The 121,966-nt window shown below is 42.0% G+C and overlaps 2 protein-coding genes across 2 annotated transcripts; both read left to right on the forward strand.

The window, feature by feature from the left end:
* Window positions 1-27,630: 27,630 nt before the first annotated feature.
* LOC311107176 (sal-like protein 3) lies at window positions 27,631-39,713 on the forward strand (the record flags this gene model as incomplete). The annotated part of the gene is made up of 4 exons (XM_084149666.1): window positions 27,631-27,712; window positions 35,406-38,438; window positions 38,801-39,144; window positions 39,342-39,713. The coding sequence occupies 4 exons, from the start codon at window positions 27,631-27,633 to the stop codon at window positions 39,711-39,713; spliced, it is 3,831 nt and encodes a 1,276-aa protein (XP_084005792.1).
* Window positions 39,714-42,732: 3,019 nt separating this feature from the next.
* On the forward strand, window positions 42,733-109,224 carry LOC311126914 (putative phospholipid-transporting ATPase IIB). The gene is made up of 29 exons (XM_084158612.1): window positions 42,733-42,829; window positions 50,311-50,484; window positions 52,744-52,894; window positions 54,138-54,251; window positions 54,422-54,530; window positions 55,608-55,666; window positions 55,944-55,995; window positions 57,995-58,089; window positions 59,539-59,619; window positions 60,610-60,685; window positions 61,914-61,990; window positions 73,823-73,983; window positions 74,211-74,353; window positions 87,696-87,808; window positions 89,303-89,590; window positions 94,484-94,645; window positions 98,154-98,246; window positions 99,074-99,157; window positions 99,421-99,591; window positions 99,792-99,890; window positions 100,012-100,101; window positions 100,657-100,801; window positions 101,167-101,231; window positions 101,385-101,540; window positions 101,626-101,690; window positions 101,840-101,948; window positions 102,128-102,185; window positions 103,167-103,370; window positions 107,349-109,224. Exons 1-29 carry the CDS (start codon window positions 42,750-42,752, stop codon window positions 107,483-107,485), a joined length of 3,411 nt encoding a protein of 1,136 aa, XP_084014738.1. The 5' UTR covers window positions 42,733-42,749; the 3' UTR covers window positions 107,486-109,224.
* Window positions 109,225-121,966: the final 12,742 nt, after the last annotated feature.

Raw genomic sequence — 121,966 nt, forward strand, 5'->3', positions numbered from 1 at the left:
TGTCCCCCTGCTTAAGCAAGTACATGTCCAGGCCCGTCTGAAGTTTGCTAGAGTGCATTTGGATGATCCAGAAGAGGATTGGGAGAATGTCATATGGTCAGATGAAACCAAAATAGAACTTTTTGGTAAAAACTCAACTCGTCGTGTTTGGAGGACAAAGAATGCTGAATTGCATCCAAAGAACACCATACCTACTGTGAAGCATGGGGATGGAAACATCATGCTTTGGGGCTGTTTTTCTGCAAAGGGACCAGGACGACTGATCCGTGTAAAGGAAAGAATAAATGGGGCCATGTATCGTGAGATTTTGAGTGAAAACCTCCTTCCATCAGCAAGGGCATTGAAGATGAAACGTGGCTGGGTCTTTCAGCATGACAATGATCCCAAACACACCGCCTGGGCAACGAAGGAGTGGCTTCGTAAGAAGCATTTCAAGGTCCTGGAGTGGCCTAGCCAGTCTCCAGATCTCAACCCCATAGAAAATCTTTGGAGGGAGTTGAAAGTCCGTGTTGCCCAGCGACAGCCCCAAAACATCACTGCTCTAGAGGAGATCTGCATGGAGGAATGGGCCAAAATACCAGCAACAGTGTGTGAAAACCTTATGAAGACTTACAGAAAACGTTTGACCTGTGTCATTGCCAACAAAGGGTATATAACAAAGTATTGAGAAACTTTTGTTATTGACCAAATACTTATTTTCCACCATAATTTGCCAATAAATTCATTAAAAATCCTACAATGTGATTTTCTGGATTTTTTTTTCTCATTTTGTCTGTCATAGTTGACGTGTACCTATGATGAAAATTACAGGCCTCTCTCATCTTAAGTGGGAGAACTTGCACAATTGGTGGCTGACTAAATACTTTTTTCCCCCACTGTATTTAGTCAGGCAATGTTTTATTATTCTCACACATTTTAGAATGTAATAAAAATTTGAATATCAAGGCCTAAACATTTCAATATTCTTAAAGTGGTAATGGCCTACTTTTTATCATTACTGGTAAAAAAATGTGTATACAGTATATACCAGTCAAAAGTTTGGACACACCTACTCATTCAAGGGTTTTTCTTTATTTTTACAATTTTCTACATTGTAGAATAATAGTGAAGACATCAAAACTATGAAATAACATATATGGAATCATGTAGTAGCCAAAAAATATATATATTTGAGATTCTTCAAATAGCCACCCTTTGCCTTGATGACAGCTTTGCAAACTCTTGGCATTCTCTCAACCAGCTTCACCTGGAACGCTTTTCCAACAGTCTTGAAGGAGGTCCCACATATGCTGAGCACTTTTTGGCTGCTTTTCCTTCACTCTGCGGTCTGACTCATCCCAAACCATCTCACTTGGGTTGAGGTCGGGGGATTGTGGAGGCCAGCTCATCTGATGCAGCACTCCATCACTCTCCTTCTTGGTAAAATAGCCCTTACACAGCCTGGAGGTGTTTTGGGTCATTGTCCTGTTGAAAAACAAATGATAGTCCCACTAAGCCCAAACCAGGGGATGGCGTATCGCTGCAGAATGCTGTGGTAGCCATGCTGGTTAAGTGTGCCTTGAATTCTAAATAGATCACAGACAGTGTCACCAGCAAAGCACCCCCACACCATAACACCTCCTCCTCCATGCTTTACGGTGGGAACTACACATGCGGAGATCATCCGTTCACCCACACTGCGTCTCACAAAGACACGGCGGTTGGAACCAAAAATCTCCAATTTAACTCCGGACCAAAGGACAAATTTCCACCAGTCTAATGTCTATTGCTTGTGTTTCTTGGACCAAGCGGGTCTCTTCTTATTGTTGGTGTCCTTTAGTAGTGGTTTATTTGCAGCAATTCGACCATGAAGGCCTGATTCACACAGTCCCCTCTGAACAGTTGAGGTTGAGATGTGTCTGTTACTTGAACCAAATAGGGCTATCTTCTGTATACCCTTCCCTACCTTGTCACAACACAACTGATTGGCTCAAACGCATTAAGAAGGAAAGAAATTCCACAAATTTACTTTTAAGAAGGCACACCTGTTAATTTAAATGCATTCCAGGTGACTACCTCATGAAGCTTTTTGAGAGAATGCCAAGAGTGTGCAAAGCTGTCATGAAGGCAAAGGGTGGCTATTTGAAGAATCTCAAATATAAAATGTATTTTGATTTGTTGAACACTTTTTTTGGTTACTACATGATTCCATATGTGTTATTTCATAGTTTTGATGTCTTCACTATTATTCTACAATGTAAAAAATAGTAAAAATAAAGAAAAACCCTTGAATGAGTAGGTGTGTCCAAACTTTTGACTGGTATTTATTTATTTATAGGCCCTATATGTACAATTATATAAATTATACAATTGTATAACATTGAGGTCCTTGAAAAGTACAATTAAATGCCTGAGGAAGTCCCTGAAAGTCCTTGAGTTTGACTTGCCAATGGTCTGTATGAACCCTGCTTAAAGAATGTATAGTCACTCTAGGTGAAGTTATGGGCTAATTTGCACATATTCACTTTTATTCCTCTAAGTACACATGCTTTTTTTTCCTATTTTGAAATGTTGATCCCAATGTCACACATTGGCCCAATTATTTATAGTAAGACCCAAAAGTGCCTGTAAAAATAGTTACAGTTTATATATTATGTCTTGATACAGATATTCACAAATAACAAATGGTAAGTAGGCACACTAATTCTATATCAACTGGCCAACACATAGGCCTACATTCTCATCACTTCTCCATAAAGTATCTCATGTCTTTTAACATTGATGCTGAATAGGTAGGAATACATTTGGGTCATTTGAGCAAAGTCAGCTTGTACATACAGTGATATGTCTTACACTACATATACAAAAGTATGTGGACACCCCTTCAAATTAGTGGATTTGGCTATTTCAGCCACACCCGTTGCTGACAGGTGTATAAAATCAGCCATGCAATCTCCATAGACAAACATTGGCAGCAGAATGGCCTAACTGAAGAGCTCCATGACTTTCAACGTGGCACCGTCATAGGATGTCACCTTTCCAACAAGTCAGTTCCTCAAATTTCTGCCTTGCTAGAGCTTCCCCGGTCAACTGTAAGTGCTGTTATTGTGAAGTGGAAACGTTTAGGAGCAACAACGGCTCAGTCGTGAAGTGGTAGGTCACACAAGCTCACAGAACGGGACTGTCGAGTGCTGAAGTGCGTAGCGCGTAAAAATTGTCAGTCCTCTGTTGCAACACTCACTACCGAGTTCCAAACTGCCTCTGGAAGCAACATCAGCACAATAACTGTTTGTCGGGAGCTTCATGAAATGGGTTTCCATGGCCGAGCAGCCACACACAAACCTAAGATCACCATGCGCAATTCCAAACGTCGGCTGGAGTGGTGTAAAGCTTGCCGCCATTGGACTCTGGAGCAGTGGAAACGCGTTCTCTGGAGTGATGAATCGAAGCTTCACTATCTGGCAGTCCGACAGACTAATCTGGGTTTGGCGGATGCCAGGAGAACGCTACGTGCCCGAATGCAGAGTGCCAACTTTAAAGTTTGGTGGAGGAGGAATAATGGTCTGGGGCTATTATTCATGGTTCAGGCTAGGCACCTTAGTTCCAGTGAAGGGAAATCTTAACGCTACAATGACATTCTAGACGATTCTGTGCTTCCAACTTTGTGGCAACAGTTTGGGGAAGGCCCTTTCCTGTTTCAGCATGACAATGCCCCTGTACACAAAATGAGGTCCATACAGAAATAGTTTGTTGAGATCAGTGTGGAAGAACTTGACTGGCCTGCACAGAGCCCTGATCTCAACCCCATTAAACACCTTTGGGAAGACTTGGAACACCGACTGCGAGCTAGGCCTAATCGCCCAACATCAGTGCCCGACCTCACTAATGCTCTTGTGGCTGAATGGAAGCAAGTCCCCGCAGCAATGTTCCAACAGCTAGTAGAAAGACTTCCCAGAAGAGTAGAGGCTGTTCTAGCAGCAAAGGGGTGACCAGCTCTATATTAATGCCCATGATTTTAGAATGAGATGTTTGACGAGCAGGTGTCCACATACTTTTGGTCATGTAGTGTAGGTCTAAAACAGCTTTCTCCCATCTCCACCAGGGGCAGTAACAGCTCTGATGTTTAACAGCAGAAGTGGAGCATGAAGGATGTTGTTTATGGTGGCTGTTGGACCTCCAGCATGGCTTTGGCTGCTCTTAAGGTAGGACTGACCAGCAAGAATATTTACATCAAGTTAAATTACTTACTGTGTATTCTACACAATGATTTAAACAAAGTTGGACAGAGATCTTCCTCATGCACAAGTCCCTATCAATAGTTACTTTCACTTGACATTGCTCAGCACTGATGAAGTGACTACTAAGGTCTTGCGCAAGCAACTTGTGCGACGGTGGATATAATTGAACTAGACTGTGTTTGAATAGAATATGAAGTTGAGACCCAAGCTAATCACCTGACACTAGACAGGAGTAATTGAAGGCTTCTCAGAGGACATATCTTTACACTTTTCCACCCCAGCACCCCTCTCTCTCTATCATTCATTCTGGCATTTCCCCCCATATTTGAAGTTTATTTTAGTGAACACATTTTTTTGTGACAGGTTGTGTCTATATCTCCGGTGCAGGGGAGCAGAGCTAATGTCACTGTGACGTGACGTGGCCTACCATCTCCCACTGACAGCTCAGTGCTTCCATGGAGGGAGAGCCCCTTTGTTCCCGCAGTCATCGTGAGCCACTCCTTTCAGGAAGAGATCATACCAGAAGGTGAGGTCAACTATAAGCAAACTCCAGACAATAGGAGCTGGAACTGGATTTAATGTTCCACAAAGCAGTGGCCGTGTTCTTTGAAGATTTTGTTTCCCCCCTGTGAGGGCTAATTAAACAACAGACAGCTTGGGGGTCAACATCCTTGGCTGGAACAGATGAAAACAAAGACAAAATTCTGGAGAATTAGCAGCACATGTATCATTATTATCATATGTTTAGAGCTTGAAAAAAAGTTATTTCACTGTACTTGTACATGTGACATTAGAACTTGAAACTCTTGTCGTGGATTAATTTCATATTATAGATTACAGCTATTTCAAAAACATATAAAAGGCATATGTCCCAAATCCCAAATAAGATTATCTGCACAACCAATACAAAAATGAAAATATGAACAATATTCGTATCGGCAGAAAGAGGGAGTGTGTCCATGATTTTAAAGTGACTTCCATCTTATAAATAAAGATTTAAATGAGGAATGACATAATGTCCCTTCACATAGCTTTGCCCGTTTTTTTCTTCTGTCAAACATTTTAGAGCATCTTTGAAACTCAAATTCTCTGTAATCTCACATGTTTCTCTGCAGCCAGTTTGGCAGGGGATTCCAAAGTAGCTGTCTGCCCTTCCATGTCTTGTGTTGTTGTTTTCTGGGGCCCTCAGTGGGATGGTTAGTTTGTGAAATGACAGGACATGCCAACAAATTGCATCACTTCTGGCTCAGCGGCCAAGGACAATGCCATGCCATATGCCAATGAGGGGGGTGAATGAATGGGTCTCATTTCCATGCCCCCCCCCCCCCCCCCCCCCCCCCCCCCCGTACCCCCCTCACCCTGCCGGGAGCCTTCCTGGCCAGTGGTGTGACACAGATGAATGAGCTGACAGCCATTAGCCAGAGTAAAACATCCAGAGATACATTTCAATACACACACGGGCCTGAGGAATACCACTGGCTGTTGTCCTTACCCTCCCTGACTGAAGTCAACTTTGTCACCTGTATAGAGAACATCCTCCCTCCGTTTTTAGTCCGCTGCATTGTTAGTTACCAGGACACAATACAGTAAGGAAGAGATTTAGGGAGCATAAAGCAATGTTGTTCTCTTGTCTGTCCTCACCTGTTAGACACAGGTGTGTGTGTGTGTGTGTGTGTGTGTGTGTGTGTGTGTGTGTGTGTGTGTGTGTGTGTGTGTGTGTGTGTGTGTGTGTGTGTGTGTGTGTGTGTGTGTATGTGCATGCCTGCGTGCGTACGTACGTGTGTGTGGCAAGTGGAACAACTGAGGAATGATGGTTGGTGATTGAGCAGCTATCTCTCAGTTGACATGAGGTACTAATTAGGCTGGAATGAGAAGGTCAGGACTTAGATCGGGGTATAATGCACCCTTTGCCCCAACACACACGTATGCAGGCACTCACACATGTGCACACACTCCCAGGCACTTAGTGCCATCACTAACATTGTAATAAGAACAATATGTTAATAATCATTCACAATGTGTTAGCATTGCTGGTGTCCCCCTATTCAAATGGAGGATTCTGACAAATGTTAACTAAAAATGGTAAATGTATTTTTTAAGTGGCTATGTATTATAAATGTATTATAAATGTATATATTACAATTCAACATGAACTTCCTCTTTGTAAAAAATAAATGTTTTGGCAATGGAGAAGGGAGTATGAATGAAAGTTATGGTAGCTTTAGTTGGTGAGATTTTCCTCTTTGACTACTTCATTCACACTATCAGGTTTGTATATCAAGTTTGTATAGTTTATATCCTGATACATTTTTGCCCTAAACTAGTTTAAGGTTCGAGGTGACCAGATGCCTGTGACCATATGTTCTGTGCTGGTGAGGGAGGCTGACAAACAGGGATGGGTTTTTAACCTTTTGTGGAGGCCATTTTGTACGGTTACTCTAGCCACCTCTTCCTTGGGCCAATGCCAGGTGTTCTTTCAACCTTAGCCTGGCATGGGGTGGGATGGGCCCACACAGATGCTTTCAATCAGTCCCTTGTACTTAGTAGCCAGATGCCAAGAGTATAACCCCAGGTAATTTTAGGACCAGGATATTGGGGTTGTGGCCAATAACACTGAATGCCATGATACAGGTCATTAGCAGCAAGCTTAATTTGTGATGCTATTAGTTTTTTTTGACTGCATAGCATTACCACAATCACCGGTAACAACTGGTAAGGCAAAGCAAAATCATCATCCTGGTAATACACACATACAGTATATGCCCGTTTCACAACATAATCAAACATTTCATCTGTCTTTGACTTTGTATGTGTGACAATGTTTTAACATCTGTTTAGTTAATGGCTTTCAACAGAATAGTCTTAAACTACAGATTAAGAAGTGTAACTAGGGATATTCAAATGGACATCAGGAGGCATTGCTACCCCCTGTTGGGCAAGACAAGTTTGGGAGGACTGTTATAGAAGAGCAGAAGAGAAGCAGAACTGCAGTGACAGATACATTGGTGATTTAATTTCTGAACACTCATATACAGGGCCTTCAGAAAGTATTCTTACCCCTTGACTTATACCACATGTTGTTGTGTTACAGCCTGAATTCAAAATTGATTAAACAGATTTTTTCTCTATTTTTTCTCTCTCACCCATCTAATGATAAAGTGAAAACATGTTTTTAGAAATGTTAGCAAATGTATTGATAATGAAACACAGAAATATCTCATTTACATAAGTATTCACACCCCTTTGCTATGACATTCCAAATTGAGCTCAGGTGTATCCAATTTCCTTTGATCATCCTTGAGATGTCGCTACAACTTGATTGGAGTCCACCTGTGGCCAATTCAATTGTTTGGACATGATTTAGAAAGAAACACACCTGTCTATATAAGGTCCCACAGTTGACAGTGCATGTCAGAGCAGAAACTATTCCATGAAGTCCAAAGAACTGTCCCTAGATATAATTGTGATGAGGCATATATCTGGGGAAGGGTATAAAACCATTTCTAGAGTGTTGAAAGTTTTCAAAAGCACAGTGGTCTCCATCATTAGGAAATGGAAAAAATATGGAACTACCTAGACTCTTTTTAGAGCTGGCCATCCAACTAAACTGAGCAACTGGGCAAGAAGGAGCTTGGTCAGGGAGGTGACCAAGAACCCAATGACCACTCTGAAAGAATTACAGAGTTCCTTGGCTGAGATGGGAGAACCTGCCAGAAGGACAACAGTCTCTACAGCACTTCACCAATCTGGGCTTTATGGGAGAGTAGCCAGAAGGAAGCCACTCCTGAGAAAAAGGCACATGACAGCACGCTTGGAGTTTTAAAAAAGGCATGTGAAAGACTGAGAGGACAAGGCAACAGATTCTGTGGTCTGATGAGACAAAAATATTACTCTTTGGCCTGGAGAAAACCAGGCACATGGGGATGCTTTTCTGCAGCAAGGACTGGGAGACTGGTAAGGATAGAGCAGGGTTTCCCAAACTCAGTCCTCGGGACCCCAAGGGGTGCACGTTTTGGTTTTTGCCCTAGCACTACACAGCTGATTCATGATCAACTAATCATCAAGCTTTGATCATTTGAATCAGCTGTGTAGTGTTAGGGCAAAAAACAAAACGTGCACCCCTTGGGGTCCCGAGAACCGAGTTTGGGAAATGCTGGGATAGAAGGAAAAGTGACTGGAGCCAAATACAGGCAAGTCCTTGACGAGAACCTGCTTCAGAGCGCAAACAACCTTAGACGGGCAAAGATTTATGTTCCAACAGGGCAATGACCCCAAGAATACAGAATGTGAAAGTCCTTGAGTGGCCCAGCCAAAGCCATGACTTGAGTCTTATTGAAAATCTGTGGAAAGACTTGAAGATTGCTGTTCACCACAGCTCCCCATCTAACTTAACAGAGCTTGATAAAATCTGCTGTAATCAAAGCTGTAATCGCTTCCAAAGGTGCCTCTACAAAGTATTGACTTAGGGGCATAAATGAGATATTTCTGTATTTCATTTTCAATAAATTAGCAAAAAAATCGATAAATAGTTTTTTTAAACTTTGTCATTATGGGGTATTGTGTGTAGATGTGAGATTTAAAAAAATATATTTAATCCATTTTGAATTCAGGCCATAACACAACAAAGTGGAATAAGTCAACGGGTATGAATACTTTTCTGAGGGCACTTTTGTTTTTAAAGTTAATCCTCCCACTTTTTGAGCAAACATTTTATTGAGATGGATTCATTTATTAATAGAATGTTTTTTTGAAGCAGTCCTTCTAAACCAACAAGCTTCAAGCTATTTTTTTGAAGTTCAAATTAAAACTAGCTCTTGAGAACTGACTAAATCAGTGTTAGCTATCTATTAAACTTGTCAGCAACATCCCACGTACCTAAGGTTGAGAAACACTGCTAAGGAATGAGAAGTGAATAAATATGACATCCTGCTTATTTATAAAAGGAAATGTTTTCCCCTCAAAACACATATTTTTGTACTCAATGTGTCTTATTTTTATGCGAAACTATCAAACATTTGACTGTCATTGCATGTTGAAATGTGGGAAGGTATCGCAATTAGATATGCAGATTTATTTATATTTACATATTGTCTTTTTTTCCCCCTTTTCTTAACAGACATTTAAGGAGGGGGGACGTCCTGTGGGTGATCGGCCTCTTTTTTTGTCCCCTTCCTTTTTTCCCACTTTATTTTCTCGAAAAAGATTAAATATTTCTGCTTGAGAAAGTCTTTTTAAGTCTGTCACTGACTGCTGTCCTGGCCCCTCTGTCATTGCTTTTGCACACAGAGCCTCCTCCAAACCCCATAGTTCTCCCTCATTTTGTCATTCCAAAATGTGGTGAAAAAATGTAATCTTCTGACAAAGAATGGAAAAGGAGCCTATAAAGGAATTTTTCTGCAAGTGACCTCTTTATTGGGTGGGGGATGGGTGAGGGTCTTAAACCAATGGGTCCTACACAGTATCCACACACAACACGGTTCCAATCTGTCAAATAATTAGCCAGTGTGGAGGGACAAAGGTATTATTTGCGTGAATTTCATACATCACTGCTTGAATACTTCATCACTGTATTGTGATAGGTCATGGGAACTTCAACTTTGGGGGGGGGGGGAGATTCACAAAAGACAGAGAAATTGACAGCTAAGGGAGCATATTTAATTTCTAATTTACAGATTTCCATACTTTTTTTGATGGATGACCAGCCAGAGACTTGTTGATATTGAAGTTGGATTTTTTGTGTGCAATGGACTGTTTTAAATAAATGCAACAGTCACACCTCTAATAAACAGAGTTTACATTGTATACTTAATATGTGCTTAAATGTTTACATCAGATACAGTACTTGTAAATCCAGGCATACTTACTGATTTTATCTATGTACCACATACTTAACTACGTAATTTATTTTGCACTTAACTTTTTTACTAATACATTAAACATACACTGAAAGAGAAGGATAGAGGGGGAGAAAATAACATTACCTGAGCGGAATTGAGAACAGTCAATAGTAAAAAAGATGGATTACCTTCATTCTCCACCAATCACACAGCCTCATACTGGCTCCTTAATTGATTGATGAAGTGTTTAGGTCATCCCTCTCCCATCACCTCTCCAATGGCTGTTAAGAACACTTAAATGGCCACTTGGTCAATTCCAGCTTCTTCTGTGGCAACTGGCAAGATGAAAGACATCTTCACATTTCGAATGCTTTGTTTTAGTATGGTGTTCATTATGAAAAATGTTTTGAATTTTTCAATACACAACCAAACTGTTTTTTTTTTGTAGTGTTGGTGTCCATTGGCAAGTAGTGAATAAAAAATGGCATTAGAAACAGGTGATTTTTTGTAAAATCACTGAATTCTACAGCCCCTTGAAACAGTAGCAGATATGGTCCAACCATTGTCTTTTCAATATTAACAGTATATAAGACATTGTCAATAGTAAGGAGTTAATTTCTCGTTAAAGCTTTCTGAAACGACTCTATTTGTGGAATCTACTTCAATATTAGTCCCACATGGTCTAGTTTGGATTGAAGTCAGATAAGGATTTTTACTCCTACTGCTACACGTTACTGTCTGTATCCGTCTTTCCCCCTTCTTTCTTTTGATAAATGTTTTACCTTTCACCATTCAATTACTAGGCCAGGGTATCAGACCTCTATATGCCTATTGTTTGGTATCATTTAAGTATTGCACCAGTCTATCAAACATTTATCTTCAGAACTGAATTGATCCAGTAATGATTTGGAGGGACTTTATTTCTCAGGATCATTAGGGTCTCCATACTGTATGTAGGTGAGGGTATAGATAGAGGATTACAGGGTCACTTTGGTGGGGGGCAACAGCAACAGGGGAACAGCTCAGCTCTGCTTCCTTAGTCCTTACCTTAGCTGGGCTGAGAGAAGTTGGCTTTGCCCTCAGTTGCAGACAAACATTTATTAATGTGGAGGCTGCTGAAAATCAGCTTAGGAAGTGGTGATATTATCTGTGTTGGTGGTGAGGGTTTTTTCTAGAGATTGGGAGGGGAAAATGGGTCAACTGTGAACACTGACCACAGTCCGGACCTATAGGTTGACATGTGCTGGCCTGGTAAAGTGATATACTGTAGGCTTCTGGGTCTCACATAATGGGTTGAAGAAGAGAACTTTGGCATTAAAGACATGATTTTGGTGACTACTAAATATTTTTTCAACCTCCCGCTTTGGGCTGGATGTGTCAGTTCATACAGTACATGCATATACTATGAGCAGAATTACTGACTTACCTCAATTAGCCAAGGAATCCCTGGTTTGAAGCAACTGTTTTTCTGGAAGCAGTGCTGTGCCATTTTCCCTACATTTTCCCCCACGTGGGCTACCCCCATAGCAATTTGTGTACAACCAATGAGCTTCAGCCCCTCGACATATGAGTGACAGCTAGCAAGATGCAGATGACACATTAGGGATTGAGAGAGAGAGCAATGATGTGGTACACATATCTGCACATATGTGACGTAGGACAGCATTTTCGGGGACTGCTTTTGACTCATGAGCTACTTTCATAACTACAGTGCATTCAAAAAAGTATTCAGACCCCTTGACTTTTTCCACATTTTGTTATGTTACAGCCTTATTCTAAAATGTAATTGACCAAGGCCCTTCTCCCCCGATTGCTCAGTTTGGCCGGACGGCCAGCTCTTGGAAGAGCCTTGGTGTTTACAAACTTCTTCCATTTAAGAATGATGGAGGCCACTGTGTTCTTGGGGACCTTCAATGCTGCAAAATGTTTTGGGTACCTTTCCCCAGATCTGAGCCTCGACACAATCCCGTCTCGGAGCTCTACGGACAATTCCTTCGACCTCATGGCTTGGTGTTTGCTCTGACATGCACTGTCAACTGTGGGACCTTAAATAGACAGGTGTGCGTCTTTCCAAATCATGTCTAATCAATTGAATTTACCACAGGTAATCAATGGAAACAGAATGCACCTGAGCTCAATTTCGAGTCTCATAGCAAAGGGTCTGAATACTTATGTAAATAAGGTATTTCTGTTTTTATTTTTAATACATTTGCTAACATTTCTAAAAACCTGTTTTTCGCTTTGTTATTATGGGGTATTGTGTGTAGATTGATGAGGATTTTTATTTATTTAATCTATTTTAGAATAAGGCTGTAACGTAACAAAATGTGGAAAAAGTCAAGGGGTCTGAATACTTTCCAAATGCACAGTACTGGTTAAAACTATACAAAGGTACCAGAGAATCCCTTTAAAAAGAAGCAAAATACTAGGACCATGACTATATCAAGCTGACCAGAAAAAATTTATAAGATTTATATTTAAGATTGTCGTTTTTGATTGATATTCAAAAATATATATAATAGGATGCTAAAGATTTCCATTCTAAATGTTCCTATATGTTATAATAAAATTAAATAACTAAACTTACACAATATTCTTGTTCTGATATCAAGGGAAAGTGACATTCTCAGTTCTCATCTTAGAGAGAGTGTTTTTCTTTCTTCCCATTTTTTTCTCAGCCTCTTGATTTATGCCCACAACATTTTGCACAAAGGGAGCCTTGTTTGCTAAATGGGATAGCCTTAATGGAGACTTATATTTCCAGGATTATATCTGTATTCAGTTGCAAATTATTTTGGGGGTGTTTAAATTCTCTGCCTCTGTCTCTATGAATAATAGTATCATTTGAATTAAGTGGACACCTGGTGCAGTGGCTAAGGCTCTGAGGCGGGCTGTTGACCCTTCACCACTGCCAACTTCCCTTTTTCCCAGCCTGTCCTTATCCGTCCCACTGAGCCTCCAATTTCATTCTCCCTCTGCAAAATGCCACACACTTGTAACTTTATTCTCCCTTGGTAAAAACTTGCTCTCTCGTGAAAGACAAGGGAGAGAAAAACTTTAAGAGAGAAGGAGTGAAGGGGGAGGGAGGAAATTCTTATCAAGCTCCTCTTAGATTTGGGCAAAGTCATTTGGAAGCGGGGTGTAATGTTTCAGGAAAACCTTCCAATTAAATACTGCAAAAAGATAAAATAACAGTAGCCTCGGCACTGCCCAGTGGTCGTATTAAAGCCCTCTTTTGTTGATTTATTGTACATTAACCACTGAGCCATGCAGGAAAAGGGACATTTTAGAGGGGCTTCTATTTGTATGCATCCTGCGTCTACTCCACACACAATAAGGCCTGTATTGCGTTTTGCAAATTTATACCAGGATGTAGGTTTAGAGTGTTTTCCTGAAAAAAAGTTTTTCAAGTGTCTGCTTTCATGAGCACAAGTGATCGAGCCACACAAACAAACCTTTGTTTCAAAACTCAGAGATGTACGACCCAAGCCTAGCTTTGTCCTCTGCCCCTGAGAAGTATTCATAGATTTTGTGTTTGAGTACAACACTGAATTGTTCAAAAATACTTTTACAATGGATGTCCAATATTAACCTAAGCTTTCCCAGGACTATATTTTCCACCCAAGAGGCTCTTTTCAATTTAATAGATCAGATAGAAAGGCAGGAGTCTTTCTCTTGCTCTCAGATTGTTTGTTTTCTTCTTTTAATTGACATTTTGTAGTCTTGGGTAACTAATAGGACATTAAGGTTTTTAATCTGCTAAATGTAATTGATTTGATTTGATTTATTAGGATCCCCATTAGCCGACGCCAATGGCAACAGTTAGTCTTACTGGGATCTGACAGATAACAAAAAATACATTACTGACAAAAGACTTGACAATTTACATACATTTAAAAACATTAACATGTAGTGTGTGTGGGTGTGTGCATCTATCAGTTACACATACATGTCAGTACATACTGTACACACAACAAGTAGTTCACATGGGGGAGAGGTGTTGTGCCATGAGGTGTTACTTTATTTGTCTCACATATTGCGATTTTTTTATTTTTATGAATGTCTCTTATTATCATCCTACAGTATGTGCCCTGAACATCATTTGATCTCTATCTCTATCCAAGTTTTTCTGAATGTCTAGCAAAACAAATATGGTAAAATAATTATTGTCACAAAAAGGTGACAAGGTGACAAAAATATATATATTAAAAAAAAGATGGCTCTGGTCAAAAGTAGTCCACTACATAGGGAGTGTTCCACCTAGTGAATCTGCTAAGCTGACCCGGGTTTACTAAATGTAGGTGTACATCTATTAGTGGGATAAGGTAGTTATGGATTAGCTACTTTTCCCTGAAATGAATGCAGCTGATTATGTGATTAAATCAATAATCTCTCTTAAAGTCGATGTGCTCCTTGATCCATTCCTGTGTGGTTCTGAGGCTTAGCAAATTGCCTCAGTAAAAAGCAATGATGTTGGTTTCATTTGCAAAAAAAGTTATGCATTTTTGTTGTGTATAACAACAAGTGGTTCTGTCAAAATGATATGATGAATCACTGTAAGAGGGAACATATGGGAATATAGAAAATATGTTTAAAAACATTACATTTAAGCAAAGTAAGCCTTTGACAAGTAAATTACATTCTACATAACATTTTATAAAATGGCATAACCGTTTTTTATGTATTTTTTATTCATTTTCCCTTTTTGACTGTAATTTGCCTGTCAAAGAAGTGCAGTGCACTCCCACTATACTATGCCTCTGCCTCCTTTGTTGTGTCTAGACTACAGGAAATGTGAAATTGCATTTGTTTACAACCATTAGGAAGTCAAAGCGGGTGGTGGTTTAAGTGTAGCACCCAGTGAGGATGGCTCAGAGAGGAGGAGACCAACACATTGCTGTTTTCCTGAAGGGGGCCGGATATGAGGCGGGTTTGACTGCAGGCAGTCAGTCAGATCCAGCCCAGGATGTGCTTTAAAACTGCTGTAAAGTAGATTGGACTATTTTACTGTTTACATCACGTAACGTTTTTTTCTCTCCCCTTATTTTCTGGTAAATGGCCTGTTTGACACACATGCTGCCATTTTGTGTGTTTGTCAGCCATGTTTTAAATGACAGCAAAGGCATATAACCAGGTAACAAGAGATAAACATCAGTGCATGCGTGCAAGTGTGTGGCCATAGCGATTAAATCCCCATTCACAAAGGCAACAGCCCAGTGAAACATGTGTCAAGGTCGTATGATATTAATGGTGTTCACACATCCAGTGCAGGAAGACCAGACATATTGTAAACATTATATTGATGAAAGACTTTGTCCAAGCAGTCTCTGCTGTCTGGCTGCCTATCCCTATATTTTTGCTATTTTATCCTATTTTTCTCCCCAATTTCGTGATATCCAATTGCGATCTTGTCTCATCGCTGCAACTCCCCAACAGGCTCGGGAGAGGCGAAGGTCGAGTCATGCGTCCTCCGAAACATGACCCGCCAAACCGCGCTTCTTAACACCCGCTCGCTTAACCCGGAAGCCAGCTGCACCAATGTGTCGGAGGAAACACAGTTCAACTGACAAGCGAAGTCAGCTTGCAGGCACCTGGCCCACCACAAGGAGTTGCTAGAGCACGATGAGCCAAGTAAAGCCCCCCCGGCCAAACCCTCCCCTAACCCGGACGACGCTGGGCCAATTGTGCGCCGCCCTATGGGATTCCTGGTCAAGGCCGGATGTGACACAGCCTGGGATCGAACCCCAGGCTGTAGTGATGCCGCAACACTGCGATGCAGTGCCTTAGACCGCTGCGCCACTTGGGAGGCCCTTATCTCTGTATTTCTATTGATTACCCTTCATCTGGGTCAAAATATATTCCCAATATCTGACCTGTCACTAGAGGTTAATCAAATAAACCATCCTAACTCCATGGACCATGACTTTGCAATTATCCGTAACTTACCCCTATACAGTCTTTTACTGGATCATCAATGCGTGTGTGAGCTAGATAGAGGTCTAAAACCAGTCAAGAAACAATGTTTTATTTGATCTTTAGGACTAATTTGGGCACGATGAGGTGTTTAATCCCTACATCATGACAGAAGATTACATTGTTTGATGTCGATACTGAGAGTCTTGTTTTTTTCTTTATATGTTTTGACACACGTGTGCAAGTGCCAGAGAAAAATGCTCACAGGGAGGCTGAACTTCCTGATTTGGCCTTGTTTTTCGGCTTGGTCATTAAGAAATGCAGCTGCCATGACTGAAGCCAAACGAGAGTTGTCTTAGGGGGGTGGTTTAATGTGGGTGTCTCTTGTGTATGTGTGTTCGCACGTGGTAAGTGTTTGTACATTCACTCTGCCAGAACAGTACACAGTAACTCCGCCTTCTAGATAGCTTGAAACAGTCTAACCAGGTCTTGTGTCTTGAAGTCGCTAGCTAGTGCTAGCCAACCTCTTTAGCCAATTAGCTTCAGCCTGCTGGTGTGCAACCATGACATAGTTGGTTTGACATTACATAGCCTATCTCTGGGGCTAGTTAGGGAACATCAATAAATTACACAATGTAAATGGAACATTATTTTCATGTTTCACATATTTTAGTTGCCTCATTAAATGCTTTCAATATTAATTTTTACAATTTATAGATGGTTTGAGGCTTTTAAGTCATTGAAATTTGGAGCTATTGACCTTTAAAAATATTGTCCCATATACATACATTGTGTAATTTACTGATGGTCCCTAACTAGCCCCATAGGGATATCGAATCTCAAACCAAATTGACCATGGGCATTACAATCGGACTCGTGTGCAGCTGCACTCCGAATTGATGATTACTTGGGTGCTGCCAGCTGTGGGCAGGATTTAAATAAACCCAACCTAAGGAAAACTGTTACGGTACCCTTCATCCCGTGACATACACTTTTTTCCTATCATCTTGCAAATCTCAGTTTTGGACAAGACTGACTTTATGACCAAAATTATCTTATTTACACTTTGTAGTCAATTTTGACACTACAATAAATATTTCAGACTCATATCGATGCCACATAGGCCGTTTTCAAAATGAGAAGTTGCTTTTTAGGGGCAGTCGCACTTTAAGAATTGCACAATTGCACAACACATCCGAACTCCACAGGTAATAAAAAAGAAAACTCCTACCGAGAAATGATAACCCCAATTTATGAATTTTCCAAAACAAACAAGTTATATATTTTACAGTCAGATTGTAAAAGAAGAACATTTCACTGTAGCAGAAAACCATCATAAAGTCTATGGATGGAACCTTTACAGTCTCTCCTAATCTAGCGGTCTCCATCTTCTTAGCCCTTTGATGCTGTGGCATTTATTTACAATCTCAATAAGGAGTTGCAGAAACCCATCACTCCAGCATCCTCCCTGATGGATGGAGGATGCTAACTTTTAGGGTGGTGTCATAGAGAAACACTAATATCACCGAAGAGGACAGGAGAGGAAAGGAGACGCTGGGAAGCTGTCGTGCTGTTTATGTCTCCTGTCCTCCGTCCCCCTCCGTCCCATGATCCCCTGGGTTTGTTTGGACTAGTTAACTTTTTCTCGGAACCGCCGAACATGTCATCATGTGGAACCCTATAAAACAAAGCCTGCATTAATGAGGATATTCAGAAGAACATGAGAAAGATGGTCAATGACAGACTTATAGAGCCACTGTAGATTTCCATAGTAAAAACAAGGGGCCATGGGAAAAACATTGTTATTGAACCTGTTATTGAGCTCTCTTGATCACTAAAACATTAGGTATGACCCTACTTTTTATATGAGACTAATAGATTCATGAACCTTGTTCTTGTTTATCTCATTTTACATGAGAATGCAGCATTATCATAATGAAATGTTTAAAACTGTATTTTTTATGTCCTTTGTCGTTGGACTTTTGGATTAACAAAAGATTTATTCCAGGCTCTGAAGGTTACAGTCATTTCATACTTACAACCTTAAAGGGGCAATCTGCAATAGCTACATCCAGTTTTGGACTTTAATGATATGTACCCATTGATTCTTGAAGAATATAACTAATGAGCTTAGTTCAACTGTTGTACCCCATCAGAACCCAAAATATAAGTTTATTTTATTCCAATGTTTGTAAACAAAGTAAATGTAAACAAACACTCTATAGCCTCAAAACATGGTTAAAACTATAATTTTGATATCATGGATGGTGACTCCTTGCCTCCATATCTCTGTCTATGAATTTGCGAAACAGTGATGGGGAGTAAGCTTTGTTATTATTTCAACTGCTGATTGCCGCTTTAAAAATGAGCTTTGACATAACTAGGGCATTTTAGAGGTATAAGAGACACTGACCTGTCCCAACTTCCAACACTGCAGAATATAGTTGGGACTCAATGTATAGGAGACCAGTAACAAAGCGTAACCATGGGAATATGTGCCATCTTGCATGATAAATATCTTTGATTGCTTCAGGCTTCAGACTGACTCACAGGAAGTCCCCGTTTCAGACGGTTTACACAGATGGAGACCATTCTTAGTCAACATTCACATAAAAATGGGTCTGAGACTTTTGTCACGCCTCTTTTTCAATGTATGCAGACAGTGACAAAGGTTTTAGAGTGTAAAAGTGTTTGAATGGGCAGGAGTAAAATCACTATTTGTTTGCCAGACTTGCTGAACTTCATTAAATTCAATTTTTTTCATCCTGCCCTAGCTGTCTCTTGTTTATAACCTACACTAATTCAAAATTATTTGGGGGGGAGTTAACACTTATTTCAGTGAAGAATAAATCCAATCCTATTCAAATCATTTTTTTTCGACCTCCCAGGTTCTGTATTGTTTGAAATCTCTGTTTGAGGAGATTTTACAGCCAGAGAGGAATCCAGTTAATTCATAAATTCAACACAGACACATCATTGCCACTGTCTGTTTATTCCCGATCGGTGTACAGAGCTTTAAAACTACAAATGCAAGCGTCTGTGATCTCACACCAGTGGCATGCAATTAGGGAAAACTGTTTTCAGACACTCCATCTTGTCAAGCCTTTCTAAAACCTATTATATGCATCTGAAATGGACTATGATTTCCTTTTGCTGTACTTATGAAAGTACAGATGTACGAATGTAGAATGACACTTCTGTTTGTAAAAGTGCAGGAGGAAGTGGTTTCATTCTGGTTCGTTTCTGGTGTTTATGCTATACCATCTTTGTTCATGAGTCATTCATTTATGTGGGTAATCAGGTGACAGTTGTATAGGTGAATTATGAGTACTTAAACATGGTTATGTGTTTCTCCCAGCATGCTTTAGGGATGAGTTTCCTAATCGTTATCTTGTCCCCTGTCTCCTACTGAGACTCACATGTTGGATAGAGAGGCTCCAGAATCTTTACATACATTACTTTAATGCATCAAAGATGCTAGTTAGTGTAGCATTACAACTTCAGTAAATGTTTTACAGTTTCTATTTCAATGACATATGCCAATGGCGACATCAAAAACATAGAGGGATTCTTGAAAGTCGGGACAATCCTTGTACAGCAGAGAACATACATTTGTACGTTTTTTTATTTTTTATTTTGTTGCATTATTTGAGATAAGAAAATAAATGTAGTGGAATTTTATAAGGGAAAATATTTGTTTTTGGAATATTCAAAATATTTTCTATATTATTAATTTCCATGTCGGCTCTATGCCAGGAAATGCCCTTCTCTGGAGCAAAGGATTCCAATTTCAAACTCTCCAGAAAAGCAATAATTAATATTAACTGAAAATAGATCTTATGTAGTTTATTGCAATAGCCCTCTCTGACTTTGTAGCCCTCTCTAAAAAGTTTGTCCGGAGATTTGGTCAACTCTGTCAGCTTTGTCTAAAATCTTAAATTAATCAGGACTGAACAGAGTCAGCTATACCATAAGGACCCCTTTTCAATTCAACGACTATTCCACGTAATTTCCAGTGACTGCCCAGTGGGTAAATGTAGAAATGAAATGCCTTTTATGGTGTCTGACGGAGTTGACATAAATCCAGTTAGTTGCATTTTATGAAAACATTTTACAATTTGAAGGTTTTTCCGTTACATGGTGATACTTTGGTCTATGAAAATTCTATATTTCAAATGTTGTTAATACTACGAAAAATATTTGTTAAAAACAATTTGAGCTTCTCCCATCTTTCAAGAATCCCTGACCTTAAAGAATATTTCCCATGTCTATGCGCTTCCTTGCATCCATCTCATTAGCATTTTAGTAACAAATCTTATTTTCCAAACCAATTCCAAAAGCATAAAGCGAATATTTCCCCCAGCTTATTCTATATCAAATGAGAATTTAAACACATTGTAGGGCTGCTGTGATAATGCCCTCATAGACCACTTCACAAATTGACAGCTAGATTACAGCTGGACTGGTATAAAAACTTGGTTTTGCTAAAGCTAGAAATCAACAAAGGGATATCAGTAGGTACACTATTAGAAAAAAGGGTTCCAAATGGGTTCTTCGGCTTTCCCCATAGGAGAACCCTTTTTGGTTCCAGATATAACCCTTTTTGGTTCCATGTAGAACCCTCTGTAGAAAGGTTTCTACATGGAACCCAAAGGGGTTCTACCTCGAACCCAAATGGTTCTACCTGCAACCAAAAAGGGTTCTTCAAAGGTTCTCCTATGGGGACAGCACCTTTTTTTCTAAGAGTGTAGGATGCTTTTTGAGGAGGCTATGAAAGGACTCCTTGGTTGTCCTTTAATCTGAAAACCTTTCTTATTTAAAACACTTTCAATTGTTATCGGGACATCCTCAAACAACACAAAAGACATCCTACTGGTACATTCAAGAATACCTTCCCCTTTTGTTCAAGAAAACAGCTATGATAAAGGTCTACAATACTCTCATTTGTACTATTCAACATAGTTACAACGACCTTATCTATCTTGTAACTTTTGGAGAGGCTGGTCTCACATGGTATCAATATAGGGTGCTACTAAATAACCTTTGCCACATTAGGACACACTGAGATCAACACATAAACGATTTGATACCTTCATATATTTTAACCCTTCTCTGTAATAACAGGGTCTGTTCTAGTTCAAGTCTTAAATGTGTCTGAATTATATTGTGCCTTCAGTCTTCTTTTGCCCACTTTTAGACGTTATGTGCTCACAGGCTTTATTTAACCACTGTTTTATTTCCTTTTTTCTCCTTAAATCCACCACTTTGTTTCAGATGGGGGTTGTCATGCAAGCTTAAATGTCAACAAAGCTCCAAACCCTATCATAAAAAGTTATCTACATGTTTGAGGATGGCCGTTCAAGAAGTGTTATAATGCAGTGTTTTTCCAGTCTGTTACCAGATGTGTTAGATGAGAGAATTAGCTAAACACCCTGTCTCTGGTGTAACTACAAAATGAGAAAATCCACTCACTCAATAAGGAGAAAATGTTTGTTTAATTCTGAGGTAATCACACCTGTATGTTAAATACACCATAATGTTAGTTATAAGGAATTTGCATAGTCATAATTGGAACTGGGCATTTGATTGATACATTGACAATTAAATGACAATTTCATGACCATATGCTGTGTATTGAAATAACAATGTCCCAGGATAGTTCTACTCAGAGTCAGAGTAAATATTTACAACAGTCATGTCCCATGCAGAGGTAGAACATAGATTTCTTTCATTTTCAACTATGTATCTTTCTTTTGTTGTAGTTTCTATCTAAACTCATCTCCTCATCTTTATCCCAGGCCAGTGGTATCGTCATCCAGCTTGTTTATTTCTGGAAGGCAATCCTGACACACTGGACATCATGTGAAACCATGAACGACAGGAGGCAATAAGGTGGAGAATAGCAGCAATCTGGAGGAAAGCTCTCCATTCACTCTGGCTCCCTTAGCTCTCTGTCCTGTTATCCAGCATTAAAGATAAAAAAAATCAATACGGTAACACAGTGCCAGATAAAAGCAGTGGGTGAGAGAGAAAGAGAGAGAGAGGCTGCCTGGTTGGATATGGTGAATTAAAGCGATCAGAAATTTCTAGTCCACTCAGCCCTGGTCTACATAACCTAAAGCTGTCTATCACGCTCTGCTCTCTGTTCATTCCCTTCTTTGTTCACTTTTGATTTATTTTTGTGTTTTGTGATGAGGTACAGTACCTGCACCCATTTAGTTTCAATGGCAGTTGAATTAAGGTTTGGTATATTAGCTTGCCTGTCTAAGCTGTATTATCAACTTAACAATAATATATTGGGGTCTTGAAGAACATCTGTAGTTCACCTTCTTGTTCATCCTTGTTGTACCTGTACCATATAACAACATTACAGTTTCATTCAAAGAAGTCATGCCGATAGGAGGCACAAGGGCACGTGTCCCCTCAGATCTGTCCTGCTTTTTAAAAAATGCAGATGTTAAATTAATTACTAGACTTAATTTTTAAGCCCACGATCATAATTATTTATACAAATATCTGTCCGTGATATTTTGCGGAGGGGGCCAGACAAAGAGTACCCTCCCCTATTCTCCCCAGTAAGTGGTTCCTTCCAAGGTGCACCACGGAGCAAAGATATGCTTGGCAGGACTCTAGATACTCTAGTGTGTGCAGACAGTATCGTCAGTGGAGGAGAAAGAGTGTAGAGTGACACACACAGCGTTTGATTTGATTTTAGCTGCCGGTGATGTGCAGGACTCACAGGAGGTATGTTTGTAAATTAATTTGTAGCCTATTGATTTCTTCTTGATGAATAAATAAAACAAACATGTTTTGTTGTTTCTCTGTAATACTAGCCACCTAGCAATTTTATGAAGTTGGCTTTAGCTAGCCAGCTAGATAGGTTCCCAATCTCCCAACCTCATAACTACACTCTTAGAAAAAAAGGGTTCCAAAAGGGTTCTTTGTAAGGCAAAGGGTTCTACCTAGAATCTTCCACATCCTAAGAACTGATTTTGGAAGAAAGGGTTCTTTGATTATTCTTTAGAAGGCAATAATTACTTTTTGGAAGGCAAGAAGGGTTCTTTGGAAGGCAAGAAGGGTTCTACATTTAGCCATATTTCCCAGCATGCTCTATTGCACTGTGATTTTCCGAATTGTTTGTTTTAATATCTGTGTTTTTGCATGTCCAGCCTCAGAAATTGCAGCCCAAATAAATGCTTCACAGAGTTCAAGTAACAGACACATCTCAACAGCAACTGTTCAGAGGGGACTGTGTGAATCAGGCCTTCATAGTAAAATTGCTGCAAAGAAACCACTACTAAAGGACACCAATAATAAGAAGAGACCTGCTTGGGTCAAGAAACACGAGCAATGGACTTTAGACCGGTGGAAATGTGTCCTTTGGTCTGGAGTCCAAATTGGAGATTTTGGGTTCCAACCGCCGTGTCTTTGTGAGACGTGGTGTAGGTGAACGGATGATCTCCGCATGTGTAGTTCCCACCATAAAGCATGGAGGAGGAGGTGTTATGGTGTAGGGGTGCTTTGCTGGTGAAACTGTCTGTGATTTATTTAGAATTCAAGGCACACTTAAACAGCATGGCTACCACAGCATTCTGCAACGATACGCCAACCCATCTGGTTTGGGCTTAGAGGTACTATCATTTGTTTTTCAACAGGACAATGACCCAACACACCTCCAAGCTGTGGAAGGGCTGTTTTACCAAGAAGGAGAGTGATGGAGTGCTGCATCAGATGACCTGGCCTCCACAATCCTCCGAACTCAACCAAATTGAAATGGTTTGGGATGAGTAGGACGGCAGAGTAAAGGAAAAGCAGCCAACAAGTGCTCAGCATATGTGGGAACTCCTTCAAGACTGTTGGAAAAGCATTCCAGGTGAAGCTGGTTGAGAGAATGCCAAGAGTGTACAAAGGCAAGGCAAAGTTTGGCTATTTGAAGATTCTCAAATATAAAATGTACTTTGTTTTGTTGAACACTTTTATGTTTACTACATGATTCCATATGTGTTATTTCATAGTTTTGATGTCTTCACTATTATTCTACAACGTAAAAAATAGTATAAATACAGAAAAACCCTTGAATGAGAAGGTGTGTCCAAACTTTTGACTGGTAGTGTATACAAAATATTTTTTTACATAGAATTAGGCATAATGATTATGGCTCTAGAATGCAGGAAAGGCTGTTGCAGGTGTTAGAAAAATACAAAATTCTCCAACTTCCACCACCCCATTCAAACGTACTTCGTGCCCCATCTAAAATAATGGTTTCATTACTGGGGGAAATAACATTCACGTCAAGGGATGTGTGGACCAAAAACAAAACCCTTATTTCCCACACACATGCTGTGATTTATAGAAGGCCGAGCTGAAGAAGCACACTTGTGCACACATGCTCGTGCACACGCTCTCTCTCTCTCACACACACACACACACACACACACACACACACTATATACCGACTCTTGTTTCACAAACTCCTTGCACCTATAGGTTCTTGATCCCAACTACATCTGATTAACCATTACAGATATCAAGAACATATTTGGTGCGCTAAAGGCACAGAGCTTAGATCATAATATTTCATGATATAAGGGCTGACTCTCTGTCATGTATTAATTAAAATCCAAATACCCAGTATTGATTGTGTTATCAGGCCATTGCAGCCAGGCCCCACTGTATTGATCCAGGCTGTGATTTATGATCATTTTCAAGAAAAATCTCTTTGTGTGGTTATACGAGGAAACAGACCCTTAGTACGTGTGTAATTATTTTTTATCTATTTTGTCATGGTGTAGTGTGCCGGCAGACTGTACAGAATGTTTCCAAACATGGTGCTCCTCTGAGAACCCTTTTGTGGAAATATATTTTTAAATAAGTAATACCAAGTGATAACTATAGAAGCTTACTATCAATAGTACCAAACTGATATTTAACATGTTTATGTAATGTTGCTACAATAGTAATTACACCGTTACTACACAGGTGCAAGTTAATGTAAGGTGTTCCTTATGTTTTTAAATTGCAAAACACATACAATGTTGCCCAATGGCAGAGCAATGGTGTTGTCTCTCCAAATGGATTTAAAAGTGTCCCAAAATAATTAGATTTTTCTTCCTTGTACAGCCCTCACCAGGCCTGCTGGTGTCAGTCATCTGTCGTCTAACCCATAATGCAAAGCTTAGCATTTTGCTGTTGCTGTCTTGCTGATCAGTGTCTTTGAGCACGGACAGGGACAGGGGTCACAGGATGTCATATCTTCATCGTAGGTCACCAAACCCACGTAGTACACACATTCCTCATCTGACAGGAGGGGGCAAAATCTGCTAATCCATTTGACCAGTAGTAAATCACACCCCACTGTAATCAATGCACACAAAAGCATGCCACAGGAAGCACTTCAATATGCACACTTGTGCACTGGCCTCCAAGACGTTGTTTACCTTGAAACAAGCTTCTTGTTTCGTTGAGACTTTAGTAGCACAGACAAAATGCAGTAAACATGTTTTTTATACACATACTTTACCATGATTGTTTACCATCTATAACAATGTATTTTGGAAAATGATTGTTTTCTGCATGCACATACCAGGATTGAGAGAGTCTAACTGTGCCCTGCGGTGAAAACAATCTACAGTAGGCTGATACTGTAAAAAATAAAATAATCAGAAGGTTGAACGGAACACCACAAATCTCACTGGTCCCTGGGAAAGAAACACTTCCCTAAACCCCTCCCTCTACTGGAGCTCATGCACTTTTTTGTTATAGCATGCATGTGATGCACTATCCTATTGGATTAAATCATTTACTTATGATAAGTAGGTTCATACATTCAGCTTAAATAGGCTGATCTGTGTCTGTACTGTAAGTTATTGTGCTTCTCTTTGGTAAGAGTACAGTACTGAAATGAAATAATATAATAATAATAATATATGCCATTTAGCAGACGCTTTTATCCAAAGCGACTTACAGTCATGTGTGCATAAATTTTTAGGTATGGGTGGTCCCGGGGATCGAACCCACTACCCTGGAAATCATACAAACTGTTTCAAAATATTATTTTATTTGCAGAAGCAGGAGATCAGTGTTCCAGCATCGTAGTTGTACATGATAGTGGTCAAGTAGGTACTTTGTGTGCCAAGATAGTTATAAAAAATCAATATTACATCAAGGAGGGTTAAGTTTCGAGATAAAAGAGCTCTCAACCACTCTGGCTATTCATCATAAGTCTGTAGAAAGCTGATAGGTCAAAATAAATTGTAATCCTCAAGGAGTGGGTCTTCTTACCTCTCTATACCAAGGGAATGGGAGACAAGGCAATCAATACAAGGCTGTTGTGAGGTAGGCCTATATGCAATTATTAACAGCTGATTCTGCCCTCTCCAGGCAGGCCACATATTTTAATACCATAATTACAGTCTTTTGAACAATAGCTAATGAGAGGGCCACAGCCTTGGTCAACTAAAACACCCACTTTGATACATTTAATTTAAAACATAATATTATCTCAGAGAGGGAATGATTAGTGCATTTTATCCACACAACTCTTACAACAGTGTGTTCTTAATAAGACATCAAACCTCAAAAATGGCATTTGTAATTTAATTATCTATAGGCTAATGTTAGTTACACTCAGTTTGATTGTTTGAGAAATTTGCTGCAAAGAAACCACTACTAGTTGGCTCCATAAACCAACTGAAACATCAGCTGTGGGAGGTCGCTGAAACTGAAGTAACGCTTCCAACACCTTCTGTGGCAACCTAGCGGTCGCCTATCACATTCGGCTACAGGGCTTCTCATAATGGACTGGAGGCGGAGGCTTCTAAAGAGTAGCAGCTGCGGGCAAGACCAAGAACCCGCTCCTCGGAACGACTATCGACTTGAAATTCACCGTCGCTCTGTGAATTGGAACATTACTTTTACGCAATAACTTGACAAGCATTCGCATTCGATCACGGCCATGTGGCATCTTTTTGGGCACCTGAACCGGACTCTTGCTTTCTTCATGTTTTTTAAAACTTTCCCCCTCCTCCGCTCAGCTTCATGAGAAATAGAAGACGAGGAGGATAAAGACACTTGGCAAGAATTTTCCAGCCAAGACTTTCTTATCCACGTGTAGATCTAAAAAATAAAGTACTATAGTCAAAGCGTGAAAAAACAGGAATGGAAGTGGAGTAAATGAAAATAAAAGACTTTTTTAGGCTACAATAAAAAGTAATGGCACAAATATGTTTACAAAAGTGTGGCGGCACAAATATATTTACAAACGTGTGGCGGGTAAAAACAGAACAAAACCAACCAGAGGGAGAGAACTGTTCTAGACCGTACAAAACGTAGTAATGCCCATCACTGTTGTAGGGTGGACCGTGCAGAAAGACAGGTGGATAGGAAGTCAAGTATAGTGTAATTATCAAACCCATCCCTCATTTCCATATCTAGTGTGGGTCTGCTGGACCTTAGCCAATCCACCATCGAAAGCCACCAAGAGTAATCAAGCATTATCCTCCATCATAATCACACCGACATGCGCAATCTGCACATGGGTAAGTAACACCAGCTAATAGGCTATCCCTTATTTCACTGACCCGACTCTCTCTGACGGGTTCTATTTGTTAGATGCCGATGTATCGGCCAAAGGCAGCAAGAGCAGCTAACAGAGAACTGACAACATGTCCCGCCGCAAGCAAGCGAAGCCACAGCATCTCAAATTGGACGAAGAAGCGTTGCAAACTGACGTCGCCACAGAACATGGTACGTGAGATTCACACACACTTTTCTGCAACAAAAAAAAAAGCATTAAAAAAAAAGTTATCATAGGCATATTTGATTGCCAGACTATAATAGGCTACAGCAGGCCGATTTAGCTTCAATAGTTATTAATTCATATCTTATTATAATCCTTCCTAACCATTCATATATTATTATAACCCTTTGCCTTATAGGGTTAGGGACTTTAAAAAATCGATTTTAGTATTTCCTTTACTTCCCAGGTTGTTACAAATATAGGACTACGGGTGAATCAGAGCAGATTTTCAACGTTCTTTATCCTGTACATCAGTGTGATATTTATTATACAATCTAAAAAAGTGGTATAAATAAATGGTAGCGTATAGTCTAGATAAATAATATAAATGAGCATAAATAATATAAATTGCCCTCGGATATGATAAGATAACTCTGGATAGGCTATTGTCTGATCGATTTCAAAGCACACTTTCATGAGTTATGCATGCAATTTTGCCCATTGGTAATGGTAGAAATTTGTCCTGAGAGATTTGTAGCCTATCAATAGGCTATATCCTTTCAGTGTGAAGGAATATTGAAAATAGTTAGGCCCTATACGAACAGAAAAATGTATTGTTGTTGTTATTACATTTGTCATCAAATCATATCTGACATAATTTTGACAAATTTATAAAAAGGATATAGTTTCACAGAGGACCCACATCAGCTCATTCTCTGTGTATATTATACTTTAGTGTAACTGTATAATGTTAATGAAAAACTATATAATAAAGATGTTTTATTGTCACACATATGGTAGGCAACTATGGTAGCATTGAAATATGATTTACATAATGACCTATAAGTCTAGAATGAGAGTTTGGTTTTGGATTAAGGAAGTGTCCATGATAATAAGAAAGGCCTACTAGCCTACTTCGTTTTTGAAAAAGGTATGCTTTATAGGCTAGATGTAAAGGAGGATGCCTAATGGGAAAGATTTTAGTTTTTTATTAAACTATATTGTTCCTCAGGTACGGAAAATAAAACATATATGTCATATTTTTTTTTGTTAGTTCATATTCTACTGCAATTGAAAGTGGGCACAAACTGGTTAAATCAAAGTTGTTTCCAGGTACTTTGTCAACATATAGTGACGTAAAATCTACATGGAAAATACATTGTATTTGAAAGAAATCATAAAAGTAACTGTTGTTTTGAGGGTGAAATTTCAACCACAGGATTATGTCATCATGGTAACCAAATATTAAAAAAGACAAACCTTCTATAAAATATGTTGAATTTGTACCTTTAAAACAATGTCAGATCTTCAAAATTATTTCCAAACAATAGGCTGGGCAGCACCTCCTACTGGAGAATTGATCTATCTACAGCTACCCTTTGATCTCCCAAGCCCTGCTCAGCTATGATATTTGTCACTGTATATGATCAATGTGCTATTGTGAGAATGATTGTTGAGAGATTTCCACTTTAAAATTAAATAGATTTTCTGTTGCTATTAAATTCATTCCAAAGGGTAGGTTTAATAGAGCAAGTTAAATGTGACCATACTTTATCACTCATACCATCAATTATGCTATTTAGGCCTATATAGCATTTGCAAAGTCATCAACAGCTGTTGTTTCAATTCAACCCAGGACTCAACAAAAACATTCATAATACATAGGCCTAGGGTTTCAAGCTCTGGTTGATTTAAAATGTAATGATACTTAGTGATATTGAATTGTGTTTGGTTGTCAACGCAACCAAATATATACATTTGAAGGAGCTGTATGTTCTACTTAGTTCCATCTGTGACACTGACTTAATTCCAGTTTGTCTACAAATTAATAATTGATATGTTGGATTCACGTCTCCATCTCAACCGAAAATCTAAGTTAAACAATAGGACTAAATCAAATCACACTTGATTTAAAGTGCATTTAAACTTTGATTTGATTTAATTTGATTTAGTCCTATTGTTATCTTAGATTTTTGTTTGAGATGTAGACGTGAATCCAACATATCAATTATTAAGTCAGTGGCACAGAAGGAACTATCCAAGCAGAAGATAAATCTCCTTCAAATGTTGATATTTGATTGTGTATAAATGTCTTCTAATGTAATCATGTAAAGCATGAATCTTCAAGATATCATGCATAGGTATTGCAGGTCTGTGGAGATCTTCACAATTGCTGTAATAATCTGCACAGAATCTCGAACGGCATTGATCACTTGCGCTATGTGGCCTACTTTTAATGTAATCTCAACTGCAATCCAGGTCATTTGGTTCTGCTATTAGATGAAGCACAGTGATAACACGTTAATCTGTTGTATAAATAAGCAAAACATCTGACATTTAATTCCCATTTGAACTTTGCTGTGATTTTAAATAGTTGAAAGCGCAGTGATAGACATTTGGGTGGCAAACCAAAAATCATACATTGTTTTTCCAATGGAATTTGGTTGTGCTTTTAGATGGTTGAAAGCATAGTGATAACACAATGGAAATTCAACTAACTTTTGGCAGTCTTTTTGAGTGGGGGAATATAGGTTGTAATCTCATTGATCAATGTCTCAACCAAATATTACCAAATTATCCACATTGAAATGACGTGGTGTGCCCAGTGGGAGGCTACTGGTCTGAAAATGTTTTCTTGATTAGATACATATTTTACAGGTACAGTAGCCTATATGTATAAAATATTCATATCAACAAAAATATAGTATTTATCCCGTTAATCCATTCAATCCATTCAAGACAAGAAATTGCGTTGTTTAAATATTTATCTGAGCCACTCAAACATGACTATTTTAATTGAGTCCTATTTGAGACAATATATTTTATGCTTTCTACACGTTTCCTAAATAGTAATAAAGTATATTTTCCATTTGAAATCATAGATACAAATTCTAGATGACAGTTTTGTTAATGATATTCGTCATTTGTACCAATGCTATTCCCTCCCTCCAAATCAAAGGTTATTTTGATATTTATTTTGTTATACACAGTGTAATATACAGTATATATATATATATATGTAAATGTGTGTGTGTGTGTGTGTGTGTGTGTGTGTGTGTGTGTGTAAATCACAGTCAATAGTATTCAACCACCACAATAAACTCAAGGGAGTGAAATAAATAGGCTAAATGTTTTTAAAGTTTTCAGGACAGCACATAAGTGTAGGCCTATATTGTTCTCAAATTGCTGATGGATATATCAACTTAAATAAATATATTTTACAGTAATATCACATTTATCCAAATGATAATATATTATTTATATATGAAGACACTTTCATGGTAACATTAATTTGTGATAAAATATTATTTTTAAGTACTCACAGGTCAAATTAAATATTCTAGTTTTTATATGTTTTAGACGTTTTTGAAGTTTTATGGTGTTAAAGTGGTTGTAATATGGTTTGGCACAATGATTGAATCAGAATCATCAGAATCTTGCTCAGAGGTCCTTAAACTCAAAATGACGTATTACTATCAGGTTTATTAATCTTATCTGCATGGTATTTATTTTAGTAATTCATTTATAATATTTCCCCCCACCTCAGTCAAGGATTATGTAGGATTTATCAGTTATTCAATGTTAGGCTACTCATCAGGCCATTTTTTTCTAGGTTTTTCGTGCTTGGCCTGTATTGTTGACAAATGTGGCAGATTAGTACTATGAAAAGGTGGGATTGTATTGAGTGCCAACAAGGCTCTTCTTTGTCCCGCCCCCCACCAGGCAGGGGGTGTGTTCTGAGATGTGCTTTGATTGAGCCTGCTGACTTAACCTTTGTCCACCTCACCCTACAAGGGGCAAGTGCTGTATGTCAGGATCATAATGCAATTAGTACATCTGTGCCATTGACCTCTGAAGCATGTAGGCCACACTGTCGAGACGGAACCATTGCTGTGTAAACTGATTCCTCACTCTGATCTAACTGTTTGTTTTCATTTTAAAATCTCAATTGCTGTGAATGATTTTGCTCTCCACAGTAAACAAACGATACAAATATTTTTTGGCCATCCTTTGTTCCTGTGTTTGGATAGTGCATTGTGTCATGTATTTCTTGTAAAAGCCATAATATATCCACCTCGATTGTAAAAAGTGTTTTTTGTTTTTGTTGTTGAGGTAGCTTTCTGATATAGCAACAACTTTCCCTATAATAACTATGAAGAATGATAGTGTTTGAATTATCAATTAGAAAATGATTTTTAATCTGTTTAGAAAACCCAACTCTAGCTAATCATGGCATCATGGTCTTACTTCTGTTTGCTGTGACTTAACATTGGTGATCTTGAGACCACCCACTTAGATGAGCCAATGACACTGATTCTCTACTCAAATGTTTTGTATGCTGTTTAGGTTATTAAATCAAACAAATTAAATGGTATATGTCACATGCGCCGAATACAACAGGTGTAGACCTTACCATAAAATGCTTACTTACAAGCCCATAACCAACAATGCAGTTTTAAGAAAAATAAGAGTTAAGAAAAATATTTACTAAATAAACTAAAGTAAAGAATAAAAGAGCAACAATAAAATAACAATAACGAGGCTATATACAGGGGGTACTGGTACCGAGTCAATGTGCGGGGGTACAGGTTAGTCTAGATTATTGAGGTAATATGTACATGTACTGTAGGTAGGGGTAAAGTGACTAATAGATTAAAAAACTGCGAGTAGCAGCAGCTCGGAGGCTGAGCAGTTGCCATACCAGGCGGTGATGCAACCAGTCAGGATGCTCTCGATGGTGCAGCTGTATAACTTTTTGAGGATCTGAGGACCCATGCCAAATCTTTTAAGTCTCCTGAGGGGGAATAGGCATTGTCGTGCCCTCTTCACAACTGTCTTGGTGTGTTTGGACCATGATAGTTTGTTGGTGATGTGGACACCAAGGAACTTGAAGCTCTCAACCTGCTCCACTACAGCCCCGTCGATGAGAATGGGGGTGTGCTCGGCCCTCCGTTTCCTGTAGTCCATGATCAATTATTATTGAAATTGTTGTGACAATTTATTAGTGCAGAAATTTCTGTTATTTTCTGGGTTTTAAACAACTAATTGACCAACATCTGTTCAATTATTTGAATTCCGCTTTGTTTAGTTTTTGGCAATTTCTCTAAAGATACATCAGATCAATCCCGAACTGTGTCATGTAGTAGGGAGTTGTAGTTTCTAACAGGCTAATATTCTACATAGTTTAGAGCAGAAAACGTGGTAATTAACTACAATGACCATAATCCATTGCGCGCCTACTTGTCCAGTGTGTGTTTCTTTTACGCCTGGCACATTAGGATAGTGTTGGCCAGACACTGACAGGGAGAGAAGAATGAGGGACAGAGAGCAGTTGCTTTGCGAGGTATCTCTACCTGAAGATACATGATATGATTAATAGTTGGTATTCAGCAGTCATAAAAGTATGCCTTATTTACTTTGAAGATTTTTTTTATTATTTTTTATTATTATTTTTTATTTTTTATAATTGTTTTACTTTGAAGAATTACTAAAATTGTGATTTTGTTAAACAGCATAGGCAGCAGCTCTATAGAGATGAGATGATGACTTGGAATGAAATAATAAAGTCATCAAATAAAACTAATGTAATAAACACAACTACTGAAATATTTTATTAAAGTAAAGTAATGTGAATAAATTATGGTTAATAAGTGATGAGCAGTAACTATCATCATGGGACTTTTATTAATTATTTTATTATGTTTTGTTACAGCATTCAACCCAAATAATGGATAGTGCATTTCATGTTTTTTTTTTTAAACAATCGGAACTGAAATTGAAAACCGTTTTTTTTATTTTTATAATCAAACTGAAAACCAACTGACTTCAAAAAGCACTAATCGCTCAGCACTACAATTTATTGACCACACAGTATGCCAGACATCCTCGGACACACGCATACAAACACGCACACACACGCATGAATGCACACGCGCGCACACACTAGACAGAGACACACTAGACAGACAGACAGACACACACACACATTATCAAAGCTGCTTTGTGTATGTGCTGTCACAATGGCACTGTTTTTCAACCAGTGCCATGAATGCACTCAAAAAGAGTAAGAAACAAGGTCAATCAGTGGTTGTTTGACAGTTATAAGCACCCCCAACATTTTTTTAGTTGTTTGAACAAACAGTGATCAAAAACACATTTTTATTTTATGTACAGAATAGACAAAACCTTGGATAGATCACAGCACTCATGTTTCGAAGATAAGTTTAAGCCATATTTCCATTCTATCTTATTCTATAGAATGGTAAACATGCACAGTCATCCCTTTTGTGTTTTTTTCCTGACTTTATAGACTTTAAATACTCTGAATTGATTCATTCCACAACACCCATTGAAAAGTTGTTTCAATGCCCATTGAAAAGCAACTTGGGTGTATGTGCAATAAAAGAAAGGTTGAAAATGGAACCCTATGGGCGCTGGTCAAAAGTGCACTATATAGGCAATAGGATGCCATTTTGGATGCACATAAAGTATTGTTTACGCTGGAACTTCCCAGCATTACCCAGCTGGCATGCTCATCTGCCTCCTAACAACACACAGATTTCCCTGTTTCCTCAGTGATTCTGAACTTCACGAGGAGAGCATTGCCAATCAACTGCATTGATTTGAGGGCATTTAGGAGAAGCTTAATGTCTAAAAGAATTAAGCTCTCTAGACTTTTTATAGTTACTGCAGCTGCTAGAATATCACTCAGGATACTGAACAAGAGGACATGAGATTGTATAAAAGACTGTTTATAATTCCTTATAGAATTTACATCAACATAGCAGTAGCTATTACATGTCCAAGATCAAGATAAATATCATGTAAAAATATCATTTTCTGTGTGTGCGAGGGAGGTATTTGCAGCCAGGAATAAAAACAATGGTTTACCATGTGTTTATAGCTGGATGTAGCTAAGTATTGGTGAAGTTATTTCATATCAACATCAGACCAAGAAGTACATATTTTACTGTTCTAGATTGATAACATGTTAAACTAATTATTACTTTCAAATAGAAGCAGCATTATAGATTAATAATGTAAAAGGTTCCTATAGAATATATTAAATTAAGATCAATTATTGGGTTTTCCTTGTTTTCTTCTTTAAATTACTACACTATAAATATAATCTCACATTAATTCCCAGAATGTAGTCATTTTAATTAACTGTAAAATATTATTTTGAAATATTGCTGTTGTATGAACTTGTTTTCAACTTATGTTAATGTTGCATTTTTCCTAGGCACGCTCTAATAGACAATGATAACATGTTTGTTTGACAGAGCCAAGTGTTGTGGAATAGCATATGAAATTCCTGCTGTGGAAATTAGAGTGGTTGATTGCAATAGGGAATGACCCAGTCAAAGACCCAATTTGTACTCAACGGACATGGCACTTTAATTGTATGAATGCATTGGAAATCAATAATCAATCAATTTCATTAAGTTGCAGTATGCACAATTGATAGGTCACATAATTTGATTGATTAGCCAAATCAAATTAGCAGCTGCATACAAGGAGATTTAATTTAGTAGAAACTGGGTCTAATATGATGCAATGAATCTATACATTTAGAATGAAAACTATAGATTGAGTTTATCATTGAACATGTTTACTCTTACTGTAATTGAAGGGTTATAGTCTGTCATCCTAGTTATATTAACTAACAGTTATTTTCTTCTCCCCCTGTTTTCCATGCAGCTCTATTGGAGGGAATGGATGAGGAGGAGCGCCGCAGTGGCATTGAGGAAACGCATGTGTGTGAAAAATGTGCTGAGTACTTCACCTGGGCCGAACTGTATGAGCACCAGAGAAACTGCACAGAGGACCCACCTCAGTTCCTCATTGTGAAGGAAGATGAGGGGATGCCTAGACCTGAGGGATCCCCAGCTGGATCCTCCCCAACCCCCAGCCTGGCCATTCTTAGCCTGGCCCCCAGTGACTCAGCAGACATCGAGTCAGCGGACGGGGGCCTTGAGCTGGTGGAGCCTATGAATGATAATGATAATGACAGCACAGATATGTTAGAGGAGATGAACATGGGAGAGAGGGAGGATGAATCCATGGAGGTGGAGCAGCAGCACCACGACAAACATAAGTCATCTAGACCCCAGAATCCCCCAGATACAACCGAGTTGGCCATCCCTTCATCTCAGTCGTCTCCTGTGACCAGCAGCATGCCCAGTACGAACGTAACGCTGGAGATCCTCCACAGTACCCAGGTGGCTGTGGCCCAGTTCTCCCAGAGCCTCCACAGTAGTGGGGCAGGAGGGAAGGCGGCCACAGCAGCCATCCCAGTGATCCTGGAGCACCTGCTGTCTTTGCATCAGCAACAGGTCCACCAGTTGCAGCTTATTGAGCAGATCCGTAGCCAGGTGGCCTTCATGAACAAACAGCCCACACAAACAGCACTAAACCCAGTCTCCAGGGCCCTATCACTGGCACCAAACCCTTTCCCCTCCCAAGGCCTCATCGCTCCCCCTGTCCTACCACTGTCTGGGACGATTCCCTCTGCCGTCAATGGACAAGCATCTGTGTCTTTGGCAGCTGTGCTTGAGAGGTCCCACACACTCTCCTCACAAACTTCATATGGACAGGCCCACATGAGAAATGTTAGATGTACCTCAGCTCCCTCAGAGAACTCTGCCCCTCCCCCTACTAGCTGCAACAATATTTCCTCATTACAGCCTCCCTACACGGGTTCACACTCACACACAAGCGGGAGCTGTACTCAGACCCTGACCTCGTCCAGCTCACTGTCCATGCAGGGTCAGAGCAACAGTCTCCTCAGCTCACCATCCAGCCTGCCGTTTCTACCTCAGAGCCCCCCCAGCAGTGTCATCTTCCCCAACCTCCTGGCCAGCATCACAGCCACGACTAACGCCCTCGACCCGCTCTCCGCCCTGATGAAGCACCACCGGAATGGCAAGCTGCCCAATGTGTCCATGTTCGACACCAAGCCCAGCACTGAGGAGCCCTTTTTCAAGCATAAGTGCAGGTTCTGCGCCAAAGTGTTTGGCAGCGACAGCGCGCTGCAGATCCACCTGCGCTCTCACACCGGGGAGAGGCCCTTCAAGTGCAACCTCTGCGGCAATCGCTTCTCCACTAAAGGGAACCTGAAAGTCCACTTCCAGAGACACAAAGAAAAGTATCCACATGTTCAGATGAACCCTTATCCAGTGCCGGAATATTTAGACAATGTGCCAACGTGCTCTGGTATTCCCTATGGAATGTCATTCCCTCCTGAAAAACCAGGAGCCACTTGGCTGGATAGCAAGCCTGTTTTAGCGACGGTACCCACCTCTATGGGCCTTCAGCTTCCCTTCACGCTCACTACTATGGGAAGCTCAAGTGGCTCTCTAAGTGTCACACCACCCATCAAATCTCCTTTTAGGCCCTCCCCAGCCACAAGTGAATGTGTGTCTTTGTCGCTGAACACTACAGGCAATGAAACCAGTGTTCCCACAGCTTTAGAGTCTCCACAGTCTAATCAGGAGGGGGAAGCCTCCCACGTATTGAAAGCAGAGGAAATTCACCTGCCCCAAAACTGCATGACTAGACCCAGGGTGAGTCCATTTACTGTGGCAACAAGTAAAGCCATGACTATGACCACATCCACACCTGAGTGCAGCACACCGACTTACCCCGTTTCCAACTTCTCACCACTTTCCCTGGCCTCTGACCCGTTCAAAGCAAAGTTTCCATTCGGTGGCCTCCTGGACTCTATGCAAACGTCAGAGACCTCAAAGCTCCAGCAGCTGGTGGAGAACATAGACAAGAAGATAACAGACCCCAACCAGTGTGTCCTCTGTCACCGCGTGCTCAGCTGCCAGAGCGCGCTGAAGATGCACTACCGTATCCACACAGGGGAGAGGCCCTTTAAATGTAAGGTGTGTGGCAGGGCTTTCACCACCAAAGGAAACCTGAAGACACATATTGGTGTCCACAGAGCAAACCCTCCTCTCCGGGTTCAACATTCATGTCCCATCTGCCAGAAGAAGTTCACCAACGCTGTAGTGCTACAGCAGCACATCCGCATGCATATGGGGGGTCAGATCTCAAACTCACCCTTAATGGACGGCCTACAGGACCTCGACACTGATCTCTCCTTCGATGAGAAGAACTTTGACAGCCTGAAGAACTATGACAATGACCTCATGTACGACAACTCCATGGGGGAGGAAGAGGATGATGAAGAAGAAGAGGTAGAAAATATGGAGGGGGGTGTAGATACCCTCAAACCCCTGAGCTCTGTCTCAAGTTCTCCTCCCAACTCTGATGCTGTTGTCTCCAGCATAGCTGCACTGGAGAACCAAATGAAAATGATAGACTCCACCATAAACCTAAACAACTCCTTTGGGCTGAAGTCAATGATGAATGGTTTTATGGACAGTGAGCGCCGTGCTGCTATCCACTACTCTATAGTGGGAGAAGGACAGAATCACAATGCAGTCGGCAGCCCAACTGTGTCTGAATCGTCCACCGCCATGCATGTACCAGTGTCACCTGCACAAAGCAACTCTGAGGTCCACCTCTGCAATTCCCCATCTGGGAAGCACAGTGGAGAGTCACAAGAGATCACAGCCTCAGTGAAGAGTGAGAAATCTGATTCGCCCACCTCGACTCCGGTACTGGAAAATGGAGTGACCCTGGATCTGAGAGGGATGCAACCTCACAGGCAGTGTGTGAAACGGGAGAGTCCTTACAGTACGCTGTTCCTGAGTAAAGAACGTGGTAAGATAACAATATCAACTGATAATATCTGTAGGTGTAATAACAATGTAAAAAGGGGTTCCATTTTTAAATGCTTTATATAATATAATAATAATAATATAATATGCCATTTAGCAGACGCTTTTATCCAAAGCGACTTACAGTCATGCGTGCATACATTTTTTGTGTATGGGTGGTCCCGGGGATCGAACCCACTACCTTGGCGTTACAAGCGCCGTGCTCTACCAGCTGAGCTACAGAGGACCACAACAACGGTTGAACATTTTGTTTTCCCCCTTCACTATCTAGCAAATGTAGATCTCATTCAGTTACCCCCAAAACATATTACAACTCTAAAACATCGCTTTATCTAATTGTTTTAGGTTCCAGCCAAAGCATTCCTAGCCTGAATACCAGCATTGCGCCAAGGATGATCAAATCTGAAATGAATGGGCACCATCGGCCAATGAACTTCAACGAGGGGCTGCATCATCCATTTGGCCTCCAGGTCCCTGCCGCTCCTCCATCTCTGGTGAGCCCAGGAATCATCTCTCTGCTTGGGCCACCTCAACTTCGACGGACCCCCAAGCAGCACAACTGCCATGCGTGTGGGAAGAACTTCTCCTCAGCCAGCGCTCTACAGATCCATGAGCGGACCCACACTGGGGAGAAACCATTCGGTTGCTCCATCTGTGGCAGGGCATTCACAACTAAAGGAAACCTGAAGGTACTACACATTTTAATGGGATTGTATTTACTGTATTTGCTCCCCAAACACTCTAAAGACTCAGTACCTGTTGTTCAAACAATTTCAGAATATTTTCAGCTTAGCTTATAGATGAAAATGCTCTATCAGCTATGACTAATTTTAATGGATTTTTGTTTTATCTCCTCCATCCCCTCTCTCCCCCCATTCCTCTTTAGGTACACATGGGCACTCACATGTGGAACAACGCACCAGCCAGAAGAGGCAGGCGTCTGTCAGTGGAGAACCCCATGGCCTTGCTGGGTGGGGAAGCTGCCATGAAGTTCGGAGAGATGTTTCAGAAGGACCTGACGGGACGGGCCATGAACGTGGACCCAGGGTTCTGGAACCGCTACGCATCAGCTATAACCAACGGCCTAGCCATGAAGAAGAATGAGATCTCAGTGATCCAGAATGGGGGGATTCCACAGCTTTATCCCATGACGGCAGGCATGGACAGAGTCAGCACTGGGGGTAGCTCACCAATGACCAGTCTTGGAAAGACAGCCATGGACCTTGGAATTAACCGACCCGACACTTTTCTATGTTAATTGATGACAGTAAAGAGATTGGGATCAATTGAAATAAATTGAATGGCAGATTAATAAAATAAATAGATTATACAAACAATGTAGAGAATAAATGATTGATTTATTTGTAAAAACGAGTTGACTATGTATTATATTATATACAGATAAAAAATGTTTTATTAATTCACATACCTATAGTATTTCATTCTTGTTTTATTTGACTGTCCATTTGCAAATGTTGGTTTTGCCCCCATAAACTCGTTGTTTCACTTTGTCCATGGTGCTTACTAGAGACACATACTCTATTACTCTAAAAAGGGAAAATGTGATATAGAAATGCAAAGAGAGGAATCTGTCCGTTGCTCACTGCTGCTATTTTGTGCAAAGCACATATTTCTTTATAACGAGGCCTCACATGTAGGCCTGCAGCATTTCAAATTGAAGAATTTGTGCAAGTAATTGTGCAACCCTGAGGTTGGACAATAATTTCTTGAATTTACTTCAGGTTAAATTGCATGTCCCATTTCTTCACTGGACTTTACTCTTGACTTTACACAGTCTATCAGCATGCATTTCAGCTTCCTCATGTAAGTTATTTTCTCTGCATCCAAAATGTACACTACCAGTCAAACGTTTTAGAACACGTACTCATTCAAGGGTTTTTCTTAATTTTTACTATTTTCTACATTGTAGAATAATAGTGAAGACATCAAAACAATGAAATAACACATATGGAATCATGTAGTAACCAAAAAAGTGTTAAACAAATCAAAATATATTTTATATTTGAAATTCTTCAAATAGCCACCCTTTTCCTTGATGACAGATTTGCACACTCTTGGCATTCTCTCAACCACCTTTATGAGGTAGTCACCTGGAATGCATTTCAAGTAACAGGCATGCCTTCTTAAAAGTTAATTTGTGGAATTTCTTTCCTTCTTAATGCGTTTGAGCCAATCAGTTGTGTTGAGACAAGGTAGAATAGAGCCCTATTTAGTAAAAGACCAAGTCCATATCATTACTTTAAGACATGAAGGTCAGTCAATACGGAACATTTCAAGAACTTTGAAAGTTTCTTCAAGTGCAGTCACAAAAACTATAAAGCGCTATGATGAAACTGGCTCTCATGAGGACCGCCACAGGAATGGAAGACCCGGAGTTACCTCTGCTGCAGAGGATAAGTTAATTATAGTAACCAGCCTCAGTAATTGCAGCCCAAATAAATGCTTCACAGAGTTCAAGTCACAGTCACATCTCAACATGAACTGTTCAGAGGGGACTGTGTGAAACAGGCATTCATGGTCAAATTGTTGCAAAGAAACTACTACTAAAGGACACCAATAATAATAATAATAATAAGAGACCTGCTTGGGCCAAGAAACACAAGAAATTGACATTAGACTGGTGGAAATGTGTCCTTTGGTCTGGAGTCCAAATTTCAGATTTTGGGTTCCAACCACCGTGTCTTTGTGAGACGCGGTGTGGGTGAACGGATGATCTCCGCATGTGTAGTTCCCACCGTAAAGCATGGAAGAGGAGGTGCTATGGTGTGGGGGTGCTTTGCTGGTGACACTGTCTGTGATTTATTTAGAATTCAAGGCACACTTAACCAGCATGGCTACCACAGCATTCTACAGCGATACGCCATCCCATCTGGTTTGGGCTCAGTGGGACTATCATTTGTTTTTCAACAGGACAATGACCCAACACACCTCCAGGCTGTGTAAGGGCTATTTTACCAAGAACGAGAGTGATGTAGTGCTGCATCAGATGATCTGGCCTCCACAATCCCCCGACCTCAACCAAATTGAGATGGTTTGGGATGAGTCGGACCGCAGAGTGAAGGAAAAGCAGCTAACAAGTGCTCAGCATATGTGGGACCTCCTTCAAGACTGTTCGAAAAGCATTCCAGGTGAAGCTAGTTGAGAGAATGCCAAGAGTGTGCAAAATTGTCATCAAGGCAAAGGGTGGCTATTTGAAGAACCTCAAATTTAAAATATATTTTGATTTGTTTAACACTTTTTGGTTACTACATGATTCCATATGTGTTATTTCATAGTTTTGATGTCTTCACTAATATTCTATAATGTAGAAAATAGTAAAAATAAAGAAAAACCCTTGCATGAGTAGGTGTTCTAAAACTTTTGACCGGTATTGTATATTAAGATAAAAATGAGAAAACAATCAATTGGCTTACAGATGCATACATAAACAGAATGTAAGCTATACGTTTTAGACAAAACATGTTTTGTTACCATTTTTGTTCATCTTGTTGTTAGTGATTTCAGCATTTTATCTCCTCCCCTGAGAACTATTTTTTTGATTTCTAAATTTGATGTACAGAGGAGGCATCAACTAAAGAAATCCGAGACATTCGCCTCTTTTCTGCATGAAATCTACAGACCAAAAAATAAATTATCTAGTGTGCATATAGCAGGATGGCATAAAAAGCAATGGATGTGGAACCTCTCACTCTCAGCAAATATTTTTACAAGCAAAATTTGCTGGGCCGACAGACATCTACTGTCTAGTTTACAATATTTCATGCTACTTTAAATAAATATCTACGATTTGAGAAATGTGATTTTTCCAACTTTTACTGTGTTAAGCATTACTGCTTGACATGTAGCGACATTAATTCATAATTGTAGACTACAAAACGAACTGAGCTAATAAAATCTCACATACATTCAGCAACTTGTCTCATCTGTCAATCCTGTCAGACCAAATAATGTTGCGTCCAAGACAACTGGGAACTTGGAATAATATATGTGAAATCATGAGGTCAGTCAGTGACCTTCAGGTCGGAAAGCGGAGCTCTAGAAAGAGGCACGCGTTCCCGAGTTGGAATTCCGATATGGATGACCGTTCAAAACTATTTTTTCCCAGCCGGATCTCGTTTTTTCCGAGATCCCAGTTGTCTTGAACGCACTGATGTCGGAGATCAGAGATTTCCGAGTTCCCAGTTGTTTTGAACACGGCATAAGAAAACCTTTTTCCGGAAGATCAAGGTTTTGGGACTGGTAGTGACGTCATGATGTGTACAGTTCAGCTAAGATGGCTGACAGTATCCTGCTAAACCCGGTGCTGAAGAACTCGAAAAAAATTGCTTATTACAACACTGCAAGACATTCCAGGTATGGGACAAATTAGTATTTTTTTAGTTCAAGCGGTGGAGATATCGTTTTCGATATTTATTTTGCATTTCAGTAGTTTGGGGACGTTGAAATAATAGTTGTTCCGTGACTCGAGCTAGCCGCGCACGCTAACAAGTGTTTCTTACCTCTGGCGCTGGTTTCAACAAACGAAGCAGGGTTCTTTGCTAGCTAATGTTAGCTGTATGACAACTGCTAATCTCTCTTGACTAGGAAAAGCAGACAACGACCTATTGCTATTTTAGGAAGGACTAGGATTCAAGAGCCCTTTATTTATTTGCCAAGCACAGCTAGATAACAGAACAGCGGCTGTTGGTGGGGACGATGGATTGATTGGGCCACATTGATGCGCGTCACATGAAAACAAACATGTCTGACTTCAGTGTTTGAGGGTCTACATAACGAAGAAATCAGTACAATTTATCGTGTTGGACGTGTGGGAAATTGGTAGAGTCAAAGGAGAAATAGAGGTTTTGGTGGCAACTGCAGAGAGGTCAAGTCTCGCACACCCAAATACATCAGCAGAGTTACAGGGTGTGTTAAGTGGTGGTGTCCCATCCCTTCAGGCTGTTGGCCTGAAGTAATAATAATATAATAATAATATGCCATTTAGCAGACGCTTTTATCCAAAGCGAATTACAGTCATGCGTGCATACATTTTTTTTTGTGTATGGGTGGTCCCGGGGATCGAACCCACTACCTTGGCGTTACAAGCGCCGTTCTCTACCAGCTGAGCTACAGAGGACAATGGTAGTAGGAATAAATATATTTAAATAGTGGAGTATGGTAGTTATTTTATTTTTTATGAGTATAGTATTAGAGGGTATTTGTTGTATTTTTAAATTTTTTAAAGCAAATATAAGGGAGTTACAGTGCCTTGCAAAAGTATTAATCCCCCTTGGCGTTTTTTCTATTTTGTTGCATTACAACCTGTAATTTAAATGGATTTTTATTTGGATTTCATGTAATGGACATACACAAAATAGTCAAAATTGTTGAAGTGAAATGGAAAAAATAACTTGTTTCAAAGAATTATACAAAATAAATAACGGAAAAGTGGTGCGTGCATATGTATTCACCCCCTTTGCTATGAAGCCCCTAAATAAGATTGGGTGCAACCAATTACCTTCAGAAGTCACATAATTAGTTAAATATAGTCCACCAGTGTGCAATCTGTGTCACATGATCTGTCACATGATCTCAGTATATACAGTGAGGGGAAAAAAGTATTTGATCCCCTGCTGATTTTGTACGTTTGCCCACTGACAAAGAAATGATCAGTCTATAATTTTAATGGTAGGTTTATTTGAACAGTGAGAGACAGAATAACAAAAAAAAAATCCAGAAAAACGCATGTCAAAAGTGTTATAAATTGATTTGCATTTTAATGAGGGAAATAAGTATTTGACCCCTCTGCAAAACATGACTTAGTACTTGGTGGCAAAACCCTTGTTGGCAATCACAGAGGTCAGATGTTTCTTGTAGTTGGCCACCAGGTTTGCACACATCTCAGGAGGGATTTTGTCCCACTCCCCTTTGCAGATCTTCTCCAAGTCGTTAAGGTTTCAAGGCTGACGTTTGGCAACTCGAACCTTCAGCTCCCTCCACAGATTTTCTATGGGATTAAGGTCTGGAGACTGGCAAGGCCACTCCAGGACCTTAATGTGCTTCTTCTTGAGCTACTCCTTTGTTGACTTGGCCGTGTGTTTTGGGTCATTGTCATGCTGGAATACCCATCCACGACCCATTTTCAATGCCCTGGCTGAGGGAAGGAGGTTCTCACCCAAGATTTGACGGTACATGGCCCTGTCCATCGTCCCTTTGATGCGGTGAAGTTGTCCTGTCCCTTAGCATAAAAACACCCTCAAAGCATAATGTTTCCACCTCCATGTTTGACGGTGGGGATGGTGTTCTTGGGGTCATAGGCAGCATTCCTCCTCCTCCAAACACGTTGAGTTGATGCCAAAGAGCTCAATTTTTGTCTCATCTGACCACAACCCTTTCACCCAGTTCTCCTCTGAATCATTCAGATGTTCATTGGCAAACTTCAGACGGGCCTGTATATGTGCTTTCTTGAGCAGGGGGACCTTGCGGGCGCTGCAGGATTTCAGTCCTTCACGGCGTAGTGTGTTACCAATTGTTTTCTTGGTGACTATGGTCCCAGCTGCCTTGAGATCATTGACAAGATCCTCCGATGTAGTTGTGGGCTGATTCCTCACCGTTCTCATGATCATTGCAACTCCACGAGGTGGGATCTTGCATGGAGCCCCATGCCGAGGTAGATTGATAGTTATTTTGTGTTTCTTCTATTTGCGAATAATCACACCAACTGTTTTCACCTTCTCACCAAACTGCTTGGCAATGGTCTTGTAGCCCATTCCAGCCTTGTGTAGGTCTACAATCTTGTTCCTGACATCCTTGGAGAGCTCTTTGGTCTTGGCCATGGTGGAGAGTTTGTAATCTGATTGATTGATTGCTTCTGTGGACAGGTGTCTTTTATACAGGTAACAAGCTGAGATTAGGAGCACTCCCTTTAAGAGTGTGCTCCTAATCTCAGCTCGTTACCTGTATAAAAGACACCTGGGAGCCAGAAATCTTTCTGATTGAGAGGGGGTCAAATACTTATTTCCCTCATTAAAATGCTAATCAATTTATAAAAAATTTGACATGCGTTTTTCTGGATTTTTTTGTTGTTATTCCGTCTCTCACTGTTCAAATAAACCTACCATTAAAATTATAGACTGATCATTTCTTTGTCAGTAGGAAATGTACAAAATCAGCAGGGGATCAAATACTTTTTTCCCTCACTGTATACACCTGTTCTGAAAGGCCGCAGAGGCTGCAACACCACTAAGCAAGGGGCACCACCAAGCAAGCGGCACCATGAAGACCAAGGAGCTCTCCAAGCAGGTCAGGGACAAAGTTGTGGAGAAGTACAGATCAGGGTTGGGTTATAAAAAATATATCAGACACTTTGAACATCACACAGAGCACCATTTAATCCATTATAAATTTTTTTTTGAAAGAATATGGCACCACACCAAACCTGCCAAGAGAGGGCCGCCCACCAAAACTCATGGACCAGGCAAGGAGGGCATTAATCGGAGAGGCAACAAAGAGACCAAAGATAACCCTGAAGGAGCTGCAAAGCTCCACAGCGGAGATTGGAGTATCTGTCCATATGACCACTTTAAGACATACACTCCACAGAGCTGGGCTTTACGGAAGAGTGGCCAGAAAAAAGCAGTCGCTTAAAGAAAAAAATAAGCGAACACGTTTGGTGTTCGCCAAAAGGCATGTGGGAGACTACCCAAACATATGGAAGAAGGTACTCTGGTCAGATGAGACTCAAATTGAGCTTTTTGGCCATCAAGGAAAACGCTATGTCTGGCTTAAACCCAACACCTCTCATTACCCCGAGAACACCATTCCTACAGTGAAGCATGGTGCTGGCAGCATCATGCTGTGGGGATGTTTTTCATCGGCAGGGACTGGGAAACTGGTCAGAATTGAAGGAATGATGGATGGCTTTTAAATACAGGGAAATTCTTGAGGGAAACCTGTTTGTCTTCCAGAGATTTAAGACTGGGACGGAGGTTCACCTTCCAGCAGGACAATGACCCTAAGCATAATGCTAAAGCAACACTCCAGTGGCTAGATGTGCCAAGTCTAAAGAGAGATACCCCAATAGACTTGCAGCTGTATTGCTGCAAAAGGTGGCTCTACAAAGTATTGACTTTGGGGGGGGGGGGGGGGGGTGAATAGTTATGCGCTCTCAAGTTTACTGTTTTTTTTGTCTTATTTCTTGTTTGTTTCACAATAATCTTCAAAGTGGTAGGCATGTTGTGTAAATCAAATGATACAAACCCCCCAAAAATCCATTTGAATTCCAGATTCTAAGGCAACAAAATAGAAAAAATGCCAAGGGGGGTGAATACTTTCGCAAGCCAATGTGTACTCCAGTCTAGTAGATGGCGGTAATGTAACATTTATTGTATGCCATCCACCGTTAAACAGAACATAACAGAACAGCTGACACGCCAAGCGTCACATGACGTGTTTCTACAACTCGTCCCTTCTTTGTCGTCTGGGTATTTAGCTAGGTAGGCTATTGGCAAACAGTGCTTATAATTCCACCTTTCCAAGTGATAAGTCATGATTTACTTAAGGAAAGTAGGTAATACAGTGCGACCCCCATCTTGTGGTCCGGATTGGGTGGGTGAGTCACAGAGTAGGAAGAGAATTGGAGGCGGAGCGCGTGACTAGCTCACTGATCAATAACCTTCTGCTTAGGAGATGTCCTTGCTGATGGACCTCGAATGTGGTCATTATAAAAACATTCACTGCTGAGTCTGTCAGTGCATTTTTATGAAAGCACTGCCTGCAAACGTGCTTCCCTACCTCCTTACACCATCACAATCTATTTTACTTGCACTGTTCCTCGAAGACCAACTAGGCAGAAAGTGGTTGCAGGACAGAATTTCCAATGGCTTGTTACGGGACTAAGCAACATTTCTTCCAGTTTATTCAATGCCTTCCTCACTACTCCCCTATTCTTTCAGAATTACTTCCATATAAGCCACGATACAATCTAGGCCTACTAGGCTAACTCTCCACTACAGCCCCTCTATGGTCATGGTCCACATCAAATGTCTGACGGAAACTCTTACTTTTCTGATAAGCAGGAACATAAATAGGGAATCTGCCTGATTTACCAGTTCATGGAATCGTCTGCCTTGGCGTATTGCACTGCTCGGTAGAGTTTAAATGCACCAAGTGCTACTGTATGGGATGGGTTGGCCCTGAGGTTGTACTTATAAAGCCCTCCATCTGCGCTATGGACCCATTCAATGACTGAGGCAAGATTAACAGAATGTGCAAATGTTCTCAAATCTACAGTATTTTGTATAGCTAGTCCAGCGTCATTGAGAGGCCCTCCTTTACCTGGTACTGTAGCAGACCTGCTCCAAATTCCTTAAGTCCTTATGGAGAAGACACCATGTCCCCAAGAGTGTTTCCTTTGTGCTCTTAGTGATAATGTGAATTGTGTAGGCTACTCCAGGGCATAGGAACCAAGCCAACCTGTCCTCTGGCTTAATTCTATTTGTCAGTAGTCTTTCATTCCTACATCAGCGATATTAAAGCTTTAAAATGCAGTAGAGATTAGTTTACATGCATCGATACTGTTAGGGTCCATACATGTCTGGATCTGGATGCTAGGATCCTATTTGTCAAGTGAAAAATGTGGCCCAGTGGAATCGATGTAATGCAATAAAGTAGGAGGAATGTGTCAGCAAATGAATTAATTGAACCTTTTCTTTATCAGAGTGGTAGTGAATCAGTGAAACCAACTGACAAATGTTCAAGTTCCCCTGCTTTAAGGTTGCAATCAATACAGATCCTCACCCTGATAGGCCTTTGTTGTTGTCTGGGTAAACAGCTGTCTCGTCTTCATTATTGTTAGTTCCCAAGTTATCACTTTTTTACCATGAGTTCCTTCCTGTTTTTGTAAAGATTGTGCTGTAACAACAAGCCCAGTTGTCAAACATCTGTATTTTGTAGGTATACATGCGTTTGCTGTAAGGTCTCTTCTGTCAATATGTGACTTGTTTCAGGAAACTAGGCGTATGTCGCGGGTCACTACTTCACAGGAGAGCCATTTGAATGAAAACGTTTTAAAAAAATCAAAATGTGTTTTTTTTGGCATAAATACCTTCTGGAACATGTGAACTTTCATGTGCCTTAATAACAAACGTGTATGCCATCTGTAAATACGAATACAATTGTTAAATTACGAGCCTAGTTGGTTAAGCCACAGAAAAAGACAGCAACCTTCCCAGTAGCCATGATTGGCTGAGATAATGAGTGGGCTGGACATGCCGAGAGAGAAGGCTTCTATCTATTTGAGCTGGTTAGTATGTGTAGGGTAATCCTGTCTAATGTGGCGTTTTTTGAAATGTATTGTGTAGTGGAGCTGCATAAGTGTTGCTCTCCACTTTCTGGAGGATCGAGTTTTGAAATCAGTGGAATTAGAGTATGATAGCTGAAGAGATGGAGAAAACACCTGTCTCTGGTTCTTCAAACTAAGGGCAACCATGGCATCCGTGACAGGGAGACGTGTCCATCATGCATGATGTATACAGGTAAAATAGTCTAGCTAGCTACATTTTCAGATATTACACGTTTCTAATTTTGACAGGAAGTGGTTTCATTTCAAGTTAGTGTACTGTTAGCTAGCTAGCTAACGTTAGCTGGCTAGCTCACTAGCTAACGTTATGTGTATGATATTATTAGTATATCAAAGCTATTTGCTTGCTAACATTGAACCTGGTTGGTTAGCTACCTGCAGATTCATGCAGGGTAGTAATGTCATGAGTTGGGATTATGGGACATTGTTTAACTAGCTAACGTTAGCTGGTGGCTCGCTAGCTAACGTTACGTGTATGATGTTATTATTTGTATCTCAGAGCCGTTTGCTTGGCTAGTTAGAGCCTAATGTTAGCTAGCTAACATTGATCCGAGTTGGTTAGCTACCAGCAGATTCATGCAGGGTAGTAACGTCATGAGTTGGGATTATGGGACATTGTTTAGCTAGCTAGGTAACGTTAGCTGGCTGGCTCGCTAGCTAACATTACGTGACGTGTATGATCTTACATGTTATTTACTTAGCAAGGTTCATTGTTTACCTAGCTAGCTAGCTAAATGTCTTAACAAAATACTCCACTATGCAAGTAACCATTTCGGGTGTGTTCGTAAATTCAGTCTGAGTATGCCAGAGCGCAGAATAACTGATGAATTTACGAATGCACAACACCCGTTGAATATGGCAGGTGTCAGTAAATGTCGGCAAAAAAGCGTAAAAATGAAATTGTTGCCAGCAGAGCTGGTTAGGCAGTTTTCATGTTATCCAGAGGTAAACAATTAACCATAATCCCAATTTTGTGTCTGAAAGTAAATAGCAAGCTAGCCAATGTTAGCCAGTTAGCTTGAGTGCTTGACTGCTGTTGTGAGGTCAGAACGCTCCGATCAACCCTACTCGTCGGGCAGAGCGTCAAGTGTGCACTCTGAACGCTCCGAGAGCTCAACGAGATGGGTGGGGCTAAAGCTTAAGAGGGTGTGAACAATGCTAAATGGGTGTAGACAAAGTAGAGCTCTTCACTAGGTACCAAAACATTCAAAGGACATTTTCTCAAAAGTGAGATTACAAGTTTATCAACTTTCAAAGCAGAATTACTTTCCCATTGTTCCCTTAAATGCAGTGTATGATATACGATTTTGTAGCTCTGTGTCTCTGCTTTTATCCAATGGAAAAAAACACAATTTCAAATGTTGCTACATAAGACCGAAACAAGGCCGTCGGTCACATATGTTCACTGCAAGTTTGTTAGTATCTGTGCCTGCTTGGCATTAACTTGTACCTAGCTGTATTATTTACAGTAAAGCCTATTGTTTTTCCTTTCCAGGTATTCTTTAGAAGATGAACCCTCTAACTTGGACGAGATGCCCCTGATGATGTCTGAGGAAGGTTTTGAGAACGATGAGAGTGATTACCACACCCTACCTCGGGCCAGGGTTAACCAGAGACAGAGAGGTCTGGGGTGGTTCCTCATGGGGGGCTGGAAGATCCTCTGTGGCAGGTAGGCTGGAAGTGGAACCACTAACTGTTGGGCTGCATCCCGGTTCTCCACTCGTCTCCTGAAGTGTGCACTTGCACACTCCCCGTCAAAGATTTAACAATGGTGGAAACTTCCTCTAGCTAATGCTTACACAAATCCAATGCTTTTAAATCCATGTCGGGAATGTGCAAGTGCACACTTTGGGAGGAGGGCTCTCGAAAGGGTTTTGTTTTTTCATCAACCAACCAATGGCTTTATTGAAAGATGAGCTATAATATATGGTAATGTAGTTTTAGGGATTTCAGTTCAAACCATTGAAAGATTTGCATTCCCTGCCCCAAAGTGTGTGTCTATGTGTGTTGGGGAAGAAGGGAGGGGGTATTATTGGTATATTTGTATTGTATGCCAGAGAGCCTCAGTTTGGAGTTCCAACGCACTGGTAGCTGTGCATGAAGTGAACAGAGGGGATGTTTTTGGTTGAGTTCCTCGATGCGCACCACCAGTCCCAAAATACTTTGAGGTCAAACAATACGATGCGGCTTATCTAGCTAATGATTTATTTGACAGGTTTTGTCCTCTAGTAAAATACCATTTACAATGTGTTAGAGTGAAATATTTATCAGCACTAACACCAATAAAATGTAATAAGGTTTGTAAACAAATGGAAGAGGGATATTTTAATGCTAAACAAATAACTTTTAGCAATGTTTATGTATGAATTTGATAGAATATTACGTTTTCAGTGTCGTTTGGTTATCAGTGGTGCACCTCCAGCCCAAAACGGCGTATTGATCTTTTCCCTAATGAACAAATCGGATTTTTCACAGCTGACCAGTTTGATGCTTTCCAGTAATTTTATGTATGTTTAGCTGAGGATTATAAAACACAAATAATTCACGCAGAATAACCCCTGTTTATTCAAATGTCCTATTATTTAAATAGTATTCATTTGAGCAAATAATCTCACTTATGAATCTGGACGGTGACATGTAGAGAGGGGTTACATAGAAGCCAACACAAACACATCTCTTTTTCAAAGTTGATTTATGTTGTTTTGCGTTTTGCCAACGTGCTTAAAGAGTGTAAATGCCAAGGCAATCAGCATGACAGTGTACACTACCATGAGGCCAGACTTTCTCCTCTTTCCTCTAGTGCTAGAGTTTAGGGCATAGGCCTAGTCAGATCAAACTGAATATAGACCCATACGTGTTAGCTATACCTACCACTAGCTAGTTGTCTAAGGACAAGCAATGCGATTATGACTCAGCCATTATGAAGTAGCCATTACGAATGTCAAATGTGTTTACAGAGACTGTACTGAAACAGATATCGTCGCCTCTTTGCAACCTCTTGTAGACTCAGATGCATGGGAAATGGCTAATCTCTGGATGTTACCGCTGCCACTCAGCCACCTCTGGCAAATTTTCACAAAGAAACTTGTAGAGTAGACAATCTCTGCAATTATTACAGTATGTCCTAAAGATTTATTCCATATGTCTGGCTCTTGAGTGGGACTTGACTGGTCTCTTCAGCTGGCAATGAAGTCTGGCTGCCGTAACATTCACATGGGAATCCGCACTGGAGTGCTCCTAACCGTTTCAGTTAATTTAAAGTGCTAAAAGAGCTTTGTTATAAATTGTGTCAAAGCAACCCGGTAGATCTAACAGTGACATGGCCCAGGATTTAATTAGCAGGCTGGACCACCACAGTGTTTCTCCTCAGCGATGCTATGAACGATGAGAGACCTAGCCTGCTCTGGGAGAATGTGAATGTGTACTCGAATCTGTACTAGTCTCTACTATTCAACAATCTCATGATCATTGTGTAAAGTAACCGTTCCATAGTTAGAGATTTCTTTACATTGTATAATCTACCTGTAAACATTACACAACTTCCTTTGGTAGCTCACCTGACCTGTTTTATTTCCATAGCAGCGACGCCACACTTCAGACCTTTACAAAGTCCGTCATGCTGTCTGAACAAAACGTGTTTAGTGTTAGGCTATTTATTTAGGTTTTTCTGTTTAATTGAAGATAACCATGAAAGCAATATCCATGTTTGGGATGTATGTACCGGTACTTATACTCCAATTATGTTTCTTAAGATGTTATTCTTTCTCCTTTGGTTTGGATTACCTGGCTGGAACACCTTTTTTCCCCTTCTGTTCTTGGACTACTACTCACTGGAAATAAGGGATTCTCGTGACAACATCACCTGTGACTTGTTTTTCACGGTACATTTCTTTGTGATGATGACGACGTCCTTCATTCTGTCCCTCAGCTGCTGTGACTGCTTGGCTCGTACGTGTCGGAGGAAGAAGGAGCTGAAAGCCCGGACAGTGTGGCTGGGCCACCCGGAGAAGTGTGAGGAGAAGTACCCCAAGAACGCCATCAAAAACCAGAAGTACAACTTCTTCACCTTTGTGCCTGGGGTGAGTTTACACACAGTGCTGTATGTTAGCTTATCTATCAGGATGCTCTTTAGACTTATATGAAATGTGTCGTGCTAAAGGACAAAAGAAAAATGTATTACAAAGTTATATTAGATGTGTCATGTACCAATGTATAATAGTTCGGGGTGCATACAATTCCAACATATATTTAGAAAAATGTATAGAACATGCTGTGAAGAAATTGCTGTCACGAATTGGGTTAACACTCACTATAAGGTGTAATGTTAGGTTTCCAACATATTTTTACAGTGAAGAAAAAGCTTAAGATCAATCAAAGCTCATGATTAAAAACCAAATGGCTTCATGATGAAGAGACTGGTCTTCTGCCAGGGTGATAAAATGTCAACTGTCTCTCAGAAACATAGATATTCTCATCCATATTGAGCCAAACCCTCTGCTTTTCTCCTACACTTTGAATTATTAAATGGTTTAGCAGTGTGCTTCATCCTAAAGGGCAAGGAGTTCATTAACTATTGAGCGTCATTCATTGATCCCATTGGCTCTAATAATCTGGGACTGGAAGCAGGCGCTCATCATTGTGATCATTACTCAAAATTTGAATTTGGCTATCTGAACTAGTGGGATCCATATGGCAACCTATTTGAAAGCAAATATTTCCTGCATCTCAAATCTGAACTCACTCTGCTAAAGAAGTTCAGACTCCCCACAGAAGTATCACCCACAAGTTGATAGTGTCTGTAAAGTGTGGTCGATTCACCACACCTGGGACTCTTGTGTGACACTTGTTCCAGGTGTGTGTCGTGTGTGCCATCTGATACATCTACTCTTGCAATTTCCCCTTGAAATATCTTCCATTTGAAACAAACGCTGATCTAGACAAACACAATATAGTATTATCAAGACAATGAGCACCTTACTTAGGCCCAGTTATTGAACCTGTTGCTCTGCTTCGTAGATTATTCTGTCAGACTCAGGACGTGCCCATCTCTGCCATTGGGAACACTCTGTGACTCTGCAAAGTGAAATCTCAATGTAATTAAATAGAGAACGAAAAAACACACTCTTTCCTTCCATCCCTAATCAGGTTAATGTGGAACAAGTAAGAGCAGAGCTGTTGTATCTTTTTCCACTTCGATGTGTAACCCATCCGGTGTGCTATGACTGTTAGCTGCATTCTTTCTTCAGTGCAGATCGTTTCACCTTGCTGCTAGTATATTCACTCATCATGCTGAATCACTATCTCTTTTCTTATTCTTCTCAGGTTCTCTACCAGCAGTTCAAGTTCTTCCTGAACCTGTACTTTCTAGTGGTGGCCTGCTCCCAGTTTGTGCCAGCCCTAAAAATAGGGTACTTGTACACCTACTGGGCACCTCTGGTAAATGTGTTTTTCACTTTTCAGTATTAGTGTGAATGCTTTGTATAGGCTAACCTTTATGTTTTTGAACACAAAAACTGACATTGTCCCAGTCCTAAAACTGACATTACATCCTGTCAGTACTTATGTGTGGTAAATGTCAACTGTGTGTTTTTATTTCTGCCACCCAGGGCTTTGTGATGGCTGTTACAATGGTACGTGAGGCCGTGGACGAGGTCCGACGGTACCAGAGGGACAAGGAGATGAACTCCCAGCTCTACAGCAAGCTCACAGTGCGAGGTTCATAACAAAACATGTTTCCTCCTTCTCTGTATGGATAAAAATACCACTGTAACTGTTATGGAAATGGCTATTCCTCTGCTCACAATTGATTGGTCACATGATGCTGAAGGATATTGTAGTTGTACTTAAGCTTGCCCCATGCAATTAAGGAACAACACTCACAGGGATCTGCACTGTAACGAATGTCATTCTTCTTGCTGTAATTGCATTGATTTATTTTCCAATTTCCAAGACTGTATTATCTAAGATCTCCCAGTTGTGTGTGTGTGTGAGGAAATCCTCTAGTGTGATATCCATGACACTGGAGAGGGATGTGTGTGTTTGTCTAGTGTGTGTGTCTAGTGCAGGGATGGGCAACTTGGGTGGGGGCCGCAAAAAAAAAACCGCAGCTCATCATGAGGGCCCACAGGGGCTCGTGGGTTCGAAATTGCACCTTGTGTTCTATTATTCTAACTCTTAACAGAGTTTCCCCCAAAAAAAATCCCCCCCCCCAAAAATGAATTAATACATTTTTCGTTTTTTTCATTGGTCCGCGGTCCCACAAAAGGAATGCGGGTCACCAGTTGCCCTTCCCTGGTCTAGTGTGTGTCGTGTCTGTCTAGTGTGTGTGTGTGTGTGTGTCTCTGTGTGTGTGTCGTGTCTGTCTAGTGTGTGTGTGTGTATCTTGTTTGTGTCTGTCTAGTGTGTTGGAGAGAGACGAAAGAGGGTATTGAATGGATATAATTGAGAGTGACCTGGTGTGCCCATGTTTTTGTCTATGCTTCAGACCAGGGATCAAAACAGAAGGGTATTACATTTGCATGGGCAAGGTAATCAATCTCTTGGAAATTGAAGGAGCGAGAAGAAGAGTGATAGAAAAACAGGGTTGTGGTTTTAAGAGTCAGCATCATTTTCAAGGACCAAAGATCAATACATGCATTTTATTTCACCACTGTTTAAACATTCATAGTGTGTCTTATGAGGTAGTCAATCTACAGTCAATGTGTCTGTAAAGAAACCACTTTAGAGATTGCTTTCTCTTTTTCTGTCTATTTACAGACATTTCTGATCTTGGTTCTGTTATTTTTCTCTCAGGTAAAGTTCAAGTGAAGAGTTCTGACATACAAGTTGGAGACCTCATCATAGTTGAAAAGGTGAGTCTCTTATAGCTCTTGTGAGCAATGTTGTAATCCTGTAAATTCGCTTTGTGTTTGAGTATCATATGGCCCTGAGTGATTCATATGACTAGATCACTGTAACTGCCTGGTCAAGGAAGTGACCTTGTTCAATTATTCAGGAATATCCCAGGACTACTGTTATTGCGCTCGCTAACATTTTGACACCCATACTAAGCTCACTTAGTGGCCTTAGTTGTCTAGCTAATTCTCACCTCATCTTTTTCAGTTTTTATCTCATAATGTTTTGTTGCAGAACCAAAGGATCCCTGCAGATATGATATTTCTAAGGACATCAGAGAAGACTGGTGAGTTGTAGGGGCTCAAAGTGTCTGTAACATGGAATAAACACAACATTCCCAAAGCACAACCAAATATCATCTGTGTAATTATACTGAACCAAAATATTAACTCAACATGCAACAATTTCAACGATTTTACTGAGTTACAGTTCATATAAGGAAATCAGTCAATTTAAATAAATAAATTAGGCTCTAATGAATTGATTTTACATGACTGGGCAAGGGCGCACCCACTGGGGAGCCAGGCCCAGCCAATCAGAATTAGTTTTCCCCACAAAAGGGCTTTATTACAGACAGAAATACTCATCAGTTTCATCAGCTGTCTGGGTGGCTGGTCTCAGATGATCCCGCAGGTGAAGAAGCCGGATGTGGAGGTCCTGGGCTGGCGTGGTTACACGTGACCTGCGGTTGTGAGGCCGGTTGGACGTACTGCCAAATTCTCTAAAACGACGTAGGAGGTGGCTTATGGTAGAGAAATTAACATTCAATTCTCTGGCAACAGCTCTGGTGGACATTCCTGCAGTCAGCGTGCCAAATGCACGCTCCCTCAACTTGAGACATCTGTGACATTGTTTTGTGACAAAACTACACATTTTAGAGTGGCCTTTTATTGTCCCCAGCACAAGGTGCACCTATGTAATGATCAGGCTGTTTAATCAGCTTTTTGATATGCCACACCTGTCAGGTGGATGGATTATCTTGGCAATGGAGAAAAGTAAAGTTGAGTTTCGTACCGCTTTTACTAGAAAAAAGTACTGTACATTGAATAAAGAGTTAAACATTCAGATATCGGATTTGAGAATGATAACATGTGAAAATTAATTATTTACATTTATGATAGTGATAAAATGTATTTGATATAAACACGTTCCAATTTCCAAAGCATTAGATATTCAAATACAGGACTGCCAAAGCCTGTCCTCACAGAATTAAATAATCCTCTCCTGTCACATTCTAGTGAAGTAACAGGATTTAGCCTAGGTCTGGCTCTCTGGCCAAAAAACACAGATTATGATTTATCATAGATTTAGGGACTGTCTGCTGTGACCTATACATGTCTAATGAAAAACCCTGCCCACGAAAGTACAGTATTAATCAAGATCTAACTATTTTGCATTTACAAGCAACAGAACAGGCATTTCCACCTTTTGAGTAGAAGTAAAAAAAAAAAAAAACTCATCAACCTGTGATTTTACTATAGATACAGAACTTAATGCATGAGTGAATTGAGCCTTCTGCCTGACGATAAGGGACAGTGTTGAGCTCAGTGTGGTATTACTGACTTCTCTCATCAGAGGCCTCTGTGTCCTCTACCATGAGCTGATTGGCTAGGGAATGTAAACGATATCCCAGACTCCTCCAGTGACTGATGATTTAAATATCAATTAATCAATGGTCCCATCAGATCTCGGGCTCCTGTCTGAGAGGTATCAGGAGAAATAAATGCTCTGTACATAATTTCCATCGATCTCCTATGTGCCAATATGCCCTCGCAGGGAGCAATGATGTCTTTATGCGCTCACAACATCTCAGTGGTGTTATGTGAGCAGAGTCATCATAGCAGCCGGGGGGTAAGGAGACATGAATCATCCTCAGCGATATGTTTTCCATCATGCTTAGCCCCTTAGGCCCATTTAAAACTGCCCTTTAGCCTCTCTGTCAAATAGCCGTCCTCTTCCATCAGTTTCATATGGAATATTACCTCAGATCCATACAGTTCATGACCTCTAAGCATTTATTGGGCTCTTGTGGACGGCTAAGTGGCTTTCTCATAGCTCTATATCGTGCAGTGCACACATGTTGAAAGCAGGCATACTGTAGTGGTTTGACCATTAGAACATTAATACTTTCAGACTAAGAACTGATATTTATGTTGAACGTATACATTTTCTTTCACTGTACTACATTTCTTTCATATTTGAGGTACTAACTAAACCCAAACGTCTCTGATTACACTAAATTATTTTTTATGAGGGATGAAAAGCATACCTACTTGTTTTTCTAGGTTCATGTTTCATCAGGACGGACCAATTAGATGGAGAGACAGACTGGAAGTTGAAAGTTGCTGTTGTTTGCACACAAAGACTACCTGCTCTGGGGGTATGTACATGCCCTGTTCTCAGTATGTGACTATTATAACTGAGACATTTCATTATATTCAGTGATTATATTATGTTAACTATTTTGTGTTATTAAAAACGTTATCGTCAGTATTAGGTTGTCTTTAATGTAGCCATTGAAACCTTATCCCCATGACAGCCAGAACACCCTAGAACACAGTAGCTTCTTTCTCTAGGATGAGATGATGCTAAATAGATTTATGTTTGTTTTTCTGTCACTACTTACTTAATGTGACCACAGAATTCCAGTTTCAGCAAGTCAACTGGATGAATGCATTACCATATAAAGGTTTCCAGTCGATGGGGGATGGCAATCATCGTAGTGTTACTTTTTACCCCAATTTATAATTATGTTAAACCCATCCTTCCTACTTACTGTAACAGGAGGATTTATAGAAGGCTGTGAGGTCATTGTAACAAGCATTTGAAAAAGATCCATACAGTTGTTAACCAATGCATATTCTGTCAATTTGAAGAGGTCTATTGAGCTGCTTGGCTCTATTTTATTAGTTATATGCCCCATGTGTTATGATTTAATTATCTTTATACAGGGATAACATTTCACCCTTGACCTGACAGCGATGTATGTCTTTCCTGTCTTATCAATAACACTTGAGAGTGAATTGAATTTGTTGGACAGAGGGGAAAAACAACATCATTCAGTATCGCTATTTGACCAGATTACTAATCGAGGTTACAAATCCTAACTTCAGATACACTTTTCTCATAAAACTCTCTTGTTCACATAAGCACATTATTTATTTGAACGTTTGAGTCGGAACCCCGTCCTTTTCCTTTTTCATTTCCCATCTTGATGAGACATTTAGTCTATGTGGGAAGATACTTGCTGCAACCGTGTCTCAGAAAGTGACATAATTCTGCCTCTATTGTGTCTGGCTGTAGAGTGTCTGTATTTAATCAGTAGGAGGCATTTACTGGCAACAGCTCTCCACTGGGGCTGAGTAAGATCATCTTTCCCTCCCTGCCATGTTCTCTCCCTGAAAGCACTATGTGAGCGTAACTGTGGGGACCCGGTGCATAGAGGCAGCCTGGGCCGCAGTTAGATCGGCGACAGGTCACACAACTGAAATGGAGCTTGATACAGTTTTTAAGGGGGTTGGGATAATAGAAGAGAGTAAGGGAGTGTCTGTACTGTATGTGTGTTTGCGGTTATGCATTTTTTCAAGTTTGGGGTTGTTTTTACTGTCACACACACACACACACACTTATTTTCGCTGACACGATAATTTCATCCTTTTAAAGCAGGTGTTATCTTTGGCGAACATCACAGGTTTCTTCAACACCTGACCTGTGGTGCCCTTTGATACTCTCTCTCTGGGAGAGTTAGGAAGGCTTTGTCTGAAGTATGAAGTGAAAGATTTACTCAAGAGTACTTTATTCAGGTCTGTCATTTCTCCCCCTCTCTCAGGACCTCTTTTCCATCAATGCTTATGTCTATGCCCAGAAGCCTCAGCTGGACATCCACAGTTTCGAGGGAAACTTCACAAGGGTAAGTGGCTCACTGACATCACACTGTCAAACAAATGTGAAAGGTACATGACATGAACACAAAAAGAGGATCAACATCACAAAGTGATATTCCACGTTGACAAATGGTAACAATAAAGAATAGTGTGAGCAGTATCTCCAGGAGGCATGGTGCTGAGTGCTGACATCACAGGCAGGTCCTCCCTGCTCTCCTCCATCCGTCCTCTCAGTGATATTTTATTTATTAATAGCAGATTAGTGCAGACCCCAGGGAGAGTAGAGCCCCAACACAGAGGGGCTTTGTGTATCGCCTTCACTCTTGGCCACACACCAGGCTTAGTGAGCGAGCACTTCCTCTGCTCATTCATCCTCCGCTCTGCTCCGCGGCCTTCCTTTGCATAACGTGTGCTTTTAGTCCCAGCCGTTCCCACAGACCCCCTTCAACTAAACGTACCTATTTATGAGGCTTCCCTTTCCTTCCTCGAGACGGATATGAAGCTTTGTGTCTTTCTGTGTTCCCTACTTCTACATTCAGTGGTCAGACTCTGAGAACGATGTGGAAAATTATGTCAATGTCAGAGCGGTCAAGCATTCAGCCAAACTGCCATTTATTTTTCATGCACCTCTTCCCATGTTTTAGTGAATTGACAGGATGTGGGCGCTTGGGTATCATAATTATCATATCAGGCATGCAATTTGAGCTGAAACCGGAGCCCCTACCTCGGCACTCCTCCTGACTCGAGCTGTTTTCATCCGGAGCCCCCCCCCCCCCCTGGTGCTCTTTTAAAGTAGCCTCTTTCCCCACTATCGCCACAAAGTATCGGTAAGGGAGAAGACATACAGTATGTAGCTCGGACCCATGGTAGCAGGTGCTTGTGGAAATGAATGGTACTGAATGTCTTTCTGGTATTCTGGCTGCACCCTCTTAAGGATGGGTGGTCAGGTATTACCCTATAAAGTAACCTTTTTCTTCTTGAATGTTGAGTAAAGATTTTGGAATTCTCCCCTGTAGGAAGACGGTGACCCACAAATCCATGAGAGTTTGAGTATTGACCACACCCTTTGGGCCAGCACTATTGTGGCATCTGGTAAGTTAAAAAAAAACGTCTGAACTGTGTGGTTTATGAAATGTTTACTGTCAAAGGCCAAGATAGGTCAACTCTTAATTTTCATTTTACATCCAAAGTTTGCAATTAAGCTTGATGTAGACATTTCTAATGTGTAGTTGTTTATGACTTTGGATCACATTCCCCAGCCAACCCAATTACTTTTTGTAGTGAGAGACAATGATGTGGAAGTGGGAGATTTAAATACATGTTAAATGTGTGAGCTTACAGTATATAACTTTCTCCTACCTCAGTCAGCTAAGCTTAATTCACCACAGCACAGTTGTCTCAGTAGAAAGTGTTTGACACTTTCTCAGTCATCTTCTCCACACCATTGATCTGCGGTTTCCCTCTCTCCCTTGGCCTGACCTTGAACACACAAACACACATCCCCTTAATCGCCCCGACCCTCCCTTTACACACACACTGCCTAACTTAGACCTCTGACATCATTCCTGCAAGGCTTTGTCATTGTCCAACACAAAACTCTCCTTGGCTTTCATCAGAAGGACACTCTGTAGTCTTTGGTCTTTGCCTGGGACTGGTAAAGCACTCCTCAGATGATCACGGTTTTGCTCTATTAGGTGTGAGAAGTCAAGTTGTGAGAAGTTCTTCACATATTTAGATGAAAACTCATCTACATGTTGTGCCAAAACCATTTGTCACATTTCTGCCCTTTTATACTCAGTCAAGGTGATGATTCATTACATTTGATTTGTTTCCTCACCGAATGTTCTCTCCTCACCTAATCTTTCCCTGTTTATTTCTGTCTACCCTTTTTCTCACCCAGTCGTTCCCTCTCTCTCTCTCTCTCTCTCTCCCTCTTAGCCTTTATAGTTGGGGGATTGCATGGGCTGTATTTAAGTTTATTAGTGGCCTTGCTCTCCCATTAAGCTCATTTAATATTAATGGCACATTCGTCTTCTGTAATAAGGGTGCTTTAATGAATCGGCAAATAAAGATGGTGGAGTATCGATTGGCTTCCATAGGAATGGTCCGGCCAGGGCCCAGGAGCCTAGCACATTAAACCTCTGTCTGTTGGGCTGAGCGGCTACAAGCATAGAGCATAGCAGCCACCGCCGCTCCCTCCGCTCTGCATAATTTTTGAGTTGCTTCTCATTACAGTCCGTTTTACTTGACAAAGATGAGTCTGAAATGTGTGTGGTCCAGTTAATGATCAGCATTACTTTCCTGTCTCTCTGTTTGACAGGCACAGTGATAGGGGTGGTGATCTACACAGGAAAAGAGACCAGGAGTGTACTGAACACGTCCTCCCCCAAGAATAAGGTGAATGTTTTTGGTGTACAGGCAGAAAGAAGTTGGAGATTTGTGTGTGTTTTAATGTGCTTTTGTGTAAGAGACTTGTTAGTAGTGGAAAATATATGAACACAGAACCCATAACGTTACACCAAATATAACCCATATATTTTATTTCAAGGGATACTTTGGGGTTTTGGCAATGAGGCTCTTAAACTACTTCCCCAGAGTGAGATGAGCTCATGGATACCATTTTTATGCGTCTCTTCATGCATTTTGAAGGAAGTTGCTAACTAGCGCTAGCACAATGACTGGACGTCTATGGGTGTCTGCTAGCATGCTAGTAGATACCCATAGACTTCCAGTCATTGTGCTAGCGCTAGTTAGCACTTGCTCTTGAAACTACCTCGAACTTCCTTCATACTAGACACGGAGACATAAAAATGGTATCCACGTGTTCATCTGCCAAAATCCCGAAGTATCCCTTTAAGGCTCCCTTTTATTATAGATGTACAGTAAGTAACTACAGAAAAACTGAAATGTTGTCATACAATTTATAAAAATTCAGTGGTGACAGATTTGTAAGGTACGCCAGCGTATAAGCCTAAAAAGTTTCAAGCCCCACACAGCATTGAGAACCCCACAACTCCTCTCTCCGTTCCCTTCCTCTAATCAGTAATCAATCACTATGGAGAGCGTTCTTTATTTTTTACCTTGACTTTTTATATAAAGTTGGACCTGTCAATTCTAAAGGTCACCCCCATGCTAATTAACCTGGAGGGAAATTAACCAACCCAGGATTTAAATTACATTTTCAGCACAAAGTTAATCCTGCAGAATCCCCATTGAGCGTTTTTTTCTCTGCAGAACGAGGAGATTAATGAAAATGTGTTTCTAAATATAAGATTTCAAACCCAAGATCTTCAGATTAGATGGATGCGGGTCAACTGATAGAGGGCTATCGATTAGATCCCACTGTCTGGCAATGTTTTGACATCAGTAGAAGGAAGATTATCTCTGGCATGCACTGATATGTTTACAGAGTTCTTACCTAAAAGATTTTTGCCACAACCACACTCTTCTGTGTTAAAACCTTTTTGTTAGTTGACACTCTCCTCACTATGGACATTTTTTGACACAAGTTACTTTTAATAAGATCGCTGATGTTGCCGGTCGAACAGCAAGGGCCAGTGTTTTGTGTAAGCTCCGCGGCTGAGAGGAATTCAATATTTCAAGGAGATGTCAGAAGTGCCAATATGGAGACTGAGATTGGGGAGAAAGTCGATACAGTGCGGCTAAAGTCACGAGAAGGTTTTTGCCTCATAATCTATTGTGACACAAGCCAGCACAATTATTGCGCTTAATCTCAGTGACAGGACATCAGGTGTAGCTTCACTCTTTAACTTGATGTTGTTATACAGACAACATTCTGTGATGTGAGACATTTCCCCAACATCTATTCCTCATTGAACCCCTGCACTTATTATTTCCACTGGTGCCTCACAGAGCACGTTGGCAGTTACTAGAATGAATAGCATGATAAACAAAAAGATCTGAAATACTTTCTCTGTTTTGTCTTTTTCTCTTTCTTTTAAGCACAATCATGTGGAATGTTACTCAATATACTACCTGCTTCTTTTTGCCATGGTCTTAGTGTTAGGATACTTTGGCTTTCGCTCAATGAATATGCATGTCTCAAGGCAGTAATTCATTATCAAATTTCACACAAACACAAAAAATACAAGCCGCGCAGCCAGATTAAATAATCCCTTTCACTTTTAATGGGTTTGGGATGAATGGAGTAAAATATGCACTTTTATTCATTGATAGCATCTTTAGGTTGAGGTAATTGAGTCCTTTTTTCCCCCTGACTGAATGAATAATGACTTCATCTGATCTTCAGCGAGCCTCAGAAAATTTTGGTTGGTCCATTGTTCAGGCAAAAGGGTATCCTTTGCTTTTCAGGCATTAAACTGTGTCCTCTGTCTTAATTTTTCTTCATTTTAATCTACCCAAACCCCCTATTTTTCTCAATAGCTCAAGCATGAACCATGTAGTGAGGCACTGGGGTGGGGAGGATATTTCTACCCCCCTCTACAGCGGGGGTTTAACTACAGCAGATAAGTCAGTCACTGGTCTCTCAGTGCTCTCAGTTCTCTGGGGAATGGGGCTGGTAGGGGCTTAGCAGCACTGGAATTCACCTGCTTTATATACACCCCCCAGCCTCCTCCTCCCCCCCTTTTCAATCCAAGTTCCTTTATTTAGAGGGCGATGTTATGGTTTGCTGTTTTTGTTAGCGTGGTGCGGAGATGAAAGACCTCTGTGTTCGGTGCTTTGCTGCGAGCCCTGCCAGAGAGGGGAAGGGCACTTCTTTTTTTGACATCATTTTCCCACATGCTCCATTGGCTGAGCGATGCACTCGAGAAATAAAAGAAAACTTGGGTCCTTTTGAAGGAAAAGCCATTTCAATATGGGAACTTTCTCTTTTTTGGCTCCTTTTTACCTGTTTTTGTGGTATTCAAGGAGGTTTGTGACAACAATGCAGTTTATGGTTTACCAGGAAGTGCCACCAACAAACTTATCTCTGCCCAACAACACAGTTTGCATGATAAAAGACTGCAGTGGAGACTTTCGCCTGATTATTCCAGTTTTTCACCCTTGACATAATAAGGTTGAGGAACTCATTATTATGCTAGGAGGGGATGGAAAAAATAAAAAATACATGTCCTCTCTTGAAAGTGAGACTTTCTAGAAATGGCTTAAGCATTATTTGCCAGTCAGTACCTAGCTTTATAAGTTAATACACTAGGGTGCCTGCTGTCTCTATATGAAGGAATACTTCTATATAATAAAAATAAAATAAAAAATATGAATGCTTCTGTCAACCCTACAGCTATTGTATGCAGTAATCATGCGCCTATGAACCTGAGTTATACTGTTAGCACTTAGGCGGTTTGCCCTCATAGGAAGTCCACTGTGTGCACCTCACCCTGCACTATCAGCTCAAACATAAATATCACTGTCATGTCTATCTCTGATGAGCCTTGCAATAACAACATTTTAAAAATAAAGAATCCCAGAAAAGTGTAAAAAATAGCCCACATCAACATACACTACCGGTCAAACGTTTTAGAACACCTACTCATTCAAGGGTTTTTCTTTATTTGATTATGTTCTGCGTTGTAGGGTTTTACAGTTTTTCGAGCGGATAGGGAGCGTGTGAGCTCCCAATTTTTTTATGACCAACAACATATGGTGCGACGGGGGAAACGTACAGGAACTTGCGAGCTTCTGCTCTCCTCACTTGGAATACTTGGTTATCAAATATCACCCTTTTTACCTTCTGAGAGAGTTCTCAGGGATTATTGCCATGGCTGTGTACATCCTGTCCCAAGCGGACACCAAAAAATGCTCTCAAAGATCTTCATTGGACCTTGAACAAACTGGAGACCGCATACCCGGAGGCAGCGTTCATTGTTGCGGGGGACTTTAACAAAGGTAATTTAGGTCCATGCAAATTATTACCACGACATTGACTGTCCTACTCTCTTATCCCTGTCTACAAAGACTCCTGGGAAGTTCCGGTGGTCAGGTCAGAATCCACGCTCAAAGACTGTTATGATCACGTGGACTGGAATATGTTCCCGGTCGCCTCTGGGGATAACATCAACGAATACGCAGATTGTCACCGGTTTCATAAAAAAATGCATTGACTATGTGATACCGATAGTGAATTTCAAAACTTACCCGACTCATAAACCGTGGATTGATGGCAGTCCTGTAGGGAAACTGAAGGAGAGAGATGCTGCTTATTAACACGGCATGGTGACCGGGGACAATAGTATGGTTAAACAGTCCAATTACGACCTACTCAGATCGATCAAGATTGCGAAACACAAGTATAGGGACAAAGTAGAGGAGCAAGAACGTCAGGCACCCACTGGCATTCCCAGCAACCCTGCTCTTTACTTGGAAGGGGAACATTTTTTATTTTCAAGGACAACATGGAGGCAGACAGATTCTTGCGAGAGCAAGGTGTTAAGCCAAGATAAAGAAGACGGGACAAGGTAAAATTCAAGTTGAATTGTATGCTGTTTACAATACAAATGAAGGTAGCCTATGTGTTTGCGGGACTCTAGGGAGTGTTGGTAATTTATCCTTTCAAGCGCCTGGACTACAGGACTGGAAAACCCACCACGGGCCCAGGTGACAGGCCCGGGCCGATAGTGGTCAAGTTCCTGAGATTCAAGGACAAGGTAGCTGTTCTGGAAAGAGCCAAGAACTTGAGAGGAACGTATATCTTCCTCAACGAGGACTATCCTGAAGCTGTGCGCCAGAAGAGGAAAGAACTTATCCCAGCCATGAAAGCTGCCAGAGCACGTGGAGACATTGCTTACATCCGCTATGACAGGCTCCATGTCCACCCTCCCTCCTAGAAGCCTGGAAGGGATGAGAGAGCCAAGCCTATGGGTTCGAAGCTTCAACCCCGCAGCACACACACACACCAATTGATTAATGGACTGCTGAATGTATATTTTTTCTCTTGCTTTGTTTGCTCTTTTCCATATTATGTCTATCTCTGACAAGCTACCCAGGAAAGGGCTGAAAATAGCCCATATTAATATATGTAGCCTTAGAAATAAGGTTCATTAAATCAATAACTTGCTAACATCAGATAATATTTATATATTAGCCATTTCTGAGACTCATTTAGATAATTCATTTGATGATACAGCAGTATCAATACAAGGATATAACATCTACAGAAGAGACAGAAATGCTTATGGGGGAGGTGTTGCTGTATATATTCAGAGCCATGTACCTGTAATGCTTAGAGAAGATCTTTTGTCAAGTGTTATTGAAGTGTTGTGGTTGCATGTTCACTTGCCATATCTAAAGCATTTTCTTTAGGGGTGTTTCTATAGGCCACCAATTGCTAACAGTCAGTATCTAAATAATATGTGTGAAATGCTTGATAGTGTATGTGATGTAAACAGAGAGGTCTACGTTCTTGGAGACCTGAATATTGACTGGTTTTCATCAAGCTGTCCGCTCAAGAGGAAGCTTCTCACTGTAACCAGTGCCTGTAATCTGGTTCAGGTTATTAAGCAACCTACCAGGGTGTTTACAAACACTACAGGAACAAGATCATCCACATGTATCGATCACATTTTTACTAATACTGTAGAACTTTGTTCTTAAGCTGTATCTGTACCCATTGGATGCAGTGATCATAATATAGTGGCTATATACAGGAAAGCCAAAGTTCCAAAAGCTGGGCCTAAAATTGTGTATAAGAGATCATACAAAAGATTTTGCTGTGACTATTATGTTGATGATGTTAAAAATATTTGTTGGTCTGATGTGATTAATAAATAGCATCCAGAAGATGCACTTGATCAATTTATGAAATTGCTTCTTCCAATTATTGATAAACATACACCTGTTAAGAAACTAACTGTTAGAACTGTTAAGGCTCCATGGATTCATGAGGAATTGAGAAACTTTTTAAGCGATGGGGCGAAAGGAGTGGCTAATAAGTCTGGCTGCACATCTGACTGGCTGATTTACTGCAAATTGAGAAATGATGTGACTAAACTCAACAAAAAGAAGAAGAAACTGTATTATGAAGCCAAGATCGATGACATAAAGTATGATAAAAAAATAAACTTTGGAGCATTTTAAATGAAATGATGGGCAGAAAGACAAATTCAACTCCGTATTTAATCGAATCAGATGGCTTATTCATCACAAAACCATTTGTTGCCAATTATTTTAATGATGACTTAATTGGCAAAGTGGGCAAATTTAGGCAGGAAATGCCAACAACGAACAGTGAGCCATCGTATTCATGCATAAAACAACAAATAATGAAAGAAAAGCATTGCAAGTTTGAATTTTGTAAAGTTAGTGTGGGAGAGGTAAAATTGTTATCAATCAATAATGACAAACCTCCTGGCATTGACAACTTAGATGTAAAGCTACTGACGATGGTAACTGACTCTATAGCCACTCTTCTCTGTCATGTCTTTAATCTGAGCCTAGAGTTTGTCCTCAGGCCTGGAGGGAAGCCAAACTAATTCCGCTACCCAAGAGTGGTAAAGCGGCCATCACTGGTTCTAACAGCAGACCTATAAGCTTGCTGTCAGCTCTTAGCAAACTGTTAGAAAAAATGGTGTTTGACCAAATACAATGTTATTTCTCTGTAAACAAATTAACAACAGACTTTCAGCATGCTTATAGAGAAGGGCACTCCACATGTACTGCACTGATACAAATGGCTGATGATTGGTTGAAATAAATTGATAATACGATTGTGGGAGCTGTACTGTTAGATTTCAGTGCAGCCTTTGATATTATTGACCATAACCTGTTGTTGAAAAAACGTATTTGTTATGGCTTTTCAACCTCTGCCATATCGTGGATTCAGAGCTATCTATCTAATATAACTCAAAGGGTTTTCTTTAATGGAAGATTCTCTAATATCAAACATTTTATTTAAAGTGTGGTGTACCACAGGGCAGCTCTCTAGACCCTCTACTCTTATCTATTCTTTACCAATGACCTGCCACTGGCATTAAACAAAGCATGTGTGTCCATGTATGCTGATGATTTAACCATATACGCATCAGCAACCACAGCTAATGAAGTCACTGAAACCCTTAACAAATAGTTGCAGTCTGTTTTGGAATGGGTGGCCAGTAATAAACTGGTTCTGAACATCTCTAAAACTAAGAACATTGTATTTGGCACAAATCATTCCCTATGTTCTAGACCTCAGCTGTTGAACAAGTTTAGACTAAATTACTTAGCGTTACCTTAGATTGTAAACTGTCATGGTAAAAACATATAGATTTAGTGGTTGTAAAGATGGGGAGAGGCCTGTCCGTAATAAAGAGATGCTCTGCTTTTTTGACACCACACTCCAAAAAGCAAGTTTTGCAGGCTCTAGTTTGGTCTTATCTTGATTACTGTGTGGTCGAGTGCTGCAAGGAAAGACCTAGTTAAGCTGCAGCTGGCCCAGAACAGAGCTGCACGTCTTGCTCTTCATTGTAATCAGAGGGCTGATATAAATACTATGCATGCCAGTCTCTCTTGGTTAAAAGTTGAGGAGAGACTGACTGCATCACTTCTTCTCTTTATAAGAAACATTCATGTTGAAAATCCCAAATTGTTTGCATAGTCAACTTAAACACAGCTCTGACACACACACTTACCCCACCAGACATGCCACCAGGGGTCTTTTCACAGTCCCCAACTCCAGAACAAATTCAAGAAAGTGTACAGTATTATATAGAGCCATTATTGCATGGAACTCCGTTCCGTCTCATATTGCTCAAATGAACAGCAAACCTTGTTTCAAAAAACAGATAAAGCAACACCTCACGGCACAAAACCTCTCCCCTATTTGACCTAGATAGTTTGTGTGTATGTATTGATATGTAGGCTATGTGTGCCTTTAAAAAAATGTAAGTAGTTCTGTCTTTGAGCTGTTCTTGTCTATTAATGTTCTTTATTATGTCATGTTTCATGTTTTGTGTGGACCCCAGGAAGAGTAGCTGCTGCTTTTGCAATAGCTAATGGGGATCCTCATAAAATACCCCCCGAAAATACCAAAGGACGTTCAGAGACTTGTCCCGAAGCCACGTTGTCCTGTTGGAAGGTGAACCTTTGCCCCAGTCTGAGGTCCTGAGCGCTCTGGAGCAGGTTTTCATCAATGATCTCTCTGTACTTTGCTCTGTTCATCTTTCCCTCGATCCTGACTAGTGTCCCTGCCGCTGAAAAACATCCCCACAACATGATGCTGCCACCACCATGCTTCACCGTAGGGATGGTGCCCAGTTTCTTCCAGCCATTGACGCTTGGCATTCAGGCCAAAGAGTTCAATCTTGGTTTCATCAGACCAGATAATCTTGTTTCATATGGTCTGAGAGTCCTTTAGGTGCCTTTTGGCAAACTCCAAGTGGGCTGTCCTGTGCCTTTTACTGAGGAGTGGCTTCCGTCTGGCCACTCTACCATAAAGGCCTGATTTGGTGGAGTGCTACAGAGATGGTTGTCCTTCTGGAAGGTTCTCCCATCTCCACAGAAGAACTCTGGAGCTATGTCAGAGTGACCATCGGGTTCTTGGTCACCTCCCTGACCAAGGCTCTTCTCCCCCGATTAATCAGTTTGGTCAGGCGGCCAACTCTAGGAAGAGTCTTGGTGGTTCCAAGCATCTTCCATTTGGAGGCCACTGTGTTCTTGGAGACCTTCAATGCTGCAGAAATGTTTTGGTACCCTTCCCCAGATATGTGCCTCGACACAATCCTGTCTTGGAGCTCTACGGACAATTCCTTCGGCATCATGGCTTGGTTTTTGCTCTTACATGCACTGTCAACTTTTTGGGACCATATATAGACAGGTGTGTGCCTTTCCAAATCATGTCCAATCAAATAAAAAACAAATACCTTATTTACAAAATTATTCAGATCCTTTGCTATGAAACTCGAAATTGAGCTCAGGTGCATCCGGTTTCCATTGATCATCCTTGAGATGTTTCTACAGCTTGATTGGAGTCCACCTGTGGTAAATTCAATTCAGAGCTCCGAGACAGGATTATGTCGGCACAGATCTGGGAAAAGCTACCAAAATTATGGAGCAAAGTACAGAGAGATCCTTGATGAAAACCTGCACAGGACCTCAGACTGGTGCGAAGGTTCACCTTCCAACAGGACAACGACCCTAAGCACACAGCAAATACAATGCAGGAGTGGCTTCGGGACAAGTCTCTGAGTGACCCTGCCAGAGCCCGGACTTGAACCCGATCTAACATCTCTAGAGAGACCTGAAAATAGCTGTGCAGCGACACTCCCCATCCAACCTGACAGAGCTTGAGAGTATCTGCAGAGAAGAATGGGAGAACTCCCAAAATACAGGTGTGCCAAGTTTGTAGCGTCATACCCAAGAAGACTCGAGGCTGTAATCACTGCCCAAGGTGCTTCAACAAAGTACTGAGTAAAGGGTCTGAATACTTATGTAAATATGATATTTAAGTTTTTTATTTTTAATACATTTGCAACAATTTCTAAAAAACTGTTTTTGCTTTGTCGTTATGGGGTATTGTGTGTAGATTGAGGGGAGAAAACAACAATTTAATCAGTATTAGAATAAGTCTGTAACGTAACAAACTTTGGAAAAAGTCAAGGGGTCTGAATACTTTCCGAATGCACTTTAGGTTTTATTGGACCCCAACAAGGCTTCATAAGATGTGGCTGACCAACAATTCTCTGTTGGAAATGCCAAAAAGACACTGGGACATTTTTACACGCAATATGGGAATGTACATTAGTGCTACCTTTCTGGAAGGATGTTCTGAAATATCTGAAGGAATGGTTGGGGTTAACAATTCCAGTTTCACCGATTTTAATGTCTCTTGGGCGATAGACAGAGTTACCTAATGTAACAAATGAGGAATTTGCACTGATCACTGTTGGTATCGTTACAGCAGCTAGAGTAATCCTTAGAATTTGGAATAATCATGCCACTCCTACTCTGAAACGGTGGATTGAGCCAATGTTGGAGGTTTCATCTTATGAACAAGTGCTTGCTAAGATCACTGCTAGAAATGACAATTTTAGAAGCTGGATACATTTTATTTGTAATGTTGTTTCTAAGGCTGGGAGGTGATGACTTATGCTTGTGAACCCATTTAGTTCTGTATTATAGCTTGTGAGATACTATTTGACTGTGTATGTGTGCTATGTTGGAGGATATGTCTGGATGTCATGCTCAATGTTTTTATGCTGTACAATGTTGTATTTGTATTGTTTATTTGATAGTTTGTTGAAAAAATAAATACAACTTTAATAACAAAAACATTTACTATACCATGAAACAAAGATAAATGATATAAAGAATTATAGTAAATAGCTTTGGAGCATCTTAAATGAAATGTTGTATTCATTCATTGAATCAGATGCCTCATTCATCACAAAACCCACTGATTTTAGCCAATTACTTAATGTTTTTCATTGGCAAGCAACAAATGCCGACACCACACATCCATGTATAACTGACCAAATTATGAAAGACAATCATTGTAATTTTGAGTTCCGTAAAGTGAGTGTTGAAGAAGTGAAAAGATTATTGTGAGAAGCCACCTGGGTCTGACAACTTGGATGGAAAATTACTGAGGATAATAGCGGACGATATTGCCACTCCTATATGCAATATCTTCAATCTAACTCTACAAGAAAGTGTGTGCCCTCAGGCCTGGAGGGAAGCAAAAGTCATTCCGCTACCCAAGAATAGTAAATCCCCCTTTTTCTGGTTCAAAAAGCCGACCAATCAGCCTGTTACCAACCCTTGGTAAACTTTTGGAAAACATTTTGTTTGACCAGATAAAATGCTATTATACAGTAAGCAAATTGACCACAGACTTTCAGCACGCTTATAGGGAAGGGCCTTCAACATGTACGGCACTTATACAATTAACTCAGGATTGGCTGAGAGAAATTTATAAAAAGATTGTGAGAGCTGTTTTTCCTAGACTTCAGTGCGGCTTTTGACCTAATTCATTGTAGTCTGCTGCTGGAAAAAGTTGTGTTATGGCTTTACACCCCCTGCTATATTGTTAAAGCGTTACCTGTCTTAACAGAACAGAGTTTGTTCTTTAATGGAAGCTTCTCCAACATAATCCAGGTAGAATCAGGAATTCCCCAGGGCAGCTGTCTAGGACCCTTACTTTTTTCAATCTTTACTAATGACATTCCACTGGCTTTGAGTTAAGCCAGTGTGTCTATGTATGCGGATGACTCAACACTATACACGTCAGTCAATACAGCAAGTGAAATTACTGCAACACTTAACAAAGAGCTGCAGTCAGTTTCAGAATGTGTTGCAAGAAATAAGTTAGTCCTAAATATTTCAAAAGCATTAAGCATTGCATTTGGGACAAATCATTCACTAAACCCTAAACCTCAACTAAATGTTGTAATGAATAATGTGGGAATTGAGCAAGTTGAGGAAACTAAACTGCTTGGAGTAACCCTAGATTGTAAACTGTCATGGTCAAAACATATTGATGGAGCAGTAGCTAAGATGGAGAGAGGTCTGTCCATAGTAAAGCGCTGCTCTGCCTTCTTAACAATGCTATCAACAAGGCAGGCCCTAGTTTTGTTCCACCTGGACTACTGTCGAGTCGTGTGGTCAGGTGCCACAAAGAGGGACTTAGGAAAATTACAATTGGCCCAGAACAGGGCAACATGGCTGGCCCTTAAATGTACATGGAGAGCCAACATGTTAATCTCTCCTGGCTCAAAGTAGAGGAGAGATTGACTTACATTTACATCATTTAGCAGACGCTCTCATCACTACTTGTATTTGTGAGAGGTATTCACATGTTAAATCCCCCGAGCTGTCTGTTTAAACTACTAGCACATAGCTCAGACACCCATGCATACCCCACAAGACATGCCATCAGAGGTCCCGAAGTCCAGAACAGGGTATCGGAGGCGCACAGTACTACATAGAGGCATGACTACATGGAAATCTATTCCACTTCAAGTAACGCATTCAAGCAGGAAAATCAGATTTAAAACACTGATCAAAATGTAGTGGCCTGAGGGCACACACTTAATGTGTTGTGAAATCTCTTGTGAAATGTAATGTTTTTAATTGTATATAACTGCCTTAATATTGCGGAACCCCAGGAAGAGTAGCTGCTGCCAATAGGGATCCATAATAAATACAAATACATGCATGCATAAAGAGTCAATGAAACCATGCATGTCTAGTCCCAGTGGAGGATTTGTCTGTCCTTTTAACCTGTGGCTCTGACCTTGAACTTTAACCTCTGAACCCTGACCTCTTTCGCCTCTACAGGTTGGTCTGCTGGACCTGGAGCTGAACCGCCTTACCAAGGCTCTGTTCCTGGCTCAGGTGGTCCTGTCGGTTGTCATGGTAGCGCTGCAGGGCTTTGTGGGCCCCTGGTTTCGCAACCTGTTCCGCTTCATCGTGCTATTCTCCTACATCATCCCCATCAGGTACGGCACATAGAGGTAGACACAATATAGATAGTGTATCTAACTCTATGGTACAGCATGGCATCCATTTCACTGCTCTAATGAGTCTTTGATTGACTCTTGTTGGGTGACGTTGAATAGAATCATGGTAGTTGGATTTTATTTTGCTTGCCTAACACATCTTTTGCCTAATACATCTTTTGCTGAACACATATTTAACTTGACCTCTGTTTTATTTGTATGTGCAGCTTGCGTGTCAATCTGGACATGGGGAAGTCGGCCTACGGTTGGATGATCATGAAAGATGAAAACATCCCTGGTACCGTGGTACGGACCAGTACCATCCCTGAAGAGCTGGGCCGCCTGGTGTACCTACTGACTGACAAAACAGGTGACAGGACACACAGCCACTGTAGTATGATCAAATGAGGGCAGAATGCATCCCTACGCATCCTACAAAAAAATATCAAAGAAAGAGTTCAGAGCGTGATGTCAGATATATCAGATTGAGTGCTTCGTGGACAGGTTCTGTCATCTCTTCACGCCACAAACTGGGGGGCTGTGGCACTGTGAGTGTGGTGCTGAAATAAAACGAATTGGGAAGCACACAGGCATAGTTGGTTGGATTTACCAGAAGGTCTTCTAAAGTGTGACTTTGTCCTAGTGTTTCTTGGCTATTTACATAGTTTTGTTCACATGCTAGGTTATTTTTCGATGTTAGTTTGCAGTTGATGCAACTGCTAACTTAGCGAAGAGATGTCAGCGATTCTCCACCGTTACCATGGCAACCTACCGTCCTTAAAGGGGCAGCTGAGCATTTCTGTCTCACCTAAGTCACTCATATTTGAGGGTACAATGTGCTTGATTTGAAACCTTTTATTCATGAGCTTTTATTCATTTCTTATTATTAAAATACTCATACTTCAAATAAAAATTGTATTGGTCGCTTACACATATTTAGCAGATGTTATTGCGGGTGACTTCCATGGCCACCAACCTGCTGTCTATTTGGACCAACACCTTTTCTGGGATCTGATGAGCGTCGGCATTGGGCGCCTTAACCCGGCGTTCGGTTCATCCCGCAGCGGCAGTTTTGCTTACCAAAAGTAGCCCACTAGGTGGCTCGCATTCCGAGCCGGGCTTCTTACCCATTTAAAGTTTGAGAATAGGTTGAGATCGTTTCGGCCCCAAGACCTCTAATCATTCACTTTACCAGATAAAACTGAGAGACTTCGATCGCCAGCTATCCTGAGGGAACTTAGGAGGGAACCAGCTACTAGATGGCTCGATTAGTCTTTTGCCCCTATACCCAGGTCGGACGACCGATTTGCCCGCAGGGGGACATGACGCAGCGGGTACTAAGTCCTCGGCCCTGGGAAGCGGCGAGTACGGAGCAGTGGCGCTGTAAAGCTCACGGCCGAAACCGGTAGCCACCTTCGCCCCCTGCCCTGCCGAGCCCGACCGGAGGTCAGTCCCACGAGGGGATTCGACCACACTGGAACGGCCTACCCTGACCTGCGCGGACCCCACCTGTTTACCTCTCAACGGTTTCACGCCCTCTTGAACTCTCTCTTCAAAGTTATTTTAAACTTTCCCTTATGGCGCGACGGGGGCCATTACCGGCCTCGATCAGAAAGACTCAGGCCTCTGATCGACACCGGGCAAAGCGGTCTTCTAAACGCCACATTTCCCGTGCCTGCCGGACGGACAGGGATTTGACGCTGGCCTCTTCCCTCATCGCTCGCTGCTACTGAGGGAATCCTGGTTAGTTTATTTTCCTCCGCTTAGTAATATGATTAAATTCAGTGGGTTGTCTTGTCTGATCTTAGGTCGTAGTTAAAGTGAATGAAGTGTGGCTGGGCGCCCGGGCTCACCTTCTCAATTCGGTTCAGGTCGGCGGTCGGAGCCTGTCTCGAGTGAGGGTACCAGTCCAAATTTGGGACCTCTAGCACCTCGGGAAGTATTATTAATAAATAAATAAATTATATCCTAAAAAATTTCCTGCTTTTCCTCCGTGTGTTGATGGGGGGGATGGCTCCAGGGGCCCTCTGGTGGGCTGGGGGTCCATTGCCGGGTTGGGGTCCCCCCCCCCCAACCTGGGTTCAGCCACAAGAGGGTGCCACTGGACATTTTAGGCTGTGTTTAACCACAGGCACCTGGGATCCCGATGTAAGAGTCCAGCTTTCGCTCCAGAGACTAAGTCCAGCTGTGCACAGGGTGACCGAACAGGTTACCAGGTGTTGACCTGGGAACCCAATGTAAATCAATGAGAGAGCTCGGCTGAAAAACGAAAGAATCCAGCCCTCCACACACCAGAAGCCCTAGTATGCCAAAAAAAAGGGACGGTGTCACTCACACACCTATTCACTTGGGCCTTCTTCCTGGGGTCTTCCTGACCTCTAGGCAGGCCCCCATTGACCTGGTGACCTCTGACTCCAGGCCTCTAGGCCTACACTCCCTGCCCGGTCAACATCCCGCTCCCTGTGCCTGAGAGTGTAGCTTACTCCCTGGAACTACAGACCTCCACACCTCTAGGCCTGCACTCCCTGCCCGGTCAACATCCCTCTCCCTGGGCCTGAGAGTGTAGCTTACTCCCTGGAACTACAGACCTCCAGGCCTCTAGGCCTACACTCCCTGCCCGGTCAACACCCCTCTCTCTGGGCATCACCCATCACTCGCACCGGCCAGGGCTCAGCCACCTCTATAACCTCACCCACCAGGTGTACCGGGGTACCCACACTTAAGTACCCCTCCCCCGGACACTAAGACCTCTATAGTCCCGCTGTCAGGAAGCATGTGCGCCCGGTAACCTGAAACAGGCTCTGTGCACCTGGTGACCCGCCCGCTTTTTTCTGCTCAGAGACTAAGTCCACACTCCAACCTCCACAGCCTGAGTGCTGCCCCCAGCCCCATAGTCCTGTCGCCACTGCTCGGACTCTGAGTGCCCCCCGCCTTGGGGGAGGCCTCCTTGTGCACCTGGTGACCCTTTGACTTCCACAGCGAATCACAGCCTGACTCAAAGTCCCACCAGCGGACGGGCCCGGGCGGATGGGAGACCTAGTCCCCTATCTAGCCAGAGCCACATGTCCATGTCTTGCGCCTTCTACACGCCTGCCTGGGCTCTCACTCGCACTCTGTGTCTGGCCCCTGGCCCTTCTGTGTGCACCTGGTAACCCGTGAGTAAAGAAGAAGGATGGTGGAGGAAGACGCCTTCCGTCCCCGACAAAAGCTTGGATCGATGGCTGACTTTCAATAGATCGCAGCGAGTGATCCGCGCTTCATTGACGCCAGAAGCGAGAGCCTGCTCGGAGCTCGCCTCACCGGGTAAGTGAAAAAACGATAAGAGTAGTGGTATTTCACAGGCGGCCGAGGCCTCCCACTTATTCTACATCTCTCATGTCTCTTCACAGTGCCAGACTAGAGTCAAGCTCAACAGGGTCTTCTTTCCCCGCTGATTCCGCCAAGCCCGTTCCCTTGGCTGCGGTTTCGCTAGATTGTAGGTAGGGACAGTGGGGAAACTCGTTCATCCATTCATGCCCGTCACTGATTAGATGATGAGGCATTTGGCTATCTTAAGAGAGTCATATTTACTGCCGCCGTTTTCCCACGCTTCATTGAATTTCTTCACTTGACATGAGGAGCACCGGCGAAGCGAGGAATATCAAATCCACTTGACCTGATATGGCCACGGGTACCATCACTCGGGGCCTCTTCCTCGAGCCGGTCGGCCATTCCTTCACTTGCGAGCATCTCCCGGGTGGGGTAGACGTTGGCCCTCAGTTTGAGCCCATCGATGTACTGGCCTTGTATTGTTGGTCTTGTCATTACCAAAGGCCTGCATCCCTATACCTTGAGTTGCCAGGCTGATCCATTTCCTCCTGCCTCCAATCGCACGGGATTGGGCACCGCGGCGCCACTAAGCAGGAATTGTTGTCTTCGAGGGAGGGCCTCCCTGCGTCACTCCCACTGGCTCTCAGCCATGTTCCCTTGAACTCCGCTTTCCCAACTGTGTTGCGAGTTATCCCCCGGGTGCACTCATCTGCCGAGTGCCACAGCCGGTGAATCCTTCTGGCCTGGATCGATGGAATCTGGCGGGCCAATTTTACGATGCCTAGACCCCCGTCTCGGTGTTTCGCATAAAGCAACCCGTTACAGGTGTTCGGTGGGAGGTGGAGCCATTCCTTCACCGCGGTTCTTATCATTCCATCGATTTTGGTCAGGTCGGCCCCCTTTATGTTGCCGTGGTTGGCTTTGTAGATCAGCCTCTGGACAGCGAAGGAGTTCAACATCTTGACCTTTTGTGAAGGTTTTAGTGCCGCCCGCCCAATCTTGCATATCCAATCACGAAGTAGCCCGATCAGTTCCGTTTTGACAATGCCTGCCCATGGATTCACTAGCATTCCAAGATATTAAGGGCTGTAAGTAAGCATTTCACTGTAATGTCTGCACCTGTTGTATTCGGCGCATGTGACCAATAAAATTTGATTTGATTTGATTTGATTTGATGGTGTCCGGAAACCCCCACTGTCGGTGCCAGTTTTGATAACCCGGGTTGGTCGCCCTGGAACGGCAATGGATTAGAGTCCATTACCTGGTTGATCCTGTCAGTAGACAGTCTCTTGTTTTACGCAGAGGCTAGTGGCTAGAAGGGGTTGGGGAGGTTGCCCTCCTTTCCCCTGCCAGCCGGGGTGCAGAGAGGTTGGCTAGGTACCCGGAGCCACGCTTGGGTCATGGGCGAGACCCCAAGCACCTGATATGTGAGCCCGAGGCGGGATGACCCGGTTCGCCGGCAACCCCCGATCCCATTCGGACGCGGCCGACGCACCTGCCCATAGGTGCACCATGCGGCCGTGCCTAACGGGGAAAGGGGGGTGGAGCCGGTCGGGCGCAACACAGGCAACCTGGAGATGCGGGGAACTGAGCTCAGGCGATGTGCTGCTCACTGCTTACCCGGAGAAGAGAGCCACGGACTAGCGCTACTTCCCGGCAACCTTCAGCTGGGTTGGGCATCCGTTTCCTACTGCTTGTCTCCGTCTGACACTCTGAGACCCCGTGCCATCCCTTGTTTTACTCCCTTTTAATATATATATATATATATATATATATATATATATATATATTTTTTTACTGTTATACAGTCGTGGTCAAGTTTTGAGAATGACACAAGTATTGGTCTTCACAAAGTTTGCTGCTTCAGTGTTTTTAGATACTTTTGTTTTTAGATACTGAAGTATAATTACAAGCATTCCATAAGTGTCAAAGGTTTATATTGACAATTACATTAAGTTTATGCAAAGAGTCAATATTTGCAGTGTTAACCCTTCTTTTTCAAGACCTCTGCAATCCGCCCTGGCATGCTGTCAATTAACTTCTGGGCCACATCCTGACTGATGGCAGCCCATTCTTGCATAATCAATGCTTGGTGTTAGTCAGAATTTGTGGGGTTTTGTTTGTCCACCCGCCTCTTGAGGATTGACCACAAGTTCTCAATGGGATTAAGGTCTGGGGAGTTTCCTGGCCATGGACCCAAAATTTCGATGTTTTGTTCCCCGAGCCACTTAGTTATCACTTTTGCCTTATGGCAAGGTGCTCCATCATGCTGGAAAAGGCATTGTTCGTCACCAAACTGTTCTTGGATGGTTGGGAGAAGTTGCTCTCGGAGGATGTGTTGGTACCATTCTTTATTCATGGCTGTGTTCTTAGGCAAAATTGTGGGTGAGCCCACTCCCATGCCTGAGAAGCAACCCCACACATGAATGGTCTCAGGATGCTTTACTGTTGGAATGACACAGGACTGATGGTAGCGCTCACCTTGTCTTCTCCGGACAAGGTGTTTTCCGGATGCCCCAAACAATCGGAAAGAGGATTCATCAGAGAAAATGACTTTACCCCAGTCCTCAGCAGTCCAATCCCTGTACCTTTTGCAGAATATCAGTCTGTCCCTGATGTTTTTCCTGGAGAGAAGTGGCTTCCTCGCTGCCCTTCTTGACACCAGGCCATCCTCCAAAAGTCTTCACCTCACTGTGCGTGCAGATGCACTCACACCTGCCTGCTGCCATTCCTGAGCAAGCTCTGCACTGGTGGTGCCCCGATTCCGCAGTTGAATCATCTTTAGGAGACAGTCCTGGCGCTTGCTGGACTTTCTTGGGCGCCCTGAATCCTTCTTCACAACAATTGAACCTCTCTCCTTGAAGTTCTTGATGATCCGATAAATGGTTGATTTAGGTGCAATCTTACTAGCAGCAATATCCTTGCCTGTGAAGCACTTTTTGTGCAAAGCAATGATGACGGCATGTGTTTCCTTGCAGGTAACCATGGTTACAGAGGAAGAACAATGATTTCAAGCATCACCCACCTTTTAAAGCTTCCAGTCTGTTATTCTAACTCAATCAGCATGACAGAGTGATCTCCAGCCTTGTCCTCATCAACACTCTCACCTGTGTTAACGAGAGAATCACTGACATGATGTCAGCTGGTCCTTTTGTGGCAGGGCTGAAACGCAGTGGAAATGTTTTTTTGTTATTAAGTTCATTTTCATGGCAAAGAGGGACTTTGCAATTAATTGCAATTAATCTGATCACTCTGTATAACTTTCTGGAGTATATGCAAATTGCCATCATAAAAACTGAGGCAGCAGACTTTGTGAAAATTAATATTTGTGTAATTCTCAAAACTTTTGACCACGACTGTATATGTGTTCCCTTTCTTGTAGTGTATCTTATTGCCCCTTGTACTCTAATCTAACTGCGACGCTTTCCAGGGCTTGGGCCCCTCTCTCGGTGTGAACCCATTCCAGGGCGCCATGCCCTTCACAAAGAAAAGAGAACTCTCCCCGGGGCTCCCGCCAGCTTCTCCGGGAACGGTTGCATTACCGCACTGGACGCCTCGCAGCACCCGTCTCCGCCACTCCGGATTCGGGGATCTGAACCCGACTCCTTTTCGATCGGCCGGGGGCGACCGAGGCGATCGCCCCTCCCATAGCAGATTCCGTCTTCCATAGCCACCGTCTTGCTGTCAATATCGACCAACACCTTTTCTGGTGTCTGATGAGCATTGGCATCGGGTGCCTTAATCCAGCGTTCGGTTCATTCCGCAGCACCAGTTCTACTTACCAAAAGTGGCCCACTAGGCGGCTCGCATTCCACGCCTGGCTCCAAGCCAGCGAGCCGGGCTTCTTACCCATTTAAAGTTTGAGAATAGGTTGAGATCGTTCCTAGCGCCAACAGTGCAGTAATATCTAACAATACACAATAATACACACATCTAAAAACAAAAAGAATGGAATTAAGAAATATAGGACGAGCAATGTCGGAGTCTTGAATATATGGGCTCCCGAGTGGCGCAGCGGTCTAAGACACTGCATCTCAGTGCTTGAGGCATCACTACAGACCCCCTGGTTCGATTCCAGGCTGTATCACAACCGGCCGTGATTGGGAGTCCCATAGGGCGGCGTGCAATTGGCCCAGCATCATCCGGGTTTGGCCGGTGTAGGCCGTCATTGTAAATAAGAATTTGTTCTTGACTGACTTGCCTAGTTAAATGAAGGTAAAAATATATATATATTTACAAAAAAAATATATATATATATATATACACACACACACACACACATTCGGAAAGTATTCAGACCCCTTTACTTTTTCCACATTTTTATGTTACAGCCTTATTCTAAAATGGATTATATACTTGTTTTCCCTTGTCAATCTACACAATACCCCATAATGACAAAGCGAAAACAGGTTTTTATAATTTATTTTGCATTTATTAAATATATAAAAAAACAGAAACCTTATTTACATAAGTATTCAGACCCTTTGCTATGACACTCGAAATTGAGCTCAAGTGCAACCGGTTTCCCTTGATCATCCTTGAGATGTTTCTACAACTTCATTGGAATCCACCTGTGGTCAATTCAATTGATTGGACATGATTTGGAAAGGCACACACCTGTCTATATATGGTCCCACAGTTGATAGTGCATGTCAGAGCAAAAACGAAGCCATGAGTTCGAAGGAATTTTCCGTAGAGCTCCGAGACAGGATTGTGTCGAGACACAGATCTGGGGAAGGGTACCAAAAATTTCTGCAGCATAGTGGCCTCCATCATTCTTAAATGGTAGAAGTTTGGAACCACCAAGGCTCTTCCTAGAGCTGGCCGCCCGGCCAAACTGAGCAATCGGGGGAGAAGGGCCTTGGTCAGGGAGTTGACCAAGAACCCGATGGCTGCTCTGACAGAGCTCCAGAGTTCCTCTGTGGAGATGGGAGAACCGTCCAGAAGGACAACCATCTCTGCAGCACTCCACCAATCAGGCCTTTATGGTAGACGGAAGCCACTCCTCAGTAAAAGGCACATGACAGCCCGCTTGGAGTTTGCGAAAAGGCACCTAAAGGACTCTCAAACCATGAGAAACAAGATTCTCTGGTCTGATGAAACCAAGATTGAACTCTTTGGCCTGAATGCCAAGCGTCACGTCTGGAGGAAACCTGGCACCATCCCTACAGTGAAGCATGGTGGTGGCAGCTTCATGCTGTGGGGATGTTTTTCAGCGGCAGGGACTGGGAAACTAGTCAGGATTGAGGGAAACATGAATGGTGCAAAGTACAGAGAGATCCTTGATGAAAACCTGCTCCAGAGCGCTCAGGACCTCAGACTGGGGCAAAGGTTCACCTTCCAACAGGACAACGACCCTAAGCACACAGCCAAGACAACGCCGGAGTGGCTTTGGTGGAGTCTCTGAATGTCCTTGAGTGGCCCCCCAGCCAGAGCGCGGACTTGAACCCGATCGAACATCTCTGGAGAGACCTGAAAATAGCTGTGCAGCGACGTTCCCCATCCAACCTGACATAACTTGAGAGGATCTGCAGAGAAGAATGGGAAAAACTCCCCAAATACAGGTGTGCCAAGCTTGTAGCGTCATACCCAAGAAGACTCGAGGCTGTAATCGCTGCCAAAGTTGCTGAGTAAAGGGTCTAAATACTTGTGTAAATATGATATTTCCGGGCTTTTTTATACGTTTGGAAACATTTCAAAAAACCTGTTTTTTCTTTGTCATTATGGGGTATTGTGTGTAGATCGATGAGGGGGGGACTATTTAATCATTTTTAGAATAAGGTTGTAACGTAACAAAATGTGGAAAAAGTCAAGGGGTCTGAATACTTTCCAAATGCAGTGTATGTATACACTACCGGTCAAAAGTTTTAGAACACCTACTCATTCAAGGGTTTTTCTTTATTTTTACTATTTTCTACATTATAGAATATTAGTGAAGACATCAAAACTATGAAATAACACATATGGAATCATGTAGTAACCCAAAAAGTGTTAAACATATCAAAATATTTTTTATATTTGAGAATCTTAAAATAGCCACCCTTTGCCTTGATGACAGCTTTGCACACTCTTGGCATTCTCTCAACCAGCTTTATGAGGTAGTCACCTGGAATGCATTTCAATTAACAGGTGCCTTCTTAAAAGTTAACTTGTGGAATTTCTTTCCTTCTTAATGTGTTTGATGAGGTTGTGTTGTGACAAGGTAGGGGGGTATACAGAAGATAACCCTATTTGGTAAAAGACCAAGTCCATATTATGACAAGAACAGCTCAAATAAGCAAAGAGACACGACAGTCCATCATTACTTTAAGACATGAAGGTCAGTTAATCCGGAAAACTTCAAGAACTTTGAATGTTTTTTCAAGTGCTGTTGCAAAAACCATCAAGCGCTGTGAAGAAACTGGCTCTCATGAGGACCACCACAGAAATGGAAGACCCAGAGTTACCTCTGCTGCAGAGGTTAAGTTCGTTAGAGTTACCAGCCTCAGAAATTGCAGCCCAAATAAATGCTTCACAGAGTTCAAGTAACAGACACATCTCAACATCAACTGTTCAGAGGGGACTGTGTGAATCAGGCCTTCATCGTCGAATTGCTGAAAAGAAACAACACCTAAAGGACACCAATAAGAAGAAGAGACCTGCGTTGGTCAAGAAACACGAGCAATGGACAATAGACCGGTGGAAATGTGTCCTTTGGTCTGGAGTCGAAATGTGAGATATTTGGTTCAAACCTCTGTGTCTTTATGAAACGTGGTGTGGGTGAACGGATGATCTCCGCATGTGTAGTTCCCACCGTAAAGCATGGAGGAGGAGATGTCATGGTGTAGGGGTGCTTTGCTGGTGACACTGTCTGATTTATTTAGAATTCAAGGCACAAATAACCAGCATGGCTACCACAGTATTCTGCAGCGATACGCCATCCCATCTGGTTTGGTCTTAGTGGGACTATCATTTTTTTTTCAACAGGACAACGACCCAACACACCTCCAGGCGGTGTAAGGGCTATTTTACCAAGAAGGAGAGTGATGGAGTGCTCCGTTAGATGACCTGGCTTCCACAATCCCCCGACCTCAACCCAATTGAGATGAGTCGGATGGCAGAGTGAAGGAAAAGCAGCCAACAAGTGCTCAGCATATGTGGGAACTCCTTCAAGACGGTTGGAAAAGCATTCCAGGTGAATGGCAAGAGTGTGCAAAGCTGTCATCAAGACAAAAGTTGGCTATTTGAAGAATCTCAAATATAAAATATATTTTCATTAGTTTATCACTTTTTTGGTTACTACATGATTCCAAATGTGTTATTTCATAGTTTTGATGTCTTCACTATTATTCTACAATGTAAAAATAAAGAAAAACCCTTGAATGAGTAGGTGTCCAAACTTTTCACTGGTACTGTATATATGTGTATATGTGATGAGATGTATAGACAATATCGACAGTATATGGATAGAATATGTAGTATATCTGAAGAATAGTATATGTACAGCGATAGTTAAATAGGAGATGCCTTGACTAGAATACAGTATACATATGAAGTGGGTAAAACAGTATGTAAACATTATTAAAATGACCAGTGTTCCATGACTATGTACAGTTGAAGTCGGAAGTTTACATACACTTAGGTTGGCGTCATTAAAACTTGTTTTTCAACCACTACACACATTTCTTGTTAACAAACAGTTTTGGCATGTCGGTTAGGACCTCTACTTTGTGCATGACACAAGTAATTTTTTCAACAATTGTTTACAGACAGATTATTTAACTTATAATTCACTGTATCACAATTCCAGTGGGTCAGAAGTTTACATACACTAAGTTGAATGTGCATTTCAACAGCTTGAAAAATTCCAGAAAATGTCATTGCTTTAGAAGCTTCTGATAGGTTAATTGACATAATTTGAGTCAATCGGAGGTGTACCTGCGGATGTATTTCAAGGCCTACCTTCAAACTCTGTGCCTCTTTGCTTGACATCATGGGAAAATCAAAAGAAATCAGCCAAGACCTCAGAAAAAAATGTAGACCTCCACAAGTCTGGTTCATCCTTGGGAGCAATTTCCAAATGCCTGAAGGTACCACGTTCATCTGTACAAACAATAGTACGCAAGTATAAACACCATGGGACCACGCAGCCGTCATACCACTCAGGAAGGAGACGCGTTCTGTCTCCTAGAGATGAACGTACTTTGGTGCGAAAAGTGCAAATCAATCCCAGAACAACAGCAAAGGACCTTGTGAAGATGCTGGAGGAAATAGGTACAAAAGTATATATATCCACAGTAAAACTAGTCCTATATTGACATAATCTGAAAGGCTGCTCAGCAAGGAATAATCCACTCCTCCAAAACCGCCATAAAAAAGCCAGATTACAGTTTGCAACTGCACATGGTGACAAAGATCTTACTTTTTGGAGAAATGTCCTCTGGTCTGATGAAACAAAAATAGAACTGTTTGGCCATAATGACCATTGTTATGTTTGGAGGAAAAAGGGGGTGGCTTGCAAGCTGAAGAACACCATCCCAACCGTGAAGCACGGGGGAGGCAGCATTATGCTGTGGGGGTGCTTTGCTGCAGGAGGGACTGGTGCACTTCACAAAATAGATGGCATCATGAGGAAGGAAAATTATGTGGATATATTGAAGCAACATCTCAAGACATCAGTCAGGAAGTTAAAGCTTGGTCGCAAATGGGTCTTCCAAATGGACAATGACCCCAAGCATACTTCCAAAGTTGTGGCAAAATGGCTTAAGGACAACAAAGTCAAGGTATTGGGGTGGCCATCACAAAGCCCTGACCTCAATCCTATAGAACATTTGTGGGCAGAACTGAAAAAGCGTGTGCGAGCAAGGAGGCCTACAAACCTGACTCAGTTACACCAGCTCTGTCAGGAGGAATGGGCCAAAATTCACCCAACTTATTGTGGGAAGCTTGTGGAAGGCTACCCGAAACGTTTGACCCAAGTTAAATAATTTAAAGGCAATGCTACCAAATACTAATTGAGTGTTTGTAAACGTCTGACCCACTGAGAATGTGATGAAAGAAATAAAAGCTGAAATAAATAATTCTCTCTACTATTATTCTGACATTTCACATTCTTAAAATAAAGTGGTGATCCTAACTGACCTAAGACAGGGAATTTCTACTAGGATTAAATGTCAGGAATTGTGAAAAACTGAGTTTAAATGTATTTGGCTAAGGTGTATGTAAACTTCCGACTTCAACTGTACATAGGGCAGCAGCCTCTAAGTACTTTCACTGTGTTCATGTACTCCTTGTAAAAAAAAATAAAAAAATTCAGCAACTAGGATTGTGTTAGAGACAGGATTTGTTTTACTTTTCTTTATGCACCTCTATAGAACAGCTTGTCAGATGCAGCTGCATTGCAGACTGATGCATTCCTGTCTGTCTGACATTACATGTCATGATAAACCTTAAACCCAGACCAAAGAGCCCTACTCCCCCCTACACCAGGACACTATTTTCATATGTGTATTATGGACTTGTTATTCTCTGAAAATAAGCAAATGTTCTTGCACTTCACATGGGTTTTTCAATCATTTCTGTGCCAATAAAATATACCTTTTGGGGCCCTCACCAGTTTGCATCCCTGAACAATATAGAATTCACATGAGATTGTTAGTTCATTTCTCTTTTGTTTATTTTACATGTAAATTACATTTTAGAACAAATGAGTGTCCTTTCCAAGAGCCAAACCTTATATCAAAGTGATCAACTCTGGGGGTGGTCCCGACATGCTTCTTTGTCTTACCAGGCAGAGTAGGAATAGATTAGCCAGCCTCCTTACCTATGTATCCCTGTTGATAGTTAAACCACATGGAAAGAGAGCAAAAACAATAAATCCATTTGAATTGGATAACCTTTTGGGCCTGTAATGTTATTGGAAGGTAGTTGCCTCCTAATCAGGTTTCCGCTCTCTCAATACACATTCTGGCAAGCAGCATCCATTAAACGAGAGCCGCTGCCTCCATTTTCAGTAGTTTTTAGTCGGAACGCTCAGTATCTCTTGTATGCTGTGTTGGGTTGGTTGGAGAGGACAGGGAGTCCATATGGGTAATGAGATTAGGGGAATAGGAGGTGAGTCACAACAACCCCTTCAGGTCCCATGATGCATGATGGTACGTGGTGATTATGCATTCTTCTGAGGACAAACATCCGTCCCCCCTATACCCTATATATATATATATTTTTTTTTTTTACTCTGCCACCAATGCTGAAATAAATCCTAGAGGTAACACTGTAGCTATAAGAATGCATGCATGATCCACTCAAAAATGACTTGATGAACAGCAGTATGTGAATTATGTGCTGGTATAGTCTCTCTCACTCATGAACCTGTTTTTTGCCTCTAATACAAATCTCACTTCATTCTTCTTTGTGAATTGAAGGCACTCTGACACAGAACGAGATGATCTTCAAGCGGCTGCACCTGGGGACAGTGTCTTATGGGACGGACACCATGGACGAGATACAGAGCCATATAGTGCAGTCATACGCACAGGTGATCATACTCTACCAGTTAGGGTCACATTCTTAGTATTGTCCTAAATGGTTTACTGAATTTGAGAAACCTCAGTAAACGTGCAAACATCACCTGTCATTTAGGGGAGTAAACAGGAGAACGATTAGCTATTGATCTCTTTGTTTTATTAACTTTCATAGGATCAGGAGAGCTCATGGCTCACGACTCCTCATAAAGAGACTCTTAGTTAAACCTCTCTCTCCACTACTTCTCCTTTTGGCCTTTTCATTGTTCATTCAAGCTCAGTCCCTAAGCATTACACCGACGTACAGTAAAAACCAGTGTTCCTTCTCTAGGTGGTTGATCTCTATCTGAAGGCATGACAGAATGATATTGTTCACACTCAGGCAGGCCCCTAACAGCTGTGCTGTGGATGGAACCATCTGCCTGCACTCTGTTTAAGCTCGGCTAATGAAAGATAAGTCTTTTTAGCACACTACTCAATAGCAGCTAGCGCTTCAGCCCCATTGATTTGTCGTGCTGGTGTGTTTCATGTTCCCTTTATTACCGAGATGACAGAGAGTGTCAGAGGTTGATTGTAACGCTACATGGAAATCTATCATAACCTCATTATATAGGTCCCTGCAGGAAATGGTTTGTGACGAACAAAGGGCATATAGATATCAATGTGTGAAATTGAATTATGCAGGCATCTGTAAACAGGATGTAATTCATAGGAATAAATCAATTTAATATCACGTGCAGAGCTATGGTGATGCCATTGTTACAGTGAATGTACACTATAGAGCGCAATTCTGTAGAGATCTGCCAACTCGGGGGAAGTAATCTATTAAATACAAAATTCAAGATAGACATGGATGAATCAAATAGAGGTTTAACCCTTAAATGAGACAATCATTTACCCACCTCGGTGTAAGGGATTGAAACGGAGAGAGATTGAGATAATGTAGGAGTGAAGGGTATTCTGAAAAAAGAGAGAGATGAAACATGATGTTAATGGCAACTGGCAATAGAAGGAGCTCTCAAAACTTGACTGACTACCTATCCCAGTCTTCATAGTGAAGTGAGAACTTCGTTGTAGTAGGCTTGCTGAAGGGTTTTCATTTTGCATCTTTGTAGGAGTCTCTTTCTCTAGCAGCAGAAGGGTTAATAAGGCGAAATCACCCGCTCCAGTGGAACACATCAACTCTGTCAAACCTAGCTGGCACGGTGGGCTGCCTGTGAGACGCCACTGAGTTGAATTGATGGGCGTTGTCAGAGGACACAACGTTTTGGAACATTCAGATATACATTTGTTATGAAGAACAAACATGCTAATCCAACATGTAGAACAAGGAATCATGTCGACTCTAGTCATGGCAATTCTATCTGCAACGTTCGAGAACGTTTGGCAACTAAACGTGGCCCATTGCTATGTGGAATACCCTATAGGGAATGTCTGTTTTTCATGTCATCATAGTCCACTCCCTGTATGCAGAATAATAATAAATGTGGTTTACTTTGCCTCCACAGCCGAGCTCTCAGACCCAGCAATCCAACGGCAGCAACAGCAGCACCAGCTCCACCCCATCCAGGAAGCCACAACCAGCCCAGGCCCCCAAGGCGGTGGCCCCCAAGGTCCGCAAGAGCGTCAGCAGCCGCATCCATGAGGCGGTGAAGGCCATCGCACTGTGCCACAACGTCACGCCCGTCTACGAGTCCCGCGCCAGTGTCTACGGGGAGACAGAGTCCACTGCCGCCGAGGCCGACCAGGACTTCAGCGACAACAACCGCACCTACCAGGCCTCCAGCCCTGATGAGGTCAGCTGTAACTCCACCGAGTTGTATTCATTACGCACACCGTAGCAAAATGTTTTGCAACGGAAAACCGAAACAAGCGTTTCTTAGTGGACATGTACAGGTAGCCCCTACCTGTTTCAGTCCATTCTCTTCTGTTTAGTGGCTACTGAATATGACCCAGGTTTCTCTCTGATGTCCATCTTCAACACTAAATTATCTTTGTAGTTTGTCATTCCATGAGGCCCAGGTTAACTCAGAGGTCATAAAGTTGTGTCGGAGGTTAAGCTATTTTAATCAGCGCGTTTGTGTCCTTTAGAATTTATAGCTCTAATTAAGGAAGAATCTGGACTGATTAAGACCCCAACGGCAGTCCCGTGGCGTCACCTTCCTTTGCCTGTCTGTCTGTGAAATCCTAGAGTAGGGCTGTTTATGACTACCAGGTACTGCTTACCCAATTATTTACTGCCTTCTCTGATGGGAATATGGCCGCTATTTTTAGAGAAATCCAAGAAAGTCCTGGATGAATATTGAATACACACAGGGCACAAGGAGAGGTTGCTGGATGAGGAGGAGTCTTCGTCATGTAACTTTGTCATAAATATTTTACATTTACATTTTTAGTCATTTAGCAGACGCTCTTATCCAGAGCGACTTACACTATTCAATACATATCAAAGGATTGCTAATCCCCCCATATAATACAGTGTTCAGGACCATTGGAGTGTTTTTCACCCATGACACAATGATTTTGTGAAACTTACCTTGACTTGCACTGGGCTCGAGCCCAGCCTAGCAGTCAAAATGAAGATAAAACAGTTACAAAATATATATCTCAGTTTCTCTTTTTGTCTGCTCTGGAATTGCCTGCCTGCTCGCCCATCCTGTCCCGCCTTCATGTGTATATTTATTTATTTCCCTTTACACTCGGCTCTATCTCCCTCTATTGTCTGGCACTGCTTGGATGATCAATATAAAATTTTATCTGAGAGACTATGGGAGGGATCTGTGGTTGTTCAGTTCCCCCTCACCCCTATCTGTCTCTTTTCCTCACATCTCTCTCTCTCTCTCTCTCTCTCTCATGCTCTCTATGTTCTTTCTCTCTCCCCTTAGCTCTCCCTCTAGCCTCAGCCTCATTACAAAAAAGTGCCAGAGCCCAGTCAGCGCAGCACTGAGACCCATATTTAATTGGCTGACTCTCTAATGTAATGAGCCGTCATTAAGGAGATGAAGTGGGCCGACCCGAGGTCAGGGGTCAGTTGACCTTCTGGTCAACCATGCTGTGAACAGGGCCCTGCTCTAACCTCTGACCCTGTGATGTCAGAGGAGGGCTGCGTCCCAAATGGCACCCTATTCCCTATGTAGTCCACTACTTTGGAACAGGGCCTCTAGCGAATAGGTTGCCATTCGGGACTGGCCCGAGAATGTTTGACCATGGCATTTAATGACTGTGGAGTCTCATGAAGTAGCAGTTTATCATCTCCAATATGAGGTAATAGGATATCCGATGGAAAAAGTGGACCCCAATGGGAGTACCAGGCAAAGGAGCAATTAATTGGTTTGGCTGGTTGAATATTGTCTCTTGCATATGCAAGTCCCTGATTTACCTTTTCAATAGGTGACCAAATAAAACTGCAATGATGGACATTTATCTATAGAGTCAGCATGTATGAATGTTTTACATACAGTACCAGTCAAAGGTTTGGACACACCTACTCATTCAATGATTTTTATTTATTTACACTATTTTCTACATTGTAGAATAATAGTGACAACATCAAAATTATGAAATAACACATATGGAATTATGTAGTAACCAAAAAAGTGTTAAACAAATCAAAATATATTTTATATTTGAGATTCTTCAAAGTAGCCACCCTTTTCCTTGATGACAGCTTTGCACACTCTTGGCATTCTCTCAACCAGCTTCACCTGGAATGCTTTTCCAACAGTCTTGAAGGAGTTACCACATATGTTGAGCACTTGTTGGCTGCTTTTCCTTCACTCTGCGGTCCAACTCATCCCAAACCATCTGAATTCGGTTGAGGTCAGGTGATTGAGGAGACCATGTCATCTGATCTAGCACTCCATCGCTCTCCTTCTTGGTCAAATAGCCCTTATACAGCCTGGAGGTGTGTTGGGTCATTGTCCTGTTGAAAAACAAATGATAGTCCCACTAAGCGCAAACCAGATGGGATAGCGTGTCGCTGCAGAATGCCGTGGTAGCCATGCTGGTTAAATGTGCCTTGAATTCTAAATAAATCACAGACAGTTTCACCAGCAAAGCACCCCCACACCATCACACCACCTCCTCCATGCTTCCCGGTGGGAACCACACATCCGGAGATCATCCGTTCACCTACTCTGCGTCTCACAAAGACACGGCGGTTGGAACCAAAAATCTAACATTTGGACTCATCAGACCAAAGGACAGATTTCCACCGGTCTAATGTCCATTGCTCGTGTTTCTTGGCCCAAGCAAGTCTCTTCTTCTTATTGGTGTCCTTTAGTAGTGGTTTCTTTGCAGCAATTCGACCATGAAGTCCTCTGAACAGTTGATGTTGAGATGTGTCTGTTACTTGAACTCTGAAGCATTTATTTGAGCTGCTCCGTTTCTCTTTGCTTATTTGAGCTGTGCTTGCCATAGTATGGACTTGGTCTTTTACCAAATAGGGCCATCTTCTGAATACCCCCCCTACCTAGACACAACACCACTAATTGGCTCAAACGCCTTAAGAAGGAAAGAAATTCCACAAGTTAACTTTTAACAAGGCACAGCTGTTAATTGGTCCTCTGTAGCTCAGCTGGTAGAGCATGGCGCTTGTAACGCCAGGGTAGTGGGTTCGATCCCCGGCACCACCCATACACACACAAAAAAAAAATGTATGTATGCACGCATGACTGTAAGTCGCTTTGGATAAAAGCGTCTGCTAAATGACATATTATTATTATATTATAATTGAAATGCATTCCAGGTGACTACCTCATGAAGCTGGTTGAGAGAATGCCAAGAGTGTGCAAAGCTGTCAAGGCGCAAAGGGTGGCTACTTTGAAGAATCTCAAATATAAAATATATTTAGATTTTTTTTAACACTTTTCTGGTTACTACATGATTCCATATGTGTTATTTCATAGTTTTGAAGTCTTCACTATTATTCTACAATGTAGAAAATAGTAAAAATAAAGAAAGATCCTTGAATGAGTAGGTGTGTCCAAACTTTTGACTGGTACTGTACATGCAGTTTTAATGTGATTGCTACAAGCTAGTATTTTGAATGTTGACCACCCTAAATCAATTAAGAAAATCATATTTAGCAAGTGCTGTTAAAATCCTAGTTCTGATTGGTAATGACATGGTGGGAAGAATTGAGCTATTACAGATCAATTTTCATCATGAAATGCTTAGCTGCTGTTCATTTTAAATGCAGCGCTGCCATGTTGATATACATGATCACTAGAACGTTGGGAATGCTATTGAAATGATTGATTGGGTAGTTTAAACCGGTCTGCCATTGTCGTCAAGTAGTCACGGGTAGTCTCTTATATTACTTGTGTAACACATGATTTACGCACAGTTTGTATCAATGTTGACATGGCTTTAAACAGTTCCCATCGAGCTGATAAACTAGATTGAGGAGGTAGGTATTAAATCCTGACTGCGTTTGTACGTGTTTGTACACGCGTACGTGCCGCACGTGCGCCCATGCGATTATGATCCACAGATGTGTGTGTTAAGTAAATATAGCCAGCTCTAGCACGGACCTCAAAGGGGAACCAGAAAGAAATGATGGGGTATTAGCAGGAAGTTCCAATTTGTAGGTCAGGAGTATAATAAAACAACCTTTGAGTGAGCAAATTGAAATGAACCCGTGGAGAATTGAGTTGTGTGCAGCTGAACGCTCACTTAGGGGGCGGGAGTTCCTGCTGAGGAGAGGAGGGAAAAGACAAACAGAAAAACACTCCTCTGTTTGTGAATGAACTCCACTCCAGAGATAAGGCACCTAGAGCATTGTATACAGAGTATTTGTAAGGCAACAAACTATCAATATTACAACCGTGAATGCTTCAGGATTTTGGGTTATATCTAGTAAAGGGATGTGCTGCATCACAATAGTGTACTGGACACTATTTTGAAATGCAAAGTGTGTTCTTATAGTTCAATGGTTTGTGATATAACCAGTTGTTAAACCACAGAAAATATTTACTTTGGCACACTGAGCATGGATGTGTAGGTTGTTTACATGAAGCTGCGGTTGAGCGTATGCCCCATTTATTGGGGGAAGGGACAGACACACACAAAGATCCCCATTCATTATGATAACCTTGTTAGTTAAGATCTGTTAAGTAGAGGCCAGTTTTAGTGCGTGCGTTTCAGTTTCAATTATTGACCATGTTACCTTTTATTTGTTTTGACCGCAAGTGATACTTAAGATTATTGGACAAACAAATTATCCAAATGTGCATATTTTTTAGCTTATCTAGCATCGTAATGATCCTGGATAACAAATGTGTCCCTTCACCATTTGTCTTAATCTAAGGCATAGCCTATGACTTCAGGATTATTCACCATTCTACTCCTTCTATTGTGTAATAATTGGACACTGAATTATAGTTAATAGTCCTTCTGTTACTATGAGGCCAACAGCCTCCTTCTGTGTCTCATTGTATTCACTCTCAGCTGTGAATGATACTTAACAATGAACCAGTTACTTTCATGTGTGTTTCCTTTGATTCAGGGCGATCAGGAAGTTGACCCTGTGAGCGTACACAGAGCCCCTAACCTTGACCTCTGAACCCTCTATGTGGACCCATAGCTAGCCCCTAGTGAGAGGCACAGAGTGCCTGGGTCTGTGTAGTAGTGCAGGTGTGTTCCTCACCATTGACCTTACTGTGTGTGTGCACGTTGCTGCTCTTCAGGTGGCGCTGGTGCGGTGGACGGAGAGCGTAGGGCTGACTCTGGTGAACAGGGACCTGACCTCCCTGCAGCTGAAGACCCCAGCAGGACAGATCCTAACCTACTACATCCTGCAGATCTTCCCCTTCACCTCCGAGAGCAAGAGGATGGGCATCATCATCAGGGTATGGACTTAGTTACCACACATGTAATGGTCAACAAAACTATATGTGTGTGTGTGTGTGTTAGTCAGCCCTGGGTTTAAATACTTTTTTTAGGGGGTAGATCAGCTTTAATATAAGTGTATATATATATATGTGTGTGTGTGTGTGTGTGTGTGTGTGTGTGTGTGTGTGTGTGTGTGTGTGTGTGTGTGTGTGTGTGTGTGTGTGTGTGTGTGTGTGTGTGTGTGTGTGTGTGTGTGTGTGTGTGTGTGTGTGTGTGTGTATATACACTGCTCAAAAAAATAAAGGGAACACTTAAACAACACAATGTAACTCCAAGTCAATCACACTTCTGTGAAATCAAACTGTCCACTTAGGAAGCAACACTGATTGACAATACATTTCACATGCTGTTGTGCAAATGGAATAGACAACAGGTGGAAATTATAGGCAATTAGGAAGACACCCCAAATAAAGAAGTGGTTCTGCAGGTGGTGACCACAGACCACTTCTCAGTTCCTATGCTTCCTGGCTGATGTTTTGGTCACTTTTGAATGCTGGCGGCGCTTTCACTCTAGTGGTAGCATGAGACGGAGTCTACAACCCACACAAGTGGCTCAGGTAGTGCAGCTCATCCAGGATGGCACATCAATGCGAGCTGTGGCAAGAAGGTTTGCTGTGTCTGTCAGCGTAGTGTCCAGAGCATGGAGGCGCTACCAGGAGACAGGCCAGTACATCAGGAGACGTGGAGGAGGCCATAGGAGGGCAACAACCCAGCAGCAGGACCGCTACCTCCGCCTTTGTGCAAGGAGGAGCAGGAGGAGCACTGCCAGAGCCCTGCAAAATGACCTCCAGCAGGCCACAAATGTGCATGTGTCTGCTCAAACGGTCAGAAACAGACTCCATGAGGGTGGTATGAGGGCCCGACGTCCACAGGTGGGGGTTGTGCTTACAGCCCAACACTGTGCAGGACGTTTGGCATTTGCCAGAGAACACCAAGATTGGCAAATTCGCCACTGGCGCCCTGTGCTCTTCACAGATGAAAACAGGTTCACACTGAGCACATGTGACAGACGTGAGAGTCTGGAGACGCCGTGGAGAACGTTCTGCTGCCTCCAACATCCTCCAGCATGACCGGTTTGGCGGTGGGTCAGTCATGGTGTGGGGTGGTATTTCTTTGGGGGGCCGCACAGCCCTCCATGTGCTCGCCAGAGGTAGCCTGACTGCCATTAGGTTCCGAGATGAGATCCTCAGACCCCTTGTGAGACCATATGCTGGTGCGGTTGGCCCTGGGTTCCTCCTAATGCAAGACAATGCTAGACCTCATGTGGCTGGAGTGTGTCAGCAGTTCCTGCAAGAGGAAGGCATTGATGCTATGGACTGGCCCGCCCATTCCCCAGACCTGAATCAAATTGAGCACATCTGGGACATCATGTCTCGCTCCATCCACCAACGCCACGTTGCACCACAGACTGTTCAGGAGTTGGCGAATGCTTTAGTCCAGGTCTGGGAGGAGATCCCTCAGGAGACCATCCGCCACCTCATCAGGAGCATGCCCAGGCGTTGCAGGGAGGTCATACAGGCACGTGGAGGCCACACACACTACTGAGCCTAATTTTGACTTGTTTTAAGGACATTACATCAAAGTTGGATCAGCCTGTAGTGTGGTTTTCCACTTTAATTTTGAGGGTGACTCCAAATCCAGACCTCCATGGGTTGATACATTTGATTTCCATTGATAATTTTTGTGTGATTTTGTTGTCAGCACATTCAACTATGTAAAGAAAAAAGTATTTAATAAGATTATTTCATTCATTCAGATCTAGGATGTGGTGTTTAAGTGTTCCCTTTATTTTTTTGAGCAGTGTATATACATACAGTGGGGAGAACAAGTATTTGATACACTGCCGATTTTGCAGGTTTGCCTACTTACAAAGCATGTAGAGGTCTGTAATTTTTATCATAGGTACACTTCAACTGTGAGAGACGGAATCTAAAACAAAAATCCAGAAAATCACATTGTATGATTTTTAAGTAATTAATTTGCATTTTATTGCATGACATAAGTATTTGATACATCAGAAAAGCAGAACTTAATATTTGGTACAGAAACCTTTGTTTGCAATTACAGAGATCATACGTTTCCTGTTGGTCTTGACCAGGTTTTCACACACTGCAGCAGGGATTTTGGCCCACTCCTCCATACAGACCTTCTCCAGATCCTTCAGGTTTCGGGGCTGTCGCTGCGCAATACGGACTTTCAGCTCCCTCCAAAGATTTTCTATTGGGTTCAGGTCTGGAGACTGGCTAGGCCACTCCAGGACCTTGAGATGCTTCTTACGGAGCCACTCCTTAGTTGCCCTGGCTGTGTGTTTCGGGTCGTTGTCATGCTGGAAGACCCAGCCACGACCCATCTTCAATGCTCTTACTGAGGGAAGGAGGTTGTTGGCCAAAATCTCGCAATACATGGCCCCATCCATCCTCCCCTCAATACGGTGCAGTCGTCCTGTCCCCTTTGCAGAAAAGCATCCCCAAATAATGATGTTTCCACCTCCATGCTTCCCGGTTGGGATGGTGTTCTTGGGGTTGTACTCATCCTTCTTCTTCCTCCAAACACGGCGAGTGGAGTTTAGACCAAAAAGCTATATTTTTGTCTCATCAGACCACATTACCTTCTCCCATTCCTCCTCTGGATTTTAATCCATGACGGCGTAGTGTGTTACTAATGGTTTTCTTTGAGACTGTGGTCCCAGCTCTCTTCAGGTCATTGACAAGGTCCTGCTGTTTAGTTCTGGGCTGATCCCTCACCTTCCTCATGCTCATTGATGCCCCACAAGGTGAGATCTTGCATGGAGCCCCAGACCGAGGGTGATTGACCGTCATCTTGAACTTCTTCCATTTTCTAATAATTGCGCCAACAGTTGTTGCCTTCTCACCAAGCTGCTTGCCTATTGTCCTGTAGCCCATCCCAGCCTTGTGCAGGTCTACAATTTTATCCCTGATGTCCTTACACAGCTCTCTGGTCTTGGCCATTGTGGAGATGTTGGAGCCTGTTTGATTGAGTGTGTGGACAGGTGTCTTTTATACAGGTAACGAGTTCAAACAGGTGCAGTTAATACAGGTAATGTGTGGAGAACAGGAAGGCTTCTTAAAGAAAAACTAACAGGTCTGTGAGAGCCGGAATTCTTACTGGTTGGTAGGTGATCAAATACTTATGTCATGCAATAAAATGCAAATTAATTACTTAAAAATCATACAATGTGATTTTCTGGATTTTTGTTTTAGATTCTGTCTCTCAAAGTTGAAGTGTACCTATGATAAAAATGACAGACCTCTACATGCTTTGTAAGTAGGAAAACCTGCAAAATCGGCAGTGTATCAAATACTTGTTCTCCCCACTGTACATACATACATACAGGCATGTTAACAAAAAATTATATTTGTATTCAGTTTTGGTGTTAGTATGATATGGCACTGGAATGCTTTTTATATGATTATACAGCTATAATTGTTTCATATTTTGCTCTAGGAGGAGACCACAGGTGACATCACGTTTTATATAAAGGGTGCTGATGTTGCCATGGCGTGTATCGTGCAGTACAATGATTGGCTGGAGGAGGAGGTAAGGCTTCCATCCAGACTGTGTTGTACGTATGAATAAAACGTATCGAACACATGCAGGGTAATTACCTCTTGTTGTTAACCAGGACATTCATTCATCACAAGATCAACAGGCCCACCCATGACTGGGTGTGCAATACTGTATGTTCATAATTGTATTGGCAATATTGAGTCATTTAGGACCAGGGGCTGTTTTTGATTTAATTAGTGACCAACATGAAGTGGATTCCTTTCCTAGGAGGCATTAATGTCTTCGTCCCAAATTGCACCCTATTCCCTATCTATTTTTGACCAGGGCTCTGGTTTAATATAGTGCGCTATATAGGGAATAGGGTGCCATTTGGAATACTGACAGTATGTCATATTCCTAACAATGGTGTTAATGAGGTTCCATTGACTGTAATATCCCGCGGACTGTCCAAGCAGTGGTGCTATATGGGTACCATGTCAATAAGCAATCAGCGCGTCAGTTTCAGCTCATTGGCGTTTCATATAAAAAAATAAAATGTGGCTTTTGTGTCCTCTGAACTTTGCCCCGAGGCGGCGTTATTCCCCATTGATTTCTGTCTTTGTTGGTTGACTGTACGTGCTGTTCTGATGCAGCTGACTCAATTAGATTAAATTATCTATGCCTGTGATGTATAGTATTCAGCGTATGTTAAACCTACTGTATGCCATATGAAATTTGTTAAAACATATTGTTTGTTTAATAAATATGTATCTGACTGGAATATAGAGATTAAGTTTGTGTCTCTACAAATGTTCAGTAATTTCTATTTTTATCATATTACGTCACTCTTTCCTGACAATCCCCTCTTTTGTTCTCAGTGTGGGAACATGGCCAGGGAAGGGCTTCGGACCCTGGTGGTGGCTAAGAAATCTCTGTCTGAGGAGCAGTATACAGACTTTGAGGTACAAAACATAATGTCCCTTCTTAATGTCCTGCTGAATTCAAAAGAATCTTCAAACTGAATGAGCTGCCTACTTGCCCTCATTCCACTTATTTCCTCTCCTCTCTTGCCCTGTGCTCTACACTTGCCATGGCTATTTATTTCTCGGATTTTCTCCCTTGGTCTATCGATTTCTACCTCCCTATCGCTCTTTCATTATCACTTCCTTTCTCATCTCTGCCTCCCTCACTGACTGACTATCTTTCCCTCTCTATGTTGGTGTAGAACCGGTACAACCAGGCCAAGCTGAGTATCCATGACCGGGCTCTGAAGGTGTCAGCGGTGGTAGAGAGTCTGGAGAGGGAGATGGAGCTTCTGTGTTTGACTGGGGTTGAGGACCAACTACAGGCCGACGTCAGGCCAACCCTGGAGCTCCTCAGAAACGCTGGGATCAAGGTGTGAGACCACACTATCCTTTTGTGTTTTACTACAACTGTGAACGTACTGTTACATGTTGGCTGCATTTCTATTGCGCTGTTCTTTCCATGTACAGTATCATGTTAGCTGTGAAAAAGAGTCCTTGTAAAATGTTGCTTTTAATGCCATTGCAAATAGTCTGTCACTGATTCCATGTCATGGTTTTGTTTTCTATTCAGATATGGATGCTGACTGGGGATAAGCTGGAGACAGCTACTTGTATCGCTAAAAGCTCCCATTTGGTGTCCAGAAGCCAAGATATTCATGTCTTCAGATCGGTACGCTTCTCCTTCTTTTTCATGTTAAGATAATAATCTGTCACTTGATGAGAGTTAAAGGGATGAGGAAATGGTCTTGTGTCTGTCCTTCCACTAATTGTATTGCCTGGCTCTCGAGCAGGTCTCCAACAGAGGAGAGGCCCATCTGGAGCTCAATGCCTTCAGAAGGAAACACGACTGTGCTCTCGTCATCTCTGGAGACTCCTTGGAGGTACTACAGCACGACACACTTCTCACAGACCTCTCAAAGCAGATTGTAATGTAGATGCAGCCAAAAAGTCAAAAAGGTTCTGGTGTCAAAAGTAAAACCTTTTGAGGCCAAAACCGCAAACAGTGGTACAAAGCACGTCAGTTATGATTTCATAAGCCAAAAAAAAACATTATAAACTGGGTGGTTTGAGCCCTGAATGCTGATTTGGCTAACAGCCGTGGTATACCACGGGTATGACAAAACATTTATTTTAACTGTTCTAATTACGTTGGTAACCAGTTTATAATAGCAATAAGGCACCTCAGGGGTTTGTGATATATGGCCAATATACCATGGCTAAGGGCTGTGTCCAGGCACTCCGTGTTGCGTCATGCATAAGAACAGCCCTTAGCTGTGGTATATTGGCCATATACCACACCTCCTCGGGCCTTATTGCTTAATTATAACACCATTGATCTGAAGAGATGGTACAGTAAGTACTTCATTATGTAAATGTTCTTGTGTGGGTCCGGATGTGTTTGCATTTTCCGAATCCATATGTTTATCTTCCCACAGGTGTGTCTGCGGTACTATGAGCATGAGTTTGTGGAGCTGGCATGTCAGTGTCCGGCGGTAGTCTGCTGTCGCTGCTCCCCCACTCAGAAAGCCCAGATCGTCCACCTGCTCAAGCAGCACACAGCCAACAGAACCTGTGCCATAGGTGAGCCCTTTTGCACCCTGGACAAGACCCAGATGCATAACAACTAACTACTCTCATCCTTTGTATGAGACACAACTGCTACAATGATCTGTGTACAATAATTAAATAAGTCAATTGTAGAAAATACCTACCAGTAATATACCTCTCTATTGACTATTGACTACTTTTTTTGAAAAAGAAGAAACTAGACCCAGTATGAGAAGGTACACACCTATAACGTCCACAAGATGGCAATCAAAGAGCACAAGCATCTCTGTTAACATTGTTCTCTCATCATCCTGGGGCATAAGCCTTATTTCCATATGGCTCTTTTACATGTTATTATTGAGCCTGTGGTTGAAGTGTGGCTCTCTTGTCTCTCCCAGGTGATGGAGGTAATGATGTCAGTATGATCCAGGCAGCAGACTGTGGTATCGGCATTGAAGGAAAGGTAAACGATCCATATCACTCCTCCTCTTACCCTATCCACATATTATTACATTCAAATTAAATGCAAAACCTTTTATGGGTGCCATATTTAGTCTGATATGGGGTGTGTCCTTCCGTATGAATAACATTACGCACTTATGCGCTCCCCATGCAGGAGGGGAAGCAGGCATCCCTGGCGGCAGATTTCTCCATCACTCAGTTTAAGCACATTGGCCGGCTGCTTATGGTCCACGGCAGGAACAGCTACAAGCGCTCAGCAGCCCTGGGCCAGTTTGTCATGCACCGAGGCATGATCATATCAGCCATGCAGGTAACAGACCTGAACATGTTTATGTTAGTAGTACTGAATATGGAAGGACTTGAATGAAATGTGTCATATCGCTCCCTCTTTGCAGGCGGTGTTTTCCTCCATTTTCTACTTTGCATCAGTCCCTTTGTACCAGGGTTTTCTCATGGTTGGGTATGTGGTTGTCTATATTTCTATATATATTTTTTTTTTGCGTACAGTATGTGCATGCATCTAAACATGACAAGGTGAGACCCTTTCTATTGATGCTGTGGTACAGTGTTCTGTATTAACTCAGTCCTGTGTTCTCCCCTTCTGTGCAGGTATTCTACCATCTACACTATGTTTCCTGTATTTTCCCTGGTGCTGGACCAGGACGTGAAGCCAGAGATGGCCCTGCTGTACCCTGAGCTTTACAAAGACCTCACCAAGGTACGATGACAACCTCTCCTATATAATACAGGCTGACAAAGGGAATTGATGGTCAATTTACACTGACTCTATATTCATTAAGGGTTTAACAGGTTAAAGTGAATTCAAAAGTTGTGTTTTGTGGTTTGACAGGAATTATATTATGATGTCTGCAATTCTGTATTTTTCTCTTCTTCTAGGGTCGTTCCTTGTCTTTCAAGACTTTCCTCATTTGGGTGTTAATCAGTATTTACCAAGGTAAGAGGATTGACAGGATACTCCTCTGTAGCTTTCTAAGTTAGTATTTTATTACTGACCATTCATCTAGGCACCACACTTGTATTTCATCATTTTTACTATGTGCAATACTTCAGTCCCCTGGCCCCCTGACTCTCAGACAGTCCTGTTTCTCAGAAGCTTAGGTTTCCAAGTGTCATCCGCAGCTACACGCAGGCTTTTGTCCGTCCAGTAAATCGATATTTCTGTAATCGCTAAGCCATGCAGCGTGTTGAGAAAGATCTATGTTCCTACTGAAGCGTCATTTCCTGACAGCTCTCGTTTTTTAATTAAAGGTCTATTACCAAAGTCCAATGAAAAACGGAGATATGAGGAGGGGGGAGAAAAAATATCAGGCCACGATCGTCGGTTTTAATTTATTACAGAGTTTAACTCCCAGGAATGCACTGTATGTAGACTGTATGGAAAAGGCAATTATGTGATCAGTAATAGGCTATTAAGGTCAATTTGTGGCGCGTTATAATTAAATGGAAGGCTATCAAAATACAGTAGGCACCACCATAGAATAGATTAATGAGTGTCAAGCTACAGTACTCAAAGGGGTTTACCTGGGTGGGTTTGGGATACACTTGGACACATTGTTTGCCCTCATAAATAATGTAATTGAGTCAAATCCTGTGTCTTAAGACTTACTGTAATCCTAATAGGTGGACCCTGTCTGGTGTCTCAATGAACATACTTTGAATAACAGACTTTCAGTGAGCATTGGGGATCAAAGTAACTTAATAAATAAACCAAAACAAAGGCCTAATGTACTTGTCATATTTGGTCCCCTAAAATAATAAGATGATACATTTTATGTTAGGTCTTATTGTTATTAACTAGAATAATGATGACTAGAATAAATTCTAGTTGATCTTTCTCTAGTTTCTTTCTCAAGCTGGTTAAACAGTTACTCAACCACTACTACGTCACTAACACTTTTTTTGTGGCGCCCCCCAGGTGGCATCCTGATGTACGGCGCACTGCTGTTGTTTGAGTCTGAGTTTGTGCACGTGGTGGCCATCTCCTTCACTGCGCTGATCCTCACCGAGCTGCTCATGGTGGCGCTTAACATCCGTACCTGGCACTGGCTCATGGTGCTAGCAGAGTTCCTCAGTCTGGGCTGCTACATAGCCTCGCTTGCCTTCCTCAATGAGTACTTTGGTAAGCAAATGTTGTTTATCTGAGGAAAAAAACGACTAAATTCAACTTTATTTAAACCCTTAGGGCCAAAGAAAAATATTAAATAATTGTATGCTGTTTGTAAATGAATGAGTATGAAAAATGTATGCACTCACTAACTGTAAGTCGCTCTGGATAAGAGTGTCTGCTAAATGACTAAAATGTAAACATGTTTGCTATTGTGCTGAAAAATATTTTATGTTGCTCTTTGCTTTTTGTTATGTGGACGGCAGGTTTGCCAAACACTTTACTCTTGTAGTAGTGAAACAGTCTCACCTTTTGCACTACACTGCACTGCAGCTTGTGTGTTTTAGTGTGATGCACATACAGTGGGGGGAAAAAATCCAGAAAATCACATTGTAGGATTTTTAATGAATTTATTTGCAAATTATGGTGGAAAATAAGTATTTGGTCAATAACAAAAGTTTCTCAATACTTTGTTATATACCCTTTGTTGGCAATGACACAGGTCAAACGTTTTCTGTAAGTCTTCACAAGGTTTTCACACACTGTTGCTGGTATTTTGGCCCATTCCTCCATGCAGATCTCCTCTAGAGCAGTGATGTTTTGGGGCTGTCGCTGGGCAACACGGACTTTCAACTCCCTCCAAAGATTTTCTATGGGGTTGAGATCTGGAGACTGGCTAGGCCACTCCAGGACCTTGAAATGCTTCTTACGAAGCCACTCCTTCGTTGCCCGGGCGGTGTGTTTGGGATCATTGTCATGCTGAAAGACCCAGCCACGTTTCATCTTCAATGCCCTTGCTGATGGAAGGAGGTTTTCACTCAAAATCTAATGGCCCCATTCATTCTTTCCTTTACACGGATCAGTCGTCCTGGTCCCTTTGCAGAAAAACAGCCCCAAAGCATGATGTTTCCACCCCCATGCTTCACAGTAGGTATGGTGTTCTTTGGATGCAACTCAGCATTCTTTGTCCTCCAAACACGACGAGTATTTTGGTTTCATCTGACCATATGACATTCTCCCAATCCTCTTCTGGATCATCCAAATGCACTCTAGCAAACTTCAGACGGGCCTGGACATGTACTGGCTTAAGCAGGGGGACACGTCTGGCACTGCAGTATTTGAGTCCCTGGCGGCGTAGTGTGTTACTGATGGTAGGCTTTGTTACTTTGGTCCCAGCTCTCTGTAGGTCATTCACTAGGTCCCCCCGTGTGGTTCTGGGATTTTTGCTCACCGTTCTTGTGATCATTTTGACCCCACGGGGTGAGATCTTGCGTGGAGCCCCAGATCGAGGGAGATTATCAGTGGTCTTGTATGTCTTCCATTTCCTAATAATTGCTCCCACAGTTGATTTCTTCAAACCAAGCTGCTTACCTATTGCAGATTCAGTCTTCCCAGCCTGGTGCAGGTCTACCATTTTGTTTCTGGTGTCCTTTGACAGCTCTTTGGTCTTGGCCATAGTGGAGTTTGGAGTGTGACTGTTTGAGGTTGTGGACAGGTGTCTTTTATACTGATAACACGTTCAAACAGGTGCCATTAATACAGGTAACGAGTGGAGGACAGAGGAGCCTCTTAAAGAAGAAGTTACAGGTCTGTGAGAGCCAGACATCTTGCTTGTTTGTAGGTGACCAAATACTTATTTTCCACCATAATTTGCAAATAAATTCATTAAAAATCCTACAATGTGATTTTCTGGAAATTTCTTTCTCAATTTGTCTGTCATAGTTGACGTGTACCTATGATGAAAATTACAGGCCTCTCTCATCTTTTTAAGTGGGAGAACTTGCACAATTGGTGGCTGACTAAATACTTTTTTTCCCCACTGTATGTTTGAGTTAACCCAATTAAACCTTGGAGGTCTGTGCTTTGTTCGTGTCTGCCATCTTCTCTCTCTCTCTCTCTCTCTGCTGCTCGTCCTCTCTTTTGCTACTGTATGTGTCCTTGGGACAGGCATAGGCAGGGTGTCCTTTGGAGCATTTCTGGGTAGGTGTGCAGCACTGTGGTAACGCTACCTCTCTTCTCTTCCACTTCCTTTTCACTCTTTCCTCTCATCACTGTTTTTGACCGTGCTGTGACTGCTGAGACCTGTTCATGTTCCTTTAGTGGCCATACTCTGACCATGTCTTTTGCAGCGCTATTTGATGTGACGTATTGAGCATATTTGCCTGCTACTTATATTGTTTTACCATTCCACTCAGTGTTGTCTCATTCCAGGCATGTGTGCAAAAGCTCTATTAAACAGAAAACCTGGATCCATGATTATCAACTAAATATTTTGAATAGTCAAAACTAACAATACCTTAAGAGCTAAGTGATAATACATTAATATACAGTACCAGTCAAAAGTTTTAGAACACCTACTCATTCAAGGGTTTTTCTTTATTTTTACAATGTTCTACATTGTAGAATAATAGTGAAGACATCAAAACTATGAAATAACATATGGAATCATGTAGTAACCAAAAAAGTGTTAAACAAATCAAAATATATGTTATATTTGAGATTTTTCAAATAGCCACCCTTTGCCTTGATGACAGCTTTGCACACTCTTGGCATTCTCTCAACCAGCTTCATGAGGTAGTCACCTGGAATGCATTTCAATTAACAGGTGTGCCTTCTTAAAAGTTAATTTCTGGAATTTCTTTCCTTAATAATGCGTTTGACCCAATCAGTTGTGATGTGACAGGTAGGGAGGTTATACAGAAGATAGCCCTATTTGGTAAAAGACCAAGTCCATATTATGGCAGGAACAGCTCAAATAAGCAAAAAGAAACAACAGTCCATCATTACTTTAAGACATGAAGGTCAGTCAATACAGAACATTTCAAGAACTTTTAAAGTTTCTTCAAGTGCAGTCGCAAAAACCATCAAGCGCTGTGATGAAACTGGCTCTCAGGAGGACCGCCACAGGAATGGAAGACCCAGAGTTACCTCTGCTGCAGAGGATAAGTTAATTTGAGTTACCAGCCTCAGAAATTGCAGCCCAAGTAAATGCTTCACAGAGTTCAAGTAACCGACACATCTCAACATCAACTGTTCAGAGGAGACTGCTTGAATCAGGCCATGGTCGAATTGCTGTAAAGAAACCACTACTAAAGAACGACACTAAGAAGAAGAGACTTGCTTGTGCCAAGAAACACGAGCAATGGACATTAGACCGGTGGAAATGTGTCCTTTGGTCTGGAGTCCAAATTGGAGATTTTTTTATTCCAACCGCCGTGTCTTTGTGAGACGCGGTGTGGGTGAACGGATGATCTCCGCATGTGTATTTCCCACCGTAAAGCATGGAGGAGGAGGTGTTATGGTGTGGGGGTGCTTTGCTGGTGAAACTGTCTGTGATTTATTTAGAATTCAAGGCACACTTAAACAGCATGGCTACCACAGCATTCTGCAGCGATACGCCATCCCATCTGGTTTGGGCTTAGTGGGACTATCATTTGTTTTTCAACAGAGCAATGACCCAACACACCTCCAAGCTGTGTAAGGGTTATTTTACCAAGAAGGAGAGAGATGGAGTGCTGCATCAGATGACCTGGCCTCCAGAATCACCCGACCTCAACCAAATTGAGATGGCTTGGGATGAGTCGGACCGTAGAGTGAAGGAAAAGCAGCCAACCAGTGCTCAGCATATGTGAGAACTCCTTCAAGACTGTTGGAAAAGCATTCCAGGTGAAGCTGGTTGAGAGAATGCCAAGAGTGTGCAAAGCTGTCATCAAGGCAAAGGGTGGCTATTTGAAGAATCTCAAATATAAAATATATTTTGATTTGTTTAACACTTTTTTGGTTACTACATGATTCCATATGTGTTATTTCATAGTTTTGATGTCTTCACTATTATTCTACAATGTAGAAAATAGTAAAAATAAAGAAAAACCATTGAATGAGTAGGTGTTCGAGAACTTTTGACTGGTATTGTATATCAACATGTTAGTGCCTGGCACAAATTGTATGTGCTGATATTTGGACAGATTTCTAACGTGTTGTTTTTTCTCCCAGACCTGGCCTTCATCACGACGCCAGCCTTCCTGTGGAAGGTGTCAGTGATCACCGTCGTCAGCTGTCTCCCTCTCTATGTCATCAAATACCTGAAGCGCAAGTTCTCACCACCCAGCTACTCCAAGCTGTCCTCATGAGCCATTTTAAGCTCTCTCCTGCTTACACAACTCCCCTAATTATCTTTCTTACGCTCTCTATGATCCAACCTTTCTTTTCAGCGCTTTTTTTACTGATCCACATTGACAGACAGGGAACCTAAAGAGGTCAAGGGACCACTAGAAGCAAAAACATGAAGAGTATTGTATGGATTTATGTCACTGGAATGTGGTATTACTTGAAAAGACTGAGCACCACACAAAGGCTAAAAAGGGACAGGGAAGGGGTAAAAACAGAACAAATTACCCTTAAATGCACTTCCAACTGATCGGCTGGATGACTAGGGTTTCCGCATTTAACTTCTTGTATATGTAGTTCTGGATTTTAAAAAATAGGTTTATTACGTTCAACATTATTCATCTCTATATTGAGTAGAGATACTAGTATGATGGTTTAATTTGTGATTTACTACTTTGTGTTGTGATTCCTAAGCACTGTAAATACGAACTTAACATGTGCAGCATTTTACTACTGTACCCAGACGCTTAACTGTACTTACCTAGGGAAAACGTACATTAACCAAAATAAGCTACATTTTGCATCTAAAAGAGTGAAAAGTGCAAATTATTTGTTCTGGGAACAACACCCAACTGGCTTTGGAGTTTCTCTCTATACAATAAGTCCTTTACATTTCCAGATGCTGAATATCATATAAAATATCTTCATGAATTCCTGATAGTAGAAACCAGCACTCCATAGTTAATTTGATTTAGACAATCGTATTCCGTGCATCCTGGCCTTGAACACAGTGTATTACGCTATAGGGATGTCTATTTGTCATTGGCTGCCAGCCCTGGTTGCTGGACATGCCAGTTTGCGTTTGTGCCTCATTGTTTGATTGTTGCGTTTGGAAATCGGCTCTCATAGCTCCGGATGTCAATCAGAGGATTAGCTAGACTAGCTAGTGTATTCTGTCTCTTATTTGCAAGATATCCTGGGCCAGCAGCTTGACCACAGGGGATCTACCTTGCTGTAACCACTCACTTCTGACAATATTTCACAATGACTACTGTTCTCGCTCAATCTCAAACAACCACAGAATATTAAGGCCGTATTTTTGTAGGCATCCTCTGACAATTACTAATATGACAGAATCTTTATTGAACTCTAATCATGTCTTCTGGGCTTGAGATGAAACTGACTTCACCCTGCTATGGATGCAAAGACGAAACCTGACAGTGGTTTGGAGGAATGAGTTTTATCATTCTTGCCATGTGAGTGTGTGCGTTTAGTTAGATATAAGTTCCTAGTCCAAACACAATTGAATAAATGTATCATCATGCTCACACTGATCTCTTTTCCTGATTTGTTTTTGTCTGTACAATAAGTGTTATATATTTCTTAGTGTAAGAGGTTGCCATGTTTTTGTATCCCATTTGAGTTGAACTCAGGTAAATCATTCCTGTACGTCCTGAATATTAATAGAATTGTGGCAACCATACTGTACATGGCAACGCTGTATAAGGCAGACAGGGCTGTTATGTTTATTTATGAATTAAGTATGGACATGGCTGTTATTTTAATACGAATAATTGTTTTAAAAAATCGTTAACTTGATCCCAATTGTCTAAACATTATGTGTTTTCTGTTGATACTTGTGCTCTGTTTGTATGATGTTATACAGGTTTAGTCTGTTGAGGACTTGCATTCTATGTCATAGACTGCAAAATATGGTATTACTATTGATTAATGAGCAATAAACTGACATTTTAACAAATAATCCTTTCATATGATGTGATTGCTTCACAACCTTAAGGAATAAAACATTTTATTTGTTATTATTTGATAAAATATTGAATTTGGCCTTTACTACTTTAGACCATAGAAACGCATTGAATAACACATTCGTAAATGGCAAAAAAGACAGTCGGAAAGTAGATCATAAGGAATAAGGTTTTGAAGTGTCTGTCCTATATCTAGGAGATATAATACAGTGCATTCGGAAAGTATTCAGACCCCTCGACTTTTTCCACATTTTGTTACGTTACAGCCTTATTCTAAAAATTGATTAAATAAAACATTTTCCTCATCAATCTACACACAATACCCCATAATGATGAAGCGAAAAAGGGGTTTTAGAATTTTTTGTATATTTATTAAAAACAAAAAACAGATATCATATTACATAAGTATTCAGACCCGTTGCTATGAGACACGAAATTGAGTTCAGGTGCATCCTGTTTCCATTGATCATCCTTGATGTTTCTACAACTTGATTGGAGGCCACCTGTGGTAAATTCAATTGATTGGACATGATTTGGAAAGGCACACACCTGTCTATAAAAGGTCCCACAGTTGACAGTGCATGTCAGACAAAAACCAAGCCATAAGTTCGAAGGAATTGTCCGTAGAGCTCCGAGACAGGATTGTGTCGAGGCACAGATCTGGGGAAGGGTACCAAAACATTTCTGCAGCATTGAAGGTCCCCAAGAACACAGTGGCCTCCATCATTCTTAAATGGAAGAAGTTTGGAACCACCAAGACTCTTCCTAGAGCTGGCCGCGCGGCCAAACTGAGCAATCGGGGGAGAAGGGCCTTGGTCAGGGAGGTGACCAAGAACCCGATGGTCACTCTGACAGAGTTCTAGATTTCCTCAGTGGAGATGGGAGAACCTTCCAGAAGGACAACCATCTCTGCAGCACTCCACAAATCAGGCCTTTATGGTAGAGTGGCCAGACGGAAGCCACTCCTCAGTAAAAGGCACATGACAGCCCACTTGGAATTTGTCAAAAGACACCTAAGGACTCTCAGACCATGGGAAACAAGATTCTCTGTTCTGATGAAACCAATATTGAACTCTTTGGCCTGAATGCCAAGCATCACGTCTGGAGGAAACCTGACACCATTCCTACGGTGAAGCATGGTGGTGCCAGCATCACGCTGTGGGGATGTTTTTCAGTGGCAGGGACTGGGAGACTAGTCAGGATCGAGGCAAAGATGAACAGAGCAAAATACAGAGAGATCCTTGATGAAGAGCGCTCCAGAGCGCTCAGGACCTCAGACTGGGGCAAAGGTTCAATCTCTGTTTACTGTCAAATCTAATTTGGACACTTATTACAGCTCTTTGATAATTTGCTCCAATGCTCCCTTAGTTTGTGCTGATAAATGACTGATGCTCCCTAGGATCTTCTATTTCATTCTTTTTTTGTGTAATTTCGTGATTACGATCTTGTCTCATTGCTGCAACTCCCCAACGGACTCGGGAGAGGCGAAGGTCAAGTCATGCGTCCTCCGAAACAGCACACAGCCAAGACAACGCAGGAGTGGCTTCGGGACAAGTCTCTGAATGTCCTTGAGTGGCCCAGCCAGAGCCCGGACTTGAACCCGATCGAACATCTCTGGAGAGACCTGAAAATAGCTGTGCGTGAACGCTCCCCATCCAACCTGACAGAGCTTGAGAGGATCTGCAGAGAAGAATGGGAGAATGTCCCCAAATACAGGTGTGCCAAGCTTGTAGCATCATACCCAAGAAGACTCAAGGCTGTAATCGCTGCCAAAGGTGCTTCAACAAAGTGCAGAGTAAAGGGTCTGAATACTTATGTAAATGTGATATTTACATTTTTTATTTTTAATAAATCAGCAGAAATTTATTTAAACCAGTTTTTGCTTCGTCATTATGGGGTATTGTGTGTAGATTTGATGGGGGAAAAAAACAATTTAATCAATTTTAGAATAAGGCTGTACCCTAACAAAATGTGGAAAAAGTCAAGGGGTACTTTCCAAAGGCACTGTATATATATATATTTTTGGACACATTTAACCCCTTCATTTTGTTGCCACAAAACTACCTCCATACTTCCATTAGTTTGTATGGGTTACCTTCAGACGAGTCCCATGACACTTGTGGGGGTCGTAGAGCAAAAAGGAGAACACCATCGTGTTCGTGAGTCTCCCCTTTCCATAGTGGGTTCATATTAGCTCACGGTTCAGACACTATAGACCGAAGTTGGCACATCAGCATTACCGACTTCAGATGAGTCCTGTGACACTTGTGGAGGTCGTAGTGTAAAACGGAGAACACCACCATTCGGACGCTGCAGACATTTTCGTTAGAAGACCGATTTTCGGGATGTCTCATGGTCTGACAAACACCGCTCTAGCTCTGCCACCTTTCACCGCAGACGCGGAAGGCCGGTATAAGTGGATGTGGTGGATTGAGATGCAGCCCATGCAAAAAACCTGATACACTATATATACACAAGTATGTGGACACCCCTTAAAATTAGTGGATTCGGCTACTTCAGCCACACCCGTTGCTGACAGGTGTATAAAATTTGAGCACTCAGCCATGCAATCTCCATAGACAAACATTGGCAGTAGAATGGCCTTACTGAAGAGCTCAGTGACTTTCAATGTGGCACCGTCATAGGATGCCACCTTCCAACAAGTCAGTTCGTCTGTTTTTCATGGTTCGGGCTAGGCCCCTTAGTTCCAGTGAAGGGAAATCTTAACTACAGCATACAATGAAATTCTAGACAATTCTGTCCTTCCAACTTTGTGGCAACCGTTTGGGGAAGGCCCTTTCCTGTTTCAGCATGACAATTCCCCCATGCACAAAGCGAGGTCCATACAGAAATGGTTTGTTGAGATTGGTGTGGAAGAACTTGACTGGCCTGCACAGAGCCCTGACCTCAACTCCATCGAACACCTATGGGATGAATTGGAATGCGGACTGTGAGCCAGGCCTAATCGCCCAACATCAGTGCCCAACCTCACTAATGCTCTTGTGGCTGAATGGAAGCAAGTCCCATCTAGTGGAAGCAACATCTAGTGGAAAGCCTTCCCAAAAGAGTGGAGGCTCTTATAGCAGCAAAGGGGGGACCAACTCCATATTAATGCCCATGATTTTGGAATGAGATGTTCGACGAGCATGTGTCTACATACTTTTGGACATGTAGTGTATCTCTAGCTTAAACTGACGGATTTTGATGGGGTTTTGTATTATGTTACTTAGATTGATGCACAGGCGCGTCAATAGACTCTTATTAAAAACGATTCCCTAATGTCATCCTGCTCAAGGAACTAAGTGGATATTTTATATCTCGTTAACTCTTCTGGTTTAACTTTTTCTGATTTGAGTGGTAACTGTTATATCAGAGAGTTTAGAAAACCTAGCTACTGTACTGTCTTTGGTTATAATACAGGTAACCCTAAGTATTGTATTCATGCAGATGGAGAATAATTTTTGACCACAAGATGGTGGCAAAGACCAGATACTGGAAAGATATGGCAAATAATCTAAAAAGGTTTAAGAATCAAGTATTTTAGAGTATATTTGTTTGAGTACACATTTGAAGTCAGTTGAAGTGTTTGCTTCGTACCGCAACGAGACATTCTAAACAATGGCTCTTTGCGGGGTGAAGCAATTGAAGTGTATGCAGGACTATGCTCTTAAAATTTGTGGTGGAGGACAAGTTTCTGTAACTATCTCTGTGGTATCCTTCCCTCATTGGCCCATCAGGTTCCCTCATGTTAGTATGTGGGCTAATCTATTCCTCCTTAGGCACCTCCAAATAATCAGACTAACCTAACCATTTAATAAACTTTTCCCAAGGCAGTAATTGATTCCGAATGTAAAGGAAATACAAAATAATGACTTGATCAATTAAAACTCATCACTATGCTGAAGCAGTAATTACACTGTCTTATATTTTACACTCAGAGAGGGGGGTTACTAAAGGTTACTATATACTGTAAAAGTGGTATTCGGGGCTAAGCTGCTCACTAAGCAGAAGACAATGTGTTATCAATTTCCCCCCTTGAGAGCACTAGGAAACACTGGATGGTGGGTGACCCAGCGATGAATGTGATGGTCTGATGGTTCATGTTAGGAAACCTCCACTTTCATCTCCCTGTTGTTTTTACACACAGCTTCACATTCACAAAGAGGAAAAGGTACTGTAAGTAGAAAGAATATACTTTTCTATGTGGTTATTTGGAAAATGGCAATACTGCTGGTGTACTTGACAATGCATTATACTAAAGAGAGGATGCTGAGATAAAGGGTTTCAGGCACTGCGAATCAGCTTGATCATTTTGTGGCCTTTTTTGCTTAACAACACAACTAGCTAATGTGTTCTCTGACTCCCTAGTTTGAATGTTTTCTTTGTTAGTCTACAGGTTTGGCAGTCAAATCTGAAAAAACGGACTAATGTACACGTGTTGTGGAAAGTCTACACAGGTGAGTGCATAATGTCAAAGCTACTGTAAGCCCATTACTCTCAATAATATAGTTACCGCCATTAGAATGAAATAAAATCTGGGCCTCCCGAGCGGCACAGCGGTCTAAGGCACTGCATCGCAGTGTTGTGGTGTCACTACAGCCTGGGGTTTGATCCCATAGAGTGGCGCACAATTGGCCCAGCGTCGTCCGGGTTAGGGGAGGGTTTGGCTGGGGGGGCTTTACTTGGCTCATCGCGCTCTAGCGACTCCTTGTGGCTGGCCGGACGCCCGCAGGCTGACTTCGGTCGTCAGTTGAACGGTGTTTCCTCCGACACATTGGTGCAGCTGGCTTCCGGGTTAAGCGAGCGGGTGTTAAGAAGCACGGCTTGGCGGGTCATGTTTCGGAGGACGCATGACTCGACCTCCCCGAGTCCGTTGGGGAGTTGCAGCAATGAGACAAGATCGTAATCACGAAATTGGGGAGAACGAGTGGGTAAAAATTACACAAAAAAATAATGAAATAGAAGATCCTAGGGAGCATCAGTCATTTATCAGCACAAACTAAGGGAGAATTGGAGCAAATTATCAAAGAGCTGTAAAAGTGTCCAAATTAGATTTGACAGTAAACAGAGAATTCATATCAATACGTCAGGGGACCAGTATGAAAATATATGCACTCACTAACTGTAAGTCGCTCTGGATAAGAGCGTCTGCTAAATTACTAAAATGTAAATGTCTGTTTTTGTAAGATGGTTGTGAGATGAGAGAATTTTAAGTGCTGCATGATGATGCATCTATTTGACATTTCTTGACAAAATTATGTTAGCCATCCCCTGGGTGTAATACTAAAACATTGCAGAAATGTTAGATGTGTGGAGGAACATTTTGTCCAATGTGTATTTTCTATTACATTTTCTGCTTTTTATATGCTGGAAAGACCTACCATTATGCTACTATGCTACTGTATCTTGTTACTAAATGGCCAAATGCCTTATTCCATTTGACTGGGTTTCTTCTAGGAGTGACCAACACAAGTCACATGGCCGAATACAACAGTTGTAGACCTTACCGTGAAATGCTTTCTTACAAGCCCTTAACCAACAATGCAGTAGAGTTTATTAACTCAAGAAATAGAGTTAAGAAAATATTTACTAAATAAACTAAAGTAAAAAACAAAATAAAAAGTTACACAATAAAATAACAATAACAAGGCTATATACAGGGGGTACCGGTACCGAGTCAATGTGCGGGGGTACAGGTTAGTCGAGGTAATTTGTACATGTTGGTAGGGGTAAAGTGACTATGCATAGATAATAAACAGCGAGTAGCAGCAGTGTAAAAACAAAGGGGGGGAGGGTGTCAATGTAAATAGTCCGGTTGGCCATTTTATTAATTGTTCAGCAGTCTTATGGCTTGGGGGTAGAAGCTGTTAAGGAACCTTTTGGACCTAGACTTGGCCCTCCGGTACCGCTTGCTGTGCGGTAGCAGAGAGAACAGTCTATGACTTGGGTGACAGGCGTCTTTGACAATTCTTTGGGCCTTCCTCTGACACCGCCTAGTATATAGGTCCTGGATGGTAGGATGCTTGGCCCCAGTGATGTACTGGGCCGTACGCACTACCATCTGTAGCGCCATATGGTCGGATGCCGAGCAGTTGCCATACCAGGCGGTGATGCAACCGGTCAGGATGCTCTCGATGGTGCAGCTGTCAAACTTTTTGAGGATCTGGGGACCCATGTAAAATCTTTTCAGTCTCCTGAGGGGGAAAAGGTGTTGTCGTGCCCTCTTCACGACTGTCTTGGTGTATTTGGACCATGATAGTTCGTTGGTGATGTGGACACCAAGGAATTTGGAACTCTCAACCTGCTCCACTACAGCCGCTTCAATGTTAATGGGGGCCTGTTTGGCCCTCCTTTTCCGGTAGTCCACGATCAGCTCCTTTGTCTTGCTCATGTTGAGGGAGAGGTTGTTGTCCTGGCACCACACTGCCAGGTCTCTGACCTCCTCCCTATAGGCTGTCTCATCTTTGTCGGTGATCAGGCCTAACACTGTTGTGTCGTCAGCAAACTTAATGATGGTGTTGGAGTCTTGCTTGGCCACACAGTCATGGGTGAACAGGGAATACAGGAGGGGACTAAGAACACACCCTTGAGGGGCCCCAGTATTGAGGATCAGCATGGCAGATGTGTTGTTGTTTACCCTTACCACCTAGGGGTGGCCCATCCAGGATCCAGTTGCAGAGGCAGGTGTTTAGTCCCAGGGTCCATAGCTTAGTGATGAGCTTTGTGGGCACTATGGTGTTGAACGCTGAGCTGTAGTCAATAAACAGCCTTCTCACATTGGTGTTCCTTTTGTCCATGTGGGAAAGGGCAGTGTGGAGTGCGATTGAGATGGCGTAATCTGTGGATCTGTTGGGGCGGTATGCGAATTGGAGTGGGTCTAGGGTTTCCGGGATGATGGTGTTGATGTGAGTCATGACCAGCCTTTCAAAGCACTTCATGGCTACGGACATGATTGCTACGGGCGGTAGTCATTTAGGGAGGTTACCTTTGCTTTCTTGGGCACAGGGACTATGGTGGTCTGCTTGAAACATGTAGGTATTACAGACTCGATCAGGGAGAGGTTGAAAATGTCAGTGAAAACACTTGCCAGTTGGTCGGCGCATGCTCTGAGTACACGTCCTGGTAATCCGTCTGGCCCCACGGCCTTGTGAATGTTGACCTGTTTAAAGGTCTTGCTCACATCGGCTACGGAGAGCGTGATCACACAGTCGTCCGGAACAGTTGGTGCTCTCATGCATGCGTCAGTGTTTGCTGCCTCGAAGCCAGCATAAAAGGTATTTAGGTCGTCTGGTAGGCTTGCATCACTGGGCAGCTCGTGGCTGGGTTACCCTTTGTAGTCCGTAATAGTTTGCAAGCCCTGCCACATCCGACGAGCGTCAGAGCCAGTGTTGTAGGATTCAATCTTAGTCCTGTTTTGATGCTTTGCCTGTTTGATGGTTCATCTGAGGGCATAGCGGGATTTCCTATAAGCGTTCAGATTAGTGTCCCGCTCCTTGAAAGTGGCAGCTCTAGCCTTTAGCTCGGTGCAGATGTTGCCTGTAATCCATGGCTTCTGGTTGGGATACAGTGGGGGAAAAAAGTATTTAGTCAGCCACCAATTGTGCAAGTTCTCCCACTTCAAAAGATGAGAGAGGCCTGTAATTTTCATCATAGGTACACGTCAACTATGACAGACAAATTGAGAGAAAAAAATTCCAGAAAATCACATTGTAGGATTTTTAATGAATTTATTTGCAAATTATGGTGGAAAATAAGTATTTGGTCACCTACAAACAAGCAAGATTTCTGGCTCTCACAGACCTGTAACTTCTTCTTTAAGAGGCTCCTCTGTCCTCCACTCGTTACCTGTATTAATGGCACCTGTTTGAACGTGTTATCAGTATAAAAGACACCTGTCCACAACCTCAAACAGTCACACTCCAAACTCCACTATGGCCAAGACCAAAGAGCTGTCAAAGGACACCAGAAACAAAATTGTAGACCTGCACCAGGCTGGGAAGACTGAATCTGCAATAGGTAAGCAGCTTGGTTTGAAGAAATCAACTGTGGGAGCAATTATTAGGAAATGGAAGACATACAAGACCACTGATAATCTCCCTCGATCTGGGGCTCCACGCAAGATCTCACCCCGTGGGGTCAAAATGATCACAAGAACGGTGAGCAAAAATCCCAGAACCACACGGGGGACCTAGTGAATGACCTGCAGAGAGCAGGGACCAAAGTAACAAAGCCTACCATCAGTAACACACTACGCCGCCAGGGGCTCAAATCCTGCAGTGCCAGACGTGTCCCCCTGCTTAAGCCAGTACATGTCCAGGCCCGTCTGAAGTTTGCTAGAGTGCATTTGGATGATCCAGAAGAGGATTGGGAGAATGTCATATGGTCAGATGAAACCAAAATAGAACTTTTTGGTAAAAACTCAACTCGTCGTGTTTGGAGGACAAAGAATGCTGAGTTGCATCCAAAGAACACCATACCTACTGTGAAGCATGGGGGTGGAAACATCATGCTTTGGGGCTGTTTTTCTGCAAAGGGACCAGGACGACTGATCCGTGTAAAGGAAAGAATGAATGGGGCCATTAGATTTTGAGTGAAAACCTCCTTCCATCAGCAAGGGCATTGAAGATGAAACGTGGCTGGGTCTTTCAGCATGACAATGATCCCAAACACACCGCCCGGGCAACGAAGGAGTGGCTTCGTAAGAAGCATTTCAAGGTCCTGGAGTGGCCTAGCCAGTCTCCAGATCTCAACCCCATAGAAAATCTTTGGAGGGAGTTGAAAGTCCGTGTTGCCCAGCGACAGCCCCAAAACATCACTGCTCTAGAGGAGATCTGCATGGAGGAATGGGCCAAAATACCAGCAACAGTGTGTCAAAACCTTGTGAAGACTTACAGAAAACGTTTGACCTGTGTCATTGCCAACAAAGGGTATATAACAAAGTATTGAGAAACTTTTGTTATTGACCAAATACTTATTTTCCACCATAATTTGCAAATAAATTCATTAAAAATCCTACAATGTGATTTTCAGGATTTTTTTTCTCATTTTGTCTATCATAGTTGACGTGTACCTATGATGAAAATTACAGGCCTCTCTCATCTTTTTAAGTGGGAGAACTTGCACAATTGGTGGCTGACTAAATACTTTTTTCCCCCACTGTATGTATGCACGGTCACTGTGGGGACGATATCATCGATGCACTTATTGATAAAGCCGTTGACTGAGGTGGTATACTCCTCAATGCCATTGGATGAATCCTAGAACAGATTCCAGTCTGTGCTATTAAAACAGTCCTGTAGCGTAGCATCCGCGTCATCTGACCACTTCCATATTGAGCGAGTCACTGGTACTTCCTGCTTTAGTTTTTGCTTGTAAGCAGGAATCAGGAGGATAGAATTATGGTCAGATTTGCCAAATGGAGGGCGAGGGAGAGCTTTGTATGCGTCTCTGTGTGTGGAGTAAAGGTGGTGTAGAATTTTTTTTCCTCTGGTTGCACATGTGACATGCTGGTAGAAATTAGGTTAAACTGATTTAAGTTTACCTGCATTAAAGTCCCCGGCCACTAGTAGCGCCGCATCTGGATGAGCATTTTCTTGTTTGCTTATGGCATTTTCTTTGTTTGCTTATCGCTCGTTGGGTGCGGTCTTAGTGCCAGCATCGGTTTGTGGTGGTAAATAGACGGCTATGAATAATATAGATGAAAACTCTCTTGGTAGATAGTGTGGTCTACAGCTTATCATGAGGTATTCTACCTCTGGCGAGCAGTACCTCGAGACTTCTTTAATATTAGACATTGCGCACCAGCTGTTATTGACAAATAGACACACACCCACACCCCTCGTCTTACCAGAGGTAGCTGTTATGTCCTGCCGATGCACGGAAAACCTAGCCAGCTTTATATTATCCGTGTCGTCGTTCAGCCACGACTCGGTAAAACATAAGATATTACAGTTTTTAATATCCCGTTGGTAGGATAATCTCGAACGGAGATCATACAGTTTATTTTTCAATGATTGCACGTTGGCCAATAGAACGGATGGTAGAGGCAGGTTACCCACTCGCCGACGAATTCTCACAAGGCACCCCGATCTCCTCCCCCTGTATTTCAGTCTTTTCGTCACGTGAATGACGGGGATTTGGGCCTGGTCTCGGGGAAGCAGTATATTCTTCGCGTCGGACTCATAAAAAAAAAAATCTTTGTCCAGTTCGAGGTGAGTAATCGCTGTTCTGATATCCAGAAGCTCTTTTCGGTCATAAGAGACGGTAGCAGCAACATTATGTACAAAATAAGTTACAAACAATGCGAAAAAACAAACAAAATAGCACAATTGGTTAGGAGCCCGTAAAACGGCAGCCATCCCCTCCGGTGCCAATATAGAAGAAATTACCAGATATAATGCCCAGGCTTCTGGCAGGAGTTGAGTTTAGGAATGCTTAAAGAAGATGTCTCAGTATAGTAGTCTGACATTGACAGTATTTCCACTATACTCTGTAAGATAGGGAAATTCTGTGTGCTCAAGGAAAGGAAGATCTGTTAACACCTATTAAAATGCTGAAGCATACTGTGTGTTTAGTGGAGGTTGTGTTTAGTGCAGTGTTAGGGAGCTGTTGGTCAGTGTTGTGTCTGGGCTTCATGCTGGCTTTGGGGCCGTTAGCCCTATAAGCTGAGCCCCACTCACTGTGAGTGCTCTCTCAGCCTTTGGGGAATCGCTGCTTCAGAAAACTCCCTCTCCACTGGAGGCCTGCCATTGTTACCTGGCAACCACCCTACACAACAGGAAATGGACTGGGGGATTCCGTTGCAGCGCCAGAGAAAAAAGGAGTGCATTGATGGGAGACAGGAAGGCTGAGTGGGAGGGAGGGCGGAGGGTGGGCAGTGCACCCTTCAACCCCTCCATCCATCTACCAGCCTTTCCAACCCACTCCTAACCCTTCCCTATCCAGATGACAAAATAACATGTAGTTTTTCGCAATTATTATGGTCATTGTGCTGTAACCATTTTAACTTTGCTACAGTACTTGTAATTGGAAAGATAATTTAAAATGTTTATGATATTGCATCAAGAAACACATAAAATCCCAGTCATGATTAATTTGTTGCTAGTTATGGAAAGAAAACCTCTCTGCACACGAACACAGATTCAGGGATATTCCATTTCCTCCCAATTCATATTTCCAAAACAAACAGGTGATTCAGCAGCATGGCCAACATTTGTGTTGATCATAGCTCTGTTTGGAAATCTGTTCAATGTTGGCATTTTCTACCATGTTTTTGTCCATAGACAAATAAAGCCGGGCACTGGATTTAGGGCAAGCGCTATGGAAAGAAATGCGAGTCAAGGTCTTTTCCACTATGCACCGGCCAACCCACGTCATACCAGGGATGTTAACCCACCAAACGGTTGAGGCCAGATATGGAACAGCAGGCGAGGTGAGTAGGTTTGTGACATCAGAGACCCCCCTCATAGGGCCCTACTCTGTCCAGACTGAAGGGCTGCCAGAGAGAGGGGGGTGGGTAAGGGGAGGTTTTGGGGTTGTTTGGCACTGTTTGTTTGTCATAATCCCTTGTAGGGTTCAGCCAAAAGACTCTCCATAAACCTTACTGAACTGTAGTGTGTAGTAGTCTTTGGGAAGAAATTCCACAGATGTGAGGGTCCCAGTCCTTTTGAACTTTTGAGGAATGCACTTGACTTGATCTGCAAAATCCATATGAATTATTGAAATGTAAGTAATGTATGTATCAAGCCCATAAAACAGCTAATGAAAGTGAGCTTTGATAATGTAGTGGTGGGTCTGCTGGGGTAGACCTGCTACTACATCAGAATGTTAATAAAGTAGTGGGTCTTGTAGTAGCGACTACACCACTAAGACAAGACACTTGCATTGTTCCCCATTACTGCTGAACAATTAATCAAATGGCCACCCGTACTATTTGCATTGACCCCTTCCCCTGCTGCCACTCGCTGTTTATTATCTATGCATAGTCACAATATTGTCTTAACTCTATTTTCTTAAAACTGCATTGTTGGTTAAGGGCTTGTAAGTAAGCATTTCACGGTAAGGTCTACACCTGATGTATTTGGCGCATGCGACAAATTAAATTTGATTTTGATTATCTGTTCTTAGTTACAGTATCCTGCTTTCGGGGATGGTCCTGTAGTGGTAACTGACCAGAGTGCCTGCTAACCAGGAGCAGGCATGGGTGGGAAAACCACAGTGATCCGACGCTGCCCTGATATAGTTGGAGCTGCGCGTCAATCAGCAACAGCTGTGCTATTTATTAACTGCAGATGGGGGAAGTGTTTACTGCAGCATATGTTTGTTACACATAGCTGGAGAGCAGGGGGAGCAATGATACTCTCTGCCACAATTAGGCCCCATGCCTTTGGGAGAGAGATTTCCATGAGGTCAAAGAAATAACGGGGGCTCTTTAAATGAATGGGGGAGTGCGCAGAGCCAATGTCCCCATGATGAAATAGACAGCTACCATTTCACGGCTGGCTGGGCTGGCTTGCTGGCTGGCTGCAACCTGGTCTCAGAGCATTTTGTATTATTATGTACATCAATCCGAGACACTCCATTTAGTGTTACGTTTCGTATGGTATGTATTAATTTCTATCCGTCACCGATTTTGTATAATATGTTACGAATTACAATTCGTATTGTATGTTATGAATTTTCAAACATACAATATGTTAAGAATTTCCAAAAAGTAATGTATGTTACGAATTTGCAAAA

Source organism: Coregonus lavaretus (genome assembly GCF_964263955.1).
Source record: "Coregonus lavaretus genome assembly, chromosome: 3".
NCBI classification, from domain to species: Eukaryota; Metazoa; Chordata; class Actinopteri; order Salmoniformes; family Salmonidae; genus Coregonus; species Coregonus lavaretus.

Excerpts from the sequence above, each read along its gene's own strand:
- LOC311126914 (XM_084158612.1), top strand. The coding sequence starts at position 42,750 with ATGGCTGACAGTATCCTGCTAAACCCGGTGCTGAAGAACTCGAAAAAA. Across the intron at positions 60,686-61,913 it reads CAGCACTATTGTGGCATCTG|GCACAGTGATAGGGGTGGTG; the intron begins GTAAGTTAAAAA and ends TCTGTTTGACAG. Across the intron at positions 100,802-101,166 it reads CAACAGAACCTGTGCCATAG|GTGATGGAGGTAATGATGTC; the intron begins GTGAGCCCTTTT and ends TGTCTCTCCCAG.